This window comes from Cinclus cinclus, chromosome 1, assembly GCF_963662255.1.
Source record: "Cinclus cinclus chromosome 1, bCinCin1.1, whole genome shotgun sequence".
Lineage (NCBI taxonomy): Eukaryota > Metazoa > Chordata > Aves > Passeriformes > Cinclidae > Cinclus > Cinclus cinclus.
The window spans coordinates 82,314,018-82,435,913 of record NC_085046.1 but is presented as its reverse complement, the minus strand read 5'-3'; the positions used below and the strand labels follow the sequence as shown (position 1 = coordinate 82,435,913).

At 43.6% G+C, this 121,896-nt stretch overlaps 3 protein-coding genes across 7 annotated transcripts; all 3 read right to left on the bottom strand.

The window, feature by feature from the left end:
* Positions 1-218: 218 nt before the first annotated feature.
* Positions 219-8,299, bottom strand: UPP1 (uridine phosphorylase 1). The gene is made up of 7 exons (XM_062499958.1): positions 8,241-8,299; positions 5,864-5,981; positions 5,202-5,360; positions 4,062-4,176; positions 3,394-3,603; positions 1,818-1,964; positions 219-358 (listed from the first exon to the last, which is right to left on the bottom strand). The coding sequence occupies exons 1-7, from the start codon at positions 8,291-8,293 to the stop codon at positions 219-221; spliced, it is 942 nt and encodes a 313-aa protein (XP_062355942.1). The 5' UTR covers positions 8,294-8,299.
* Positions 8,300-27,238: 18,939 nt separating this feature from the next.
* LOC134053124 (myosin-6-like) lies at positions 27,239-40,411 on the bottom strand. 4 transcript variants are annotated; one of them, XM_062508007.1, is made up of 38 exons: positions 40,211-40,411; positions 39,567-39,710; positions 38,851-39,007; positions 38,655-38,682; positions 38,450-38,558; positions 38,254-38,346; positions 38,068-38,131; positions 37,453-37,551; positions 37,207-37,310; positions 36,442-36,580; positions 36,088-36,356; positions 35,631-35,801; positions 35,184-35,493; positions 35,007-35,080; positions 34,784-34,871; positions 34,582-34,699; positions 34,371-34,494; positions 34,044-34,180; positions 33,828-33,954; positions 33,591-33,719; positions 33,261-33,503; positions 32,851-33,027; positions 32,612-32,757; positions 32,441-32,531; positions 31,792-32,181; positions 31,576-31,702; positions 31,355-31,473; positions 30,758-30,954; positions 30,367-30,550; positions 30,126-30,291; positions 29,926-30,050; positions 29,535-29,843; positions 29,253-29,456; positions 28,923-29,048; positions 28,545-28,820; positions 28,014-28,109; positions 27,342-27,476; positions 27,239-27,259 (listed from the first exon to the last, which is right to left on the bottom strand). In XM_062508007.1, the coding sequence occupies exons 1-38, from the start codon at positions 40,409-40,411 to the stop codon at positions 27,239-27,241; spliced, it is 5,817 nt and encodes a 1,938-aa protein (XP_062363991.1). The 4 variants fall into 4 exon arrangements, with proteins under 4 accessions (XP_062363991.1, XP_062364067.1, XP_062364148.1 ...); XM_062508083.1 differs by having other exon boundaries at positions 27,239-27,256; XM_062508164.1 differs by having other exon boundaries at positions 35,007-35,068.
* A 3,208-nt stretch (positions 40,412-43,619) lies between these two features.
* Positions 43,620-56,581, bottom strand: LOC134053352 (myosin-7). 2 transcript variants are annotated; one of them, XM_062508380.1, is made up of 39 exons: positions 56,381-56,581; positions 55,814-55,957; positions 55,240-55,396; positions 55,091-55,118; positions 54,752-54,863; positions 54,284-54,376; positions 54,095-54,158; positions 53,798-53,896; positions 53,606-53,709; positions 53,388-53,526; positions 53,185-53,303; positions 52,926-53,075; positions 52,580-52,750; positions 52,146-52,455; positions 51,995-52,062; positions 51,762-51,849; positions 51,528-51,645; positions 51,317-51,440; positions 50,989-51,125; positions 50,780-50,906; positions 50,539-50,667; positions 50,226-50,468; positions 49,695-49,871; positions 49,425-49,570; positions 49,243-49,333; positions 48,192-48,581; positions 47,976-48,102; positions 47,755-47,873; positions 47,267-47,463; positions 46,876-47,059; positions 46,478-46,643; positions 46,273-46,397; positions 45,882-46,190; positions 45,541-45,744; positions 45,211-45,336; positions 44,833-45,108; positions 44,281-44,376; positions 43,728-43,862; positions 43,620-43,640 (listed from the first exon to the last, which is right to left on the bottom strand). In XM_062508380.1, exons 1-39 carry the CDS (start codon positions 56,579-56,581, stop codon positions 43,620-43,622), a joined length of 5,814 nt encoding a protein of 1,937 aa, XP_062364364.1. The 2 variants fall into 2 exon arrangements, with proteins under 2 accessions (XP_062364364.1, XP_062364438.1); XM_062508454.1 differs by having other exon boundaries at positions 43,620-43,637.
* Between the last annotated feature and the right edge of the window lie 65,315 nt (positions 56,582-121,896).

The window sequence follows — 121,896 nt, the reverse complement described above, 5'->3', positions numbered from 1 at the left end:
AAGTGAGTTTTATATCCAGCAGTGCATAACTAAACAAAACTTAACTGAAGTCCATTCAGCACATTCAGTTCCCAAAGAACAGTGACATAAATGATTAATTTCCACTGACACACGGAATGCTGCAAGTTATTCTGAGGCAAAAGACCTGTAATGCGCAGAAGTAATAATCATGACTGGATCTGTACAAAGGCCTTTTCCTTCTCTAAAACATGGATATTTCATACTTTCCCAAGACTTTTCTTAATGAAATATCCCACTAACTTCTGCGGCCTCTGCTGGTACTCCACAAGGACATCGTGTGAGCTGCTGATTTGATCCCCTTCGAGCCGATTCAGAAGAGTGACACACACTACAGCAGCTAGAAATTAAAAGACAGTATTAGTTAGGAATGACACTCTTGCACTTTCCAGTCCAAAAGTATAAGCATTTGAACAAACCACTAAAAGAATGGAAATACAAGAGAAAACAAACCCGAGAAAAAGTGTGCAGTACCATGAGATGCTAGGGGGTTAGGATGCTGTGGATGATACAAGGTGGAAACACTTTAAGGGAACTGCTCGCTGCACTGATAAAGCCAGAGCTCTCGGGCAGCTGCAGACACTTATTGTTATATCATGATTCCTATGTTTTCCTTGATAGGAAGTATATTTCACAAGGACCCAGGACATGACTGGTAGGAAGCGACCTGACACTGTTCTAGCAGAACTAGTTACAGTCCTCCCAGAGTGCCTGTGCTGTAGGTGCCATCCCTCAGGAAGCAGCAGATAAGCTGCATCCACAGTCACAGACAGGGAACACGGCAAGCACATGAGGACCCCAAGGATCATGTCAGGTTCATATGCTGCCTTTCAGTAATCAGAGCCCCAAAGGCAAAACCCCTCCTTTCACTCATGCCCAGGTCTATCACTGAACCCTATAACTCTGCTCTGTCTGGGGTTTCTGCCAGTGGCATTTTGCAGAGCACAAACAGTAAACACACATTACAGACCTACAAAGCAGAGACAACAAAAGGCCTCCTGAATTGCTCAGGGATAGTACTGGCTTTTAATCCCTTTCAAGTCTGTAAGAACTGAGTCTGTTTGATATAACCATTGGCCTTTTGGTTTATATTTCATCATTTTGACCTCCTTGAGCTTAAAGGAGTTTGAGAAACATCTGTATTTTAAATCAGCATATTCCTTGTTAAGGAAAGTGAGAGAAGACAATTAATACGATAAGAAGAAAGACATTGTATTACATTATTTGTAATTGACCTTTTTTACTTAGCATACATAAAAAAAATAATTCATTTTATGATTTGGAGTGGTTTTTTCATGATGCTACTAAAAATCCTAAACTGTTTAAGAATCATAGTCTTAAGTTTACAGAAAACAATTATGTGTTCCATTTCATATGAAAGTATAGCAACTGAGTACAGTTACATATCTATAGATCTGAGAACCACCTGATGCTTAAACTAAGTAGTTGTTTTCTGTAAACTTCAAAAGCTAACTGGAGAAAATAAATTAATGTCACAGGGTATTTAGGTACTTTAATGATTTACATGGTTGCCATGGGCTGGAATAGCAAATGACGGAAGTAAACAGTGTAAAAACTGTGTGAGGAATTATGAGAAGTTGTGACACAACTGACACAACTAAAAAATTTCATAGCAACAAAATTAAAAGCAGAAATGTCTTTATATACATATATATATATATATATATATATATATATATATAAAAGTATGTTAACATTCTTTTGCAGTTTTTAGCCACAAACCGCCTGCAATACAGAAGATTTCCTATAGCCTGGATAAAGTGACTAAGTTAGTTTACCTTTGACACCGCTGAGATTACACATTGCAGCAAATACAGAAGACTCCATCTCTATGTTTCTGACACCAGACTCATAAGCATTCTTCAAGTATTGCAGCTTTTCTTCTTCATCATACAAGCAGATTGCTCCATCCAACCTGCCCTGTCCTAGAAAGTAATTTTGTAGAACATTTCAGAGTGATGACATCACAGAACAAATTCAGTTTTGAAAACATCCAGTTACTACAGTTTCCTCCATAGAATGTTCAGCTTTTACTACTGCTCTTTATTTTTGTGCATGAGACAAATAGGACAAAGTGATTACTAGCTATTGCTAGAGCACATACATATTATTTGCATTCTTTATAATGAATCATGGTAATTTAGTCTTCTTCAGCTTCAATTCCCAAATTCATAAAAAATGTACATAGTATATTCCCATACATACAACAAGTATCAAAATTCCACAAGAATCTTTAAGGAATGAAACATTTTTAATAAGTTTACTCACTGTCTAAAAAGACCAACAGGCTTAAAAATGCTATCCTGTTTCTTTCTTAAACGGATTAACATTGTATTACTTACAGACTTTCCAAGGTAAGAGATTTAGAGTGTCTTAAGCTAACTAGCTAATATTATTTTAAATTTTGAGAAAAGTTTTACTCAAATTATTCAAGAATATCACCTACAGATAAGACAGCAGCAAGTTAAGTACTGCAGAGTTGAATTACACTGTATTTTACTCAGTATCTTCTTGGGTTTGGGAGATGTACTTCTAAATTAATGTCCTTGATCCCATTCTCAGCTTTTGCTGTATGAACTGAAAGCATCCCTGACACTTTTTTAGTGTTGCCTGCACCTGTGGTTGGTGCCTGAGATGCAGGAACTGACACTGTGTGCTTCTGCCCAAGCTGGAGCACTCCGATGAAGATCATTTGTCACCTACTCAGCAACAGACAGAGAAAGTGGGATCAGGTGCCACTCCCAGGTGTCAGTCTGTTCTCAGAAGGTTTGAAAGGTGTTTCTGAATGAACATCCAGATGTGGGAGATCAGAAAAGCACCTGAATGCCTGTATGTTTATCCAAAGTAGGCCTTGCATGTTTGTATCTCCTACGTAACAGCACTGACACAACTCAGCAAAATATTATCTTTGGTTGTCTGATCACAAACTGAAACAAGTTCCAACCCTTTTTTTCAAAAAATATTTACTCTAGGTACTTAACCAGTGCAAAGAAAACCAATCCTAAACAAGTCACAAATAATTCCCACTCCTCTAAGCCCCTAGGATGCTTCAAAAAACCACATAAATGTTGTGACAAATATACCTGACAGATACATGAGAAGTACATAGTAGGTTATATGTACTTCAGAGGATCTATCAAAGCTGGGGAAAAATATTCACGAAATTAAAACTTTGATACAGCAAACTGCTAAGTACAAAGCTTGATTTTACATAGATGAAAAATAGGTTGAGATTTCTGAGACAAGCCAGAGTAGGGCATGCATTCTGTGAACTGGAAGCCTAATGTTAATATATTTAATATTTATCTATTGCTGCTTACCAACACTCTTCTGTTAGTCTATCTCCAGCCTTACCTTCATAAAAATCCAAAGTGCACATGGTGTTTCCAATGACTGTATTGAACTGACCAATTTCTTTACTGCACTGCATCAGCTCCTTAGCCAGCTGTTCATCCAGGTTAGTGCTGCGAATTACTGTCTTTCCCAGAACAACCTGTTCCAACTGAGGTTTGAAGGTGGCATCTACAGACTGCCTAGTTATAACCACTGAGCCTGGCTCCAGACCTGCAACAAAACGAAACAGATATATCTTCACAATGCAGTTAACAAGTGTTCTCCAGACACATAAAACATACATCTTCACCCAACCCTACTTCTTTTAAAATTGGCAGTTTTGCCTCTGAATCAACTAAGAGAATTTTTTGCCTATGCCTAGCTGCTTCAGTTTATTATTATAAATAATTTCTGAATGAATGAAATTTTTCCTTTTTCACTTCTTTCTTATATTTTCAATACAGGACAGGAACGTCCTTCTTCTCACATTGTCAGATTTCTAAGTGCATTTTCCCTATGCAAAAGCAGATGTTGCCTTGTAATTTCAAAATTACAGAAGAAAAATAACACATCTCCTGTGGAAAACTGTTCTGACCATTAATCTTACATGCAGAGAGATGATTTATTCTCCTGCAAGGATACTTTGGTTTGCAGAAAGAAAGAAAGAAGGAAAGAAAGAGGGGAAATACCTATTCCACCAGAGGTGCCAATGCGAATGATGGTTATGTCAGAACACTTGGCATGATACAACAGTTTGATCAGCTCGTGCAACATGATTGAAATAGAAGGAATGCCCATACCGTGCTGAAAATGAAACACAAATTAATACTCCACATTCACATAGACAACCCAAAATACATATGGAAGAAGCAGCTGAACATTATCTTCTCCCTGATATTTTTTTCACAAAGGCCACCTAACTCACTCCCACAAAATCCCCAGCCTCTGGGCCTTCAGAAGGATACTGAGAGGACAAATACACATACATGGGAGTCTATAAAAATAGACTCCCACTAGCTTTGAAAGACTTGTTGATGAAATGCAGTATTTCTAAAATCACGAATTACAGAACATTGACATTCTCCAAAGTATAAAGAGTGTCCTTTCCCAATAGCTGACCTAATGCACTTTATCATGGAGCATTTCCTAAACACAAGAAAAACCCCACTCTGAGTTTTCACCAACCTGAAGTGCTAATGAATAGTTAAGCTATTTTTTTTTCCAAACACAGACACTGTGGTTTAGTCTTGGCATTCAGCAAATAGAAGTCCACATTAGCTTGCACAATATTGTGATAATTACAGCTCCCAAGAAAGGGTGCAAAATAATACTACAGTTTTGCAATTGAAGCATGTAATTCTATTACAAATTAAAGCTACAAATTTCTTTAAAATGCATACATGGGTTGGCAGCACCAGTCCTATGGAATGCTACTCTTAAGCACATTTGACAGTGCCATTGCAGATACATAGCTCTGAGTGTGATACAGACATTTTTTCCAATACCCCACATGCACCAAGTGACTTTTTCCCCCATTTTTCAGGGTAGAGAACAGGGATGAGGCAACAGTAACTGCTCAAAAAAAAATCTATTAGAGTATTCCTGCAACACATCAGTGGTACACTGAGGAAAAGGAAGCAAGAAGGAGCAAAAGTATTGGACATTTTCCCTCTTAAAAAAGGGCTAAAATGTAATCCTTAATTCTGCACTGTTTTTAGCAGCCTGATTCATACTGCGAAGTATTTAAAAGAAACATGCACTGAAATTTTCTGCTTTGAACAGCATCAAAACAGAACTGTGCCCCGTGTCAGACCAGGGGAAGTACTTACACTGACGGACAGAACGGGCCCCACTTTGTACATCGCATAGCGGTCGGTGCCCGCGCAGATGTTGGGGTAGTCACACCCGGGGCTCCCGAGCCCCAGCTCCTCTGCTATGTAGGAGATAAAAGCTTTCATCCGGGAAGGACTTCCTCCAACACACACAAACTGGGGCGGACAGAGTTCAACAAAACAAAAGCCATTGTGTGATTCCATATGTCAGAGAACATGCAAAGAACAACATGAACATGCAAACAACTTCAGTTAGCACAGATTTATCCCCAGCTGTGGTGCTTCTCATAATCATTCTAAAATGCCATGAAGAAGGATTATGGGAAAAAACTCAGCTGTCTATACAGCAATCAAATGCCTTCACCCTGTGTAAGCTGATGAAAGACAAATATTGACATGAAGACACAACAAACAGAAGCTGTATTTGAATAGAGCCTATGGCATTTGCCTTTTTTACTGAATGAAAAGAGACAGAGAAAAACAATTACCCCCAGCTTTGTTGAATACCAAAAGTGACAAGAACCCACAAAATATTTCCCCTTTTGCATGTACTCCTTAATCACTGGTAGGCTGACACATTTAGTCTTATTCTGAAGACAGCTACATTTTCACCTTCTGCAGAAAAGCGCAGGCTTTCTGAATGAAGCAAAGCATCTTACCTTTACATCCCCAAATAACGTTGGAAAATCATGGGTACCGGTCCCAAGAGCAAAATGGTACAGGATGTCTTCTTTCATCTTCTCTAGGTGAGGGTTGCAGAGATGAATAAAATTCTCTCTGCCAAGACAGAAGCATTGTGAAACATATAGAAATATACAAACCCCTACATTGAACAGATGAAAATTCTTCAAAGTCAAGCAGTCAAAAGTTGGGAAATGCCACATGTACAAATGCCTTATTTCCATTCCTTGTACATTGTATCAAAGAAACACTAAATTTCATAACTGCTTTACATCTTATAAAATATCACATATGACACTTCATATTCCATTCATCACACAGAATGAAATTGCTGAAGAAAAGCCCAGATGTTCAGATGCACTTGCAACAGTGAAACCTTTATCTTAAAAAGTATTAAAGATGGGACCAAGAGTGGGTCTTTATGGTGAGCAAAATAGTGGTATCAGGACCAGGGAAAAGCCCACCATATTACAGAGGTAATCTATAACAAAGCTGAAAAGCAAACCTGACCTCTGCTGTGACTGAAACTCCACCAGCCACCTGAGAAGGATGGGATGATTTGGGCTTTATGGAGAAGCACAAACTAGATTTCTGGCAATTTGTCTTACTCTGTCATATAGACAGGAGGAACAAAAATACCCATGGTGTGAAGCTGATAACAAGGGTACAGAGATCTGAAATAAGAAAAAGAAAAGTGGAAATCTGAAGCAAGGAGAAAACCTTAGAAGTAGAAAAACAAAATTAAAAAAAAAAAAAGAAAGGAAGAGGTAAAAAAGATTCACTTCTTCCTAAGTGCTTCTTGTAAAGAAATTATACATCTTAAAAGAAAAATAAAAATTAATTTGTCTGAAGAGACAGGAAATGACAGGACAAGGAGGGAAACCTGAACTACTTGGCCTGTGGGATCACCTTCATGGAAAATTCAGTAGTGGACTAACTAAACAAACTTCTGCCTTCTGTGTTTGATGTTTTAAATTCAATTGAAACAGGTAGGAAAGACTCAATCAGTACAAGCTTAAGCAGAACATTGGCCAGTACTTCAAAGTAATTTCTGAGAGATGGAATCAAGCAGTAAATAGCTTCCAGACACAAGAAGATGACTTAATAGCTTAATGAAAACTCAGTGGAGGCATAGCATGGCTCAGCAAATTCAAACTGCTTTGTCAGAGGAGACAAAGAAAATAGTTCACTCGGACTTCATTCAAAAAAATCATTAGGACAACTCAGGAACAACTCTGAAGCCCAAACAGAGTGTTTGGCACTATTTTAGATGGTCTGGGCCACTAGGTTATCTTGTCTGCCTTCTAATGCCTCTCCAGAAAGGCACCACTTTCCCGCAACTCCTACACCTTATCTGCCTGTGGAGGATAAAGGAAGCCTACAGTGGCCAAGATGCCCATGCAGAGGTCACTGAACTGTGCCTCAGAATGCAAATAGTAACAACCAAGATATCATTTGAAATCATTTTACAATCTGTCCTCAGGTGAGCAAAAAAAAATTATTTCCTTCTTCATGAGAGCACTGGCAATAAAAGCTTCTCTCCAGGAAATAAATCCGGAAAAGGCGAGGCCTCTATTAAAAGTGCAAGGAAATTCATGTAGTATGTGCCAACACCACCGTCCTCATGCCTGGCCAAAACACAGCCTCCTTCCTCATCAGTATCTATATTCCACCCTTTTCACCTCGCACCCCACCAACAGCACTCTCTGACCCACCACCTCAACAAGAGAGGGGCCATTATCAACTTGCTCAATGTAACTGCACATCTGATTGTAGACTTGGACCCTGGGGTAAAAATGAGCAATAAAAACTAGCATATTGTTATGTGTACATAGGACCAATGCCATGGATTTACAGGAGAGGCAAAGTTTGCTTGATAAAAATCCTTGATATGCAAAGCTCAGGAGCAGAAAAATTACTTCCCCAAAGTAAAGCACCTACGGCTTCTAAGGGTGTAAGTAAAATATGAATCCAAACACTAAACAGGCATGTAGCAGGTTTTAGTAAAATAAGATTAAAGTAAGGATTAGAGAAACACACTGAAATATTTGTTTGAACTCTTGAAGCAGCAACCGAAGTCAACATTTCAGCAGTTCATTGGATTAAAATAAAAATAAATAAAAACATCACCCTGCTTTGAAAAATTCACTTTTGAGAGAAGTTCAAATGGCTAGCCAGCAAAGTTGTTTGTTTAGGTGTGGTAGAGCAATAAAGCATCTAATTGTCAAAAGAGCTGCTACTGGATACTTAGCATTATTATCATAAACTTTATCATAAACTAAATGAGTGTGTAATGAGTTTGGGGAAGAAGTTTAAATGTAAACTTGGACAAAATAACTAATTTCTCAATCTTACTTTGAAGCCTGTCCATCATCAGTTTTCTTCTCATTTGAAGAACCAGGAGCCATGAATGCCTTATACCTAGAATTATATTTTTTTAAAAAAATATATATAAGTGCATCAGAATAGTCCCATCAGTCAAGCTGGAAGCATTAACAGAGAGAAACCTTCTATATTGATGATAACTACCATGAATATTAAATTTTCCAAATAATCTAGCTACATTACAGCTTTTATAACTGGAGCAAAAGGAGCAAAATGAGCATCTACAATTCTACAACTGAGCAACACCACTTTCAAAGCCCTCAAGCCTAAATTAACTCCTTGTTATTGCAACCCCCACTTCACCACTACCTCTGTTCGGTGGTAGGAACAACTGCAGCTCCACCAGCCACAGAGAGGCAAGTGGCATTGCTAACTAACTCACCCTTTTTCTTCCGTGCCTCTCACACCAACAGTGACTGCCAAACCAGCTTCAGTCCCTTTCCACCTTTGGCTCCAAAAGGTCTCCAAAGCTCAGCTCTAGCTGTCAGACGCCTGAAACCTGAGTCCAGGAAGCATCTTACTCATAATATCCTCATTAAACTCCTCCTACTGACCTTAAGAGCACTTCCAGCATAAAGCAAGGAGCATGAAACTGAAACATGACTTCAGAAAGCCACAGCTCTCCAGTTTACCATCTATGCTGAATACCATTTTTTCTGATCCATTACCTTAATCTATACACAAAACCCCTTCCTTTCTGCATTCTTCATTACATTCAAATAGGCAAATGTATCACTGAGGCTTTCATGCTGGACTGAGGACAGAATTATAATTGTAGAATGATTAATTTTTTATTATTTCCAGAAGTGACTAAGACTACGTGCCGAAGCTGGTGCTTTCTGGGAATGCCCTTATGGGAAGTATTGAATCATAAAGTTTTGCTCTACCTTCCATTAAGAAGGGCCTGACAGCACAGAGATTATAACAGAGACAGGACTGTAATCCTCAAAAACCCCAGGATTACCCCACAAGGAAACAGAAAGGAATCGGTTTTGCAACAGAATTACCTTGTGTGTGAATTTCTAATGAAGCACACAACCTAAGAAAATAAACAAGATACCTGCCTGTTAAAAGCCACTGAATAATGGAAATGTATTAAAATTTACAAGGGCAATTAGTTTTCTTCATTTAAAATATCAACCTTTATTAAGTAGACCCAAACTTCACGTGTACTAGGTGTATTAAATATATACAACCATCTATGTTTAAGGAGGCGAAGTATAAAATTTGTATCTATAATCAACTACACATCCTTATGTTGGTATTAAGTTTAGTCAGCTACTACTGGGCAGCATCCTTATACCATGTACATTACAGGAAAAGTACATCATGTCTTCCTACAGTGCCACGAGTCCTGATAAAGAGGAGATAGAAGCTAGGAAGAAGAAACAGCAAAGTGTTTTTTAAGTAGCAAGAAAAAAAATGACTGCAAATAAACCAAGGATATTCATTCAGCTCTTGTTCATGGTATTAAGCATCCATGTAATTTTTAAGTGTTCTTGGTTCTGATCCCCTAAATAATCATAGATTGTACACTTCAAAAAGCTGAGAACAAAGTTCTGACAGTCCCAAGGTCCAGCATACCTCCCCCAAGAGCACCCAGCTGGAGGTGTCTTGGCAGGAACTGAAGGAAGGAGTGAGCATAAAGCAGCTTTCCCATGGCAGACCCTGACAGCAATCCGTTAGTAGCTGACAAGCAACCAGTTAATGTAAAACCACAAAACTCTCACGCTGTCTAACCAAATGGAAATTTTTACAGACATGTCAAAAGTTTCTTCAGTCTTCCTCAGCCAAAGTTTAACTGACGTTCGACAATAATGTGCTCCCAGCAGGACTCAGATAAAGAAAGGGCGCAATCTGTTTTAAGGTGCGTGCACATCTTACAATTGTTTGGGTTGGAAGATACCCTGAAGAACACCTGGCTCCAGCCCTTCTGCCATGAGCAGGAGGATCTCTCACTAGTCCAGACTGCTCAGAGCTCCATCTAGCCTGTCCTTCAACACTGCCAGGGATGGGGCATCCACAACTTCTCTCGGCAACCTGGTCCAGTGTCTCACCATAGTCATAGTGAATTTCTTCCTAGTATCTCATCTAACCATTTAAATGCTCAGATTGGTGCTTTAAACCCATGCAGAGTCCACTATAATTGCCACCTCCCATTTCCCCCTGCCATCCATCATTTTTGAAGGAAGTGCACAGACAATGGTTTCTGTAGGGAAAAAGCTCTTACTCGGTGTTCATCCATCATCAGGAAAAGCTAAAGTCTTTTAAAATTGAGATTTTAATTTTGTAAAAATTAAAAATTTTTACCAAAAAAAAAAAAAAAAACTGTAAAATTGATTTTACCCTGCTGGTCCCCTCGCTGCTGGCGGGCGGAGCGCTCCCCCGGCTCCGCAGACAGCGCAAGCGGCCCCGGGGCAGCGCTCGACCGGACCGACGCCGGCTCCCTTCCCTTCCCTTCCCTTCCCTTCCCTTCCCTTCCCTTCCCTTCCCTTCCCTTCCCTTCCCTTCCCTTCCCTTCCCTTCCCACTCTCCGGCGACCGGCGGTACCCCACCATCCCCCAGGGAGCGGACCGCGGGCTGCCGGGCCGAGCGGCGGGACGCGATTCTCACCCGGAGCAGCGGGATCCGCCGCTGGAAAACGAGGAGAGCCGCTCGCTGTTCCCGGGCGGGCTGCGGGGCTCCCGGCCGAGCCACCTCCCGCCGGCAGCGGCACCGCCCCGCCCCGGGCCCGGTTAACTCCCTGAGCGCCGGGGAGGCTGCGGGGAGCGCCGTGCTCCGGGACGGGCACAGGGCGCGGCTGGGGCAAGGATGGGGATGCAGCAGGAGCGCGGGGAGGGAGCGCGGGGCTCCGGGCCTCGGAGGGAGGAGCTGCTGCCACGGGCACAGATACAGATACAGTTACACAGATACAGGTGATACAGATACACACCCAGGTGTCGGCCGAGGATGGCAAAGCCTCCGTGCCTGTTCCTGCCCTTGTGTGTGTGGTGTTCCCGCTCTCACGGGCATGTGGGCACTGCAAACACCGTGTGAGAAAAGAGCAGAGAGGGTTTTGGCTACTGGAAGCATAAATTTAACATTTTCCATGCAGTAACTGAAAACACCAAACCCCCAACCCTGCAGTACAATTTTTAAAGTAAATTTTCATAGCAGAGCCACACTGTAGTTTGTCATAGTAGGGAATACTTGGGAGACAGAGCATCTAAAATTTTCTTGGTAGAGAACTTTCTGTGCTTCAGGGGAGTAAACACACCAGGCACAAGGCATTGCTGAGATGTATTTATTGCAAAATTGCGTATTGGGCACTTAGAGTAAAACTTATTCATATCCTGTCTCACGCCAAAGGCCTTTGAATGGGAATATAAGGGAGAGAAATCCCTTGCACAGGTGCATTTCTAGGCATAAACGACATGCAAGAGGAATGGCTGAACAAACTTAGAAAAATGTCACCTGTTCAGCTTGCTTAGATTTCCAATGGGTGAAACAGAAGGACAGGTTCCTAATCCATCTTCCATTTTCTTGTTCTTTATGTTTCCGGGCTTCCAAGATATAGTACTGGACCAACACCTCAGAAGAGTGTTTAATTCTGTGGAAGAAAGTTTTCCTTTAAACAGGAATATTACCTATCTCTTCATCTCAGGGTCCAGTGAAAAGTCTGCTTTAGCTTTCAGGTTGTTTTCTAGTCAGCTATAGGAGACTAGAATAAGGTTACTATAGTTACCTTGTCTGAAATATTCAATAAATTATGCATTCCTATGAGTCTAACAACTGGTAGTAACCTTTGTTCTCAGTTATCACTAGAGAACTTTCAATCTCCTTTTAGCTTTCTGGTTTTGTAGTGCTTGGATTTTCACTCCATTTTGAATTTCAGTGGGAAGGATACTAATGTTGTTTAGAAGGGTGAAAAATACACAGCTACATACTGGAGTAATAGCAACAACATGCAGCTGGTGTCTGTTTTTCTGGTTTTTATATCACGTGGGTGAAAATTTGAGCTATGGAAAATACGGCTGTCTGTCATAATCAAACGTATTCTCCTTTGTGCTCACCATAAACCATTTTTACAGTCAATTGGTAAAATAATTCAGTGCAGCTGTTTTACCCACTTCATTTTGATTCTTCATTTATTCTGGATGTTTTGTATCATGACAACTATTAATAGAAGGACAAAATGTGCTAAGACTGAACTATACTTCTGTTTCTAGCTTTTTCTCCCACTCTATAGCATAATATGTAACTATGTAACTATTATTCTGAAAAATTATCTGCAGAGAAAGAGCAGAATATGAAAATATTAATTTACAGTAATAAATTTGGCTTCATCTTACATCTTTTACAACTCAGCCTGCATATTCAGCACAGATAATAGTATTTAAGAAACAGATAAGGCAAAATCAATGGAATTGTAGATGCTTCAGAAGCACATCGGTCAACTGAATTTTTGTTTGTAGTGCTACACAAAAAAAAAAAAAGGTAATGCATATATACCCTTGACCTCTGAAAGCATGTTTACATTTTAGTCTAGTCCAAAAAGACAGAAGTTGCTAGAATTCTATATTAGATGTATATTAGGCTTCATTACAGTGAAATAGCTGCATATAAAAGGAAAATTACTCTCTGGTCGCTAAACTGCCAAGTTCTTGTTAAATTCTGATCTGGAATTCTCTTTTAGAAACATTCACATGCCCAGTATACTTGGATGCAATTTATAGAATGTAACAGCATTTTGTTTTATCTTTGGGTTTGCAATGCAATCTGTATTAAAAAAATCCAAAATCCATCACACTACTTAAAGGCATTCAGGGCAGAAATAGAGTACAAGACAATGAAACAAATGTTTCAGCATTTAAAACAATAAAGCAAAATTTTGCAATAAGCATTCAGCATTTGACTTTGGCATGTCTCTGAAAAACAGAAATGGAAAACCAGAAGCTTCCACTGCTTTTACATGGAACTGCTGACGACTTTGAAACCTGCCAGCTGCATGACTGCATTGACTCAGAAGTAAATAGAACAATGTGATTACTGAGATAAGGTGAATTCAAGCAGCGAACTTCCATCCTTGGGTTCAGTTGAAGGTTTTTGATTTGTTAAATCACTTTGACTTCATGTCCCTTGGAGAACCAGTAAGTTATGGGTCTGCTGCAGCTTTTATTCTGAATGCACAGATTCCAGGATCACATCTCTGTTCTTGTTAAGAGAAATCTCAGGCTGTTAATATTCTAACTCATAGTATTCAGACTGTGATCCATTCAGACTCAGTTGACCAACGGTGCAAATCAAACCTCTCCTTGGCTTGGCTAAGGAAAGATGAATACACATTAATGGCAATCATTTAAGTTGGAAAATACCACCAAGATCATCAAGTCCAAACTTCAGCTGAACACCATCTTGTCAACTAAGCCATAGCACTGTCATGTACTGCTGTTTCTTGAACACTTCCAAGGATGGTGACTCCACCACTTCCCTGGGCAACCCATTCCAATGCTTAATCTACCTTTCAGTGAAGAAATTCTTCCTGATGTTTAACCTGAATCTCCCCTGGCTGTTTCCTCTCATTCTGTCACTGGTTGGCTGGGACAGACCAACCCCTATATGGCTACACTCACCTTTCAGGCAGTTGTAGAGAGTGATAAGGTCACTCCTGGCTGCCTTTTCTCCAGGCTAAACAATCCCAGCTCCCTCAGCTGCTCCTCATAGGACTTACTCTCTAGAACCTTCACCAGCTCTGTTGCCCTTTACTGGAGTCACTCCTACAAGTTGTGTTCTTATTTTCTCTCCCTGTCATGCTGGGAAGGGGAGTGATAGAGAGGCTTGGCAGGCACCTGGTGTCCGGCCGAGGTCAACTCACCCCAACTGGTCAGGTTTTGATGCTATGAGCTCCAACCCTAGCATCCCCTGATATGCTAGCCTAGAAAATTTTCTGGGTTTCCCCAAAAGTTCTGCCTTCACAGCAAAAATGGTGGTTTCAATGTATCTGGATGTAATCCACAAAAACAAATTGTAAGTGAAACCAGATACAAGGTAAGTAATCTCACACACCAAAAGTTACAGCTCAACATAAGCTTTTTTTTATAGTTAGAAAAATCTGCGGAGTAGCCATAACTGTACATTTAAGCATTTGCGTGTTTTAGCCTTTTATTTTTTTTAAACACAACTTAGTTGAAGTGCAAAAAATAATGGATAGGAAAGACAGGCTTGGATGCTAGGTCTCACAACATCAACAGCAAAATTTCTACAGTTTGATGAAAATTTTGAGGGTTCAGATTAGCAATTGTTTACCTATTTCCAATCCATTTTTACATCAAGGTCCTGAAGAAGAACAGTATTAAACCAAATACTCTAAACATTCTGTTCAAAGAAATCTATATTTAGTAATAAATTTTAGAATCTTCAGGACTTGGATTCAAAGGTGTAAAATGTACTGAATATAATCTGAAGAGAAAATTCTAAAATTTAAGAGTTTAATTTTTGTGGTATTAACAAAAAACATGGTAATGAAATTGCATCTACTTCCTGGTGGACTTTAAAAACAATATTTAATTATTAATAAGATTTCAGGGATATATCCTAATCCAAGGAGATAAAAAAGCAAGTGCTGAACTATCAGTGTATCTTAACTTTTTTAAAATATTAAAGTACAAATTCAATACACTGCTATTTCAAAGTACAAACTTCTACTGGTGTGAATAAACACAGTGATCTAGCATATAATATCTTTGTTGCAGTTAAGACTTCAGGATAGATAATTTTTTATCTAACAGCTGAAAGTGCAGACATCATAGATAGCTGAGTCCATATAACAGGAAGTGCCACCAGGTCTTTAATTATGTAGTTAAACACTATGACTGATCAACTAGTCCTTGTGCAGCAGGCACAGCAACAGAGCTGACCTAGGAAGCTAAGTATCTGTTCAAAGTAAATGGGCTTTTGGGATGAAGAAGCAACCTTCTCAGTGAAGTTTTGACTTTTTAACTTCAATTCTTTATATCTACATTTCATCCTATACCACATAGTTCCCCTTCACCTTTCTTTGTGGCATAATTCATGAGTACAGTTGTACCTAACTGAAGAAACTTGCTGATTCGGACTCATCAATAGCATGGCTGTGTCCAGTCAAGTCAGCAGCAATATGGTAACCCTGTTTGAGAACAGCAAAGCAGCAGGAGTCTTGTGAAGGAGAAAACCTTAGTTTTGCTTTATTTGGTTTATTATATTAAGAAAAGGCCTAAGACTAAGCACTGTCAGCTGTTGCCTGTTCTTTAAAATTTGCTGTAATCAAGCCCAATGAAGTTCATCCATCTCACAAACTTCTCAATCAGGGATGAGTTAAATTACAAAAATAATCTAGCCAACACATAAATAGTGGGTTATATAAGCAATACAAGGCTTTAGTATCCTCAACAGTCTACCAAGTTACTTATTACATCCCTGAAATGGTGGCTTTAACTCATTGCTTGCAGGTGGTGATTCAGATCGTTCTGAATCTGCAAGAGAAAAAAATAAAAAATATTAAAGTTTACAGAATAACTTCAATCATAATAACAAAAAGGTCGGCTAAAATGTTTGGTTTCTTCCTCATGTCAAAATACACATAAATTCCACTACTTTAAATTTTGAATTAACAAGATAAATAAGATACCTAAGAAATTTGCAGTATGATGCAAATCTGTATCCCAAAACAAAGGGATTATAGATTTACATATGGAATGGGTTGTATCTCCTTCCTGATGTGTCTAGGACTTATTCTGTGCAAGTGAGAACAGAGAAAGCTCCACAAGTGGGAGAAAAGTAAAAGCACTACCTTCAGCAATCACCTAACAGAATGAAAAGAACAAGGTCAAAACTGAATGAAGATACACATCTGGATGAAACCATACTGTTAAGAGCATTAAAAGCAATCTCCTTTTACACTGCAATACAGAACCACACTCAATCAGAATAGCTACAAAGGCAAACAAAGGCATTAGAAGCAATTCAGGTATCATGCTATCAAAAAAAATGAAAAAGAAAAGCAACTTAAAAATGGGATGTATCTATATGTCAAGCTATGCAGCACACTGACTTTCCAGCAGCCTTTACAGTGTACCCATATTTTTCTTCTCTATTGCCTAAGTGATATAAGCAAACCAATTTCACGCTTATTTTGAAAAATCTTCAAGTTTTCTTTATATCTCAGGTGTTTCATTAGAGGAACACCAATTAAAGAAACTATCACCAAATTATTGAAATCCAGATTTTTAAATCCCCCTTAATTTTTCTCAAAGTAATGGGAAAGAAATATGTCAGCACATAAGAAAGTTAAATACAATCTGAAGACAAAGAAGAATATTCAAAGTTTTCTTTCAAAAGCACTTTTAGACCCCATGGTTGAATTGTTGGGTCACTGAGCCTCTCTGCATGTTCAGAGTTTGGATGCTTAAGTTAACGTGAAGAGTGGCTTCTAAGGTTATGCATTCTCCTTCAGATCCAGACTGAGACCTGGCTTTATCACTCAGTTTTATGACATTCTTTTCTTCTGAACAAAACCACAAAACTTCTAGTTCTCTGTTTTCTCCTGACACTCACCCAGAGGATGAGGGTTTTTACACCAAAAAACCCAAAACAAACCTGTAGATACATTAATGGAAGACACAAAGATAAATTCAGACAGAGCTGAAGTGACAGAGAATTTAAAATACCTGGCCTCTAAGACTTTCATAAATTAATAAATCAGGGTCAAGGGAATAATGACAATTCCCAGTGTACACAAAAGGATTCCCTGACACAAATAAAAAAAAATTCTGGTGCATGCAATGGGAAGTCCAACGGCATTTCCAAACATTGTTATAGAAAACTGATATAGCCAGCACGTTTGCCAAAGCAAAAGGTCTTTGACAGAAGTAGGGGAAATTTTCCTACCCTTTTACCTTTATATGTAAGTGTTTCCAAGTGAAATCTTTCATAACTATTACCTTTTTGCATGACAAAGTAAGGTTTGAAAGCATAGGGGAGCACTGAATAACTTTTCTCTTAAACTGTTGAAATTCTACTGTCTTCAACAATGTACACATATTTATTTTGACAAATTTCTAAAAACAGTGATCTATTTCTAAAAGATGAATATCAATGACACTTGTGACAGAAGTTTTTGGAAAAATATTAGGGGCAAAAGAATATTCATAACAAAGAGGCAACAAATATTTTACTTACATTTTACATACATTACTTTACATTAAGTCTGCTTAAATTTAGGCAGGGTGGCTGAGCAGCGTTTTACAGAAACACATCACAGAAAAGCCCCTGGATCAGAACACAGAAGCCCCTGGATTGGAACAGTGCACACTGCAATTGTACAGATGAAAAAACTCCATGAAAGCGCCTGCCTGCGCTGACTACAAACAGGAGCACTCCTTTCTGTAGCTGTTCATAGGGCATTGTAAACTAAGCGCAGTAATTCAATGTGTCTCACCACATCCAGAGTGCTGCACATTGAGGCTGCCCTCTGCTGTTACCTTGAGAGTACAGCTCATTTTTAAAAGAAACCGTTTTCAGCAACTTTAACCTTCAGACTGCTCACCATTTTCTGAGGTTTCTTCAATCTTTTTTTCCCATCCAGTACACTGCTGAAACCAGTCAGTCCCATAACCATTGCTTATTAATTTGCTAAAATTTATGGCTTCATTTTTTCTTTGAGCAGGCCTGCAAATACAAATATATGAAAGGAAAACAAAAGCAAAAGTAAACAAAAATGAGGGCTAGGTGGAAAAAATATAGTTTGAACAGAAAAGGCCTTATAACATAATTTATTTTTAATTTTAACATTAATCTAAAAATATACCCATTTATAACCTTATAATTTATCAATAATAAAACATATATTCTACATGCAATCATCTAAGAAGCAAAACCAAAAATAAACAAACAGACAAAAGCACAGAACTATGCCTGATTTAGTACTGTGTAAATTTACACGAGAAGAGCCATCTGTTTCATTAGAATTTTACATGTATAATGCTTACACAGTTCTGGTCTTAAAGACAAAAAGCGCAAAAGGGAAATCCCACAAAGAATGTGTAAGTGAAAAAAGGCTGACAGTACTCATTCTGCTCAGTACTCATTTTGATGCACAGAAGTGAAATTACATCAAAAATTTTCTCTTTAATTCATTTGATGGTTTAATCACTTATCTGGCATCATTAACATAGTACTAAAACACACTAGGAATACTGATGACTGAGCAATAAATTTTTAAGACAAAATATGCAGAAACAATTCAGCTGTGCACACAGCTGATCATGTGAAGTAATCACATCACACATGACATAAAAATTTGCTCAAAACACCTCTTCCAGGTGTTCATTAGAGTATTTTTGCTCTGTCTGACCTTATAAAGGCTACAAGGCTCATGTCTTTCCCTAAAGTGTCAATCCTACTTGTCTCTCTGTAACCTACACTGACAGGACTAACAATGTAGATTATCATTTTCACCTGTTCACTGGCATTAGGAAAAAAACCCAATTTAGAATACCATAAAACTCTGTTACATGAAGATATGCAACTCTATGCTTAGTTTTCCTAACACAAAGTTATATTGAATAATTTTCTTAAAAGAGTTGAAGTACTGCTATTTTAGTTGCTTTAGATGCTTTTAGAACTATTTTAGTATCATATATGATAGCAAATTTAACAGTAATAAAGATTCACAGTGTCCATACACATATCCACTAATTATTCCAATTTCACAAGCAGCAATTTTACTTCTATGCATGAATAGTTGCAGGCTTAGGTGTTTAATTATTTTCATAAATGTACTACTTACATGGGTGGGAAAGAAAGCTTATTTTCTCCACTAAAGTCCTTGTTTGTAGAAACAGTTGGCATTCTGCTTAGATATTTAGGGCTTATAGGTGGGAGCTTTACCTGTGTTAGAGAAATCTTAGCTCAAGAAAAAGGAGTTATGAGAAAAATAACAAAGATTATATGATAGCATAGCCTTCAAAAGTGAGAGTGACATTAAAGGCCTAAATGTGTTCAAAGTTCCACATCTTATCTACATTATTCCCATAAGTAATAGTAATGGATTATTGAGGAATAAGAAAAGATAAAGCAGCCCCTTAGTTATTCTATATGAGATTAGCTGCTTGCTCTCTCCACAATGTGCTCTATAAAAGCCTTTCTGTCACAGCACATTTCTATCTGAAATTAAGCTTCAAATTCAAACTTATCCACTGCAATCTCTCATCTTGGTCCATTTCTCTGTATGCAGAATATGAAATCAGGCCAGTCTTACTAAAGTCAGGAGGCTGTGAGCAAGAGCATTGTTTTACTTGTTGTCCTTCTTGGCACTAAATGAGAGGCTAGCACAAGCTGCAGGGATCCAAACACTCCCTACTGTTCAAGTAAACTAATTACAAAATTAGCAAGGGAACAGATCAGAATTTGGCTTTGGAGGGCACTGGCAATCCATTCAGGTGCTATTTGTTAATTTGCTTGGCAAATTCAGCATTAAAAGCAGACTCTTGTGCCACTACACTCCAATGATTACAGCTGAGGGGGCTTTTTCCCTTTGACAGTCTCTATTTAGTTGCAGTCATCAATTTTTCCACATAAAACAAACTACACAGGGAATGTTCTTGATTTAAAGTGTTTTCTCCCTTTGTGAAGAGATAGCAACATGCTCTAAAATTACTATGTTTATTATAAATACAAATTTATTGATCTTGGATTCAAGAAATATTACACAGAACATGCATTGTGCCTGGCTAGTACATGAAGAACAATGAATATCTGCAGCCAGCATGGTAAGATAAAACCCTTCAGATTAAATCCTGGCCCCTGTGTGATCAAGGACAAAATTCTAGATTACATCTCAAATCTCTTTCTGAGGTAAAACCCTCAGATGAGCAATCATTTTGCTACAGTACATACAAACCTAAGTACATTTGCATATATACACAGAGGTTTCAGGCAAGTCCTGAAAGAGAGGACTTTGGAGAAGAAGGAGTAATCTTACTGGTGCCACAGGGGTACTGCCAAATGCTGATGCAAACCCTGACAGCATCTCCAACTGGCCTCTCACCCATACAGGCCTCCATCCTTCTTAAGGTCACAGCCCTTTCAACCCAACCAGCTGGGCCATAAGATGCACAGGCAAAAGGACCACTGAATCACAGAATGGTTTGGTTTCAAGGGTCCTCAAAGATCATCTAGTTCCACCTCCCCTGCCACAGGGACACCTTTCACTAGACCAAGTTGCTCAGAGCTCCATCCAGACTTTGAACACTTCCAGGGATGGGGCATCCACAATTTCAGTGGGGAATTGTGCCAGTGCCTCGCAACTCTCACTGTCCTCCCTGTGCTGGGACCCCAGAGCTGGATGCAGCAGTCCAGGTGGGGTCTCACCAGGGCAGAGCATGGTGCAGAGGGGCAGAATCCCCTCCCTCCCCTGCTGCCCACTCTACTTTGGATGCAACCCAGCACACGATTGGTTTCTGGGCTGTGAGTGCCCATGGCTGGGTCATGTCCAGCCTCTCCTCCACCAGTGCCCCCATGTCCTTCTGGTCAGGGCTGCTCTCAATCTGTTCATCCCCCAGCCTGTGTTGATAACAGGGGCTGTCCCAGTACAGGACCTTGCCCATGGTCTTATTAAGTCTTGTGAGATTTCCACGGGCTGCTTCTCTCTGGACCAGAAGTCCATTACTTTGCCATGAGCACAAAGGCTAAATCCTTCATGCACTAATACTCATTGCTGATTTGCAAAATTCCCAGAAGTATAAGACATTGCTGTGATTAAGACATTAGGGAGGAACTACAGGATCCATCCTGAGGCATGGAGAACCATGTAATGGTCCCCCAGATCTCCAGTCCTCCTCTACACAGCAATGAGCACAAGGAACAGTGGATATTATAATACTTCAGAACAAAGCACCATAAAGGCTTAAACTTTCAGAGCAAGGGCCCTCTTGGGAACAATGTTTTCCAAACCAAGCAGAAGAGGTATCCTTAGAGGTTAAATGGTTTTGCACTTGTTTCTAAGGACACCCTTTGGGATTTAACTCCAGAATTGCATCATGCATGTCTCTTCTGAATAACTGCTTATTCACACTGGACTGAAAAATATTTTCAATACATTCAGTCTCATACTATGTGAAATGCTTGAGATAGTTTGCTGCTGCAGTGTCATCATATAGTCAAATAATTAAATTGAATATTCCTTAGAAATTTGCCTGTGGTGTTTTGGAACACATTATTCTTACCTTTCAACATACAAGGTCTATGGTGAAAAACTAAAGTTGAGACTCTGTGGTTGGGCTAGTTTCACCGTCTCATTGGAAGACTCTTTGGGAAGGTATTCTAAGAGCATGGGATAGAAACCTCCCAAAAGAGGATAATCAAGAAGTAGCTATGAAAGAAGCACTATGTGACATTTCAAGATACATTATATGCTTTTCAGTGTACAACAAAGATATTGTGAAGCACAGCCAAATGACAGATGTGGAGGTAGAGCTAAACTTAGCAACACAGAATCTGTCTTCACAGGCACCTCATCTTACAGAAAAAGTCTTGGTAGATTTAGAACCTTAGAAAAAAATCTTAACTTCAGCTTCCAGAAGAATAGTGACAATTATATATGAGGTCCTTGGCATATTCACAATCTGAGCTGACTACATAATATATATTCACTTTGCCTTTAGTCATAAATAAAGCATGACTGAATGAAACTGGGTCTCCACCAAACTCCACCAACTCTGAAATGAACCTCAGTTTCACTACACAAGTCAGCACATGGGCTTAAATTACTGTTATCAAAGTTAAGTTTGATCTTAGAGCACTGAACACAATTTGTTCTTAAGCAAGGAAGTGAGGAACAGCACTTCCTCTCTGTCCTAGTTCAATTCCTTTGAGGCACTACAGCAAGTTTTTATTTTCCATGCCTTAAGTCTATGATTTAAAAAAAAAAGAAGCTTTACCTACAAGCATCAGGCAAATTACAGTTTAAACATATGTTGATTGTTTGCCTGTTGCCACAGATTCAGTAAACATTCCCCAGCCTATTCAGTAATGAGGTGCTCCTATTTACACAAGACATCATTCTGAACTTGCACTAATTATTCATCTCAGCAAAGGCTGAGGACTTTTTCTCCTAAAATGTCCAACATCTGTCCTTCTGTTCCAGAAGGGAAGTACTAGTGTTCAAGTACATCAAATTCCTTTCCAGGTATACCCCAAAGGTCTATGGAAAATGTGGCAACTGAGATTACAGAGGATATTTAAAAAACATAAGGCTTCAGCATCTAAATTGGGCAGGGGCAGAGAGGATGAAAGAGCAAGGATAGCAGAGAGGTCTCCAATACAAAACACCAATGTCAGTACAGAAAGGCTTGTTTGGAGCATAGATTGTGCTATACTTAGTCATGGACACTTTTCATTCAAAGATAGCTAGCACAGTATCTTTGGGAACCCCCTTGCATTTCAAATTCAGTTAAATTCCTTTTTCAGAATCTTCTGTTCTTATCTTCTTTCTTCCTCACCCAAGATCACTAAACAAGATGTCTCTTCACCAAGAATTAATTGCAGGGGAAATAAAGCATAAGAAGATAGAAACTAACTACTGCTTTTTATTGATACTGAAGTATATGTACCATATAATGTGATGGGAAACTGCATTTCTGCTTCTTAAGCTACACCTGCAGCACTTAAGAAAACATGGTTTTCTTCTTGTTCTCTAACTGCAATATAAAAATTGATTCTGGAATACAGAAATTCACATGGATATACAGCTTCCCTCCTATAAAAAGCAGCAGGCCCAGACAGAAATGTATTTTACATCTGTAGATGTGTACAAACTACAAACAAAGCATCATCACAGGGTGCCTCTCCATCCTACCTTCTTTTTCTCTGCATTTTCTTTATCCTCAGCTTCCCGCTGCCAAACACTTTTTGTATCAAAATCAAAAGGCCCTCTTCTTCTCTCATAACTGTTACCGTGATGATCATCAGCCACAAACTCTCTGTGAACCATATAATCTGGCAGAGAGGAAACACAGCTCCTGTAGAAATCCAAAGATTTAATGCCTGTTTGTGCAAGGTATACAAATCCTGCACTTTAGTACAGAAGCATTCAGAAATGTTAATAGGTGAAGAGAGAGGCCAAGATATATAGGGCCTCAGCAATCTTACCGTGGCTTCTCAATCCCTGTGGGATTGGCACAGTGTGAGTACCAGTCAGGTGCAGTATATGCTGCTGGAGGGTTCTTCATTACGACAGGAGTGTAGTGCTTCAGTAGGTCTGGAGAGAAAAAGACAAAAGCCAGTACTTTTCTGATTTATTATCCAGTTGCAAAAGCACTACCTTTGTTTCCAGATTGCTGTTATGTCAGGAAGAAATTAATTTCCTCATTTTTTCCACGAGTTTATTTAGATGTCCAGAGGATACTTCTGTAGCATCTATGAGCACTTTACACTGCACTCAAGCAAAGCCAAAAAAAAAACAAAGGAAAACCAAAGAACCAAGACAGATTCTCACCAGGTCGGCCTCCTTGCTTTGCCAGCCTCAAGTAAGCTGAATCAGTCTCTTTGATCCTCTTCCTGTGGTACCCAGAGAGCGGCACTTCATGGGAAGCTCTTGAAAGGTCACTGAGACCCAGAATTTTGGAGGAAAACAGGCTCTCCTCTGGTTGCTTCAGTGCCATGGGGTATTGCTATCCTGCAATAATGGAAAAGAAAATATTTATGATAAAAGTTAAATGCTAGCATCCCTTTTTCAAACAACTTAACAAATTGAGCCTGCCTGGAACATGAATGAGGTGCTACATTTCACCATGACGACAAAAGACCAGGCTTGCTCATTTTAGGGGACAGCACAAGCAATTTCTAGAGCATCAGATACAAAACACTTGTTTCAGTTGTGAGACAGTATTCAAGTTTTCTTGTAAAGTGTTCTCATACAGATAATCATGCCTCTTCCTTCAGAAAACTATTTCCAAGGACAAATCAAAGGCAGTGACAGCACACAAGACAGCCAAAAAATACTTCAACCTTTGGTTTCCTTTCCCTCACATGCACTAACTAAAAGAGCAAAAACAGTAGCTGTCTGTCGGCAGGTCTTTATTTGTAAAACAACCAAACTCGATCCTCAAATAATAAAATAAAATAAAATCGAAACAACACCAAACACCCTTCCTCTCCGTACATTACTTTCTCAGCTTCTAGTCAGCAGAAGAATATATAAACCAATTCTTCAAGACGGGAGAATGGACGGCAGATAAATAAGAAAAAGCCAGTAGCAGGTACTGTGCTGTAGAAGATGCAGAGGCACTTACCGGAGCGGTTCCAGCCGCAGCTGATGCCGTTCCGTCGGTGTAAGGGCACCACTTGCAGGCAGCAGCTCTCTGCGGAGCTCCCGGCACACGCACACGCGCTGGCTGTGCCCAAACTCCACCCCAAGAACCGACCCAAAGCTGGTGCCCGCTGCCGCCTCCCGGGCGGGTCCGTCCCCTGCGCTCTGCCGCTGCCGCCGCGGCTGCACCTCGGAGACCGAGCGGTGACCCCCGGGAAACGGGCAGGACGGGACCCCAAGAGGAGACGCGGGCGGAGCCGGATCCCGTCGGGAGAGGAGCGGGACAGCCTGGCCCATGGTACCTGCCTCCCTCCCTTTTTCCCCTGCGGGGCTTGGAGTTCGGCGCGGTGCTCGCCCCCGCCAGCAGCAGCAGGGGCGCAGAGCGGAGTGGGGGTGGCTCCCGGCTTGGAAAGCGGCGGGACCCGTGCCGGGATGCCTTCCTGCCGAAGAAGAGAGGACGCCCTCCCACTGTCCTCTCGCCCGCCCGGACCTTGCCGCTACTGGGAAACTGCAGCAGGAAACAACTTGCCAGCTGAAACCACGGCAAAGTCCATCCTTTATTCCATGGCATTTACCATTCTATACTATTTAATCTTTGCCTTCCATACGCTGGAAGTCTGCTGGTATCCTTTTGGGTGCTTGATATACCCTCTTCTGAGATTTTCTTTGTATTCCTGGAACTGGCAAGCCACTTTACCCACCAATGCTGCTTCTTCATCTTTCCATGTATAGGACCTGGAGAACATGGAAGGATGATGGGATGCAGTGGGATGGTGAGACTGGGAGAACATAGAGGGATGGAGGGACATGAAGAAAATGGTGGGGTGGTGGAACATGGAGGAGATAGTGAGACACAGGAGATGGAGGGCCAGAGGGGTGGTGGAATGAGGGAATGATAAGTCATGAAGATGTTGAGATGCAGAGAGGATGGACAGATATTGGGACATGCAGACTGTGGGGTGTGTAGAGACATAGAGGAAATGGAGTAGTAGAGAACGTATAGGGATGGTGGGATATGGGGGGACAATGGGCCATAGGGGAGATGGAAGGACAGTGAGAAATGGAAGATAAAAAGTTGGAGAAGAAAGGGCTGTTGGGCCAAGGGGTGGTGGAACGATCAATGGAGAGGCCAGACAGATGAAAGCATTTGGTAAAGAAGGACAGTGGGATACGTGAGGAAATGGAACATGGTGGGTAGTGGGAACAGAGCAGGTGGTGGCCAGGGGAGCAATGAGGCCAGGAGCAGCAGAAGCTGCAAGCTCAGGAACCAGAAGGTCCCTGAAGGACTCGCCCAAGCTCTGTGTCACATGTGGAGGTACCAGATGCTTCCCCCCATCTCCTGGGGACCTTCCCTCCCCAGTCCTGTATGTGCTCCTAGGCACATCTCTTCGAACACACAGACATGGATTGGTGTGAGACAGATTGAGATACCCTGTGGGGAAGTTTGAGGTCGAGGTACACCCCATGGGTGAAATCATATTGCACTGTGGGGCAGGTTGCAACATCCTGTGTGGTGAGCCAGGCCCACACAGGTTGGCAATCCACAAATTTTTTAGGGTTGACAGAACCTCTGAAGATCATCCAGTTTAAACCCCCTGCCAAGGCAGGATCACCTAGAGAATTTTCACAGGAATGTGTCCAATTGGGTTTTGAATGTCTGCAGACAGGGAGACTCCACAAACTCCCTGGGCAGCCTGTTCCTGTGCTCTGCCAACCTCAGCGTAAAGAAGTTCTTCCTCATGTTGAGGTGGAACTTCCTGTATTTTAGTTTACGGCCATTGCTTCTTGTCCTGCCTCTGGGCACCACTGAAAGGTCTGGCACCATCCTCTGGACACCCGTCTTTGAGATGCATTGATGAGATCCCCTCTGAGTCTTCTATGGACTCTGGCCCAGCTCCCTCAGTCTCTTTCCCTGGAGAGATTCTCCAGATCCCAGGTCATCTTTGTTGCCTCTGCTGGACCCTCTTCAGTAACTCCTTGTCTTTTTTCTGCTCAGGAGCCCAGAACTAGAACCACAGTACTGCAGTTGCAGCCTCACTACAGCCAAATAGGGGCAGGATCATGTCCTTTGACCTGCTGGTCACATATTTCGTGATGCCCCCCCCCAGGACACTACTGGCCTTCCTGGCCCCAAGGACACACTGCCAGTTCATAGTCAACTTGTCATCCACCAAGACTCTCAGGTCTTTCTCCATAGAGATGCTCTCTCATCTGATTCAGCAGTGGCTTCCTATTTTCCCTAATCTTCCTTTAGCTGCTAATATACCTGTAGAAGCCCTTGTTGTCCTTGATATCTCTTGCCAGAGTCAATTCCAAGGGGACCTTGGCCTTTCTCACTGCATCCCTGAATACTATGACAATGCTCCTATAATACTCCCACATCCCTTGTCCCTTTTTTCACATCCCATAAATTTCTTCATAAGTTTTAGATTTACTAGAAACTTGTACAGGTTCTATCCATATTACAGGTGCCATACAATAGGGCAACCCCACCCTCCCAACATAAACCCAACCCCACACAAACTGCTGCTGCTCAATGCTTTTTATTCACTGACCAAGCTTAGGGGGCTAGGGGGAGTTGGACACATGGAAGTCTAAATGGGAGAGTTGCGAGTTCAGGAAAGATACTTGAGGATCCAGAGCTTCACTCTTCATTGAGTCCCTTCTGATGGAGGAGAAAAAAGGGGCTGTTGTGGGGCAGCCATGGGGTGGCCCATGAGGCACCTGTGGGCAGGGGAAAGTCCCACCTTGGCTCCAATGTCACGGCTCTTGGCCCTCAGCTTGTTGACCTGGGACTCAGCGATGTCAGCACGCTCCTCTGCCTCATCCAGCTCATGCTGCACCTTGCGGAACTTGGCCAGGTTGGTGTTGGCCTGCTCCTCCTGAGGGGCAGGGACACCAATGAGGCTCCCACAAAGCTCTGTCCCCACCTGCTCTCCATACATCTGACTTTCTTATTTCTGGCCCACCATAGAACCACCTGTTTCTTCAGGCATCCCATTTTCAAACTACCCAATCCATCTACTCAATGATCCATCCGTCCATCCATCCATCCATCCATCCATCCATCCATCCATCCATCCAATCTTCCACCCATATAAACTTCAAGTCATCTGTCCTTCCTTCCATCCACTCAGTCTTCCTTCCATCTACGCAGTCTTCCTTCCTTCCTTCCTTCCTTCCTTCCTTCCTTCCTTCCTTCCTTCCTTCCTTCCTTCCTTCCTTCCTTCCTTCCTTCCTTCCTTCCTTCCTTCCCATTGTCTCTCAATCCCATCACCAACCCACCCTCCTCACCACCTGACACCCCACCCCTTGACCACCCCAAAGTCACCTGCTAGTCGCCACATTCTCTCCCACATCCTAAATCCATGCTGTCCCCTGCTGGGGGGTGGTCACACAGCTGACTGCCTAATGCTCACCGCCTCCTCTGCCTGTCGCTTGTAGGCCTTGACCTTCAGCTGGAGCTTGTCCACGAGGTCCTGAAGCCGGACCATATTTTTACGGTCCTCCTCTGTCTGTAGGGTGAGATACACATGGAACATCACCTAAACCTACCTGCTCTTTAATCACCACCCAAGCTACAAGGATCAGGAGGCAGTAATTGACATTCTTGGGGAGTGGAGCTTCTCTAAATCTGTGCGTGGCCTCGGCTCTGGGAGCAGGAAGTGGAATGTCTTGTTGTCCCTGATGAGGTCCTACCAGGAGGTTTCAGATCATGCAAAGATCCCATGAATGCTGGGACACCGGGGGATGACCTGCGTGGTTCACGACCCAGACAATGTTCTGGGTCCCACTACAATATCAGACAGTGGGTGGTCTAGTATCAAGTCTAGACAGCCTGTGTCGCTCTGGCCAGCAGGTCAGCCATGTACTAGGTAATGTATAGCATGAGATATGAGACCCTGTGGCCAAGGGGAAGTAGTTGACCTGGGCCAGCCGAGGAGCCCCACCTGGTAGCTGAGTTCCTTGACACGACGCTCAGATTTGCGGAGACCCTTAATGCTCTCAGCATTGCGCTTCTGCTCAGACTCCAGCTCATTCTCCAACTCACGCACACGAGCCTCCAGCTTCTGCAGCTGCTTCTTGCCTCCTTTCAGGGCCAACTGCTCAGCCTCATCCAATCTCATCTGCAGGTCCTTGATGGTCTGCTCCATGTTCTTCTTCATGCGTTCCAGGTGGGCACTGGTGTCCTGCTCCTTCTTCAGCTCCTCTGCCATCATGGCCGCCTGCCCAAGGAGAGAAGCAAGCAGAGAAGGAGGACCAAAGCATGCTCTTCCTCACCCTCCAGTGGAAGGTGTTCTAGACGTTGGTCCCACCATGGCACTCACATCAGTGATGGCTTTCTTGGCCTTCTCCTCAGCATTCCTGCACTCCTGGATGGCCTCTTCCACCTCTGTCTGCAGCTGGGAGATGTCGGCCTCCATCTTCTTCTTCTGGTTGATGAGGCTGGTGTTCTAGAGTTAGAGGAAAGGATCTCAGGACATGTCTGTTGAACTGCTGACCCATCCCTCTTCAACCCCCCCAGTACTTAATGCCCCTCTCTTCCCTGCCAACTCTGCTGGCTTAAAAGATCTGGAGATCTGGGTAACTCAACCCATTAGAAGCCCACACCCATGGATGGAGGTGACCTCTCTCCTTGAAGGTATGTGAGGTCTCACCTGTGAGTGGAGAAGCTGGACCCTCTCACTGGCCTCAATCAGCTCCTGCTCAGCCAATTTGCGGGCCCTCTCAGTCTGTTCCACCACTGCCTGCATCTCCTCCAGCTCCGACTGGAGGAGGTTATTTCTTCTCTCCACGATGGCAATATTCTCCTTCAGGTCCTCATTGACCCGTACCACATCATCCAGCTGCAGTTGCGTGTCCTGTTGGGTAAATAGGATAGACATCAGCCAGCAGCTCCAAGGGGCTGGGAATACCTCCACAGAAGTGGGTGATCCCACCTTGAGGTGAGCCTGGGCTCCTTTCAGGTGAGACTGAGCCTCAGCAGCCACACGGTTGGCATGGCTGAGCTGAATCTCCATCTCATTGAGGTCACCCTCCATCTTCTTCTTCAGCCTCAGGGCCTCGTTGCGGCTCCGGGTCTCAGCGTCCAGCGAGGTCTGCAGTGAGTCCACCACCCTCAGGTGGTTGCGCTTGGCCTGCTCCATCTCCTCATCCTTCTCAGCCAGCTTGCGCTCATAGTCTGCTTTGACCTGATTGAACTCCAGCTGGGCCCTCAGGATCTTTCCCTCCTCATGCTCCAGAGAGGCCTGATGGAGACAGAGAGAAATTAGAGGGCCACACAGAAGACTACGACAAATTAGGGCCTCATGGGGATGTGATTTGGCTCACCTCAGCCTCTTCCAGAGCAGCTTGGAGCTCCAGTTTCTCAGCATCCAGCTGCTTCCGGACCTTCTCCAGTTCATGGATGGTCTTGTGGCTGCCACCCAACTGCTCTGTCAGGTCCGAGATCTCCTCTGCTTGGAGAAGATATTGTCAGACTTGGAAAGTCATAGAGAACAAAGTGGGCAGGGGGAATACCACAGTCTTACCTTGGAGATTCTTGTTCTCCCTTTTGAATGTCTCCAGGTGCTCAAGCGACTCCTCATAAGCGTTTTTCAGCTTGAAGAGCTCGGTGCTGAGGGACCTGGCCTCTTTCTGCGATGCTTCCAGCTCCATCTGTGACTCTTCAAACTTCTGCTTCCACTCAGACAAGATCTGTAGCAAACCAAGTGGTCACCCTCTGTCCCCATGTCTCCCATCTGCTTCTTCCTCACCACTGTGTTCTCCCACCTTGTCAAAGTTTCTCTGCTTCTTGTCCAATGCAGCAGCTGCTGCATTTGACCGCTCCACATCTGCCATCAGGTCCTCAATCTCATTCTGCAGCCGGTGCTTGGTCTTCTCCAGGGAAGAACACTTGGCATTGACCGCCTCCACTGCTTCCTCAGCCTCCTGCAACCTCTGGGCCAGCTTCTTCCTGCCACAGGAGAAAACCTGGCTGAGGTGACCCATGGACCAAATGGATCAACTCAAACCCTCTTCCACCTACTCGTTGGCTGAGGCTCTGCTCTGGATCTCCTCTACCATCTCCACATTCTTATACATTCTCCAGATCATTATACTGTGGAAGACTCTCCACTCTCCCCTGCCCCACAGAAGCTCCCTTCATGGGGAGATAACTCACTTGGCCTCCTCCAGCTCCTCAGTGCGCTGGATGGCATCTGTCTCATATTTGGTCCTCCACTGCGCCACCTCAGAATTGGCCTTGGAGAGCGAGCGCTGGAGCTCAGCTTTGGCCTCTGTCTCCTCCTCATACTGCTCCCTCAGAAGGTCACAGTCATGCCGGGCTGACTGGAGGGCATGGGCCAGTGCATTCTTGGCCTGGGAGGGAGAGACAAGGAGAAGGTGAACTTGAGCTATGTGTAGGCCCTCAATCTCAGTAAGCTGATATTTCTCAGCCAGTCCTTCTCTAGATCATCACAACCAAATTCCACACATCTAGACCCAGAGAGTTCTATCTGTAGTCTGGCCCAGTTTGATTTCCCCTTGTCCATTGCCACCCAACCACCCATAGGTCAACCCTGCTGATTCAGAACTGACCAGGTCAGCACAACCTCTCAGCTGTTAGACCAACGCAACCCAACTCAACCCCTCTTACATGCAACCACCACACTGAACTGGCCTGAACTTGACTTCCATTTGGTGCTACCATCATGAGGGTGAAGGACACCCTGTCTTGAGGCCCTCCTGGAAACCTTATCAGTCATCCCACAAACCTCACCTTCATCTCCTCCTCCAGCTGCCTCTTCAAGTCCTCCATCTGCTGGGTGTATGACTGCTTGCCCCTAGTTAATTGAGAGACAAGGGCCTCCTTTTCCTCCAGCTGGCGGGACAGCTCTCCTGCAGAGGTAGGGCAGGTTTTCAAGGGTGTGGCAGGGATGGAAGATGTGGGGAAGGGGCTGAGGATGTGGGGTAAGGGGTATGGTGGGTCAGGGTTCCCACCATTCTCAGTCTGGAGCTTGGCCCGTTGAGTGCTGGTATCATTGAGGACCCGTTGTGTCTCCTCCAGCTTAGCCCGGTGTTCAGCTGCCTGGTCCTCCATGGTGCGAGAGATCTTCTCCATGCCCACCTTGGATGAGAAAAGTATGGAGGAAAAGAATGATGCAGGAGAATGATGCCCATGGTGGAGATAAGATGCCCACCTCAGTCTCCTTGTACCTTGGCTTTTATCAGTTGCTCCATGTTGGAACTGAGATCATCCAGCTCCAGCTTGAGCTCACTCTTCTCCTTCTCCAGCTTCTGCTTGACGCGCTGTAAGTTGTCGATCTGTTCACTGAGCTCGGCCACGCTGTCAGCGTGCTTCTTGCGCAGCGCAGCAGCCGTGGCCTCGTGCTGCAGCGTGGCCTCCTCTAGATCCCGCCGCATCTTCTGAAACTCTGCCTCCCGCTTCTTGTTGAGCTCAATCTGCACTGATGTGGCACCACCTGCCTCCTCCAGCCGCTCACTGATCTCCTCCAGCTCCCGTGACAGGTCTGAGCGCAGCTTCTCCACTTTGGCTCTGCCTGTGCGCTCTGCTTCCAACTCCTCCTCTAGCTCCTCAATCCGAGCCTGTGTTCCAGGGATGGAGCTGCTGTCAGAAGACTTGGCTCTGCCCAACTCCTTCATTCAACTCAACCAACTGACCTGGAGACTTTTCAACCCAGCTCACCCCAATAAGCTGAAAACTCTTCAGCTCAGACATCTGAACATGTGCCAACCAACTGGAAACTCCTAAACTCAGCCTAACCTGATAGAGACTCTTCACCTCAACCCAATCAGCCAGAGGCTCTCCAGTCCAGCCCAAATAAACAAAGAATAGATCCCTCACCTGCAGCTCTTTCAGCTTCTTCTGAAGCTGCAGAGCCAGAGCCTGCTCATCCTCAATCTTGCTATTCTGTTGGTTCATCTCAAACTCTTTCCTGCAAACGAAAGCAGTTAGCAGTGAGGTCCCTGTCCTTGCCCCTGACCAGTTCAGACTGGGGGAAGAGGTCATCTTTACTTCTTGAGCTTCTCCTCCAGCTGCTGCTTGTCATTCTCCAGGTCCATGATGTTCTCCTGGGTCAGCTTCAAGTCACCTTCCAGCTTCCTTTTGGCCCGTTCCAGGTCCATCCGGACCTTCTTCTCCTGCTCCAGGGAGCCTTCAAGCTGTGTGGAAACATGGAAATGTTTCAGTTTTCCATCATATCTGCCCCAGAAAGCACCTCAGCATTACACATGGTGGGACTAGACCACACTCACATCATCCACTTGCTGTTCCATCTTGAGTTTGGCCTTTGTCAGGGTGTTGACTTTGTCTTCCTCTGCCTGCAGGTCATCCAGCGTCTGCTGGTGAGATTCTTGCAGGGCTTTCTTTTCCTTCGTTAGCTTGGCAATAGTTTCATCCAGCCCAGCCATCTCCTCAGTGAGGTTCTTGACCTGAAGGAGGAGAAACACTAGGTCTCCAGCTTAGTACCAGAGGTAGAGCAAAGCTGGGTGACATTACTGTTGTCCTTGGCCAATTAAGCCACTGCAGTGGTAGAGAACCCAAAGGATGTTGATTTTTCGGATAGTCCAGATCAACTAGCCTTGAATCTCCTCAACCCAACACAACTAGGTTGTGTTGACCCAAATCCCCACAACTTAAGATCAAGGCCACTCTCCAAACTCACCTTGTTCTCAGTGGCATGTTTCTCTTTCTCCACCTTGGCCAGAGTCAGCTCTAGATCATCAATATCCTTTTTCAGCTCTGAACACTCATCTTCCAGCTTCCTCTTCCTAGCTGTCAGCTCTGCGTTCATCTCCTCTTCATCCTCCAGTCGCTCTGTCAGCTCCTTCACCTTGGCCTCCAGCTGGATTTTGTTCTTGATCAGCTGGTCACAGCGCTCCTCAGCATCATTGAGGTTGTCCTGCTCCTGTATTGGAGTGGTAGGTGAAATAGAGTGGCCCTGGAAGGGTGCTGGTCACCCCCTGACATGGTTTGAGGGGGCAGTCTCACTCACAGCCTGTACTTGGAGCTGAAGGTCATTCTTCTCCTGCAGCATGGAGACCATTTTCTCCTCCAGCTCCTTGCGCCGGGTCTCTGACTTCTCCAGGGCCTCCTTCAGCCGCCCAAACTCTTCCTTCATGTTCTGAAACAAAGCCCAGGACAATAGTAGCTACATCCAATCCCCTCCATCCGTCAACCCCACCCAACTCATTTTGGATGCCAAGCTGCCTGCCTCATCACCTCCTCCCACCTGCATCTCTTTCTCTGTCTCAGCACTCTTCAACAAGGGCTTGATCTTGAAGTAGAGCTTCATCCAAGGCCAGTTCTTCACCCCCATGAAGGCCCTGATGTTCCACTGGATCACCAGCAGTGAGTCCCTAGAATGGTGACACAGATGTCACTACACCACAAATCTAGTGACCCACCAGAGGACCCTTCTCAAGGAGAAAAACCCTTCCCCTCTCACCGGCGCTCCAGGATCTTCTTGAACTCAATGCGCATGAGCTGCCCTCGGGCCTGAGCCTGGATGCGGGTGATGATGCGGGAGAGGCGCTCATCCCGCATCTCCTCCAGAAGTCCCAGCAGCCCAGCTTTGAAGAAGACCTGATGGAGGAAGGAGGTAAGTGAGAGGGTGGACTGGTTGGGAATGGTTCATGGACAGACAGATGGGTTATTAGGAGGATGAAATGATGGATGGTGGGGTGGATAAGCAGGTGGACACATCACTGGTGTGACCTTGGGGACCACATGACCCCATGGGTGATAGGACAATGGAGAGACCATATGACCTCACCTTGGTGTGTCCAAATTTGTACTGGTTGTGGTCAATGTCAATGGATCCCAGGAGCTTTTCAGCGCCCTTGCGGCTGTCAATGAACTGCCCCTCAGGGATGGCAGCAGGATTCAGGATGCGGTACCTGGTGAGCAGAGAGGACAGGAAACCTCTGAAATGAGCCCCAATGGGATTGTCCACCTCATTCCCACATTTTCTCCTCTGTGCCTACCGTTGGCGGAAGTCCCCATAGAGGATGCGGTTGGGGAAGCCTTTGCGGCAGATGCGGATGCCTTCTAGCACTCCATTGCAGCGGAGCTGATGCATTACCAAGGGATTGTCCATCACACCTGGCAGTTGGTTAGAGGGGTGGTGTAAGCCACAAACCACACCTACCACCCTTTTCCCTGCCCTCAGCCCTGCCCTTTGCTCACCTGGCTCCTTCCGCTCATTGGGGATGATGCAGCGGACAAAGTGAGGATGTGTGGTCTTGAGGTTGGCCATCAGCTTGTTGAGGTTCTCCTATTGAGGAGGGAGGAGAGAAGAAGCTGACTAGTGAGAGAACAAGAGAGGGTCTGTGGGTCTGAAGGGTGATCCATCACTCAGGAGGTTGTCTTCCTACTGCACCACACTGGGTCTAGTATGTAGGTCCCTCACCCGATGCAGGGCTGACACAGTCTGAAAGGAGGAACCTTTCTTCTTAGCTCCTTTCCCCTTCCCTCCATCGCCGCCTGGAGATAAGAGGGGTAGGGTAACACAAGAAAGAGGGCAACTAGTGCACAGTATTCTTCTCCATCAACTCATCCCTCCATCACCCATCATCTATTCACCCACCAGCGTCAGCCCCAGCATAGTTGGAGAAGAGGTTGGCCAAGAGTTTCAGGGCTGATTTCTGGTAGAGCCCCACCACTGTCTCATTGAGGGGGTCCTTGTTCTTTTCCAGCCACCCAATGATGTTGTAGTCCACTGTGCCAGCATAGTGGACAAGAGAGAAATGGGCCTCTGGCTTCCCCTTGACATTCCGTGGCTTCCCAAAGTTGGCCGACTTGCCCAGGTGATTATCAAAGAGCTTGGCCTTGAAGGTCATGTCTGAGGCTTTGGGAAACATGCACTCCTCCTCCAGGATGGACATGATCCCCATGGGCTAGGAAGAAAAGAAGTGGTGGAGGACATTGAGCACAACCCAGCTGACCAATTTTGGGGTCCCTGTCAGGCTCCAACTGAAAGGGCCCTTGCCCAGAAGTCCCTTCACCCCCCACAAGACCCTGGGGGAGGTGGTACCTTCTCAATGAGGTCAATGCAGGCCTGGAGGTCCATGCCAAAGTCAATGAACTCCCACTCAATGCCCTCCTTCTTGTATTCTTCCTGCTCCAGCACGAACATGTGATGGTTGAAAAACTGTTGCAGCTTCTCATTGGTGAAGTTGATGCAGAGCTGCTCAAAGCTGTTGAACTGGGGAAGGAGAGAGGAGATGGCCAATGGGTTTAATTGGATCAACTCAACACCCAACAGAATGCCCAATGAGACTCACAATTGAACCTGAGCCCCAGTTGGGTCAACAGAATCCCCACTAGTATCAATGCAGTCAACTCAACACCCAAGAGGATCAACATTAGGCCCAAAGAAGTCAAGTTTCCAGAAGCACTCAACATGAAGCTTCAGAAGATCATCTCAACGCCCAACTGGATCAACCCAACCCCTAAGATGACAAATACCCTGTCACCCACTCAGTCCTCACATCAAAGATCTCAAATCCAGCAATGTCCAGCACACCAATGAAGTACTGCCTTGGCTGCTTGGTGTCCAGAGAGTTGTTGATCCTCACCACCATCCAGTTGAACATCTTCTCATATACAGCCTTGGCCAAGGCCCCAATAGAGTAGTACACCTGCTGGACATTCTGCCCCTTGGTGACGTACTCATTGCCCACCTTCACCCGGGGGTGACACAACCCCTTGAGAAGGTCAGCTGAGTTCAGCCCCATCAAGTAGGCTGACTTGTCAGCATCTGCAGAGTGTCAAGAAGAAGACATGCTGTCAGATTTCACCTAACCTGATGATCCCAAGACTGATGTCATCCTGTACCCACTCACCTTCAGTACCATCTGGTTCTGCCTGCTCTTCCCGTTGTTTCTGCTTGAACTTCATGTTGCCAAAGTGCATGATGGCACCTGTCAGCTTGTAGACACCAGCCTTCTCCTCAGCTGTGAAGCCCAGGACATCAAAAGCGCTCTGAGTGATAGATGGAGTGGGAGGGGAGAGGGCCTTGCCATCAGCTGTGGTCGTGGCTCTCTGCTGGCCACCATATGTGTCCCTCTGCCCTTCCAGCTCATCAACTCCTTTATCCATCTGTGGACTCATACACCCATTGACTCACCCATTATGGATTCACCCATCCATCCATTTGAGGATCATCATATATCCATGGATCTATCTGGCCATCCATCCATCCATCCATCCATCCATCTATCCATCCATTTATGGACCCATCCATTTACGGACCCATCCATCCATGGACTCATCCATTCACCATTAACTCCATCTATGCATCCATGGACTCATCAATCTGTTTGAGGAATTGTTCACCCATGGACACATCTGTCCACCTAAGTACTCCCCTACCTGTTTTTATCTCTACCACCAACCTCCTCCACCCCCTGCCTCCTGTCCTACCTTCTGTCCCTCACCCCACATTATCCTACTTCACCAATCTACCATCTTCCACCCTTCCTCCTCCACCTCTCATCCCTATGTTCCTTCTCTCCTCCACCCATCCATCTTCTACTATCTCAACCATCCACCTGGCACTTCACCTTCAATTCATCATGGGGATGTCCACCTGCCCACCCACCACTTACGTCGGTTGCCAACAGCTCTTCAGAGTCATCGATGGAGGCCACAGTCACCTCTCCTTGGGAGACATAACTGTAGTCATAGGGATTGTTCGTGATGAGAAGCATCTCTGCTCCATGGGTCCAGGATAGAGAGAAAAACTGAGCATTTGCCCTGGCTAAACAGTCCCACATCATCCTCAACTGCCCCAGAAAGGAGCAGAGAATTGGAGGAGAGGAAGTAGAAGACTCAGGGCCAAGCACCCTACTCACCCAGCAGCTCTGGCTTCTTGTTGGAGAGGATTTGGTAAAAGATGTGGTAGTTCCTCTCAGCCTTCAGCTGGAAAATGACACGGGACTTTTCCAGGAGGTCTGATGTCGGTATGGAAAGAAGGAGGATGGAGGTTGGTGTGAGGAGATGGATTGAGATAAGGAGAGATGGATGGTAAGATGAGGAGATGGAAAAGGAGGGGTATCTGGATGGTGGGATGAGGAAATGGTGGGAGGAAGATAAGAAAATGGAAGGTCATATATATAATGAGATGAGATGATGGACCCATCAACCATGAAGACAAATGAAGGAATGGAGGGATAGAGGTAGACACAAGGAGATGGAGGAACAAAGAGTGGAGGGTCAGGTGGACGGTGGGATAAGGAGATGGAGATGAAGAGGTGGAGGGAGGGAGGAAAAGAGATATCTATGGATGGATGGATGGATGGATGGATGGATAGATGGATGGATGGATGGATGTAGTTCATGGGTGGATATAGGAGTCCATACATGGATGAGTCCTAGGATGGACAAACAAATCTGTGGATAGATAAATCCATGGATGGATGGATGAATGACTGCAAGACATCCTCTCATGGGGTTCTCAACCCACTTACAGGTCTCTATGTCAGCTGATGCCAACTTCCCAGTGGCCCCGAAATGGATCCGGATGAACTTCCCCTGGGAAAGCAGTGGGAGGAAGTGGAGGTGGCTGTCTTTATGCAGCAGATCCCACACCATAGACCCAGTCCCACAAACTGTCCCATAGACTCTTCCTTACAGAATCCACCCCCATTACTCACAAATCGGGATGAGTTGTCATTGCGGAGGGTCTTGGCATTGCCAAAGGCCTCCAAGGCAGGGTTGGCCTGGATGATCTGGTCCTCCAGGGTGCCCTGGATGGGGTAGAACAATGCTGGGGTACACTCTCTGGGGTACACTCTCTGGACACCACTGGGGTACACTCTCTGTCAAGGGCACATGGACTGAGGTACTCACCTTGCTGCTATTGGTCACCTCCTTCTTGCGGTCACCAATGGCAGCAATGCTGGCAAAGTACTGGATGACCCTCTTAGTGTTGACTGTCTTCCCCGCCCCGGATTCTCCGCTGAGAGGGCAACAGTGAGATATTGGACAACATCCTGGTGGGTCCTTTATCCCACCCCACTGCTATGGGGCAGGGTTGGACAAAGCAGGGCCTTACGTGATGAGGATGGATTGGTTCTCTCGGTCTATCAAGAAAAGAGAGGAGTCAGGTGGGATGAAGTTGGGAAACATGCTTGGGGTTTTGGGGTTGAAGCTAAGGTTCTCAATCCTCCCAGGTGAGAACCAATTCTAAGTCAGGAGCCATTTTTTTGAGTGGGGTCTTCAAGTTCGAGGTCCCCACAGGACATCCTTACCTGTCAGCATGTTCTGGTAGGCATTGTCAGAGATGGAGAAGATGTGGGGTGGAGCTTCACTCCGCTTCTTTCCCCGGTAGGCAGCCACCACCTCAGCATTGTAGACAGGCAACCACTTGTAGGGATTGACAGTCACGCAGAAGAGCCCTGAGTAAGTCTGAAGAAAAGGGCAGGTGGATCAGAGCCATGAGGTGCCACACGACATCCTAGGCCTAGTTGCCCAAGGGATGTGGTGATGGAGTGTCCTGATTTTGGTTTTTCCAAAAGGGGCTGGAGAAGGGACACCTTAGGTTTGGGTGGCACACAACATGCAGAGATGGAACATCTCATGTGTCAGTGGCTGAAGGGGTCTGGGGACAGGACATATTATGTCCCATTAATTGGGCTACTGAAGTGACATCTTGGATCTGGATGGCCAAAGGGGTCAGGGGATGCAACATTTCAGGACTTGGTGGGTGAGGCAGTCTAAAAATGGGGTATCTTGCACCTGGGTGACCCAAGGGAGCTGGAGAAGAGCAACCAGGTTCTGGGTGTCCCAAAGTCAATGAAAGGCCACACCAAGTTTTAGGTGGCCCACAGACTTTCTGGAAGGCCTGTCTGATTCTAGGTACCCCAAGAGTTCTAAGGAAGGGTCATTAGTTTCCATCCATCCCATAGACTGTGGGGAAAGCCCCGCCTACTTCCCAGGTGCTCCAGGGGCTTGTGGGAAGGCTCACATAGATCAACCAAGAGGCATAGCGCTCCTTGAGGTTGTAGAGGACAGCAGGCTCATGGAGGAAGGTCAGCATTGCCATGTCCTCAATCTTGTCAAATTTGGGGGGGTTCTGCTGGTGAATGTCAGCTTCCTTTACCGTCACCGTCTGGGGAGAATGAGGAGACATGGGGATGAGGGCTGGGAGGTGTCCATAACTTCAGAGGAACTTCGTGGGGCAGGGGTAGGATCCATTGGTAGGATTTCTTCCATGTTTGGGAGGGGTCTTCTATGGGTTGGGGGGTACCCCCATTGATTGGGAGTCTTCAATGGGTCAGGGCTCCCACCACTATCAGGCTGTTTTCCCCCTCCTCTGTTTGCTCCCCCCACAAACCTTCAATCCCGCTCACTCCTTTAACCCCTCCCCCATTAATTTCATCCCACTAATCCCTCCATCCTTAACTCTTCACCCCTCTACTTCCCACCAGCCCCTCATGATGCCCAACCCCCCCTTCTTTCCCCCACCAGTCTCCCCCTATGCCCCCACCTGCCATCAACCTTTCCCATCCTTAACCCCTCCCTCCATTACCCCCTCACCCCCTTTAATCCTTTACTCCACATGTCCCGTTGTCGCCCTCCCCTCAGTCCCCTTATCGCCCAGTTCCCCACCTCTCCCAGCTCGGTCTGGACAGTGGCCTCCCCTCCTTGTCGCCCCGTCACCCGTCCCCGAACAAACTCCTCCCGGGGGTGGGGGACGAAGCACTCGCTGCGGGGGTCGAAGGGTCTGGTCTGCGCTGCCAGCCGCTCCCGCTCCCCTGGCCGCAGGAAGGGGGCTGCTGCCCCCAGCGCTGCCAGCACTGCATCTGCCATCCTGCCCCACACAGACAGGGACCCTGCATCACCTGGGGGGTTGTGAGGTTCTTGCCCTTTGTTTCATGGCTCCACACAACCCCCTTGACCAGAACCCATTGCCATGCATAGGCCCCTATAACCATGCCCATACCCCTATGGCTGTGGCAGATACTAGAGCCAGACACAAGAGCTTCATAGCTATGCACCTCCCCTGCATGGGCCCCTATAGATGTGCAAGGCACCCTATAGCCCTCTGCACACCCATGTAGTCGTGCACTACTCCATGATTCCTGTAGTGATTCTGGACTTCCTGCAGGGACCCCTATAGCCATTAAAGGACCCCTAATAGTGATGTACAGGACCTCATAGTTGTGTATGGCACCATGCACAGAGTCCTATAGCCATTAATGACCCCATGTATTGAGCCCTATACAATGCACAGACATCCTACAGCTGTAGGCCAACCCCTGTAATCATGCAGGGACCCCAATACCCATGCACAACCCCATGTACAGACTCCTGTACTGATGTAGGCACCTCCACAACCAGGGACCACCAACCCCTGGGGTGGTGCATGGACCCCTGCAACACAAAGGTCCCTAGAGCCACGCACAGACCCCCACAGTGATTCAGGCATCCCTACAGTGATGCACGGAGACCCATAGCAGTGCAGGGACCCCTATAACATTGCAGGGAACCTTAGAGTCCTGCACAGCCCCACATGCAGATCCCCATAGCAAAGTATGGACCCCCTGTAGTGATGTGCAGACCCTAGAGCAACACATACACCCTATACCAGCATAGCCGCATCCCTCCCCCAAAGCACCCATCCCCATGCTGTCCCACAGCATCACCCTCACCTGGAGTCTGTGGATCTAGCAGGTAAGATGAAGGGAGCTGGAAGAACATGCAGAGGGTGAGTAGGGCTGCACCCCATGCCCCCCCATAGACCCTTTTTGCCCCATAGACCCCTTTGTGCCCCATAGATCACTTTGCCCATAGCCCTGCTCATGCCACATAGGCCCCCTGGGTGCCCCACAGACCATCAGTGTCCCCTAGATTGCTGTGCCCCCATAGATCTCTTTCCCCTACAGTTTCCCTCCGTACATGTACCCCACAGGTCCCCACATCCCAGAGAACCCCTATGTGTCCCATATCCCCCCCAGATTCCTGTGCTCCATAGATCCCCTTATGTCCCATAACCCTCCTGTGCACCCCATAGCCCCCCATATCCTCCTTTGTCCCTTCATATCCCACATTCCCCTATGACCCCCACCCTATCCCTCTCTGCCCCACGCCAACACCTATGCCAGCCCCGCAGCCCCAAGGCCTTTATAGACCATCATGGGATGGGGAGGGGAGGAGCATTCCTGGGAAGGGGGTGGCTGATAAGGGAGAAAGAGGGGGGGCACCTCCCCCCCGCTTCCCCAGCCACAAGGTGGCATCTCTCCAGTGACCCTGGCATCCAGGACCCACATACGCACCCCACGGGATGATCTATGGGGCAGAGCGATAGAGGCAAGCAATGTCCAGACCCCTTGTAGGGGTGGGATGTGGGGTGGGCTAGGGGTCCTGGATGCCCGGGTCTCTTGTGTAGGAGGTGTCTATGGAGCCCAGATGTCTGGATCCCTTCGGGGGTGGGGGGGGTGGTGCGGGGGGGGGGGAAGGTGGGGGGAGCGGGTGGGTGGGGAACTAAGGAGCACAAGCGCTAGGGTCCCTTGTGTGTGTGGGCAATGTATGGAGAGTGGGGTGCTTTGGTGGGGTTTGTGATGATTCTGTGGGTCTCAGATGCCTGGGTTCTTTGTGCACGGAGGAGATCTGTGGGGCTAGGACTCCGGGACCACTGTGAAGGGGGTGCCTACGGGGCCTGGACGCCTGGGTCCCTGGCCAATGTCCTGTCACCCGCGGGGTGGTGACAGCTCTACCCTGCCAGGTCTATATTAGGACACGGACAGAGAGTGGTGGGGGGAGATTTTTATCTCGTCCCCCAAGTGAGGCGCCGTGGGGCCGGCAGGGGTCTGAGGGACGGAGGGGGTCTGGCAGCAGTCCCCGAACACCGTGTCCACTTTGTCATCAAGGAGGTGACAAGTGTTCCCGCGAGGTGACACATTCCTGCGGGCGGGGAGGTTCCCACAACCCCATTGTGCCCCGTAGATCCCCCTCCCCTGACTCATAGACCATTTCCTCTGCCCCACAGAGCCCTTATAAAGCCCCATAGCTGCTCCATAGAGCCACAGAGAGTCTCCGCAGAGTCTTTTTAGAGCCCCACAGACTCCACAAAAGGCCCCATAGAGACATTACCCCACCCTTCCTCGGCCCGGGTTTGGCGGGGGAGGGGAGCCGCCGGGACGCCGGGGTCCCCTGGGGTCCATCATGCGGCGCCGCCAGGACCGGGAGGGATGGGGCGACAGATGGACGGGGGGGGGGGGAGGGGAGAGGGAGGGGGGGATGGGGGGAGGGACAGGCAGGAGACAGAGGGACGGTGGGATACAGAGAGCATGCAGGGACCAGGGGGACATGGAGGAGGTGGAAGGACTATGGGAGATGGAGGACACAGGGCTGGTGGGCCAAGAGGTGGTGGGGTGATAGATGGAAAGTCCAGAGCAATGGAGGGATGTGGGACAGAATGTCAGTGGGACATGGAGGGGTTGTGGGACAGGCTGTGTGGTGGAACAGAGCAGCCAGTGGCTAGGGGAACCCTGAGGTCAGGACAGAGGGACCTGCAGCAGGAGAAGGTGCCACCTCAGAAGCCAAGACATGCCCAAAGGGTCCGGTCAGCCTTTGCCCCATATGTGGGCCTCCCAGGTGCTGTCCCCCACCTTCTGGGGTCCCTCCCTCCCCAACTCCACATCTGCCCCCAGATATATCTCTCCCCTGACATGGATCTGAGTTGGTGTGGAGCAGGTTGAGGTTACAGAACACCATGGAGCAGATATGCTGTGGGGCAGCTCAAGGCTGAGCTCATGCTTCACATCCCACTGCACTGTGGATCTGGTTGCATCATGCTGTAGGGCACATTGTGCTGCACACTGGTTGGTGATGTTGCGTGGTCTACAGACATCTTGTGGGTGCCGTGTCATGGGGAAACCCCACCCTCCCAACACAAACACAGCCCCACAAGCACTGCTGCTGCTCAATGTTTTTTATTGGATGACCAAGGTTAGGGGGCTGGGAGTGGGGGTGGGCCACTTGGAGGTCCTGGAGATATTGCTGGGGGTCCTGAACTTCACTCTTCATTGAGTCCCTTCTGATGGAGAATGAGAAAATGGGACTGTGAGCATGAGGAAGTTGTGGGGCAGCCATGGGCCAGCTGTAGGGCAGGGGAAAGTCCTACCTTGGCTCCAATGTCACGGCTCTTGGCCCTCAGCTTGTTGACCTGGGACTCAGCGATGTCAGCACGCTCTTCTGCCTCATCCAGCTCATGCTGCGCCTTGCGGAACTTGGCAAGGTTGGAGTTGGCCTGCTCCTCCTGAGGGGGCAGGGACACCAGTGAGGCTCCCACACAGCTGTCTGGCCTTCTGCCACCCTGCCATCTATACTCTCCTATCCTATCTTCTTATTGCTCCATCTGGCCCACCATGGACCACCTGTCCTTCCAGACATCCCAACTACCAGCCACCCAAAAATGTACTCAACAACCATCCATCCATCCATCCATCCATCCATCCATCCATCCATCCATCCATCCATCCATCCTTCCTACCACCATCTCTACATCCCACCACCCACCTACTTTCCTTACTTTCTCTTGACCTATTCTCACCCCCTGACACCCCACCCCTTGACCATCCCAAAGTCCCCTGCTACTCACCACATCCTCTCCCACACCCCAGTCCCACACTGTCCCCTCCTGGGGGTGGGCCCATAGATGTCCCTCTAGTGCTCACCGCCTCCTCTGCCTGTCGCTTGTAAGACTTGACTTTCATTTGGAGCTTGTCCACGAGGTCCTGGAGCCGGACCAAGTTCTTGCGGTCCTCTTCTGTCTGTGGGGTGAGTCACATATAGGTCAGGACATGACCCAACCTGCTCTTTGAATCACCACCAGAGCAATGAGGGACAGGAAACAGTTAATTATGTTCTTGGGGGTGGAGCTTCTCTACATCTGTGGGTGGCCTCAGCTGTGGGGCAGAAAGTAGATTGTCTCCCTGTATGAAGGTATCTTCTTGCCTGTGACTAGGGCAAGGTTCCACCTGAGGTTCCAGTTCATACAAAGATGCCATGGATGCTGGTACACCAAGAGGTGACCTGAGTGGCTCATGACTCAGACAATATTCTGAATCTCACTACAGTATCAGACATACACACAGTGCGTGGTCTAGTTTACCCATGTCTCTCTAGCCAGGAGGTCAGCCATGTAATAGGTAATGTATAGCATGAGATATAAGGCCCTGATGCCACACGGAGAGTGGATGACTCCAGTGCCACCTCAGGCAACCCACCTGGTAGCTGAGTTCCTTGACACGACGCTCAGATTTGCGGAGACCCTTGACGCTCTCAGCATGGCGCTTCTGCTCAGCCTCCAGCTCATTCTCCAACTCACGCACACGAGCCTCCAGCTTCTGCAGCTGCTTCTTGCCTCCTTTCAGGGCCAACTGCTCAGCCTCATCCAATCTCATCTGCAGGTCCTTGATGGTCTGCTCCATGTTCTTCTTCATGCGTTCCAGGTGGGCACTGGTGTCCTGCTCCTTCTTCAGCTCCTCTGCCATCATGGCCGCCTGCCCAAGGAGAGAAGCAAGCAGAGAAGGAGGACCAAAGCATGCTCTTCCTCACCCTCCAGTGGAAGGTGTTCTAGACGTTGGTCCCACCATGGCACTCACATCAGTGATGGCTTTCTTGGCCTTCTCCTCAGCATTCCTGCACTCCTGGATGGCCTCTTCCACCTCTGTCTGCAGCTGGGAGATGTCGGCCTCCATCTTCTTCTTCTGGTTGATGAGGCTGGTGTTCTAGAGTTAGAGGAAAGGATCTCAGGACATGTCTGTTGAACTGCTGACCCATCCCTCTTCAACCCCCCCAGTACTTAATGCCCCTCTCTTCCCTGCCAACTCTGCTGGCTTAAAAGATCTGGAGATCTTGGTAACTCAACCCATTAGAAGCCTACACCCATGGATGGAGGTGACCTCTCTCCTTGAAGGTATGCGAGGTCTCACCTGTGAGTGGAGAAGCTGGACCCTCTCACTGGCCTCAATCAGCTCCTGCTCAGCCAATTTGCGGGCCCTCTCAGTCTGTTCCACCACTGCCCGCAGCTCCTCCAGCTCCGACTGGAGGAGGTTATTTCTTCTCTCCACGATGGCAATATTCTCCTTCAGGTCCTCATTGACCCGTACCATGTCATCCAGCTGCAGTTGGGTGTCCTACAAGATGTCATTGGGGAATAGGGTGAATGAGGATGGTGGGGAAGCGGCTCAAGGTCTACCCTTCCAGGTCCACTCTGGCGTGGTGGGACCTACTGCATCTCAATATGCTTATGGGATAGAGGCCTGATGAGTACCTTGAGGCAACCCTGCAATGTCTTGACTTGCTTCTGAGCCTCAGCAGCCACACGGTTGGCATGGCTGAGCTGAATCTCCATCTCATTGAGGTCACCCTCCATCTTCTTCTTCAGCCTCAGGGCCTCGTTGCGGCTCCGGGTCTCAGCGTCCAGCGAGGTCTGCAGTGAGTCCACCACCCTCAGGTGGTTGCGCTTGGCCTGCTCCATCTCCTCATCCTTCTCAGCCAGCTTGCGCTCATAGTCTGCTTTGACCTGATTGAACTCCAGCTGGGCCCTCAGGATCTTTCCCTCCTCATGCTCCAGAGAGGCCTGATGGAGACAGAGAGAAATTAGAGGGCCACACAGAAGACTACGACAAATTAGGGCCTCATGGGGATGTGATTTGGCTCACCTCAGCCTCTTCCAGAGCAGCTTGGAGCTCCAGTTTCTCAGCATCCAGCTGCTTCCGGACCTTCTCCAGTTCATGGATGGTCTTGTGGCTGCCACCCAACTGCTCTGTCAGGTCCGAGATCTCCTCTGCCCAGATGATAACTCATCAGACTTGGTGGAAGGTAGTGGAATAGAACAAGGTGGACAAGGAAGGACCACAGTCTTACCTTGGAGATTCTTGTTTTCCCTCTTTAAAGTTTCTAAATGATCAAGCGACTCCTCATAAGCGTTTTTCAGCTTGAAGAGCTCGGTGCTGAGGGACCTGGCCTCTTTCTGCGATGCTTCCAGCTCTACCTGTGACTCTTCAAACTTCTGCTTCCACTCAGACAAGATCTATGAGGAAACCATCTGCTCAGCTGCAGCTATGCCCATGAAGATCCCTCTTTCCATCTTACTCCTCCTTTGCCCAGTACTCTCCTGAAAGGGACTTAAAGTTCTGCTAGAACATGGCCCTTGAAAATTATTCAGCTTTCTTCTGGACTTCTGCCTTTTTTGGATTAATGGGACCCACATCTCTCTATGCCCTTCCCGCCTGTCTCCTTCCACCTTTTCTTGGTCCTCCCACCTTGTCAAAGTTTCTCTGCTTCTTGTCCAATGCAGCAGCTGCTGCATTTGACCGCTCCAGGTCTGCCATCAGGTCCTCAATCTCATTCTGCAGCCGGTGCTTGGTCTTCTCCAGGGAAGAACACTTGGCATTGACCGCCTCCACTGCTTCCTCAGCCTCCTGCAACCTCTGGGCCAGCTTCTTCCTGCCACAGGAGAAAACCTGGCTGAGGTGACCCATGGACCAAATGGATCAACTCAAACCCTCTTCCACCTACTCGTTGGCTGAGGCTCTGCTCTGGATCTCCTCTACCATCTCCACATTCTTATACATTCTCCAGATCATTATACTGTGGAAGACTCTCCACTCTCCCCTGCCCCACAGAAGCTCCCTTCATGGGGAGATAACTCACTTGGCCTCCTCCAGCTCCTCAGTGCGCTGGATGGCATCTGTCTCATATTTGGTCCTCCACTGCGCCACCTCAGAATTGGCCTTGGAGAGCGAGCGCTGGAGCTCAGCTTTGGCCTCTGTCTCCTCCTCATACTGCTCCCTCAGAAGGTCACAGTCATGCCGGGCTGACTGGAGGGCATGGGCCAGTGCATTCTTGGCCTGGGAGGGTAGAGAGTTACGAGGTGTGGAGAAGTTTGGTCCATATCAACTTGAGCTATATTGGCATTCTCCAACTCCAACAACATAGTTACCAACCAACCAACCCAATCCAACTCAACCCAACTCAACCTAACCGAACCTCCTTGTAACCCACCAAATCTACTGAACTTCTGAGGACTCTAAATTCATTTTCGACTCTGAGGGCAGGCTCATGATCTCAATCCCAAACCAACCATATCCTTGACATTGGACGTGTCTTTAAACCCCACTGACCCCCGAACAAAGCCCTACCTTGACTTCTTCCTCTAGCTGCCTCTTGAGGTCCTCTAGCTGTTGTGTGTAGGTGAGTTTCCCTCGGGTCATCTGGTTGATGAAGGCTTCCTTCTCCTCCAGCTGCCTGGAGAGCTCACCTGTTGGGTGGAATGGTGGATAATGAGTTGCAGGACACACCCCAAAGCCACCCCACTGGGCAAAATTTAGGCAATTGGGTTCGGGAAGAGCAAGCTCCTCACCATTTTCTGTTTGGAGCTTGGCTCGTTGAGTTGTGAGGTCATTGACCATGCGTTGAGCTTCTTCAGACTTGGTCCGGTGCTCATTCATCTGATCTTCCATGGTGCGGCACATCTTTTCAAGGTTGGCCTACAAACAGGAAGGACAGGAAGATGAAAGGGAACCCTGAGAGGGCAGTGGAAGTGTTGTCCCTTCATGGCTGAAGACCTATTTCTTACCTTGGCCTTTATCAGTTGCTCCATGTTGGAGCCAACATCGTCCAGCTCCAGCTTGAGCTCACTCTTCTCCTTCTCCAGCTTCTGCTTGACGCGCTGTAAGTTGTCGATCTGTTCACTGAGCTCGGCCACGCTGTCAGCGTGCTTCTTGCGCAGCGCAGCAGCCGTGGCCTCGTGCTGCAGCGTGGCCTCCTCTAGATCCCGCCGCATCTTCTGAAACTCTGCCTCCCGCTTCTTGTTGAGCTCAATCTGCACTGATGTGGCACCACCTGCCTCCTCCAGCCGCTCACTGATCTCCTCCAGCTCCCGTGACAGGTCTGAGCGCAGCTTCTCCACTTTGGCTCTGCCTGTGCGCTCTGCTTCCAACTCCTCCTCTAGCTCCTCAATCCGAGCCTGTGTTCCAGGGATGAACATGTTTTTCTGCATATTTGGTTTCACCTAACTCCTCCACTCAACTCAACCAATCAAGCTGGAGATTTTTTCAAGTCAATTCAAATCAACCCAACTAACGATAGACTCTTCAGTTCAACCCAGACAGCTGTACACCCTTCACCTCAACCAGTCTCAATCCCATCCAGTTTTCTTCAAACTAGTAAAGATCTGAGCTCTCCAGATCAACCTGGCCTTATTTGAAGACACTCCACCTTCTCAAATTACCTTGAGAGTCTTCAATTCAGCTGGTCTTGAGGACATTCAACTCAACCAGTCCTAGAGTTAACTGAACTAACAGACAACTCAGCACAAACTTCTCTAAGGGCATTGGAATGAACATGATTCAACATAGATAGTCTGCTTAGCTCAGATGATTCTACCCAAGATCTTCCCCCTACTCTCAATACTCCAAACCTATTGATTCAGCTCAGCTCTCACAAAATCCAACCTGTCCAGGAGCCCATTAATCATTTCAAGGCAATAAATTACAGAGAGCTTCTGGGACAGGGGACATGCCAAGGGTGGTACATTGGTTTAGGTCCTTCTCAAAAAGATATGAAGAAGATTATCAGGAGGACCAGTTCCTCCTTCTGCTTGACTCCCAAGCTGAAGCCCACCTCACCTGAAGCTCTTTGAGTTTCTTCTGGAGCTGGGCTGCAACTGCTTGCTCATCCTCTATTCTGGCATTGAGGGCATTAAGCTCAAAGTCTTTCCTAGGTGTGGGGAGAAACACCAGTAAGTCATTCTCCCAAGTGCTCAGCTGAGGTGTTACAGGAAAAGAATGAGCAAGTGTGCAGATCCTACTTTTTCAGCCTCTCATCCAATTGTTGCTTGTCATTCTCCAGGTCCATGATATTCTCCTGAGCCAGCTTCAGATCACCTTCCAGCTTCCTTTTGGCCCGTTCCAGGTCCATCCGGACCTTCTTCTCCTGCTCCAATGAACTCTCCAGCTGCAATTGAGGAAGAGACATACCCATCAACCACACACACACACACACTCCAGGAGGACTTCCACTGGAGCACATCCTCCAAGGGACCAGCCATGTGCCCATCATGGGAGTGGCCTATACTCACATCATCCACTTGCTGTTCCAGCTTGACTTTGGCCTTTGTCAAGGTGTTGACCTTGTCTTCCTCTGCCTGCAGGTCATCCAGTGCTTGCTGGTGAGATTCTTGCAGGGCCTTCTTCTCCTTTGTTAGCTTGACAATGATCTCATCCAGCCCGGCCATCTCCTCAGTGAGGTTCTTGACCTGCAGGAAGAGAAATATCAAGTCTCAAGCTTGGTACCAAAGGTAGGACAAGAGACAGGAGGTTGTTCTTGCTCTTTGTGAAGCTGGGTATAAGTCAGGAGATGTAGGAAAACACAACCAGCCTTGGTTCTTGGTGATGCAATCCAACCAGACTTGGACCATCACAACCCAACCCAAGCAGCTTCAGGTCTTCATGATCCAACTCATCCAGACTTGAATTTGGCAGCCCAAAAAGTCTTGATTCTTGGCAACACAACCCAACCAGCTTTGGGTCTTCACCAAACTCTATGCACTTTGGCTTGAGTCAACTCAATTCCCCACAATTTGAGGTCAACCACTTCTCCCCACCCTCACCTTGTTCTCAGTGGCATGTTTCTCCTTTTCCACCTTGGCCAAAGACAACTCCAGGTCATCAATGTCCTTCTTCAGCTCTGAGCATTCATCCTCCAGCTTCCTCTTCTTTGCTGTCAACTCAGCATTCATCTCCTCCTCATCCTCCATCCGCTCAGTCATCTCCTTCACCTTGGCCTCCAGCTGGATCTTGTTCTTGATCAGCTGGTCACAGCGTTCCTCAGCATCAGCCAGGTTGTCTTGCTCCTGGAAGGGGTAAGCTCAGTTTGAGATTAATGAAAAAGAAGCATAGGGCCAGGACATCTAGGTCACTCACAGCCTGAACTTGGAGCTGAAGGTCATTTTTCTCCTGCAACATGGAGACCATTTTCTCCTCCAGCTCCTTCCGCCGGGCTTCTGACTTCTCTAAGGCCTCTTTCAGCCGCCCAAACTCTTCCTTCATGTTCTGTAGGAGGCACGAAGATGCCATTTAAGCTCATTTCTTCCTTTTTGTTCCCCCATACCACATCTTCTTTCCATCTACCTATCCACTTTCCCTACCCATGGCCCTGTTCTACCTGCATCTCTTTCTCTGTCTCGGCACTCTTCAACAAGGGCTTGATCTTGAAGTAGAGCTTCATCCAAGGCCAGTTCTTCACCCCCATGAAGGCCCTGATGTTCCACTGGATCACCAACAATGAGTCCCTGGAGAAGCCGCAAAAGGATGTGGGTCACCAGGGGCTTCCACTCAACATGGATGCAACCCCGTCTCCATCTCACCACCTACCTGCGCTCTAGGATCTTCTTGAACTCCTGACGGGACAGGAAACCACGGACTTGGGCCTGCAAGCGGGTCATGATCCGGGCCAGGCGCTCATCCCTCATCTCCTCCAGCAGCCCCAGCAGCCCAGCTTTGAAGAAGACCTTTGAGGAGAGATGAAGATAAGTGCTGCTGGGATTTGGAGGCGTGGTGGAGGGATTGGTGGTAGTGTGGATGGAGGGAGCTCAGATGGGCAGGTGGATAAGTAGATGTTGAGGCCATAGAGTCTATCTGGTACGACCATGAAAACCTTGTGGATAGTGGGACCACCAGAACTGACACCAAGTGACCTCACCTTGGTGTGTCCAAATTTGTACTGGTTGTGGTCAATATCAAGGGATCCCAAGAGCTTCTCAGCACCCTTGCGACTGTCAATGAACTGCCCCTCAGGGATGGCAGCAGGGTTCAGGATGCGGTACCTGGTGAGCAGAGAGGACAGGAAACCTCTGAAATGAGCCCCAGTGGGATTGTCCACCTCATTCCCACATTTTCTCCTCTGTGCCTACCGTTGGCGGAAGTCCCCATAGAGGATGCGGTTGGGGAAGCCTTTGCGGCAGATGCGGATGCCTTCTAGCACTCCATTGCAGCGGAGCTGATGCATTACCAGGGGGTTGTTCATCACACCTGGTGGGTCATCAAGACTGTCGAGTCAGGGCCTGACCCACAGCACTGCTCCCCACCACCAGCTTTGGCCAGTGCCCAGCACTGTCCTCTGGATCAATCCTCAGGGATAAGCTCACCGGGAGACTTAGTCTCATTGGGGATGATGCAGCGGACAAAATGAGGGTGGGTAGACCTCAGGTTGGTCATCAACTTGTTGAGATTCTCCTGAAAGATGGAGGAGCAGATGACAAAGGGAATTAAGACACTCCCACCCCTGCCATCCTGTCCCACCAAGGGTCATCCCTTTCCTTAGGACATGTTTTCCATGCTGACACACCCTGGGGTCCACCAATAACCCTTGGACTCTCACCCGATGCAGGGCAGAGACAGTTTGGAAGGAGGAACCTTTCTTCTTAGCTCCTTTCCCCTTCTCCACAGCTGTTGAAGAAGAAGAAAGGATGAGATAGGACAGGGACAGGTTGGGATGAACCCCAGATGCTGAGGAAGGGGGTTCCTCTTACGTGCATCGGCCCCAGCATAGTTGGCAAAGAGGTTGGCCAAGAGTTTCAGGGCTGATTTCTGGTAGAGCCCCACCACTGTCTCATTGAGGGGGTCCTTGTTCTTCTGCAGCCACCCAATGATGTTGTAGTCCACTGTGCCAGCATAGTGGACAAGGGCAAAGTGGGCCTCTTGCTTCCCTTTGATGTTTCGTGGCTTCCCAAAGTTGGCCGACTTGCCCAGATGATTATCAAAGAGCTTGGCCTTGAAGGTCATGTCCGTGGCCTTGGGAAACATGCACTCCTCCTCCAGGATGGACATGATCCCCATGGGCTAGGAAGAAAAGACCTTGTTGGCTACAGTGAACACCAAGTACAACCCAGCTGACCAACTTTGCCGTTCCTGCCAAGCTGTAACTGAAAGCCTCAGCCTCATAAGGCCCTGGGGGAGGTGGTACCTTCTCAATGAGGTCAATGCAGGCCTGGAGGTCCATGCCAAAGTCAATGAACTCCCACTCAATGCCCTCCTTCTTGTATTCCTCCTGCTCCAGCACGAACATGTGATGGTTGAAAAATTGCTGCAGCTTCTCATTGGTGAAGTTGATGCAGAGCTGCTCAAAGCTGTTGAACTGGGGAAGGAGAGAGGAGATGGCCAGTGGGGTCAACAGAAAAACTAATATGTTCAGTGGCATCAACCTGAGCCCTAACTGGGTCAACACAAATTAAAATAAGGTCATCTGACCATACAGTAAGATTAACTCTACACCAAATTGGGTCAACAAAACACAGTCAGCCAGGGCTTACATCAAATATTTCAAAACCAGCAATGTCCAGCACACCAATGAAGTACTGCCGTGGCTGCTTGGTCTCCAGTGAATTGTTGATCCTGGTCACCATCCAGTTGAACATCTTCTCATACACGGCTTTGGCCAAGGCTCCGACAGCATAAATCACCTAGAAGAGAGACACCCCATGCTGTGAGAGAAGCCTCTTCATGTCCTCCTTGCCAGAGATGGCACAATGTCACCTCAAAAGGAGGACATTTTGGGGATGTCCTACTCACCTGCTGGACATTCTGCCCCTTGGTGACATACTCATTGCCCACCTTGACCCGAGGGTGGCACAACCCCTTGAGAAGATCAGCTGAGTTCAGCCCCATTAGGTAAGCTGACTTGTCTGCCTCTGAGGATGAAGAAGAGAAAGTATGAGCCTGGAAGGATCATGGAGTTCACCCCAGTTTCCACCTCAACCTTGGTTGGACCCAACCTTCTGTGCCATCTGGTTCTGCCTGCTCTTCCCGTTGTTTCTGCTTGAACTTCATGTTGCCGAAGTGCATGATGGCGCCCGTCAGTTTATAGATGGAGTTCTTCTCCTCTGGGGTGAAGCCCAGGACATCGAAGGCACTCTGTGGGCCAAAAATGCGTTCAAGATCTTCTCCAGCCAACAGAGACACATACACACTGCCTGATAGCTTCCTATCTCACATCCGTGGCCAGGAGCTCCTCTCCATCATCAATGGATGGAACTGTGGTCTCTCCTTGGGAGATGAAGGCATAGTCATAGGGGTTGTTGGTAACCAGCATCATGTCTGAAATGAGAAAAAGTGGTTGGAAAAGGCAGGTGCCAAAAGGGATGTGGGATCAGGTATTTGAAGGTAGGTTAGGATCATGGCTCACCCAGCAGCTCTGGCTTCTTATTGGAGAGGATCTGATAGTAAATGTGATAGTTTCTTTCAGCCTTCAGCTGGAAGATGACACGGGACTTCTCCAGGAGGTCTGGGGTGGGGATGAAGAAAAGATGGGTGGACGTTGGGATGAGGAGATGGAGGGTCAGATGGATGAATGGAAGGAGGCTTGAGGATGTGGAAGGGTAGATGGATGTTAGCATGAGGCGAAGGATGGACAGGTAGATGTAGAGATAGAGGGAGGGATGTTGGACAAGATGTCCTCTCAAGGAGCCCTCAACCTACTCACAGGTCTCAATGTCAGCTGATGCCAACTTCCCGGTAGCACCAAAATGGATCCGGATGAACTTCCCCTGGAAGAATAGTTGGAAGGAGGTGGAGATCGACATCTTCTCCCAGAACACCCCAACCCACAGATACTTCCCCACAGACTCCATCCCACAGCCCCTTCCTCACAGAAGCCACCCTCAACACTCACAAATCGGGACGAGTTGTCATTCCGGACAGTTTTGGCATTGCCAAAGGCTTCCAAGGCAGGGTTGGCCTGGATGATCTGGTCCTCCAGGGTGCCCTGGGTGGAATGGGACAGTGTCAGAGGGGGTTCTCACAGTAGGGGGCAGGGGATGTAAGGTGTGAGATTGAAATAGGTATATGAGAGAACACAGCAGTCCATGAAGGTTTGCATGGGTGGTCAGGTTGATGGACAGGGATGTAGGTTGATTCTATGGCTGGATGGAGGGATGGTTAGTTGGTTGGATGGGAATGGAACAGATGAATGCGAGGTTGGATTGATGGTTGCTTGGTTGGTTGGTTGGATGATTGGTTGGATTTTTGGGGGTTTGGTTGAGTAATTGTTTGGGTGGTTGATTGTGTCATTGGTTGGACAGACAGACAGCAAAATGTTGGCCATACCCCAGGGAATCATCCCCCTACCCACTACCCTTACCTTGCCCGGGGCTCCCGCCTCCTTCTTGCCACGGTCGCCAATGGCAGCAATGACAGCAAAGTACTGGATGACCCTCTTGGTGTTCACTGTCTTCCCTGCCCCGGATTCTCCGCTGAAGGTAGCCAAGGAGAGCAATGATTGCATAGTGGTGCTATGGTGCTGGGGGTGGGGACTCACTGGGGAGGGATGGATAATGGACCTCCACAGACAAGTCCATATAGTTATAAAGGGTTGACAATGGGCATGACTTGAAGGGGGAAGGGGAGGGGCTATGTGCCAGGTGAAGAGGACTTAACTCTGAGCAGCACTAAGACTGTGTTTACAGATGAGATCACTCACGTGATGAGGATGGATTGGTTCTCCCGATCTAGTGGTATGAGGAGAAGAAACATGAGGTTCTGAAGCCCACCTTGGCTCTGCCCCACGTCTCCTGCTCCCCAGAAAGGATCTGGGAGTATGGTTATGGGGTCCCTGCAGAAGGTCCTTACCTGTCAGCATGTTCTGGTAGGCATTGTCAGAGATGGAGAAGATGTGGGGTGGAGCTTCACTCCGCTTCTTTCCCCTGTAGGCAGCCACCACCTCGGCATTGTAGACAGGCAACCACTTGTAGGGGTTGACAGTCACACAAAAGAGCCCCGAGTAGGTCTGGAAAAAGGAGCAGCTGGGTCAGAGTCAGGAGTTGCCACCCCACCAGCTGGCCCAAGGGGTCTGCAGAAGTGACCTCTTGTTTCTATGTGATATCTTGGGGTTAGGTGACCCCTGTGGTCTGGAGATGGGACATCTTGGGTGTGGGGGACCAAAGAGGTCTGGAGAGAGGATGTTCCAGTTCTGGGTGGCCCATGTGATCTGGAGAAGGGATATCCTATTTTTTAGTGGCCCAAAGGGTCTGGGATATCTTGGATCTAGGTGCCTCAAGAGGTGTGAAGAGGGGTCATCCCATTTATGGGTGGACCATGAGATCTGGAGAAGGGACATCTTGCATCTGTGTGGCCCAAGGGGTCTACAGAAGGGGTGTCTGAATTCTGTATGAGGTCTGAAGAACCTCACGGGCTCCCAACTCACATAGATCATCCAAGATGCGTAGCGGTCCTTGAGGTTGTAGAGGACGGCGGGCTCATGGAGGAAAGTCAGCATAGCCATATCCTCAATCTTGTCAAACTTGGGGGGATTCTGCTGCATGATCTGGTCCTCCTTGACCGTCACTGTCTGCTCAAGGTAAGGAGGACCCCATGGAGCAGGAACATAGGGCAAGGAGTTGCCCCAGTTGTTCCCTCCCAAAGGGCTGGGGCCTGGCCATCTCAGTGTTCCCTCGAGAGCCAGAGGAGACCTAGGTGTCCCTCAAGTGATAGAGAAGATGTTTTGGGGTCTGGGTGTCTCTGGGATAATAGAGGAGGTTTAAGGGAGTCTAGCTGTCCAATGGGTTCTGGGAAAGGTAGATCAGGGTCTAGATATTTCCTGGGTTCTAGAGAAGATGCTGTGGAATCTGAGTATCCAGGGGGTGCTGGACAAGGCATGTTGGGGTCTAGATGTTTCTTGGGTTCTAGAGAAGGTGGATTGGGTTATTTGTGTCCCAGGTGGAATGGAGTTGCTATTTTGAGGTTTTGTTGTCCCAGGTGTGAATGGGGTCACCTTGCCATGTTCAGTCTCAGCAGTGATCTTGGAGCCCTCCCGGCTGACAATGGTAGCCTTGACATATTCCTCCTTTTCATCAGGGACGAAGATGTCCTTCTTCAGGTCGAAGGGGCGGGTCTGGGCAGCCAACCGTTCCTTCTCCGACTTGCGGAGATAGGGGGCGGCCTCCCCAAATTCGGCCATCTCCACATCAGGCATGGTGGCACTGGAAAGGGCTGAAGGGGTAGGAGGGATCAGACCCTCCTAGTGCTGCCAGTTCCTCCCAGTGGACCCCATTGCAGCTCTTTCCTTGGTGATCCCATCATTCCCTGTTCTTCTCCACATCTAGCACTGCCTCCTGGTCAACCCAACTCATTCATTCCTCCCCAGTGCTCCCATTTCCTCTTCAATGATCCCACTCCTCCCAGCTGGGCCATCCCAAGTCCATCCTCAGTGTTTTCTTCATCTAGAGTTCCCTCCCAGTGTTTCCAGTTCCTGTCCACTGCTCCCAGTCAGCCCCATCCAAAATCTATCCTTGATGATCTCATCTTCTCCCATTCTTCTCCAGTGCTTCTAGTTCCTGCCAGCTGTCCTCATCTCCATCCCAAGTTCCTTCTTGGAAGTGCCAGTGTCCCCCACAGTGCTCCCTGTTCTTTCCAGTGCCTCATACTGCTTGCCCTTTATCCCACCCCAGAGCCTCCCAGCTCCCCAGTACTCTTGCATCCCTCCCAGTCCTTCCCAGTTCCCCTACAGACCCTTCAAGTATCATCCCAGACCCTCCCAGTCATCCCCAGACTCCCCAGACACCCCTCAGTTCCTTCCACTACTCAGCCCCACCTCTCTTTGTGGTCTCCAAGTCAGGGGATGACAGTGCAGACTCAGGGCGGTTCTGGTCCTGCTCCGGGACACAACATCCCCCCACACACACAGTATGTCCCAGTATGTCCCAGTATATCCCAATATGTCCTATTACATCCCAGCACCCCTGCCCAGCCCCACCAGTACTTCTCCAGTACAACACCACACAGACACACACACACACACACACACACAAAACACTGCTCAGTAAATCCCAGTATTCCCCTAGGATTAATCCTCTGCCCTCCCTCCTCCCCAGTATCACTCCAGTCTCTCCCAGTTACCACATAAACCCTCCCAACATCTTCTCAGTCCCATCCTGTTTCCCCACAGATGCTCCCAGTATCATCCCAGTCTCCCACAAAGACCCTCCCAGTTCCTTCCTAGATCCTCCCAGTCCCTCCCAGTTCCCCTGTAGACCCTCCCAGTATAATCCCAGTCCCTCCCAGTTCCCCCATAGACCCTCCCAGTTCTCCTATAGACCCTCCCAGTCCCTCCCAGTTCACTCATAGACCCTCCCAGTTCCATCCCAGTTCCTCCCTGTTCTTTCCCAGTCCCTTTCAATTGCCCCCAGTTCCCCCATAACCCCCTCCCAGACCTTCACAGTACTTCAAGTGCCCCCTGCCCCACCTGCCCCTGGGTCTGCAGGCGCTGGCTGGGGGACCCCCCTTATATCCCCCCCCTCCCCCCTGCAGCTGCGTCACCAGGAGAGGGGGGGGCACAGACAGATGGGTGACCTCAAGGCCACCTTACTGCCCTATAGGGACACGGTGACCCCTATGGATCCACAGTACACTCCCCAAATCCATAAGGCCCTCCCTCTGCTCTGTAGTCCTATAGTATGTAGTCTTCACTGCCCCATAGGGTCCAGTGACCCCTATGGAAAGGGGTCCACTGTAAAGCTCCACTAGCTCCATGGGACCCCTACATGTCACACCCACAAGGACCCTATAACTCCCCCCTACCTCATAGGACCTACTTCAAGTTCCATAGGACTCCCCCAGCCCCTAGGATATCACTCCAGCCCTATAGGACATGCATAAAACCCTTCTCAGCCCCACAGGGTTCCTATTACTTCCTTTCAATAGGACCCTTGTAAGTTCACACAGCCTCACAGAACCCACTCCCAGACACCCCTCCCCATTCCCATGGTCTTATACGATCCATGTGCAGCCCCATGGGACTTCTAAATATTTCCCTATAGAACCCTCATAGTTTTCCCCCCTTACCACAGGCCACTCCTGACCCTATAGACCTTCCATACAACCCCCTCCTTGCCTCACAGAATTCCTATAGGGCTCCCCCAGAACCACAGGATCCCCCAGACCCATAGGATACCTCACTCTCAGCCCCTACAGGGGCCCCCTCTAATTCCCCTTCCCCTCCACCCTAGCAGTTTATTACAAGATAGATGAGGCAAGCCAAAAGACTCGCCTGGATGCTGGGTCCCCCTGGGGTGGGGGAGGGGACAGACAGACAAAGGACAGGTGTGACCCCCCCCTTCCCCCTCCAAGGGAATTCAGACATCTGTGCCCCTCCTCCCATCCCTTTGTTCCCTCTCCCTCCCCTCACAATGGGATATTTTTGGGACATCCCCCCCCACAACCCCTGACATCCGATCAGCTTGTGACGCCAGTGGGGCTGTGGGGCACCTTCACCTCATAACCATATATGGGGCTGGCCCTACAGGTTCCCCTTCCCCCCCTCGACCCCCATAGCTCACCTAAGAATAGACAGGGGCACCCAGGCATCCAGGCCCCATCAATCCCATTAGAGAGGACCAGGTGTCTGAATTTCACCTAATTTTCTTGATTCCCTCCAAAGTTTCCTCCTTTTCCCCCAGATTTCCTTCTTTTTCCCCTGATTTTCATAAATGTCCCCCAGTTTACCACAAATTTCCTTGGTTTCCCCCTGCTTTCCCTGTATTTCTATCAATTTGCCTTGAATTTCCTTGGTGTCCCCTAATTTTCCCAAACTTTTCAGATTTTTCACCAAATGTCTTTATTTTTTTTCCTGCAATTTGCCCCAAATTTCCTTGTTTTCCCTTTGATTTCCCCAAATTATGACCAAATTTTGTTTTCCCCAATTTCCCCCTAATTCCCTCACTTTGCTAATTTTCCCTTAATTTTCCCTTATGTCCCTTAATTTCCCCAATTTTCCTCTTCTGACCTTTGACTCCTAAATTTCCTCTTATTCTCTCTGAATTTCCCTAATCTCACTCAATTTGGCCCATTTCTCCAGTTTCTTTATTTCCCCTACATATCCCTAAATTTCCATACATTTCCCTGATTCCCCTAAGGTATCTCATTTTTCCCAAATTTCCCGAATTTCTCCTCAATTCCCTCTAATTTTCCAAAAATTTTCCAATTTCTCCTAATTTTCCCTAATTTTCCGTAATTTCCCCGAACTGAAATTTATTACTGCAATTTACCAAATTTTTCATATATTTCTCCTTATTTTTATTACTTTCTCCAGATTTCCCTTAATTCCATCCTACTTTGCCCCAGTCTTCCCTAATTTTCCCCCATTTCCCTGAATTTCCCCTTTATTTTCTCACAATTTACATGATTTTCTCAATTTCACCCTAATTGCCCCTGATTTTCCCCAACGTTCTCATAACTTATCTTGTTTTCTCTATATTTTACCTTAATTGCTTGAACACTTTATGGGATATGGTGGGAAATACAGTGACAAGGATGAGGAAAAGGCTGAGGTACTTAATGCCTCCTCAGCTTCAGCCTTCTATAGTAAAAGCACTTGCTCCCCGTGTACCGAGGACCCTGAACTGGAGGGATGGGAGCTTGGATGGGAACAAGAACAAGGGCCCCCCATAAACCAAGGTCTGTAGCACTCAGGCATTTCCCTCCCAGACATTCCTTCCCTGAAATGTGCTCCTGGTCCTGCAGAAGCTTCTCATCCTGCCAGGACAGGTGAGGTTCGCTACTGCCTCTCTCTTGGCTTAACAGTACTTGACTAGAACTTGGTTCTGACTGACAGAGCTGGAGCTTTCCTTGACTTTAGTTATTGCAGTTCGGCCTTTTGTGTCTCTCTAGACAAAATCTCTCTGGGCTTCCAACCCCCTCCTGCCCCCACCCACTCTCTAATGGCAGAGCTTGCTTTCCTGGTGCTTCCTCAGTGCCAAGAGCAGTCTCATCTCTTCCATTCGACTATTTGTGTTCCCTGACCATCACACAGAGCTGTTTCTGTGCTGCCCCATCTGCCATCCTGCCTTCCATATGTGCCAAGTGCTGCCAGCTGCCAGCACAGCCACCTCCCACCCGCCCCAGCCGTGTTCCCCTGCCCATTTGCATCCCCAGCACAATGGCCTTGCACACAGTCTGGGGAAAATAAATGGGATCTATTGCCAGATAAAACTGACCCAATACCTTCCCCCCTTCTTTGCCAGGATCCCTGTGGGACCTGACTCAAGACAGGCAGGAACTGTGTCTCAGGTTCCACAGTGAGCCAGCACCTGCAGCCCGAGGTAGTTCAAAAACCCAGAGGGCTCCTTCTGAAAAGAGAAGGGGAAATTGAGGAGTGGCCTTTTCCTCTGTGGTGTGTTACTGCTGACAGAGCAGTGCCACAGAGATCAGACCACAGCAGCACGTGTAGACACAGACTGCTGAGACTGTCCTTTCTTTACAGTGCTCCCTAGAGGAGGACTCAAGACATGGATGGAGAGGAAGGTACAGCTAAGGCAACTCTAATTCCTACGAAGGCACTCTCTTCCTCGATCAGGAAGTGTGAGACAACAGCAAAAGGAAGTGTGGCCATAAACATGGCCTGTTTCATCAGCACCAGCCTTTTGTCTGGCATGACAGGAAACCAGAGGAGAATACATGCTGGAAGGAGGAGAGAAACCTCTGTCTGAAGACTTCTGCAGTGTGCCTTTCCTCACAACTCCAGTGAAGCCTGACACCCCAGCCTGCTTCAAGCTTGGCAACAGCCTTTGTGCTGCCATCATGGATGGAGTCCTGCACTTCACTCAAAAGAAGGGACAGTGGATTTTTTTTGGTAGAAAAGTGCGTTAACAAAGTTCAGTAGCAAGCGTGACAGTGACTTAACAAGTCTCAGTGTTGGAGCTTCACTCAGTGACTCTCTTGACTTTTTTTCTGCAGGCCAAGAAAAAGGGAGCAATAGAGGCATAGGGAAGTTCCTATAGAAAACAGCCATGGACACCACAGGTGGTTAGCTTTTCCTTTTAAAAGCAGTCCCCAGGCGGGCTGCTGCAAGCTCAGAGGCACCCAACAGGTGCACAATATTCTGATCCAGTGCACGTCTGCTCAGTCTGAACTCACGGCTCCTGCTGCGCCTGTAGCTAGGGCAGAGACAGGGAAGGCTGCAAGGCACAAAGAGCAAGGGAAAGCTGCTGCTGTTGCCAAGTGTTTTCTGTCAGTGACAGTGCTCTTCTTTCTCTGCTTTCTTGCTTGTTTCCTTCCCTGAGCACTGGTCCTACTGAATGCCCTGCCCTACTCTCTCTCCTTGCACTAGCCCTGACCTGCTCGGTCCTTTGGAGCACTCTCCAAAAAACCCTTCCTTGTCCATCTGGGCTCAAAGCAGTTCTGCCCACATCCAAATTTCTGAAATGGCCCCATGCAGAAGACTGGGGCAGCAGGATTCTTGCTGATCTAACCAAAAGACTCAAGCCTTCATGCCAAGACTGTGCTTTGCTAAAACCTTCACAGGCCCAGTGCTGCCTTAGCACTGCTCTCTGTCACCTGTGTGCAATGCCCCAGACTGTGTTGCTGTTGGGTCCAGCTGACTTTTGCCTGAATGGCCACTGTGGCCACTGGGTGACCAGAGGGTGGCTATTCACAGCCCTGATCACAGGTTATGAGTGAGGCACACTGTGTGCTCTGGTGTTACACCAAACCAGCCTTGACCTGAAGAAACCCTGATATCCCCTGCTGTTGAAAGGGACAAACACGGGAGATACAGGCCTGGCACATTGCTGCCTCCTCTGGAGGCATTCTCCATCAGGTTATGGAGAACACCTGTCAGACACATGCCAAAGCTCTCCTTAGGCTTGGAACTCAGTCTGAGATGGGGTCATGACTCGGGGTGCGTGCTTCACTTTCTGTGGTCACAATGGTGCTACAGGGGCTGCAAGAGATGGACATCCCAGACCATAGAACATGCTTCTGGTCCTCCAGAAGCTCCTCAATGTCCTGGCTCAGGTGATGTTGGCTACTGCCTCTCCCTCAGCTTCAGAGAGCTGGCTTAGCCCTCCTGGGGAAGTTAAGCCCCCACTTTTTCTGAGGCAGGAGACACTAGCACATCCCTGTCAGCAGGTTTTGCTCTTAGCTGGGCTGCTCTGGTCACAGCAGGGGAAGTGGACCAAGGCAGAACAGAGCCCTGGGGATATCCTAAAGCACTGCCCTCAGGTGTGAGCTGCAGAGAGATTTGTTGAAAAAGAACAGGCAGACCCACAACACCAGAGTCACATCTTCAGAGTCTTTGTTTTCCTGCAGGGCATCAAGGAGGAAAAGAACCTCGAAGTCTTCAGTACCCATGCAGTTCAGCAGCAGACTCAAGAGCAGCAGTAGGGACTGCAGGTCTTGAACCTGGAATCCCTGGCTTGGATCGACTTGGTCCTGCACAAACCTGAGTCAGTTGTAGAGTTGTCACCAAGTGCACCACAGGTCACCTGGAAAGGCAATGTTTGGCACCATTTTGTTGGGGATGAAGGGCTCTGGCTCCAGAGGAGGATAAGGAGCTGCAACAAAATCTGTGGCCAGACCTGTCATCTGTGGGGGTGGACAGGAATTCTTTGGAAGTGGAAGGGACATAATGAACACCCACTGCTCCTGTCACCGTCCCATTGGTACCTGTTGCTGTTCTCCACTCCATCTCAAGAGAAGGGTCAACCTGGTGCCCTTACAGTTCAACAGCCAGCAGGGCTTGTGTTTCTCCTCTTCAGCAGCATTTCTTTACTCAGTTGAAGTCTGTCAATTACACCAAACTGAGTGGGGAAGTGGACCCTTTGGAAAGGAGAGGCACCCTGCAGGAACACCTGGATAGGCTGGAAGAATGAGTTAGCAAGAACTTTATAAAGTTCAGCAAGGACAAATGTAAGGTCTTGCACTTGGGCAAACATGATCCAGGAGTGCAGCACAGGATGGGATCTACCTGGATGGAGAGCAACTGTGTGGAAAGGAACCTGGAGGTCTTGGTGGACAAGCAGCTCAATATGGGTGAACAGTGCAGAGAAAGTTAACAGAATACTGAGTTACAACAAAAACTGTCACCAGCAGAGGCAGAGGAGTCATTATCCCATTCTGTACAGCACTCATCAGGCCACACCTGGAATACTGTTCAGTTTTGGTCCCCAGTATACAAAACAGATGTGAATGGGCTGGAGAGGGTCCAGAGAAGTGTCTCTGAGATGACCCAATGACTGGAAAGCCTGACATGTGAAGAGAGGATAGGTTTGCTCAACGGGAAGTAGGTTTATTCAGCCTTGAGAAAAAGAGGCTTACAGGAAACTTTATTACCATGTTTTAGTATTGAAGGTTGGCCACAGAAAATGGAGAGGCTGTATTTACAAGAACCCCATGGAAAGGATGAGGGGTAATGGGTAAAAGTTACTCCTGGGGGAATTCTGTTTCACCACAAGTGGATCATTTTTCCCAGTGAGAACAACCAGCCATTGGAATTATCTCCCCTGGGAAGCAGTGGATTCCCCAACACTGGATACATTTATGATCCAGCTGGGCAAGGTGCCTGGTCAATCTTGTCTAGACAATGCTTTGACAAGAAAGGTTGGATCGTCCACCCAGTCATTCTATGGCTCTATGATTTTATGACATGTACCAGAAGCAGATAGGGAGTAATTTGCTTCCACCTGGCAGGGATTCCACTATATACATTTGCTCCTTTTGTTCAGTCTCACAACCTCTGTTTTGTTGAAAGAACTGGGAACATTCCCATTGCCACAGGAGGTCACTGTTGGGCAGTGTATGTGTGCACGCGGCAGTGATAAGCACTGTCGTTCCACTTTTGAAAAGAAGCTGTTACCAGCTTACAAAGGACTGGCAGGGACTGAACCCTTGATCCAGGGAAGGAATATAAAATTGCATTGCCAACACCTATTCTTAAACCTGTCCTGGCTGTTAAGCCAGAACCTTTAGGTGTAGCATGTAAGACCCCTGTACAGTGTTTTACCACCAGGTTTTGCTACACAGCCAGTGCCACAATCAGGTAACTTTAAAAATAAATTAATACAGAAATGTTGGAGTTGAGTGGACTTTGCACTAACTATGTTGACCTCAGAGTAGTGGTGTAGAAGAAAGATGAAGCAAGTTGTTTGAAAAAATGGTGTCACTAATTAGGAAATAAATTTATTAGAGGCCATGCAATTCTTAAAATCCTGGCAGACAGCAACTGGTAGTCACTGTATAAAAGTTTTGAACAATCTCCTGAGCTGAACCAACAGAAGCAGGATGCTTTGAACAAACACCTCAATGTGGCATCCAGGACATCAGGCAAGAATTCACCACTGTTGCTCTGGAAATGCTGGGTCACTTTGCAGTGGGTTTGAGGGAAAGGAACATAGGAAATGGAAGTGAAATTTATCATTACAGAGTAAATACAGTCCAAGCCATAGGTCTTTCCCATTCCCAAGGAGCCACAGATGTCCTGGACATGAGTGAAATGTGTTTGTTTGCTGTGGAAAGCATCCATCCGGCAAATACAGTACCTATTCCTTGGAACTACATTAATGCTCCCTGTGATGGGGTGTTACCACCAGAGAGAATGCTGACAACATTTAGAAAGTCAGTATCCTTCATATATCAAACAAACCTGACCCTTCCATTGTGAATTTTCAGATACTGTCAGAGAAGTGCTGATGCACAGTGCAATAATCAAGCACACTTTTTCCATAGGCTGAGGCCCAGTATATTCAAACCCCACTAGTGAGGTAGCAAGAATCAGATATCCATCTGATTGCTTATACCTTACATTTGTTTAAAAGATCTCTCAGAATCTGGCAACCTGGACTCGGGTGGAGAAATTCATACATTATAAAGGACCCCCCAAAACAATCACAACACTACTGAAGATCCTGCTCTTCTGTGTAAGTTTTTCCTCCTGCACAGTTGTATACGTGTGAAATAACAGATAACATAAGGGATGGTGATGCCTGCTGGGAAACAGAACCATTAAAATTCATTTTAAGTCTGTGAGCCAGCTAGCCATCAAGGCTGTGTGCCACAGGGGGCAGTACAAAATTTGAAATTTCCCTGATTCCCATTCCCACTACTACAGCAGTAATAGTTACTCAAGGATTTCCAAGAAGATTTGCAGTTTTTACCTCTGAAGTTTTTGGATGTTCCATTCGGGTTTGATGGAACAACGTTAGCTCAAGTATATAATCCCATTGCTCATAATGGATAGTACTTAGATGTGGGCAATGGCGCTGTCCCATCAGAACATCTGAATGTTAGGAATCTTTCTAGAGGATTAGGAACAGTTAGATTGGGCACAGGAACATTGAACTCTCTCAGTTCAGAAATCCTTAATAAATAAGTGTCCAGTCTAGGACTATTAAGCAGACAAGCTATAATTGAACAGACCCAGGATATAATAAATGGCAAGGATGCAACTACTGACATATTGATAATTAGCCTAAATAAACCTTGGAGAAAGCTCCAGAAGATTTTCAAAGAAACGTAGGCTGGTGTCCACAAATCTGTTTCGAATGTCAGCAGTGCCATTGCTTGTGTTGTAGTGCAAACTTTTATTACAAATGAATATGGACCGCAAGCCCATTGGGTCCATAATGGGAATCTTGTGATGTTAAGGACCCGGCTATTTGGATTGATGCCAGTATCATAATTTCCATTCATCAGATCTTAGGAGTAGCAAGCAAAAGTAGTCTGTTGGGTTGATCTGTTTAATACCACACCTTAAGTAGGGAAAGTGAAAACAAACCCATTTACACACCCCATTCCCTGTTATTGTAGCCAATAGAATGTAGCTGACAGTTCAAGGGGACAAATACATGGATAACAAAGGTAACCCAATCGATACTCATGAATGGGTATCAAAATGGGAAAAGCACTAATGGTACTGCCCTGAACATTTAGAACTACAAGGCCCTCATACAAATAATATGGCTTCAGGTAACTGCTATTTAGGCTAAGTGTGCAATCACTGCATGGTGGTACTCAAGTAAAAATTGGGTTGTATATGCATTTGGTTTGTTTTGTGATGTTTTCTGTAATGATAGGATGACTTGATAGAAACTAAAAATCTAATTCATGCTTTTACTGCTGGAATACTATCTTACAACTTTGACAGGACCCTTAGGAACATTATCTCAAACTGAAGAACTGAAAATCTTAATGAAGTATAAGAAAACAATTGCTTATCAAAGCAAATGACTGTTTCTATACTGACCAGACTGCCAAGACTGTACCAGGAATTGAACAAACTTCTAAATATCATTGCTATGCGATTTTTATGGGCTGTGCATCATCTGCATCTGGCACATTGCATCTTTGGTTGAAACTCAGGAACATTGTAATTTTTTTTCTTGTTTTACGCATCCAGAGTTAGTGCTAACATCATGCTGAAAGCATGTTATCTAATAATAAACTCTGATGTTAGACTTTCCCATGGAACTGCTCTATGTTTTCCCCTACCTTCACCCACAGTGAGACAGGAACAGTAGCAGTCCCTCACCCACTGCAGTGTGGGGCTAACCAGAATTTTTGCCTATACTAAGTGGTAGAGTGTGGGTCATTACTTGACTCCTGCCCAGGTTTTGGCCTAACACACAATTCATGCTAAAGCCTGATGTATGGCAGTAGCAGTACAACTAAGCTAAAGTGACACCAACATGTACACTGGCTGAGAGAGTGAATTTGTGAGCTATTGCCTTTGTCAGCTAATGAATTTGTGAATTAGTGGAAGTTTGAATTAGGGAGTTATCCACTCAACTAGTCTGCTGAGAGACGATTGGGCCCTTGTTTGTTTTTTACCTAATGAGGTAATGAAGTTCGGATTGGCACAGAAGAGAGCATTGTCCTTTAAATTGGAGAGATCCAAAGGAGCTCTGGCATGTATGTCATCCAGAATCTTTGTGACTTTGCTGGCAGTCCACTTGACCGTTTGTTCCTTTAGCAAGGGATAGGTTTTCATTCAACTGCTTTCTGCCCCCTAAGTCTTGCTTAGCTATAATAAGACAGAAATATTTTTAGGGAGCTGATTCCTGTAACAGTATTGTGAAAATTGTTATTGTGTGTTGACAACCAAAGAAAACTTGTTCTTAGTTTTGTCAAGCTCTGATGACAAGCTATAGTTTGTTTCCTTCTTTCGATATTCCCATAAAATTAAAGATATCAATTTATTTGTGCAGGGAGAAAAGAGAAGAGATGAGAGGAATGGAAGAGCTTTGCATTTCTTAGCTTCATTTCCTATTTTTGTGCTGGGCAGCTCACTGAGATATCAGCTTTCACTGAACAAAAAAATTCCTTCCTCTGAAAGACTGGAGTCATGCCATCGTACTGCTTCTTGCTTGACAAGTGTATATATTAACTTAAATAGTTTGTTTCATCTGCTCCTTATGGTGCTTTTGTCTTAACACCAAGTGATGATTAAGAAAGGTCTCTTTTCTTTTTTATTCCAACTTTGGAAGTCACGACTACAGACACATTGTATGGTAATAAGGTATGTAACTCTTACACGTTTTGTTCACACCAAAAGAATTTGAGAGTTAGTCATGTGCTAAACAACATACTTTATTTCAATAGAAACATTACAGAAAAGCATAGTCAAATTTCATTTTCCTTATATGTTTCTCTTCTTTTTCTGCGGCAGCCTAATCCATTCATAATTAATGTTTTTCTCATTTAAAAAAATATAACTTTTTTACAGTTAAGTAAAAGAAAGCCTGTCAGTTTTCTGTACGGTATAGTTTTCCTGAGAGAAATTATGTGCTTTATCAAATTATTTGCAACAAGCTTTTTTTTCCCCCTTAGAATTAATTTTACAGTATCATTGGGTTTATGCCAGGAAGTGATTGTTCTTGAGCCAGGAGCAATTACAAAAACTCACATTGCAAAAATTGTGCTCAGACACTTTTTTCAGATTATCCTGGACAAGTTGGAAATGCTGACAGGACAGGAGGGCTGTGGTTGGTCTTTATTCAAAGAAGATTTTTTTAAAAGTTTATAAATACATTGCCTTCACACAGTCAAGGCCCACCTCAGCCCCTTGAAATAGAAATTAAGGGTGGGCCAGGGCAGCAGCGTGGTCAAGACAAGAAGAACAACAACAAGCTGTGCCAAGAAATGGAAAACACAGGGAAAAAGGTGATCTGTTCCATTCATCACCCCAGGCAGTATTTTCCTATATTGCAAACTGAAACTGTAGTCAAGGAGTAGGAAAAGTGGGAAAGAAGGGGTGATTCTTGCACTGGTGGAAACCATTTTCCATGGGAACCCACCATAACAAGGGTGCTGGTGTTTGCAGAGACAAGGCCATGGCCACAGCAGCATGAGAGTGACAGCCTGGGCAAGGCAAGGGGAGGTGCAGCCTGGGCAGCTGAGTGCCCTGAGAAAAGGTCTTGCACAGTCCTGCAGGTAGGACCCACAGCAACACCGCTCGCTGGGGTACTGCCAGCCTGTGGTGAAGCAGCTACAGGCTCTTTCAGAGAGCTGGGCTGATTTATAACCCCAAATCTGATCTAAAACACCACAGATGCAGCTCTTTCTCCTACCACTCAGCCACCAGGTAGTTTCTCAGCCACAACTACATCCTGCTGTCCAGGTTTGCTTTCTCCAAAGACACACCTGAGCAGCAGGAAGCTCACGTTGAACAGCATTGGTGATCAGGGATAAGGTAATGCTCAGCTATGATGGACCAGAGTGGGAGGATTGAACTGCTGGGACCCCTCCACAGTGACCCCTTTTTTTCAAGACAGCTTTGTTGGATAGTGTGGATGTTGAAATAAAGCTGACTCAGAGCAGGGACAGCTTTGGCTGGGCAAGCTCCCTGGCAGCAGGTGCTTGTAAGAAGGTTTTCACCCACAGGTTTTTATCTGTAAAGAAATTGCAGATGGCACCTGGAACAAGATGATGCCTATCAGTATTCAGATTGTACCTCAACTACACTTTTTGTGTTCCAAGATTAGTCATTTTCTGCTTAAATTTTTCCTTTTAAATGAAGATTCTCAATCACTCCTTTGTTTCAGCTGCTGCAGATTTTTGACTGTAGAACATTAAATCATCTGGGAGAGGTCTACTGTTCCTTTGGTTACAAGATTCATGCAGAAAAACTTAAGTCATAGCAAAATTATCAGGTATAAGGATATGTTTATTTTTGGTTTGCACAAGAGAAAGAATTCAACTTTCTCATCAGCTTTAAAATCTGTGCCTTCTGTTCAATAAACAAAGTTTCTGTACATTAATATTTTCCTATTTCTTCTGACTATGCAAGTTAGTCAAATAAAAAATAGCCTTCTCCTAGTTGTCAAGAAGTTTTCAATTTTTTGACTAGTACCCAACTAGCAAATTCCCCAGGAATTGGTTTTGGGTTGCATCGATGAAACACATACAATCTTTACTTAGCACACCTAAAAACCTGGGGGGAAATGGACATAAATCCAAAATCTCTCAAGATTATCTCAAAGGAAACTAGAAATTTGAAAGGCTTATAGGGCCTGCCTGAAGGTGCTCTTGCCCACCTTTGTTTTGGGTGAAACTGAGCCTGCCTGCACTGAAAGATGTGGACGATGGGATTCTCTCCAGGAAACACATTTATAAAATCTTTAATGATAAGTGTTGTCAGAGTTCTGAAATATTTGTAATGAATCATTCAGTGCTACATATCAGCCTCCTCTTCTCCCACTGAGTCATAATTTTCAGTAGGAGTAAGCACAGGCAAAAAGAAATTTTATTTTCCCCTTTTGCCTTTCTCTGACGACTGGGCTACTGAACACCAGAGTTAATTAAAAGGCTGCTAGCAGGAATTAAATTTGGTGATATAAAAAGGGCAGGTATCATCAGCTTCAGTGGTAATTGAAATAAGGAGAACATACAAGAAAGGCCCTCAGTGCCAAATACAATATATAGACAAATCTCAGGGGGTCAAGGTTCAAAATTACAGATGAGAAAACATCTGCTCATTTGCTAGATGAACTTGAAAACACTTGAAATTTACTAGTCATCTCCCAGAGAAGTTTCAAGGTTCTGTATATCCTACAACTGAAGTTCTTCATCTGCTAAAGTATCTCTTGGCTGAAACAACAGCAGTGAAAGAACAGCAGTGAAGTCCCAAGCTATGCCCTGTTTTCCCTTGGACAGTGGTGTTGGTGTCCATCCTTCTGTCATGAACCTGTGCAAAAAAAAAAAAATCAAGTCTAAGAGCTGCAGGGTGAAGGTGAATTCCATAGGTGCATATGTGTTACCAGATGATAATGATGCCTTATGAGGCTACCTTGAACAGAGGCTAGACGGTGTTAAAGGAATAAAGTAGGTATTTATTAAAAAGGCCTTAAAAGGATACTCTTGGGCAGTGCAAGAGCCTGGCTGAGGCTACACCCAAGACGGACCCCAAGTCATAAGTTTTCACACTTTTATAAGTTTTGGTCCATTTACATATTTGGGTTAATTGCCCAATTACAAATTCAGGTTATGAAGTCCCATCCTCCCAGACTTCTCTCATCAATTCACTGTTGTTTATACCTTGTGGACCTGAAGTTGCAATGGTGCCCTTGGTCCTCAGGCTGGAAAAGGATTGTTTTGTCTAACTAAACTTGCCAACATTTCATATGAATTTCAGAATTATATACTAATGCAGAACAGAATCTGGAAAATATGAAACCTTAAACTTAAGGCATCATTTATGCCAAATTTGTGGAGCCAAGAGGACAAAAAGTAACAATAGTGTGGAGTCTGTGAATATCTAAGATAATTGTATTTCTGCTCTAGCAGAGATCTGAATCCAAAAGTCCCACTACTGGGCAAACAGCTCAGGGCAGGAAGTTTCAGGCCTTCAGCCTTGCTTCTTTCAGAACCACTGAATAGATTCTCTATCTGCAGCTACAGAAGACATGTTCAGGGGTAGTGCTGGCTATTTCAGCAAACCCTCTGGAATAAAAATAAAAAATGCTTTGTTCTTCTGCAACCACTCAGGTGCCTTATGCTATTCATGGAGAAAGACAAGCTGTTCATTCTGTTACTGACATGAGTTTCTTGGTAAATATGCTGAATTTGAGGCTGTTTAGTATAGTGTCTGATCATCCTCATGCAATGCACATGAATCACAGGTATGTGGCTATGGTATCTTATATTTCTGGAGTGGGCATTTAAATCCCAGCTTCTAGAGCCCTTTTGTAAACTTCAAAGTATGGAATGCATCATTTAGTAGCATTAAAGATCTGAGTGTACAGCGTCCCTGTATTATCTTCAAAATGTTTGCGTACTCTCAGGCAAACAAGTTTTACCAAAAAAACTGTAGGGAAAAAACCCACACGGCAAAAATGTCCAACTGCTAAAATGGCATCCTGTGAGAGCTGGTATAAAAACTGAAAAATAAAAAGATGCCAGCAAATTCTCTGTGCTGACTCACAATGAGGAAGGTTTTTAGAAATTCTTCAGATCATGTTTTACTTTCATCATGTTGAAGTACAATCCTTTCAATAACACAGTTTCACTGACTCCAGAAAATGAAAATCTGTACTTTACCTTCTCCATGTAGTCCTGGAGCCTTGATAAAGAATAGTCTCTGATATATCAGCATGGTTTAAGATTCATGCACAGGAGCTAAAGGAATGGCTGTGTGGAGATGTTGAGTAAACATGTACTTTCTGTTGCTCTTATTTGGATAGTGCTGTTCCTGCCTTGGCTTGAAGGAATAAGCATGGTATATATCTGACAAAGTCTGAAAGATTGGGCCTCACATTTATGGAACTGACATTCATTTCTAGCACTGTACAACTGTTTTACAACAAATTAAAGTTGTACCAAAGGACCACCTTCTGTGCAAAGTACTGATAGGGTACCTCAGCTACATCTGTCAAACAGGGACACACAACTGAAACAGGTCGCTCAAAGGTGGAGTTTCCATTTAAAAAAAAACCTCAAAACATAGCTGGAGAAGATCTTGGACAGCCTGATCTAAGCTGACCTAACTTGGGGAGGCAGTGGGGGGATAGATAACCTCCAGACATCCCTTTCAACCTGTATTATTTTATGAATTTCCAAATTAGTGTAACCATCTAGTGGAGCAGGAGAACAACAAGAAAGAGACTTCGTACCAGTGAGAGCAAGGTGGTGGTTCTGAGCTCTTCTTAGATAATTTTAAGCTTTATGAAGATACCACTCCTGGATGGGAACTAGTTTCTGCCAAGGCAGCTGTGTGGGCAGGAGCAAGATCTGAGGCCTGTCTGCTCCTGCTGATGTTGATGCATTTTATCAGCATAACCTTGAGCATCACTGGGATGATTTCACTCATATAAATGGTGAATCCAGACATTTGGAGAGCACCTCTGAAAATCATCTTGTCCCAAGTCCTTCTGTGAGCAGAAGAAATTTGAAGTTAAGTTTCATGTAACTTCAATATGTTTGATATGAAGGAGATCCTCAAGTTAAAAGAAGTGGTATTCACCTCTTATCTTACAGTGTTGCAAGGAAATTTAGAATTACTTCACATATTTTGTTACTTACCTTAGCATACTGAAATGAAAAAACACAAATAAATATTGAGTAACAGACTAGAAATCACTTGCTGTGACTAAAGAGATAACAGATCATATCTAAGTTATTACTAACATTTGGTAGGTCTCATTTTTAGTTTGATTAATGGAATGTGCTTATATCAGGAATGATCAACTCTTACGGAAATATGGAAAGAAGCTGAAATCTTTCCATAAGTCCAAGTATTAGAGACATTTATGAATTAAGATTATTTAGTATAAACTGCAGAGAAAAGTAAAGCTAAAAATGAAATGCTGAAGTAATGAAGAATCTGATGGAAATATGAGGTATAAATCTAAGACTAATATATTATTTGAATAATACTGTATGTGAACTAATTTCAGAAACATTGTTTTTTCCTTGGAAAAGAATCTGCAGTTGGGAACAAACCAGAATGAAGTTCTGGGCAAGTTAAATTCTCTGTGAGTCCTAATGTTTCTATCGGACAGCTGTTGAATAATTTATAGAATGACATCTTCTTTGTTTACATCTAAAAATAGTGCTAGTAATTTAATAGCAAGTATATTTTCATTCAAAATATCACTGATGCCCTTTATGCAAAGGAATGTTATCTGCCTCTGTCCTTGAACGATAGAAAAACTATATAGATGGTTTCTTTGGGTGTAGGAGTCAGGGAAAGGGTCTTCCAGAGGGCCTTTGGGGAGCCAAGATACTTACATGTACACAGAGTCCTGTGTTTGGTCTCCCTTAAATTAGCAAAAGAAACTGATGGTAGGATCCCTTCTTTCATGTACTTGTCTTTTTCAGTAAAGTTCAAAAGATAAACTTTTCCCCATTATACTGGGAACTAACTGCAAAGAATTGCCTTGTTTATGACACAAAATATGCTTGGTCAGTGCTGCTGGGAGGGCTCTTTCCCCTCGGTTCTAGTGGCTTGTTGGCTGTTGTCTCAGCTTTGTCCTTGGTGTACAGCTGGTAACAAGTGTTTATGGCTGGCTGATACTGCAGGAGACAGTGGGACACTTCTGAGCGTTCTCCCTGCTGGCTTTGCTGATGGAAAGGATGGTTAGATTGCTCTGCACATTGCAAGGTCATTGCAGGACACATGAGACCATAACTGAAGGGGATTCTAAGTACATGGAGAATGGAAATTACAACTTTAGTTACTACAATACTTCAAGAAACTTATTTACTTTTCTCATTAATTTTTTTGCATCTTTTGCTAGTATGATTCCTGTTTTTACTTTTATGTTTTTGATGAATACCCTTTCCCCTCTTAACATATAAAGCTGGGGAATTTAATAAAGAAAAATTCCATGAAATTTCTTTAAAGCAAAGTTTCATTGGTCTAGAATGCTATTGGTACAATACAATTTTCTCTCCTATGATTCAGAAGCTCATGTGAGTCATACATTATTTCAAAGGCAGTCCCAAGGGCTCAGTCAAGGAAATATTTGGGCACCATTTAGTGCTGCTCTGTCCTTTGAGTCCTAGATGAGACAAAACCAGTAAAAAGGAACACAGCAAATGAGTGCCCTTGGAAAGAATAAAATGGCATGCATTTATGTATTTTCTTTATTATCTTGTATTTTAACGATACTACTGAGAATGAAATTCCCTTTACATTGGTAATTATAAAAGAGAGCAGATGGTGAAAGCTTATCTTAAAGTGTTAATTAAAATAGCTTACATAGCCAAGCCTCTACTTGAATAAAGTGCATCAGGAAGATATGAGTGAGTGCCCTATTCCAGTGAATTATTCTTAAATAAAGCTACCTTGGAGCAAATCCACCAGAGATACTTAACATTATGTCAGTGAAATCTCTTTCTCTCAAGTTCATGAAACAAGCACTAGATGACAGGTTCTAAGTATATGTTTCTGGAAGTGAAGGGGAGTATGGGTTCACTAGGAGGATTTGTATTCCTGCCTGCCTTAGTAGGTATTCAAATAAAAAAAGCGGCTCTTCCTCACTGTCTCTATAGGTTTGTTGTCAGGCATGTGCAGGATCACTTCTCTGTGGGCTGTGCGGATGTGGAGGGATGCCAATTTCCATTCAGGATTCATCCCATTAATTCATACAGGTGACTCAACACAAGACAATTGGTTGAGGATATTGCCTAAGCCTCCCACCTTCCTGAAAACAAGTCTGAGGGTGGTAGCTGTCAGTCTGCTATACTCTGCTGTTGAAAGAACTCAGCTTGGTTACTGAAGACATAGTTTTAGATGCTTGTTTTTTGTTGCTGTTGTTTTTCTGGGTTTTTTTATAAGACATAGTTTTGTAGGTCCTCAGCAGCAGCACATCATAGGCACATAGATATTTTGTAATGAAATATGAAGTCCTCCCCTGGATCAAAGACTAGAAGCTGGTTGCACATATATTCTCTGAAATGATCAGGGGACTAGTCATATATACAAACTTTTTTTCTCATTTTACTATCTGAGCCACTACATTTTTATTTCAACAGTAAAAAAATGAAACTAAAAGAGAGGAGTAACATTCCCTCTCTTCTTTTCTCCATTGACATTCTGAACTGCTGAACTGATGACATTGGAAGCTATGAAGATTGAGACTGGACTGCCCTCTTCAGTTCATTTTTGTGCTGTTAACAATTTTGAGCTCTGGGTTAAGAGTATGGAAGAATGCAAACTGCATTCATCTTAAGGGAATATTTTTCCTTAACCATATACTGTAAACCTGTGTATAGAGCCTTGTTTTTAAATGATAGTAGGTGGGGGGGAAACAGTATTTCTGTCAATTCTTTACATTACTTATATTGGGTTGGTTTTGGTGGTAAAGACAGAAAATGTTAGAGATCATCTGGTAGGGTAAACAAGACACCAAATGCTTTGACTGCCTTTACTTAAGGGCTCAAGCTCTCAGACTGTTTTCTTTTCTGGAAAATTACAGAAATAGCTCACAGTTTGTCCTTCTAACTGCAAAACTGTTCTTTAACCTTGGCTTGCTTAAAAAGTACAGTTGGGTACAGTCTGGAAACATAACCAGTTAAATAGCTTCACAAATGTAGGTGTTTGCTGCGTTCTTCTGTCATCTGCCCTTTTTATTTGATATCATTAAATATTCATTTGTTCTGAAGTACTGAAAAATTCTGGATGATTCAAAGTTGAACTGTGTTGAATGCTTCCTGGTCCTTGAGCACAATAAGACCACGAGGTTAACAAATTTCAGACTGGAATCTTCAGTGACTTATGGCATTATGGTATGTCCCAAATGCAACCTGGCCTCATGGAAACTGGAAGGTGGAAGAGGTGGCTGTGGCTCACAGTGGAGGATGGGTGGGACAAGCACAGGAGAGGAAGCTCTTCGAAGCAATTCTATTGTTTGTAAATAGCCTACATTATTTTTCCTGTGAAAAATTAGTATTCAGATCATATGCAAGATAGAAAACTGCATTTTCCCTCCAGGCTCTTTTTTCTCGTCCTATGTGCTTTGGCCAAGTGCTTTGATGTTGCTGCTCTCATAGTGTTCACTCTCCTGTAACAAGCTACAGTAAGGAGTAACTTATGCTGGATTTTGTCTGAGCTCTGCAAATGCCTTTTAGATGCTGCACCTATTGCCAGAAAGTAGTCTAGATTTCAGACTTGAATAGGGTTTTATGATGAATGTGTGAAAATTGGAAGCCCATTCCAATTCCCGTCCAATAGACTCAAAATTTAAACAATATATTTTTGCAACAAAGTCAACTATCCACCAGGAGCAGAATATTCTGCCCTTAGCATTTTAGAAACTGGAATGAGGCTATTTATCCTCCTTCAGTTCCTACTGCATCCTGTCATTTCCAAAAGACAATCCCTACTGCCTCATTCAGATTGTAAGCAGGAATTTAACTACTATGGTTTTAGTACCTTCGAAGTTCTAAGCAAATCTCTCCTACCCGGTGCTCTGAGCATTCAGAGAAAATAAAATACGGCAAAGAAAAAGTCTGAGATATTGCCAGATAACCTGATATGAAGACTTTCTGTACAGTACACTGTGTGACTATTTTTTCTTCCTGCTGCAAAGAATAAAATAAGCTAACAAAAAGTCATTTCAGACCAGTATTACCTCAAAAAATTGATGTATGAACCAGTTGCTAAGCAGATTCTTTCTAAATCTCACCTGACATTTCTGTTTCAATTTATAATGTGAAATATACAATATTAAAAATTGCTTTATAAATTACAGTTTTATTGCAGAGTTTATTCAATCATTACTCCATGTCATTACTTAGCTCCCAGTGATAGCATTGTTCCTGCAGACTTAACATGGAAAGGCTGTTCTTCCTCCTTCTTTGTTTAGTGAGAACCAAAAACCTGCACAATACTTTGACTTCTCTATCTGATCTCTGCAATGTCATGCACATAAAGAAACAAAAGCCCCTCCACAGCCCTTGTCTCCTCACTCTGTCTAAAGCAGACATCAGTCAAGCCATCTTGTTACGATGATGCAATTATGAATGAGCGAAAGTAGAAGCTAAAATCTAATTGTAAAGTTTGGATTCAATCACACACAGTTGGTCTGTAGCCCACTGAGACCTTCCTCAAGCTCAGCCAGAGAGAGGAGTCAGGATGAGGCTGTTGGTGCCATTTGTGTTTGTGTGTGTGCTGAGTTTGTCTCTCTGTGCTGCTTTGTGTGTCCAGTATTGTATGTAGGTACACAAGTACTCCCTCTGTGTGTAGGTATGTGTGCTCAGTCTTGCTGGGAATACATGCTGTATTCAACCACTCCAAATCCTGAATTCCCAGTGGAACTGGGAAAACTTTATCTACCAAATTTTATTATAAAATACCAAAGTGATATTGCCACACATGATGCCCCACAAAACAGAGAACAGATAGCAGCTGATCAGAGTGCACTTGTTTGGGTTGATAAGCGTATACAGAGGCTCTTCCTAAACACATAAGAAGAACTGGCTATTACATAGGAGGAAATGGGAAGGAAAAAAAGGAAAAAATTATAATGATGCTAAAAGAATAAATTAATCTGAACAGGTCACACAAATCATTTTGGTCCAAAACTACAACCTAAGCCCCAACTAACTTTAGTTTTTTTGCAGCTTTAAGAGACTGTCTGTTGGGTACTGTCGTTACAGTTGGGAAACATCTGAAGGAGAGGAGAACATATATATACATCATGAGAGAACCCATTGGAAAGCATGCTATAGGCAAGTATATCTTCTCTTATTTGTATTAAAATCACGCCACCTTTTAACAATCTCTGTGTTATTATTAGCATGGATTGTCATCACTTCATAGTTTTCAACTGGCCAGTGGCTGAACTGATGCCTACATCAATGCTTTGAAATAAAATTAGTCAGTGCTGTGCAGAATTTCATTACATTTTCTGATTAACACTTATTAGAGAAATTTTGCCAGACCAACATAAGGTGTTTTACAGCTTGATAGGTCTCCTTTCCTTTCAGATAATTGTACCAGAGATTATTTTTAGGCCTTACAAGATCACACTTCTCAAGGGATTCTAAGGATTGATTGTTTTGCTTCCTCTGATCTCAGAAAATCCTTGCCAACAGGAGAAATTGTGCATATAACTTCTTCTATAGAATTTCTTTCTTCTCATCTACAGCAGTAATTTAATACCACTCCAGAAAATCTAGGCTTTTGAAATTTGTGTCTTCAATCATTAGGAAAAGTTTGTATTCCTTATGTTAATTACTTTCAGTAAGCCACAAAATGCTTGTTTATTGAGATGCTTTAACACCTGCCACTAGCTTGAACATGAGCACAAGTAGTTTTTATGGGTGACCATTTGGGGACAGAGTTTCTGTCAATATATTTCAGTGTAGCACTTCAACAGAGTATGTTGATTGTAGCATGTGTATTTGAACACCCTGACTTCTGCAGTGAAGACTTCCTCATCCTTCCAATTAGCCATAAAATAACTGATATTTGTATTCTGCAGGGCACAGGTAGAGCTTCCTAATCTTTAATATTTGAGTGGGACATTCCTTCACCAAAGAATAGTCCAAAGAGGTTGTATACAGAAAACTGAACTCAGATTCAGATGTACCTCTAGCTTCTGGAGGAATCATTAATTTCAACCTTATATTAATAATATTATGAATATGTTCTTTCTCTAATTATTTTTTTTCTTTTTTCTAACATCAGTATGCCTATGGAGGTGTAGAAGTGGCCATCCTTACTGGGAGTTTTGTATCTGTCTGGAATTTCTCTGGTTCAAAACTTTCTTTTTTTCAATCCACGATAATTTCTATTTCTTGTTTGCAGAATCAAGATAGGCATTAAATTCAGATTTGCAGACTATGTTCACACAATTCTGATATCTGTTTTATGTTTTCCATTGCCGCTCATTGGTATTTATGCCCTGGGCTGTGTCTGTAGAATAATGGCTGGGGAAGTTTCTATTTGATTAGTAAACCTAACACCAAAAAGGGCTCTTCCTGGAACATGTGTGATATGAATGTGATGAATTCAAGACATCCTGTATCTTAAGAAGGGAGAATATCCATTGGGATGTGTCAGCTTTGTCAGGAGTCCTTGCTAGGTCATGGGTGTGGTGAAGCGGTATGTGGAAGGGTATATGGGAGAGTGTGCAGGACTGTGATGTGGTTGATACTTTTCCCTTCAAACAAAGAAATTGGGACCATCTAACTGCCTGTGACTACATTTTCAGTCGGTTCAGTAATCTGTACCATTCCTCCTGAACTAGGTACAAGTGCCATGGACCTGACCTAAGCAGAAAGTATCTGAAATAAACATGTTAAACTGCGGGATGTGACATGAAAAATTCACGGGCTTAGTATCTGAATGAGAAGTGGTCAAAAGCTGCTGATAGCACTGTGAGGGGCAGGGCATGTGACGGGAATTATGTGTAAGGTTTGGGGTCTGTGGGGATCTGGCTGTGTCTGTACTGAGAACTTGCACCCATCCTTGCTGTGAGCTCCACATAAGGACTGAACCACCCCTACTGAGCACCACTTGGGGCTGGAGAAACACCCAGGGTCCCAGCCCTCACTAGGCAGGGAAGGATTGGCGTGTGTCCCCTGTCACAGAATCACAGGATGGTTTGTGTTGGAAAGAACCTTGAAGATACTCTAGTCCCAGCCTCCTTGCCATGGACAGGGATATCTTCCACTAGACCATGTTGTTCAAAGGCCATCCAGCTTGACTTTGAACACTTCCAGGCAAGGGGTATCCACAGCCTCTGTGGGAAACCTGTTCCAGTGCCTCACCACCCTTACAGGGAAGAATTTCTTCCTCATATCTAATTTAAATCTCTTGTCTTTCAGTTTAAAGCCATTTACCCTTGGCCTGCCAATACATGGCCTTTAAAAAGTCCCTCCCCAGCTTTCTTGTCTCCAAAATTATTTTTTTTTCCTTTCTGGTTCCTGTGTCAAGCACACAGATACAGTGGGCATGCAGTTGAAGTTCATGGGCTGTGGGCATGCAGAGTTACAATTTTAGGTGTGTATGATGTAATCAATAACCTGTTCTGCAGTTGCCTTCCTACTCACCGGTTACAGCAGAGATACAAAACTACTTTCAGGGCCTAAACCCAAGGTATGAGATGGTCTGACCAAATCGTTTCCAAAAATCTTTTGCTGATTATTACTAAGGGGGTGTCCAGGCAGTCAGCAAAAGTCTGAAATGTGTTCAAAATGGATGACACTCCAATGTATTCCAATGTATTTTGCCATGGTACAGGTGGGTGTTGCCATGGCATTTTAGATGTGAATAGCTTGCCAGAGAGAAATTTCTGGCTAGACATCAGGTGGTCATAGCCCTCTTGCTGGCCCTAGTGTTGTTTACTTGAGTTCACTATATGCAGACAACTTCGGGTGAGTGGCCTTTGAATTGGCCTAATTGCAGTATATTTGTTCAGGAAAGCACTTAAACACCCAGGCAGCTGTGTGCCAGGAAGAGCTGTGCTGAGGGCCAACTTAAAATGTGGGGTGTGTGTGTGTGTGTGTGTGTGTGTTTGTGTGTTTGTGTGTGTGTCTGTGTGCGTGTGTCTATGTGCTAGTGCAATTCTGGTATGGGCCGGAATCACAAAGGCAAAATAAAGCAGCGCAATGAGTGTCATTTTCTACTTTTTGTGATGAAAAGTCTTTTGCATGTCAGTCTCCAAATTACAGACCTCGAAGACTCAAGAAAATAACTTCTGCAATAATTCTGAGTGCATTTTTGAGACAGGAAGGCATATTACCAAATATAGTTCTGGGATAAGCCTGGAGCTGGAGAAACCATAAAAACTTAAAAAGCAAAAAGCCGATTAGGATATGTATGGGCACAATGTGGGGATGCAGGAAACATTTTCACAGGTTGAAAAGGCCATTTTATAACAACTAGCTGCTTAAGGAGAAGGAAAATCTGATCATTCTGGATCTGATGTGTGTAAAGTGAACCTTCTGCATTGACCATTTTCTTGCATTTTTGTTTACATTAAGATTTAACAAACTCCACCACACTATAGGGTTTCAAGTCCCTAAGGACGTTTTTATTTTTTTCTTCTTTTTATAATATGCTTAAAAATATGCATTTTGTTGACCATTCTAAAGACAATGATGGAATGAAGTCCAGTAAGAATCTGGAGTTTTCAATAAAAAACATCAGAACAAGACTGACATTTTTACCCTTCAGAAGAGATGTTTATACATATTGCTGTGAGATGCTAAAATTTTAAGGTGAACATTAACTGTCTTTGAGAAAGAGATGGCAGAGCAGGCCACTTTCATGAAGAGGAAATAGAAGTGAGAAAGAAAAAGGGCACACAGATCTTTTCAAGTAACCTGCCAGATGCTTGGCTATATAGAGGTTTGTGTAATTAAGGCACAAGGCATGGGACTTCTACCTCCAGGCAGCTGTTACAATCTTATTGATACGGTAGTGGACAGATATCTTGCAAAAGAAACCTTGTGATTTGTTATAGATCATGGGAGTGGAATATGACAGAAAGGCTGTGCTGGAGTTGGGTGGAGAGCTTTGCTTAATGAATTCCAGGTCTCCTTTCACACCTCTCAGGTGGGAAAAGCCATCAGAAGGGGATGCACAGCCACAGTGCTTGAAAATGTACATTACATTGGGACACAGATCATGGTGGGTGTAAAAGGGGAGGATTGTGAGCATGGGGAGCACTGCTTGGAGATAAAGTTGTCCTTTTTCTGACTAGGTGAAATTACATCTCAGGCAGGAAAAAGGAGGTTTGGAATTTCCTGTATGATACAGTGCTATTGACGATAGGGGAAAAAAGAAACACCACCAAAAGTGAGGTGTGTATTTCCATGACACAAAATATGTACAGAATAGTAGCATGTAGTACAGGAACAACCCCATGCTTACCCTCATTGCAGCACATAGTACTGAATGAGCTTTGCCTGAGGAAAAACATTGTTAACTCTGTGTGGCAAACTTATTCAAAGAACAAATCTTTACCATCTCGGTGCCATGAGAGATCCTGAATTATTTATTTAGGGTTTTTTTACTGTCACTTTTCCTCACAGAACAACTGGTTTCATCCTCTGACTTAATCAGCGGTGAAATGGCAGCTTGGAAGCATGCCAAAGACTATTGTGCATCTGTCAGAAATACACATGTTTTAGGAGGCTATTTTCCAGTCCTTTTACTTGTTTAGAATGATACAAACATAGCTCAGCTTCTGTGGCATTTCTCATGCAGGGGGTTAGCAGAACCTTCTTCAGAAGGTGTTTTAAGAAACACCCCTATGCTAGCACCTGGTGCCCCCAGCACATCCTGTTTGTGTTTGCATGCCCAAGAAAGTCCAGCTTGGTGGAGCAGTGGGAGGCCTGCATGACAGTCAAAGGGATTATTTTAAATGCTACAAAATAAATTAAAATAAATAAATAAATCTGTTTTGACTATATAAAAAGAGCTGGCTGTCCCCAGCTGTACCGTACTGTAGAGCTGGGAAAAAATAAAAAAGATGCAATATATGTATCAACCATGCAGAAGAATAAAAAAAGTGAAAATGAGGAAAATAACCCTTAAATACCTCACCAGAAAGATTGGTTACCATAGAAAAGGATTTTTCACCAGCTGCTTTAGAAAACAAATGTACCTCAGAAACACCTTTTAAAACTTAAAAAGAATGTCAACAGTGAACTTCAGGGGGGGAAAAAAGGAAAATAAGAACATTGTGTGGATGTTTTCTGCTGTGCTGTCATCCTAAAAAATACTGTGCAGTGTTCTAGTTACTTGCAACTTCTGCACAAAGGATTGCTTGGCAGATTCTTTTTTATTTTTTTCTGTTCGAAGGATATCCTTTGGCTAATTTCCAGATACCAGAAAGCATGGTTATTATTAGATAATTTGTTACACTCTGCTAGCAAATATGAAGATGAAAAGTGATGAGTAAGTGTGGAAAAAATTGAGTATGAGGATCACAGGAATCTTGATGTCATGCAGACAGCTCAGGTTTTCTTCCACCAAGGAAAAACATTACTAGTCTGAACATCAAGTGCGTGTAATCCATGCCCACCATCCCCATCATGCAGAAGCTCTTGGTTACAGTTTTCACAAGAAAGCATTATTTTTTACCTCCTAAGAAAGCCTGTTTCATCCTTTGTAAACCTTAGGCTACCTTTTTTCTTTTGTTTCCTCATTTTGGGTGTCTGGTGGCTGCAGCCTCCTCCTCCTCCTCCTCGTCCTCCTCGTCCTCCTTGTCCTCCTCCTCCTCCTCCTCCTCCTTCTTGTTCTTGTTCTTGTTCTTGTTGCTGTTGTTGTTGTTCTTCTTCTTCTTCTTCCTCTTTCTTTTTTCTTCTTTCTTCTTTCTTTCTCTCTTCTTCTTTCTTCTTTCTTTCTTCTTTCTTCTTTCTTCTTTCTTTCTTCTTTCTTCTTTCTTCTTTTCTTCTTCTGCCAATCTTGAATCATGACTCAAAGGAGCATTAGTCTGGAGCATGACTCATTGTCCAGATTAATATAGTTTTGACTCAACTTTCTGTCTTGTGTCCCCATAAGAACTTAAAGCAATGCTGGATCACATTTTTTCTCTTAGTTTTTTCAATGAACTTTCTTTCTCACACAAAAGATGTTGTGGAGAATTCTTTTCTAATATTCTCCTGTGAGTCCCATTTCAGTTCCCCAGTCCATCAGTTAGTAAGTTTTTAAAGAGCTATGGTTTAAACTATATTTAATTTCCTAAAGCCCCTTTAGATTTTCAAGTTTTCTGCATCTCTTCAGTTATATCCAACTTTTTCCTTTTATCTTAATTATTAAAATGTGTATTGGAAGCCTGAGTCTACTCCGCTCTGCTATTAGTGCATTCTCCAAATAAAAGAAGATAGAAAATGGTTTTGACATTTGAAAAGAGATTTGGTTCTCCTTTCAGCCCTGTGTTTAAGTCCTCTCATTTTAAATATGTGCTTTTTATAATGCTTTATTGATATGCGCTACCCACCTTCATCAATGCAGTACCCCACCAGTTACTACCCATCCTACCCTTTACTAAGTTCTTTAGTTTTCAGATCCTGAAAATCAGTGATTTCTGCAGATCCTCATGAGACCTTTTTTTCCTTCTTCTCCCCTGTTGTATTAGGCTTTTGACATACAATGGAATGAAGACACCTCTCTGATGTTTGCATGTCTGCAAAGTGGACTACTGCTAAGTTAGTAGAACATGCTTCTTTAAGGATGTGAGTACAGCCCTTGTCCCCATACTGGTTCAAAGCAGGTATAAGCACTAAGAAGTGACCTAGAGGGGCAAAGCATGACACAACAGCCAGTGAGAGCCCCTGTCCTACCTGATTGCTCTACGTGAGTGATGTGTTCAGAACTCTGGGGCAAAGGCAGAAAAGGAATGAAAACGGGAGCATGGATAGAGAAATAGGTAAAATAAAAATGAGGCAACAGTGTAAAAGAAGATGATAGATGGGCATAAAACGCAGATGTAAAAAAAACCACTATTAGTTTTAATATTAATCAATACTGTTTGTCATACCTCTTTTTCTGTTTTTCCCCTGAGAACACGAGAAAGATGATACAATGAATTACTTACAAACTTGACCTCTTCATCTCAGAAAAATCTCACGCCACAGCATAAAGAGGTACATGTTTTATGATAATAGGATCAATAAAGACCATTTGCATTCATAAGGGAGGAAATGCTATGGCTTAATGACTTCTAAGGTCAGGAAGAAATTATGCATTTGTACCAGTCCTTCAGTCACATCTCTATATTCCATGTGAATGGTCACATTAAATTTAATAGCTGAATATTAAAAAGAGCAATGCTTTTCATTTACATTTTTTGATAAAATGATTTTGACTTGTAATTTCACTGTGGATTCACAATTCTGCAATCAGTCTTAGTCAGCAAGTACTCGGTGATTAAATGAAGAAGTGATTCATCAGATTACACAGCATTACAGCAGCTGTAGGTACTGTCCAAATTCTGTCATTTCAAATCAAATGGTGAACAGCCTGCCCAGTGCTTTACAAACTCAGACATGCCACTAATGAATGCATTATTTCTGCTGTTTTCATTACCTTCAGTGTTTTGGCACATTTTTCCTGGTTTTGACCTTCTGCAGGAGGTATAACTTAGATAAACCTGTTTAATATTTGATGCAATAGTGATACAATAAGATTGTGGATACCCCGTTATCCCATTCCATGCAAACCATGGAATCATTTTAGCTCATGAGGTGTCTCAAACTACACTGGAGCAAGCACTACCAAAATTATGTTTGTTTTTGTTTTCTGCACCAAGCACATTCTCTTCTCTCTACAAGGTCTTTTCTCACTTTCTCACCTTCTGTATAAGCAGTGTCAAAGAAGTAAACTATGGTATTTTAGTCTGTAGTCCTGGTTTGTACTCCTTTCTGCAGGCCATGGATAATTTTTCCGCCATACATTCCACAAGGCCGAGACGTATAAAATACCAACAACAGACCTCATGAGATATACAGGAAAGAAATCTCAGTTACTAGAGAATTAAAAACAACTAAGATTATATTAAAGACCCCTATGGCTGCCAACCATCAGACTTTGTTGTAAAGGGGTAGCATTAATTAACACAACTCTCTCTGAGTTCAGTTGCTGATCTAACATTTAAATTCTTGCAGGAAGTCAAAGGCTCACTTAAATAGGTATCAAGAAACAGAGTTAACATTTTTTGAGTATGTCAGCTTTAAATAATAATGCACATGGGTAGCATGAAACACCTACTGCTGAGGAAGCAATGTCCAGATATACTGGACATAGATATGCTTTTGGGAGCTTTTTTTAATCAAGCCTTGGTCTGGTTTCATGTATTGAGGGGTCATGTGGAGATGGAGTACATTAGGTGTGCTGTTGGCACACACTTTCTAGTTTAGTTTAATGGCAAAAGAATTCAGTGCCCACCCTGTAACACCACAGCAGTGGAATGGGGGTGATCAGGACACTTGCTTGAGGACTGTCCTCATGCCCCAAACTAAAACACTCTGCCACACAACCATCATGGCTAGTGCCAAAGCAGTAGTCTGCCTGCTTCATCATGTCCTACACCAGTGGAAGCAGAGGAGTGTGCTCTCTGGAAACACTGTATTAGGAAAAGACAGAAAGACTTGCACTCAAAGTTTTACTTGAGTCCTTAGTTAATACATTCAGTAAAATTAGTTAACCAAATCACACTAAGCCTACATTACCATGGTTACATTATTATTACAATTTAGCCAGCATGTCATTGCCAGCCAAAGAACAACCTCATAGTAATAAAAATATAAAATCTCTTCTTTTTCTTCAATAAACAAGGTCACTGTCACCTTTCCATCTAAGTGAGCGCTCTATTTATTAACCTACCTGTAATGAACTCAGTCCTCAGGTCAAAGTATTCTCCACTCACAATTTTGCAGAGCTGAAACACTTCAGCTGGGAAAAGGGCTTCCACTACTCCTTTGTGGTGTGGTGCACATCTCGTGTGCCACTGATTCTGGGCCCAGGAGCTTTCATAGTTCACTGCTAACTACACTCAACACAAACCCATGTTATGGAAGTTACACCTAATTAGTGAGCAGTCTGTTTTCAGCTTAGGCTCTGGTATTACTCATCTCTACCCTATTTTCTGGTTGTAATTTACTCCTTAGTTTTCTGTACACCAGTAGGAACAGATGATTGATTTAGAAGTAGTCTTAATTTCAATTGAGGCACTAAATTAGATGACTCTAGGATGTCCCTTTGGACTTTAAGATGTCCCTTCAAACTCACACCATATTTTGAATCTGTGACCAGGAAAAAAATGTCTGTATATTTGTCCTAGAAAACCTACAGTTCTAATAGCAATTAAGCATTTTTGCAATGAGTGCTTTATAGAATACTGTATACTGTTGTCCACCTAAAAGACAAACAAACCCAAAGTGATCAGCATAACAGTGGGATCAAGAAACATGACTTTTAATGAAAGAATTCAAACTTCCCAAAGTCTACCTTATGAATGTTGAAAGAGCATTTCATAATACTAGACTCATAGATTTCTCAAAAAAAATCCCCAAGTAAGCTGCTTTTGTATCATAGGATGTAGTAAATTTGTAAAAGTTTTGCTCCCCTTAGTAGTGTAAGGGAGGGAAGATCCTTGACTGAAACTTCTGTGTTTACATTAGGTTTAATCAGAAGCATCTAGAAAGTAATTTGATTAGGCCTGTGTGATAAAGATTAATGGAAATTTACAGCATGTCTTTATTTTGTTCAAGATAGACCTCTTCAAGTATCAAGACATCTTGAGTAATTCTTTTGTTTAGTTAAATACTTTTTTTTAGGTACCAGACAACATAACCAAAAGCCAGGGATAAACACTTGGTTAATGTTATAGTAAAACTAGTTTCCTGATAAGTTATATATCTATCTATATCTATCTATATCAATACACTCTACTCTTATATTTTCTAGGGATAGACTGCCTAATATCACTCATTGTACACTGAACCCAGCTCTTTTGGTTATCATCAGTAGCTGGTAGAAAGGTTATACACATGTGGGTCAAAACAAAATTAAATGGAAGAATCGAGTCAGACTCTTCCTCGAATGCTCTTCATGCAGATTTTTATGAACCATGAATTTTCAAGGTCATTCTTCATAACGCTTCTTTATCACTTTCAACAAGCACAAAGGCCTTTAGAAACTGGGAACTCAAATATAGTATTCCTTGGAAAGATGAAGGAAGAAAAACATCTTGGAAAACAGAAATAAGAAGTGAAAAATAGTAAAACTATTTCAAAATCAGTGGTTTTCATTTGGCCAGATTGTAAAACAGATTGCCAACCAGCCAAGTGTGTAATCTATGGTTTAAATCTATTTTGTTACCAGTAAAATAGAAAGTAAATGTCATAGAAAATTTTGAAAACTGTCCCTGGGTCTATGCATCAGGAAGTCTATCTTTGATGTAAGGAAAATTGAGTGAAAGTGGAATGAAAAAGAAAATTAATAGATCTGCAATCAATGATTAAGCAAACAAAAAGTCAACACAGTTTTTGTAGAGCGAAGTTATCTCTCACAAATTGATGAATTGTTCTTTTAGGCAGTGAACAAGGAAATGGATAAGTATATTTGCATTTTAGAAAAGAAAAAAAAAATCCAGTCCAGGCAGCCAAGGTGCCTCCTCAAAATGTTCTCACTACAAAAAAAAAAAAAAAAAAAAAAAAAAAAAAAAAAAAAAAAAAAAAAAAAAAAAAAAAAAAAAAGATAATAACAATTGCTCATTAAAAGACAGAAAACAAAGGATGAGGCTACATAGCCTGTTCTTACAACAGATTTCTTACATTAACAGGAATATACCCTAGGATGTAGGCTCAATATATTCACAAATTACCTAGAAATGCCATTGAATAATGAGAAGTAAAAGTTATTCAAAGTCAACAAAACTAAAACTGATCTCAAAGATTTGAAAAATATCTTAGAATTTTAAAGGACCATGAGATGAAATGGTAGAGGGAATTCAGTGTTATTATTTGCAGAGCTGTGGGAAGGGCAGCAGGAAACAGCCCTGACTGCCAAGGTACACAGCAATGAGCCGTGGGTGCTCCTGACAGGAATCTTGGAGCTGTTGACAATCAGTCTTGGTGAACACTAGTGCCCAAGGAAGGAAAAATTGTGTAAATTAGGAATTAGAGAACAAAAATATTATTTTAATGTGCACCTCCACAGTCCATTCCAGAATACTGTTTGCTGGTTTGGCTGCACAGTCTTTAAAGGATGAGTCACAACTTAAAGGTACGGAGGAATAAACAACAGTGAGCAGAAAATCAGAAAATGGTAAATCCCAAGTGGTCTCAAAAGAGTGAAATATAAATCTGTGTTTTGTTTTTTGCTTATTCTCATTTTGGAGGTCTCTCCTCAGCAACGAAGCAATCACAGTCTGGCTGGTAGCCCTCCACAGCCCCAAGGCTCTGTTTGAATAGCAGCAAAGTGGAGGCTGAGGATGTCCCAGAATGGCCTCTGCCATCAGCCTGGGATGGCCCAAAGTTTATCAGCAGAGACTGTCAGAGTATATCAGTGCTGCCGAGGCACTTGCCAGAGCTCAGGCAGAGCAGGAGCAAGCTCTGGGTACTCCCAGAACTCGTAAGGTGCCCCACCGCTGGAATGCAGAGTGGCAATTCGCTCTGGTGAAGGGGCACTCACCCGGGCACGAGATCTGAATGCTGTTTTGTCACATGTATTTACACATGCATTTGTATCATGTCCTATCAGCCAGCTATTTTCTTGACACTTGACACCTTCGGGACTGGAAAAATAGCTCTCCTCTTGCCAGATAGCCAAAGTTCCAAAAATGCCCAGAGTACTGCCCTGCCTTCTGTATGCTCCATGGGGAATTTCCTGAGCTGGATGTAGTTTAATCATTAAAAGCCAAGGCAGCTTACAAGCACAGGCACAGGCCACTTCATGCCAGCTGGCCTCAGTGCCTGGGTATGTTTGCTACCAGGCATATTCAATTTGCTGGTAGAAACTCTTGCTAGGGTTCAGTGTCATATTCCTTTCCCATGCTGTCTTTCCATTCATTCTACATTCTTGGTGCTGTTTCTTCTGTGATCTTTGTTCTCTGTGTGAAGTCCTTTGACCATGGATGACTCTGCCTTTGTGCAGACTGCATGGCTCTGCCCACTCTCTGCCTCTGTCTTTTTTGTCCAAGCACCATCTGCCCTGACTAAGTTCTGAGAGTACAAATAAACCTCAAGAGCCCTGACACAGTGCTGCCTGGGACCTCCACCTAACACCCTGTCCCAGTGACCAGGAGCTCTGTTTGAGCTCAGCTCTGGATGTTCTGTTCCTCCCCAAGCCCAGTCACTGGTGTCTCCAGTTCAGCTCTAGTCCCCATTGACCCCATCCCTGTCCTGCAGACTAAATTTCTGGCTTGACCTGAGACCTGCCACAATAACATGAACATGCCTGGGGGCTCGACACTTAGCAGAAGTCAGTCACTGTCCATGGTTCTGCCCTATTCACCTTGCAAAGGGGCTATGGGACTGGGCTCTGGCTGAGACCACTGCCCTGTCATCTGAGTTACTGCTCTTGATTCTTGTCTCTCTGTCCTTTAGGGAGCAGCAGCCTATTGCTGCTCTTTGGTGTGACTATGTGACTCCTTTTCAAAAAACATAATTGTTTCCTGCCACTAGGATTACTGAGACAAGGAATAGGACCCTGCTGCTGTGTGGTTTTGCTTCAACAAAGCAAGCATTTTTATACCACTTATGAAGTCAGTCAATTTGTGTTATGTAGGATAATTGCACAGCATTTTCATTCTGTCACTGCGTGAAAATCTGTTAGCTTCTAGATCCCCTCTACTGTCTCTTCTGTAATCTTCTGGCCAGTGTTAACACAGTCCATGGAGCCTGGGGTTATGTCTATTGACATAACATGAGTCAAACTGTGCCAAGCACATAATCTTATAGTGATACAGGATTCTCCAGGCTGATTAACATTTAATAAGCCCTTGTGGCAAGTGTTTAGCCTCTCCAACCGGCACACTCATCAGCTATGCCTGGGCATGGTCTGGATGTGAGAACAATCCCAGCAGGCAGTATGGACAATATCATGCCCTCTGTCATGTTCACTCTGGCAGTCTTAGAGCTCTGTCCCACCTGACCTCGACACACTAACCTCTCTTCCATGTTTATACTTCATAGGAACAGAGAATCACAGAATGATTTGGCTTAGAAGGGAGGGGACCTTAAAGTTCCTACCCTCCTGAAAAAAAGTTCCTACCCCCCTGAAATACCTTTCATTAGACCAAGTTGCTCAGAGCTCCATCCAACATAGCCTGAAACACCTTCAGTAATGGGGCATCCACAGCTTCTCTGGACAACCTGTCCAGAGCCTCACCACTCTCAAATTAAAGAATTTCTTTCTCATATCTAATCTAAACCTAGTCTCTTTCACTTTGAATCCATTCCCCTTGCTCCTGTCACTGCATGCCCTTGTAAAAGTCCCTCTCCATCCTTCTTGTAGCCTCCCTTCAATTTCAGGTACTGGAAGGTTGCAATTACATCACCCCTAAGCCATCTCTTCTTCAAGCTGAACGATCCAAATTTTCTCAGGCTTTGCTCATAGGAGAGGTACTCCATCCCTTTGATCATCTTGATGTCCCTCCTCTGGACTCCCTCCAACAGGACCATGTCCTCCCTGTGCTGGGTTCTCAGCAGAGCAGAGCAGAGCAGAGCAGAGCAGAGCAGAGCAGAGGGGCAGAATTCCCTCCCTCCCCTGCTGCCCACGCTGCTTTAGACGCAGCCCAGGACAGGTTTGGCTTTCTAGCCTGTGAGTGCCCATGGCTGGGTCATGTCCAGCCTCTCATCCCCCAGCATCCCCAAGTCCTTTTGGGCCAGGCTGCTCTCAATCTGTTCATCCCCAGCTTCTGTTGGGGTTGTCCCTTAGGGCCACATCAAACACAACCCTAGCCCTTTCTCTACTACAAGGGACATACCCATTTTTCTTCCTTCCTAGAATGTCAGCTCAAGGGAGAAGAATTTTTAATTCTCATTATAGTCAAAGGATAAACAGATAGCTGTTTACACCAAGGAGATAGCAACCATTGCCTCTCTTTGCTAAGATCTCCCATAAGATTGAGGATTTGGAGATTTGGATACCAGCTGTTGTGTCTCTTGCCACTCAAAGAGAGTTAACACAGCAGCTGGGATGCATAAGCCACAAAGAGATGAGCAGCCATGACAAAAATATAAATGTTTAAGACAGGGCATACATAGATCAAGACTGTAGCCCAGGTTCTGGTGTAGCTCAGCATGAATCCCGGTTCTTTGATAATACAGAGCTTTCAGTCACTGGCAGATCAGTCTGGAATGCAGTGGCTCCATTTCAGAGTCCCATTTTTCAGCTAGGCCTCTTGGCCTGGTGTGCTGGAAGGGGAAAAAAGAGGCTGAGGATGCCATAAAGGGCTGCTAACACTCAGAGGGTATACACTCCAGAGAGTGTGCATGAGAGGGACTTGCACTAGTCCCTTGAGTGCGAGTGATTGCATGCAGGGCATTGTTTTATTCTTGACCAGGCAGGTGTAGGGTCCTCACTTCAACTGGGAAAGCTAATTGTGCATGCCCATCTGCAACCCTGAAAATGTTTCAGCCCAACAAATCATTCTGTGAGTCAGAAAGCACCAGTGTTGCAACTCCCTGCCAAATGATGGATCAACCAGGAGATGTGTGTGTGGCTCTGCTGAACGTCTGTCTATTTAACAAACAACACCTTGAAAACCTCAAGGAATGCAATGAATCTGAGTGTTCCTAGTCTACACACCTTTCCTTCATGGCTAGGGATGCCTGATATGAGGGAAGTGAGTATACAGAAACTAGTAATATGTCAAAGAATATTTGTAAATAATATCTTAAATTAAACACTAGTGTCATTGAGTTTCAGCTCTGATTACATAAAGCCTTAACTCTTTCCTATAGGCAAAGAATGGTGATAGTTCAGTGGTGCTACCAAGGGCCACATCTCTGGGCCACCTCTCTATTCTTTGTCCATGGCAGAATCAAGTCAGCCTGGTTTCCATGGTTTCCAGCTGGGGGAGAAGGAAGAAAATAGGGATAGATTTTTGCAGGGATCGGATGCTTGGTATGCAGTATACACAGAGCTGGGCAATATGCCATTGAGAGTGAGGGGAGAGATCTTTCATCACTTCATCAGATAGTCTCCTATAGCAACTGCAGCAGTAAAAGCAGTAGCTGCAGAGGCAGACAGCTGCATAGCAACCAGCTATGTCATACCAAGGGTCCCACACCCCCTCCTCCTGCATGCACACTACTGTTACACAACTATTTGATTAGGTACATGCATCTCCCAGACAAGATCAAGCTTGCTAGGCACAGCACCCAAAGGATTCTACTTCGCTGCCCTGGAAGAGGACAGAATATCACACACGCTGACCTCAGAAAGATTCTCTGGAAAGCAATGAATGCTGCTGGATTTGCACAGTACCAGTGGGGTGAAGCAGTGATCATGGCAACAGCTCCCTGCCCACACCTAGTGTTAGCCACGACTCCACTGCATGTTCCTCTGCTTCCTCCCTTTCCACCTCAAGGAATGGAGCACCTTCCCCTTCACCATACGGTGCCCACATCAGCTCTTGGGCAGCCCTGCCTGCCTGCTGCTGGTCAGTGATGGCTGGTGGTCACTGGGCACACTGTGCAGGCTGCACTGCCTCCACCATCTCAGAGCAAACCTGGTGGATGCTGTCCAGGGCTCTGCTGTCAGGGAGACATCTTGGGAGCAGGAATGTTTACAGCACAGATGCCAGAATAGAGGGTGTCTTGGAAATGGGGGAAGGTTGCACCCATTTGCTCTGGGCATGTTTATTCAATGCTGGTGTCTGGGCAGACCCAGGAGTGGGCCAGCAAAGGGTGCAGTGGTGGCCACTGGCTGCCCTCCCTAGGGCACCAACACCAGAGTTCTTCATGCAGAAGTACATGTCATCCCATTGGAGAGTCTGGGCATTATGCTGTGCTCCAAGAGAATCCCAAAATCCTGGCAAGTGATTATTTTTTTCCTAGTTACTTTTGAAAGAGTTTTCCTTCTGCCATTTAAGGCCATGATTCTTTTTTTCTTTCCCAGGCAGGTAGAGGAGCTACCACCCCTGTCCTTTCAACTCCTTGGCATGTCAGGCCCAGTGGGCTCTGCTCAGGTTGCTCTGGCCAGCCAGTGTCAGTGCCTGGAGAAGGACATTGAGAGCTGAAGGAGGAGGAGTTGGGCTTTCTGAACACCAGATAAATATTGCTCCAGAGCTGATCCCTGTCAGGAAGTGTGTGCGCCCTGCTGGGCAAGCTGCATCCATCTTCCTCGTAATTGAAAGACAGCAGTCCATCTGACAGGGATGCTGGCCATACAAGCCTGCTCTCCAGTGACCAATCCTTTGGTTCGTTTTCAAGTCAGGCTGTCAGCTGAAGAGATGACAGATGGCCCACAGTGTAGACCTCTGTGTTTGCTGCCCAGTATCATGAAGCATCTGATTCCAGCAAAAAAAAGTCCAAGTTTTTTCCTTTTCCTTACCTTACCAGGCAGAGGGAGAAGGATACTCCTCATACCTGCCTCTGACCTCAAGGCAGATGCTGCAGGTAGTGATGATGAAGCAGGAGATATGTGTCTAATCCAGCATGAAAAGTAGACCACCCAGGAATGGCCCCAAAAGAGGCAGCCAGTGAATGCTGTAGGCCAGGATTCTGGCTAAAGACCATGGAAGATGAGGAGGATAGGAGGTTTTGTAGGGTCTTAGCTCCCAGTGCAATATCACAGCCAAATATTTGGTGATATTAAGCAGAGTGGGCTCAGCCATGACCAGTTACACCAGATCAGCCGTTCAGGTCTCTAGTCTGCCTGGAGCCCCTTATGGAGTTCTAAAATTTACCCTGACACTGGCTCACAGTCTGTATTCCTCACACTGTCGCACTGGGTCCCTCCAGATAGGGAGGGAAACACAGCAAAGACAAACCTCTTCCCTCTCCTGCACTTTTTCTTCACAGAGAACTGCCAGAAGTGGAGGGAACATGAATTCCCACCACCCCAGAACACCCCTCTTCCATTTGCCAAAATGGAGGTTCATGCTACCCTGGGGGTCAGACTCCCTTATGCACTTAAATAAAAATTGGTAATGCTATTTCCCCAGCTATATTGTCAAATAACCTTCTCTTTTGGCTATTCATGGGTTCCAATGATCAGCCTTGCCTTCCTGCCTAGAGCAGCAGAATTTGCAAGCCTCCTTGGAGATAAGGCAAGGTACAAGCAAAAAAATCAAACATCTGCTGCAGACTTCTGCAACAAGAGAGTACTGAGAATGATGAAAGAACAAACTGAAGAGGGAAATCATACATATAAATGAGGCAGAAAATCTTGGACATCTGGAGGTAGTGACGTCTGAACACAAGGAAGAAAAAGTGAGCTGAAAGGGATCAGCAAAACAACCAAGGACTTAACTGTAGGAGGGCTGAAGTCTGGCTCTAAAGCAGAACAGCAGGTGCAGTGTATATATTATGCTGTGACAAGGTTAATTCATCAAAAAATCTTTGCTAATTGGATTTGGCACAATGGTTTTGTAGTAGAACCGGTCATTGTATCTTGTGGGGCAAAACATTCTTAATGCAATAGTCATAAGTCTGAACTCTGAACTCAATCAAATAAACACAAATAAGGGAGAATGAGATGTAGCTCTTACTAACATGCACAAGCACATCTTATCAGCACAATGAAAAACAAAATATTAACACATCTTATAGCAAGTACATAAATGAAAATCATATTTTGGTTCTAATTATGCAGCCAGAACAGTTGTCTGCAGTAAAGACAACTTGTAATCTTCTTGAAGATTATATCTACTTAGCATGTCCCAAAAGTGATAGCAACTCAAGACTGATAAAAAAGTAAAAAAACCTATTTTACAATTATAACAAAACATGTTAGGCCCTTTCTTGTGTATGGGACATTTGTACCAGCATTTACATCTTTCTCTTGCACAGGAGGAACAGTCAGAGCCTTTCAGGCTTTGAAAGCTTCACAGTCTCCTGGATTTGGAGGTCAGGGACAGCCTTAGCTGCCATGACCATGAGATGGTGGAGTTCAGGCTTCTGAGAGGAGGGAACAAGACAAATTGCTGAATAACCACTCTTGGCTTCAAGCTCAAGAATAGTTCATCCTGATGTGCAGAAATTCAAGGAAAAGTAGCCAGCAACTTACATAGGAACATAGCACAAGGAGTTCCTGACTGAAGTCACACCTAAAAATAGTGTCCAAGAAGTGGAATCTGGGAGATATCAAGCAGAGGAGACTCAGTCTGAGCCCACAAGGATGGGGCTGGGAAACCCAAAGCCTATCCAGTGTCGAATCTGGCAAAGCACATGCAGGAAAACAAGAAGGCCTTCTACTGAAATACCATCAACAAAGGTGACACAGGAAAGAAGGGCTCAGTGCTGCATGGGGCAAGTCAGGAAAGAACAAAGTGCTCAGTGAACTCAAAGAACTCTTGGCTCAGCTTTTACCAGCAAGACCAGACTTCAGGAGGGCACCAGGCCCCTGGGAGCAGTGGAACAGTCCAGGGCAAGAAATACTTCACTGCCTTTAACTTCATTGCCTTAGAGTTATTAAACTAGGAAATGCTTAAAGAAACTGGGAAGATGTGAGTCCATGTGACCTGATGGAATGCACCCACAAGTGCTGAGGTTGCTAGCTCAAGGGATATCCTTATGACCTTGTATAACCTCATTCCCCAGGCTGATAAGGATATGATGCTTCCTTTGCCTGACAGTTAAGGCCATCAGAGACTTCTATAATTTATTTACGTGAAAAAGTAAAGTGCCGCAATTCTCCTTTCAAAAGCATCTGAAACATCAGGTGGAAAGGCAGCCTTCTGAAGAAAATCAATGCATTGATTTGCTTGGCTTTTTTTTTTTTTTTTGTTAAAAAAAAGACAAGGAGGGAGCAGAGAAAGAGATAAGGGTAATATGAAGGCCCAAGCACAAAATCAGATATTTGTTTTGGAGCAAGGAAGCCAGAAGCAGTAAAATAAAAAAAAAAGGAGCAGTCTTTGCAGCAGGCATCTAGGATAATTCAATTTAATTGAAGATACTGTAATTCCTTTTTCAATCTGGTGGTGTAGTGATGGCTTGATCAAAATAATGCAATTGACATTGCATAGGGTGATGGCATTTTAATTTCCACATAGCTGATCAGACATTTGTTGTTTTGTTCTTGGCATTTTATAGCCACCCATGGCCATTTGCACATCTGGTCATCAATCTTTAAAAAGATTTAACACATCACAGAAAATTGCCCACATTTCAGTATTCATCAGCTTTGTAAAAAGAAATATGTTCCATTAATGAAAGAAAAATAAAAGCAAAACACTAAAACACATAAAGTTCAAATTTCTTCCTCATGAGCAGCAATTTCTCAAGGCCATTGTCTTATTTAGGAGGACACTAGTACTACAGTAACTATTATGTACTGTAGTACATAATAGTTACTGTAGTAGTAGTATCCTCCTAAATATACTAATGTATTTCTATGTAGTACATAATAGTAATATGTACATCTATGTATTATGTACATAGATGCATTATGTACATCCATGATATCTAAAACATGTAGCATTACCATTAATTTATCACTATGTCTAATAGAAGGGCTTGACTCTGTGGTTCTTCTCTAGGAAAGAATGAAAATAGATTATTTTTAAGAACAAATATTTGAGAATTAAACATTTTGACTGAAAAGATTTATTTGTTTTTCATAAACTTCTTTTAAAAATACCTGCAAGCATCCTGTCAACATCAGTAAAGAAGGGCATAGGCAGAAGGAAGTGATTAAGAAATCACTGGAACCACTGGTTCTTGCCATTGCAGAATCAGAACTGGTGAGATTTACTAGAAATAAAAGAGCAAATAAGTATGAGAGGGAAAAATTGAATGTAGAAAAACAATGGAAATTAGCAGTAGCACCTACAGATTATGACACATATTTGGAGATAAAAAAGGCAGCACAAAATAATATTAAGGTATTTAAAACCATCAGGAGAGTCAAAGAATTTATGTCTCTTCTGAGTGACACATTAAGAAAATGTGTTCCTTATACCAGGGATTCTAGAGAGATTGTAATGGTAGTATCAATGCCTCTATCACAAGAATTGTTTTTTTCTATAAAAAAATCGAATTTTCAGGTACCAATATATTCTAGAAAACGTAAATTATATTAAAATGCTGTCCTTTTCAAGAAATGGGAAATAAGGATCTATAAAAACACATTGAAAATTGCATCTTCATTATTTTTAAAACTTAGCCTACTTTATGGGGAGAAGTGTAATGGTAACAGGCTTTGTCTTCTACTGTCACAAACCTCAGTCAATCATTCCTTTGGTGCCAGGTCTTATTTGTGTAGTAACACTTCTACAGATTTATTTAAGCCATCCCTAATATGTGCAGCTCAATAGGTTTTAGTCTGTACTGAAGGGCTTGTTTTTAAAGAATGCACTTTGAACTCCTGATTTGAGTACTGATATACTGAATTCACACAGTGGTTTTGCAGAATCAGAGGTTTAATCTGAACATTATGAGCCCTACAAGGGCAAGAGGGCAAAAGTCAGCCACCACTTACTTTTTTCAATCAAAAAATTGTTTAGTTTTTCTATTAAGGCTGTTGATTTATCATAGAAATACAATTCTTTATTCTTTACTGAATTTCACTATACTTGCCTCTTTGATTTGCCTATGCTTCATGTTCTAATAGTTCAAAAGACAGAGGCAATGCATCTTTAGATCTCTGCAATATAACCAAATGTAGTCAGGATCATACAGACAGAAATCCCCAAAAAAAAAAAAAAAAATAGAACCAACCAAACAAAAATACCCCAAAACCTAGAAGACAACAACTATTTAATTCTAATGCAAAACAGCCTCTTAGTGATAAAAAAGGAAGATAAAAATTGACAGAAGAAATTGAACATACAACCTTGTCTGGAATAGATGAGAGGTATATACTTTAATCTTTTGGTTTAAGGTAGGTTTTTTGCACAAAAGGAGTGTGGCTGTTGGCCCATGATAACCCACACTGCCTTCAAGCAAGAAAGGTGTCCCTTCAAGAAAAAAATAATGTCAAGGAAGCTATTGAAATTATAATAAATATTTCCAAGACAAACAACAGTAAAAATAAAAATCACTGATTTTTAAACTTGTGAAATGATAATAAACCTGAAAAGGGATTTCCCATAACTTAAAATAAATCTGACAGGATCTTCCCTTGTTTCACAGGAATTTATGCTAATGATGGTTTCTGGTTGGATAAAAAGGAACCAGCTTTAATAGAAAAGTCTATTTATTGGAATTCAATCACAGATTTTCTTCACAGCTCTTAGCCAAGAGATCCTGGTTCAATATAATTGAAGAAACATTTTGTGATATTCTCAAACAAAGAAACAAAACCCAAAAAATGTTTAGAAAATAATGGAGAGAGTACCTCTTTGTGCAGCTCTTAAAAATGTATTTTTCACCATACTCAGAAATGCTTCTTTTGTGTAATCTTGAAAATTTTAAGTTTTTCCTTAGAAATAAGAGGCCATATTCTGGGGCCTTTGCCTGCAGGTAGAACCTGGTGGAAATCAAGGATTGTTTTGTGCAACTACAGAAAGCAATCCACAATTCAAAACCCATGTCCTTGTTTCAGTTGTACAGATACTTCAGTGCATTTCAGACAGTAGTATTTCTTTATTTTATTCTAATAAATTCTGATTTGGGACTACAGTCTCTGTTAAAATTGTTTCTTTTTTGAACATGTGAAAAATTAGGCTTCTTTCACTCAGAGGGAGGGGAACAAATTCTCTGTTTTATTTTTCTGATGTTGTCTCAAGAACAAGAAGGTATTTGTAATTGTGCTTTTGCTTTCCCCAGCAACAATTTCAGCACTGCAAATACAGCCCAGTGCCTGACTGTAAACACAGAAATCCATCAGACTTTGCTGGGAGATGAACTCAGTCCTAACTGCCAAACATTGCTATTTAATGAGATGGCCTCATTGTGTGTTGTGAATATAAAAGAGCTTATTGACTGCTGTTGTGAATCAATGTTTTTAGGTGAGGGTCACAGGGAAAGGCTCTATGGTTTTGTTGAAGGTAAGAGAAGACGTAAAAGTATTTCTTTGCAGTTTTATTATGGCTTTTTATGTTCATGGTAGTCCCAGAGAACTCATGTCAAGCAAAGAAGAAATTCCTGAGTATCCATCCTATTGAAAACATTATGTTCCTTTCAGCTGTAACACTGAAAATGTGCCTTCTACATCACAAAGAGAGATGAAAGGATATTTTAATAAAAGGATGACCCTGTCAGTAAAAATGCCTATTTTCCCCATGTGCAGCACATAACACCTGCTGTCTCCCTATAAAACAAATGATTGATCTGAATCACTTTGTATGGCAGAGTTACCTTGGGAACAAAATCGTGTACCAGCTGTGTCACAGCCATCACTCAGCAATTAGCTGAACTGGTCCTCAAGCAGAAACAATGTCACTTTATCTCACAGGTCAAAGATTTTAGGTCAAAAGAACATAGCTCTGTATTTAATTTTGTATATCTAAGTCAGTTTGCAAAATGCTGTAAAGAGACTTGGGGGGGAAAGTAAGAGGAAATCTTATTCTGTTGCCCAGAGATTTAATAAACTGAAACTGGCCAAAATTAAATATTGCACTTGTTCTCTGAAAAATATATTTCACTTTCAATACTGAGGCAAAAGACCTTCCCATAAAATGTTACCCATCTGCTAGATGAATCGTGTGATAATTATGATAATCATGGACTTCATGATCTTAGAGGTCCTTTCCAACCTAAATGATTCTATGACTCCATAAAATGCAGTCTTATTCTTGTAACATAAGATAAAGACAAAAGGTTTGTTTAATTCTTGAGTATTCTGTATTTTGAAAAAAAAAATTAAAATGCTAATTGAATCAATTCAGGATTAGTGAAACTAATGCTGGTAAGACAGCTCAAATGGTGACCTCATAATATTATATCTGCTCAAGATACATGTTTGTATTGACCTCAGACTTCTGAAAGCACTATGGTTTTGCTATCTTGCTCATAAAACCATCCTAAATGGTGGGACCCCAGCTCCCTACTAAAGAATTATATTTTACTGGAGGATTGCAGGTCTACAGGAATTATTTCAGATAACACCTTCCCTTATGAACCTTGATGCCTAGGCATGGCTACAGAATAAGAGTGCAGGGGGTGCAGGGGTGCAGGTGCAATGAATTTTTTTCAGCCCTACCCATTTCTTCTCTCTCTTTCACACACCAGGGAAGCAGTGAGAGGAACAATCAGTCGGATTTTTCTGGAGTTAAAGAAAAAAAAGGCAGCATCATGTCAGCCCTAAAAGTATACCACTCCAGCAGTAATGAGTGACAGCTTGCAGCAAGTTCAGTCTGGAGCCCTGGGCCTGAGCTTGGTCTTTGAAATAGTTTTACACACTTCCCTAAAATTGCAGGAAGAGTTTTGCTAAAGGGATCTCTTGAGGTCTAGCACAGTCCCCAGCTGCTAACTCTTATCCTTTTACTTTTGTAACACATCTTCCCCATCACTATAGTTTTTTGCAAATGACAAAAGGGAGCAGTAAAGGTGATGCAGGGCAAATTGAAGATGGGTAAAAAACACAATGAATACAAAAATAAGTAACCAGCAAGTTTCAGTCGTTCACCAGCCTTGTTGATAGAAGAGTGGAAGGTGTGAAAACCAACTAATCATCTGGATTTCTAGCAACCTTCTAACAGGTGCATGGCAGCTACCCATGGGGAGCAAGGCTTCTTTATTCTATGGCTCCAGCTTCCCAAGTTCTATCAAAGGCCTAGGAACATGCAATCACTGTCAGAGGTCACAATCTGCTTTACAATCATCACTGGTAGCTCCTTACAGTGCAGAAATACCACAACTGAAGAAGGATTTTGTCTGAATGTATGGATTATCTTGAATTAGGAAACTAGTTCATACTATTGGGGGAGGGGGTGCTTCTGGATAAGCAATATCAAGTAGACTTTTCTACGTGGAAAAGAAACAAATGTTCATTGTTCCTTTAAAAGGAGGGTATTATGGAAAAGTTGAGTTGGGTTTGGTTTTTTTTTTAATAGCGAGCTGCAGAGCAGAATTGCAGTGATCTTTATCAGATTTAACTGCTAATACTATCCTCTGTCTTTCTAAATACCTGTGGATTTGTATGTTTGGGTGCCTAAGAATTATTCACACGTAAGATGGTATCCACAGTCTGTTGATTGAAAATATTGCATATTATTTACAGAGGAGGAAGTAAATCATCTATTGCTAGAGGGATAAAGCTACAGCAAAACTAAGGACTAGTCAAGGCTGTAAGGGATAGGTTAGGAAAGGATTAATACTAACAGAAACAAACATTACAGTGAAGTATTCCTGCAAAGGAAAAGCCTCCAGTTAAGACAAAGGCACAATTTGTGGGTTATTCTAACATGAAATAGTTAATATTGCTTTAAAAATCCTGGGCATTTTGAAATATCTGACAAGAGATGAAAGAAGTAACATGTAGAGGTAAATTTTTATCTTTGATGACCTGTCATGAAATATATTGAGTACCAGCTGCTGTGAATTTAATTTCAAAGTTGTTTTTGACAGCTTGTTCCAATTATATCCTTATTGAAAGGCTAGATTTTTGGTAGATTGACAAGTTTCCTTTTTACTTTTACCTTCTAATGAGCAAAACAATCTGTTACAGTATATTGATCCAGCTTATTTATTTCTGGAAATTTAGAATATGGTCTGTTGTCCTTCTCTTTCAGATATTCTTACCACCTGCAGCACAGCAATAAATACACTTGCATTTTCAAAAATAGGTCGGGGGAAAGGTCACTTTTAAGGAATTAGTGCTTTTTCTGTGAAATGAAATTATATTAAGAGCAATGGGCTTGTATTACTTAGAAAGAAGATTGAAGTATTTGAATGTGTATTGACACAGGAACACTAAGGGTCATTAGCTCCTTCCAGAAACACAATAGCCCATATAGACTCCTTAACTGGCATGGATTATGACTAACATTTAGATACTATCAGCATGTGTTGGCCTGGTTCTGAGCAGTGCATGAAGACCTGATTGAGGATATCGCAGTTGCAGTCATCCTGTGAGAGCAATCCTAACACCTGCAGAGTGTGGGAGCAACAAAGGCAGTCCCTGCATCCATTCAAGAGGGACACCATCAGCACAGGAGAGCTTCTCAAAGGATGGGAGACAACAGCCACAACTAGTAGCAGGGGAAATTTTGAATGAGGCAAAGAAATCTTTACTAAAGCAAGTTTACACACCGCCCAGAGAAGTGATGGAATCACCATCTTTGGAAGTTTTTAAAACTGCCCAGAATGAGGCCTTGGCCAACCTGGGCTAACTTTCCAGTTTGCTCTGCTTGGAGCAGGTGGCTACAAGAGGAGCTTCCAGCCTAAACCCTTCTCTGAGCCTATGATTTTTTAAAAAGAAGCTATCAATTAAATAAACCACTCTCCCAGGCAGCAGAGAGAGCACTCTGATTTTCCATCATGTCAGAAATCCAGAATACAATAATTCCACTTACTGGGGAGAACTTCAGAAAGGCCAGAAAGGAACTAGAATGGTTGAATGCTGGTGTAAAAGAAACAAGAGCAAGAACGATTATGATCCTTCAGTAATGAGGAAGGATGATCAATACTGCTGGATTAAATGTAAAAGTATCCTAGGCATGAAAACTAAGAATAAATCCTTTTTAAGTACTTCAGGAGATGAATGGCAGAGACACAATCAGCAGAAATAATAAGGAAAGAGGATACAGAAGAGACAGAGAAGAAATAACTCAGCTGTAGAAAAAATGCTCATCACCAATTTATTATTTCTCTACCATTTCCATTTTGCAGGATACATGAAGGATCAATATATTGTAACATGAACCCAGAGATACAAAATTGTTCTAAAGTTCAAGTTAGGCATGCTGCAAATGAACCAGCAGAAAAATTCCCAGAATAAAAAATTCATGAGGTTAAAAGAAGGACCTAATCCTGAGATAACAAAACAATAATGTGCCAAATTGTGATTGATGGTATAATTGATGGAGTACATCTGATCTGGATTATTCAGCAATGGGGATTGGATCTCAACTCTGTTGATATTAATTACATTATATTTTTATTTAACTTTCTTTTCCTGTCAATTTAATAGTGGTGCAAGGTATTAATGCTATTACAGCTGAAGTAGCATCCTAATGAGATGAATCAGATTATGGCCATAATAAGAATTTCCACCTGTGTGTTTGAATGTCCATTCTGTGAAACAAGAATGGAGATTTCAAAAATACACCTGTGTTTTTTCATATCACACATGAAAATGCACACATGCACACGGAACATCATTAATATTGCAAGACTGCATTACTAAGCATTCTAGTCAGGACATATTTCTACAGTAATTGTGTCCTTGCTTGTTTATCTTGTAGTCTGATTGTTAAAAAGGGAAAGGGAATAACTCACCTTACCTTTTTTTTCTTTTCCTTGTAAGCTTGTTAATAGAGTACTTAATTCCTATTTTCAAGGATCAAAAGAAGGACTGAATAATGCAAGGTAAGGTGGCAAAGACTCTTGGGGACCCACAAAGACCAAAACAGCTGCAATACATAAGAAATAAATTCTGTATGCTTGATTAAGGCACATTTTTTGTTTATTCTGATGGGATAATGTGCATTCATACTTTAGTAGTATGTTATATAGATTAGATTTATTGATAATTCTTAAAAGCACTCAGTATTTTTCATCTGTTCATATAATAGGACAAAGAATCAGAAAAGCATAACAATTTCACCGTATGCTTTGATGCTGAGAAATGCTGAACACATTCAGCTCCCATTTAACTTTAGAATGGTTGATCAGAGTTTAAAAACTTTGTACTATAGACAAGGAGATAAAAATGTTAAAGTTGATATAATTTATTTTTTAAAAAAATTGTATACCTTCATCTAATACATCTCCTTCCCCCTCCTCAAATATCAGAAATCTGTGAAGCTTACCCATATATAAAAAATTATTGGGAAAGATAAACCAGATAATATCATTATTTTTAAATATCATAAATTAAATAAAAATCAGATGGTTTTTTGGTGTTTTTTGCAATTATATCTAAATATTTCTGACAGATGGTTGTTCAACTTGGAATACTTTCTAGTAACTTCCTTGTATATGGTAAATGATTCTATCATCAGGTACCCATGCTTCATTTCCAATTTTCAGCATTCTAAGATGAGCACAAAAATCCCAGATTGTATTTCCCCCCTTTTTTGCAGGGGGGGGAGGGTTGTGGGGGAGGGGGAATTTGTTTTGGGGTTTTTTTTCTATTTATTATTCTAAGTCTCTTTTTTGTGCTTTTTGAGAAAAAAAAAAAGCTAATGTAAGTTCAGGCATTCTTTATCTCAAAGTAATTCTGTTATTTTTTAAGAAGCAGAAGAGTGCACCCAGACCCCTAGTAAAGGAGCTGGAATATTGAGTGTTTTGCAGTTCGTTGCTTGAAGAGAGTAAACTAAAAATCAATTTGGCTAATTGAATATAGTGCTAGAATGTAGCTAAATGTCTTTAGACCCCTTCCAACAAAAACACAGGTTCTAGTTATATACTTATACAAATTCTATCAGAGTTAAAAAACACCAGCCAATAATTCATCTCACTGCTAGAAAGGTATCCTGCACTGCAATCTAAATTTCTCTTATTTTATTGTGATTTCATAATCTTTACTCTTATTAATATTTCTCTTTTTTGGTGTTAATGTGTTTTAACTACTTACAGAATAATGTCATGGGTTTTAAACAAGAAATACAGGCTGTTATTGCTTTACTTTGTCATGTATCTTCACAGAATTTAGATAATTTTGACTCTTTGCTTTCAAATCTCTCCAGGATGTCAATACTGGGTAACAAGAACAGCCAAACAAGATTGCACACGGAGTCTTTGTTGTTTAACAATCGCTTAGAGTGCCTATTCTTTTCCTGGTGTGAGATGTTGTTCTTCATGTGCCAAAGAAAACTTGGCAAAACACGCTGCACTCCTTCTAATCTATTGTCATTGCCTAGTGTCTTTCAGACTTCATATTGCTGAAAGGCAAGGATACTTGGGCAATGTCAATTTAACCCTCTCTTCTTGTTTTGTAGCTCAGGGGGAAATATGCTCCTGCTCCATGTGCAGGAGCAACTTGGAAGAACTCCCAGTGTGGAAATGTGGGAATAGCAGTTGTTTGTGAACACCCACAGTGACTTCTTATAATTTTTATTCACCACTCAGTCAGGTAGTGTTCTAAATTCTTTTTTTTTTTAATAGACAACTTTCATTTGAAGAGAGATAAGAGTATTCTCTAAGTACATGCAATTTGCCACTGTCTCCATTGGCTCTTTCACATATTTGTATCAGGAAGTAACATCCTACTCCTGTCTCCAAAAGGAAAAATATACAAAGGAAAAAGAGACTGAGGAGAAAAAAATGTAACAAATAAACAAACAAAACTAGCATGAGGGAGAGGAGAGGAGAGGAGAGGAGAGGAGAGGAGAGGAGAGGAGAGGAGAGGAGAGGAGAGGAGAGGAGAGGAGAGGAGAGGAGAGGAGAGGAGAGGAGAGGAGAGGAGAGGAGAGGAGAGGAGAGGAGAGGAGAGGAGAGGAGAGGAGAGGAGAGGAGAGGAGAGGAGAGGAGAGGAGAGGAGAGGAGAGTCAAAAAAGCAAAGCTGAAAAAAATAGCAGGGGAGTGTATCACCCTTGTCCTGAAAGTCTTGCATTCTCTTGAATTTGCTTTAATATTATTTACTGAGCTTGCCATCTGTTCATATATACTGATGAGGGCTTCTGCCAGCTCTAGGGCAAAACTACTCAAGATGTTTCTTCCCTGTTCCCACTAAATTGTAGTGTTAATGGATCAAAGCACAATTTTTGACTGCACAGATTGACAGTACTGAACAAACTCTCCTTAATACCTTTTGAAAACATTCATATGAATCACATACTTGTGATTTATTTGTGATTAACCTACTTCTGAAACAAGAAGCACTAATGTTCTTCTAGATCACAGGTATAGTTGGAAGAGGCAGAGGGCCTGTCATTCCTGGTAGGCATTTTACCTGTCCAGAGCTCTGGTGGTGCCTCTCCACATGCATGCTAATCACACTTTCTCAGGATCATCACCATTCATTGTCATGCTTGTAGTAGTTAGGGTACCTTGCCCAAACAGCCTTCCTTCTAACCCTCTCGCCCTCCTTCCAAACTGCCCCAATCTATTCAATGTTAATTTGTTGTGGCACCTTTGGGGATGGATAGTAGGTACAGGCACGGAGAGCAGGAAGACTGATCATTCCAGTTCACTGGAGTGAAGTGAAAAAGTTCTGCTGTGCTACATATAAGAACATGTTTTGGGCAAGCAATTTAAATCATTAAATTGAGCTTCTTATCTCCCTGAAAACAATACCTAAAGAGTTTTCCTATGAAAAATCTAATAATGGTTTTACGACCTTCCTTTTGGCAGCAGCTTGCCGTGTGCCAGTAAATTCCTCCTCTTGCAATGCATTGCAAGGCAGAATTTGCCAGCTGCGCTGGAATGATGTACAGTGGTGTTCCATGGAAATGAAGAGTGCACTGGTTTTTGGCAGTGCTATGGACAGCTGAGGAGTGCATTCAGCACAGATGTGGTGTTGCTCTGGAAAGTGTCTACATTTGGACAACAGTCTCAGGCACACAGTGTGATTCTTGGGGTGTCCTGTGCAGGGCCGAGAGTTGGATTTAATGATCCTGATGGGTTCCTTCTTACTTTATATGTTATACTCAATGATTCCATGATACATCTGCATCCAGGGTTCTCATTCAACTTGATGTAAAATGCCTATGGAATGCCTCTGTGGACCTGTCAGGTGAAGTCTAATTACAATGAGATGAACTGCAATTAGGAAGTGGGGAGCAGGTACCAAATCCTGACTGGTTTGGGCAAATCCATTAATCACTACAGCAGGCAGAGTCTGAAGTTACTACTTTGCCCTTCTCTTTTGCACACATCTTCTAAAAGAGACTAAGGTATTCCTAAGGTGTTCCTCTATTGATATGAGCAATTTTGAACTTGTTTAGGTGTGTGTTCAAGTCTTATTAAAATTTTTGAATGACTGTTTGTCTGGTCCTTTCCTCTAAAGCTTCTGTGACAGACAATGGACAGTGAACAATGATAACCCTTGCTGGTTTTGGTTGTTTTATCTTATAATGTGCCATTAATTTTGTAATAGGAATGTTCAAGAAATGTTGAGGCAGTATCTTCACTGTCCAGTGTAAAACACTTCATTCATAAAGTTATGGCTTTTCTCTCTGATGGGTGATACAAAATTTTTGTTTCCCATCTGTATCTGTTTTATCAGTTAGACACTGCTACTGGACTTCTAAATTGTTTCATACTTCACAGGAAGGAGATGTGCATTAAAGGCCCATTTCAACAGTAATAAAAATAGAATCTAATATGGAACAACATATTACAAGTGAAGACATCTGTTCACATTATTATGAGAGCCTCAGTCCAATTACATTCACTATAAATTATGGAAGAACAATTGAGATAAAAATGTGCATATTATTGTTTCAGAGCTTCAGGCTGAGTTGAAGATTAGGACTCCATGCATCCTGAATTCTGAGAGCATGCCCTGCGATATCACAATGCAGACTTACTGCAATAACCTAAGAAATTATATGCAAAAGCAGGTTAAACACAACTTTGAAAATATATTTAAACATTGGTTAGCAAAAAAAAAAAAAATAACACCAAAAACATTATTTAAAAAATCTAGGACTTAAACACTGTCTCTAAACAAAAAACTGTGTCATGTCATACTGTCCTGGACAGGTACTCTTCTAATATAATATTTACCTTCTTTTTAACTTGCTACTTGGTTTACATAGAAATCAGGAACATTCAATGCAATTCCATTCTTTGATGCAGCCATATCACTGGCGAATTTAATTTGCTATTTAAAAAAAAAATTCTAAATAATCTGGCTCTGTTGAGATAGCAAAGGATTTTATTTTTACTGCAGGCATCAGCAGGATAATAGGATTATAGAACTTTAGAGGTTGGAAGGGAACCATAAGGATCATCTGGCCCAAACTCTACTTCTAAACGGAATCAACTTAGCTCACATTATTCAGGGCATTGACCATTTACATTTTAAAAAATTCTGAAGCTTGACATTTAATGAAGTCTCTCAGCAATCTCATTAATTTTATTTTTCCCTCTAACAATTAATTAGAATTTCACACTTTGCAATGTCTGTCCATTTCCTCTCACCCTATCATTTTTTATCCCTAAAAAATCTGTCTCTATTTTTCCTAAACCTTCTCCTTTAGTAGTCGAAGAAAGCAACAAAATCCTTCTCTTATCCTTCCCATAAATAGTAATGGAGTGGCAAAACTGGGCACAATTGTCTTGATACCATTCAGCAGTGTTGAATAGAGAGTGAAAAACACTTCTGTACCTGCTGGCTTCACTCCTTCTTATGCACTTTCAGTATTCTTTGTGCTTTATCACAAGGCTGCACAGTTGATTCATCATGTTGTGTTCCTGAAAATCCCCAAGTCCTTTCTGACAGCACATGACATCTATGAAAAAGAACTGTTTAAGGCTGACATTATCCCAGCATTATTTCTTAAAAAAAAAAAAAAAAAAAAAAAAAAAAAAAAAAAAAAAAAAAAAAACAAAAACAAACAAAAAAAACCAGCACCACCAACAACAACAACAAAAAAAAAGATTAATAAACAGGAAGAGTAAGAGATGGGTGCACTGTTCAACACATTCTAGCAATGCAGTTTATCAAAACAGATTGCTGGTGATTTTCTTCATGTTATTGCCACAACTTCAGCATGTCACAATTTATTAACACCTCAGAGCTTCATCTTACCTCCATAATAGGGCTTTTTATTAAATTAACCATCATTTTCTTCTCACTTTTGATACTAATAACCTATAATTGTTCAAGTACAAGAAGGTGAAATGTAGTCTGTATCTATTCTACAAACGAAAACTAGCTTTGCTGGCTGCCTTCAGTGACTCTCTGTGGTCAACCACTGGAAGCTGTCAGGCTTCTCTAGTATCCTGGTGTGTGAGCACCTTCCCTTCACCTTTCCTGATGTGAGTGTAGGCTGCTCGTCTGTGTGCTGCAATTAGACACAGGAAATTCATGGACAAAAATTCCTGCTGGTTTTCCTAACTTCTGGAAGGATTCCATATCTCACATGCTCTTTGTTGGTTGTTAATAGGAAGCCACAAGCTGGGAAGAAAATACACATGTTCTGCATCTTGACACAAACCTGGAGAACACTTGAAACCTCTAACAATTGGCAACAAAATGGGAATAGCAGTGATTGGATTGCAAGGCAGGACATAAGTGAGACACAGTGGTTCATGCTTTGGAGGTTATAGATATATACATATATTTAGTATATAACCTCCATATAGAGAGTATCTGGATTTCAATAGCTTGTAAGATTGTTCCTTCTCATTTCAGCACACTGAGTCTGAACCTTTTGGTTTCCAGGAACACTGCAAGGATCTAAGACTTCTGCAAAGAGTGAAAGTTACACACAGGACTATGAACTTACGTGTGTCAGGGCAGGTTAAGAGCTTGAAATGATTATGTCCTTAATTTAGTGTTGCAGGTACAGCGAATGCCTTGTTTTTCATTCAGTAAATGAAAACTAAACTGGGTAAAGCATATCCAGCACAGAACCATCTACTTGGGTATCACCTTCTAAACTCGTTTTCTTCTCCCTTACATAGATTTCCTGATGGAGAGCTAATATTTAGAACAAAAAAAAAAAGTATTTTCAGACCACTACAGGTATACAGAATTATTTTATGAACATATGCATGGAATACAGTTGTTTACTGTAATTGTTATCATCAAGGATGGCATCTACAGGTCTTACATTTTTATCTTGCTAAGCTCTTATACTTCTTCCTTTCTAACATGGAAAACCAAACAATTTTACTCCCCCTTTCTATTGTTTTGATCTATTGCAGTAATCACTGCTTTTCTTTTACAATGGATAAATAATGGATATTTTTCCTTTTATTCATGGCCTAATTTATTTTCCCAGTCCCTTTCTGCATGCCATTCTTTCTAAAGTGCTCATATCCTTCCTTAGAACTCATTCAGCAGGCCTTGGATGAAGATCTAGTCTGGTTTTCTTTGCATGCCCTGGTCTTCGAGCTCCTGTTACAAGAAATTTCCTTTAGTGATGGGATACCACTTTGGTCAGAACCCTGGGGATGATCTGTTGCACCTTTTTTTAAAATAAACCCTACCAAAAGCATCCAAAGATCTTTCTAACTCTAAAGTTAGGTCTCATGAGAACACAAACTGGACTTTATTTTTCTGACAATGAAAATTCATGTATTTGGGGAGAGATAATTCAGAACAACCGTAAACAACTTTTGTAAACAACTTCACCGGTGCTGACTGTCCAGGCAAAATTGTGTCAGATATTACAGTTACAACAAATACTTCACTGGAAATGTATGCAAAGGCTAGTGCTGTACTCACATCTCCTTTCTTCAGGAAAACAGCCAAGAAAACAAACAAACAAACAAAACTAAAAAACAAACAAAAAAAAAAACAAAAAAAAACCCACTGAAACAAAACAAATCCAAAATACAATCTTCAAAAAGTACTTTTTCTGATTCTAATCAAAAATAGTCCAAAGCCCTGAGAAAGAGAAATTACTCTGCGCAAGTTTCAGATGCATTTTGTAACCCATGAAATGAGCTGAGTGCATACTTGGATTGTCCTTTTGGAGAAGATATGACAACAATATCTAGATTTTTAGTGTGACTGTTTTTTTGACTATCATCTTATAAAAACAAGTGCAAGGATCTCCTGGTAGGAACTGGAAATTGCTCCTTCCCTAGGGAAGAATTGGATGTGCTTATGATGTGCCATGCAGGAGAAATAAGTGACAGCATTGAGGCAGAAGTCTACAGCCAAACAGAAATCTGAACAGCTTTAGAGTTAGTTTGTGCTTTTCTTAGGGAGCCTACACTTGACTTGCATGCAGGGCATAGTCTGAGGTTTTCTTTCACATTTGTTATAAAATGTGGCTGACTTCTCACATGCATTTAAACATTTACTTTGCTGCTTCTCTCTATACATCAGCCATTGTTTGTCAGAAATGACAACTTCACTGAGGTAAATGTGCTACCCATTGTTCAAATACACTACACTAAATAGATTTGCTCTGTCAGCAAAAATACCACCAACTTTCATGGTGCTTCAGGAATTTCTTTTGTTACTGAATCCAAATCTCTGATCCAGTATATGTCAAATTATGACACTAGATAATCCAAAATATTCTGTGGGAACATCTGTCCTATCAAGTAATTTAAGGGTTTGCACCATGCCAGTTCCCTAGTTGTTCAAGACACACACACACACACACACACACACACACAGGTTTATTTGTTTCTGAGCACCATCTCAGAGTAAGTCCAACTAGTTTTCTCTGCAAAAAATGCAAATACAGTTCCCATCACCACTTGAAACAGGAAATATGAGTAAGTGCACAGCAGAACTGGCTCTTTCTGCCAGATTCAACCATCTTGACACAAGGACCTATGGCACAGAGCACACAGGCACATATTATACCAATGTCACAGAAACACCCATTCTGGTGGGCTGTGACAAAGTCCTTCATGGTGTTCCCAAGACTTTGAATGAAAAGCCCACAACACCTAATAGCTGTATCCTGGGGCCATGGTCTTGGCCTGAGGCTCAGGTCTCCTTTGATCTACAAAGACTGTGTGGTTCAAGCAACCTATCCTCTTGCTCTCAGCTGCATGGAGCCAGCCTTGCTCAGTCCCACTTCCCCAACCAGGCTGGGCAGGGAGGGGAAATGAATGGGCATTTGAAGCACACATGAAGGACAACATAATGGATTTAAGCAGTAAACACCAAGCCACTTAAGCAGTTCCAGCTACTGGGAGCCTGCTAAAAGGACTCCCCAGAACCTTCTCTACTCCAGGATGAACAGCCCCAGCTCTCTCAGCCTTCCCTCATGATGAAGATGCTTCATCATCTCAGTGACCTCATGCTGGACTTTCTTCAATAAGTTCACATCTTTTTTTTGTCCTCAGGAGCCTGGAGCTGAACACAGCAGTCCAGATATGTCTCTGTTTTGGCTTACAAAGCAGGATGTAATCAAAACTATGTATTCTATCACCATCTGTTAAAACCAGGTGGGGCAATTATCTTTATCTTCCACAATCCATCCTTCCTCCAAGGAGATATCTTCTGTTAATGGGCCATCGGGTCCCACTGCATGACTGATAAAATTACATCATCCCATTGTGATGCTCCACCCGTGGGGAGGAGCCAAGCATTTCCTACCTAGATAAAATCTGATATTTGAAACATCAGAGTAGCCTTTTTCCACTGGATTCCAGAGGAAAACTGGACCTTTCCACATCACTGCTGGACCTTTGGAGGAAAACTGCACCCTTCTACAGGATCACTGCTTCAAGTGAACCACATCTTTCACTCCAGGAGGACTGCAGCCACCATTTAATGGGACTGCTACCAACACCCTGACTGACAGGGTGTCAGGTTGTATTCTGACTCTGTCAGTGTTTTAGGTTTGTTCTTTGTAATACTGTATTTCTCATTTAATTTTTTCTAGTAAAGAACTGTTATTCCTAGTCCCATATCTTTGCCAGAGAGCTCCTTAATTTTAAAATTATAATAATTTGGAGGGAGGGGGTTTACATTGTCCATTTCAAGAAAGGCTCCTGCCTTTCTTAACAAATGTGTCTTTCAAACAAAGACAGTATCACCAATGCCAAGTAGAGGCGAAGGGTCATCTCTCTTGACTGCTGCTCCTAAAACTTTTGGACTTGGGCAGGCCCCAGATAATCACTTCTTTCCCAGCTCCCCTAGATTTGAGCTCTCTTAAAAGTGCATGTGTTTATCAAGCTTTCACATTGTTTAATGCTTTGAAAGCAGAAATTTACGCATTCACATCAATGCTCCTTCTGCAGCTTGCCTTAATCATTGAAGATTCCTTACAAGTTTCAGTTACCACGAGGAGGAGTATTTCTCATAAAAGGGCTGTAAACAGCATACAATGTGAACATTTTCACAGCAACACATCCCACCTCCCAAGACAGCATTTTAGCAGGCAGCTAAGTTTGCTTTTACATTTTTAGCTCCTAAAGATGGCAGGCATAAATCTGTATATTATTAATTGTTGCATCTTAGAAAGCAGTCAACCTACCAATCTGGCAAAAGCAGCTTCATAAAATATACAGAATATGCATATAGTATGTGGACTATTGATAAGGAAGTCCCCTGATGGTGAACAGAATTTTTCTTAGCATCATTATTTCTGCGATAGTAAAATTACCTTGATCAATGGTCTATTTTACTGCTGCATCCTCTTGAGTGCTTCTAATGGTACTTTTTTTTTTCCTCATTTAAAATAAAAAGTGGAATGAATGCAAGAATAGGCTGGTTTAGATAGAGGCGTATTGACCTGCAAAAGTTTCTGTGCACATTCCGTTGAGTTACAGAAACAAATTTAAGAGTATATTAGTGCATAAGAGGCAAAAACAAAGTGGAAACTGGGAGAATCAAAAAGTGCCAGAAGCAAACACCACGTACTGATTATTTCCCTTTTGTCTTGCTCTGCCTAGGTGCTGCAGTCCATTTAAGCTGGTTAGAGTTTCACCTGAACAGTGAGTACTTAAAAGTAGACTCAAACTTTGTCCTTTTGGGTACATCTGCCCTATTGCCAAGAAATACTGACATATCCTTGTTAGCCGTAAACAAGACAAACTTGTCAGCCACACAACCAGTCAGATAAGAGGATAAATTGGTAGAGAAGTTCTGAAGCTTCTGCAGGTACCAGATTCAACATGTTTATATTTGTGTTTGTTCCGAATGCAGAGAAGAACTGGGAGAAGGAGAGGCAATTTTCTATTATGTTATAATATAAAATTATTTGGACATATTAAGCACAGTTCTGATTCAATGCATCCTCATATAGAAAAAGAGGTCATATGTTTTAGTCTTTGTCTGGGATCAAAATCCTGCATTGCACTCTGTTCAGACAGATAAATATTTTCAGGATAGACAAACCTCTGTGTCATGCTTCCTCATGGGGCTCAGCTCTGTTTGTGAGGTTGTTTCTGTATTTTATCTGCTGCTCCTTTAAAGCCTTCACAGTCATTATTTTATTTCTTCAGGTTGTCATAAGTGGTCTCTGAAGTTCTTTTCTTCAGGCTGAGGGATAGTGTGTATTCATTTTGACATTTGCTAGTGTTGGTAAAGCCTTCAAGTTTCATTTTTACTTGATCACTAAATGGGAGCTTGAGCTGACCGACAGATCAATTTATGAGAATGGCTGTAGTAGATTGCAGTCCTTTCTGCTGTCAAGCTTAGTAAGACTCTGTCACAAAGAAAAAACCTTTGAAGCTGCTAAGATAAAAAAGAATTATACCTTTTCTTTTAATGTGTTATGCACCTGCGTGAATGTACTAGGATCTTTTTGTGAAAATAAACCAAGAAAAAAATCCTGAAAAGCTTTTAAAGGTCTTATACAGTTTCAGCCTTAGGTGAAGTATTATAGGTATGTTATAAATCCCCAAAATCACAGAGGTTATAAAAAAGTTATTTGCTCATTCCCAAAAATACAGACAGAGTGTGATGCTGTGTCCTTTCCCGATTTTGATCTAGTACATTGATGCACTTCATTTCATGCAGATTGATCAAAATCAATGTCTACCTCACAGAGTCTTCATTTCATTTTGTTGTTCCAGAATATGTGCCCTCAACTGAATCATTATGCAAGATAATATATGAAAAATAAATAAATGGACTGTGATCTAGATATTGCTCCAAGTGGCAAAATCTATGTTACTCCCTTTGTCTGAAGAAACTCACTATGTATTGGGTGATTACCTTTTCCTTCTGCTTTAGTTGTCCACTTAATTGAGGTCCCATTTTACAATACTGAATAGTGCATATTGATTCATAGCTTTTAAAAAAACTGCAAGAGTAAGATCAGCATCTGGTGGACTTGACAGATGCACGAGGCACTCACAATGCTTTTCTGTCAGGCAATTCAGTCCCCAGAAAAGGAGACTGCATGACTAATGAGTTTTGCACCTCCTCTTCATGTGCTCATCTGCTTTCCCATTGATGTAATTTATGAGGCACTTCTGTGAGTCACGGTTAGCACACTGAAGTGGCAGCGCTTAGTGGCAGCCATTATAATAACCATAAAGCAAATAAAACAGGATTCAGGAAAGTGGGAAATTAAGTCTTGGCAGCAAAGAACACCTGTTTTCTGTTTATGCCGTCGCTAAATATTTGCAATTCATTAAATAGTCACAATCAGAGTTTGATAATGTATTTGCATTCACAACTGCTTTTACAAACCAGAATTCTTGCATAACTGCTGGACCTCTGAAAAGCAGTTTTGTTCATCTCTAGTAAATGAAAACTTTCATACTAGTTTGCTATGATGAAGTGAGTAGTTTATGTGACATCACTTTAACAAAACTTTTGACACTCACATGACCATCTGCTAAAGAGAACAGAGCAGATATTCCTCCACTGTCACAGGGAGACACTTCTGCAGTCCCTACAGACACATCTAGCCAAGCAGCAGATGGGGCTCAAAATAAACTTAATGTGTTTGAAATGCAGTTGTGTCATAAAGACATACTTGGAGCCGAGGACAGAAAGTCTTTGGTAACCCTCAGAAAACTGCTGCTGTCTGCAAGTGTCAGTAGGGAGCCATTTAGTTGGTTCTTTGGAAGTGTACCAGTACAGGTACAGTACATTACAGTTTTTTCTGCCTAGTCCACTGATGTTTGAGATGAACAGAAACACTGTGTTTCATGAGAATAAAACAAAGTGGGGAAGACTGTGTTCAGTCAGAAACACAGATTTGAGGTAGCTCAAGACAAACAGTGATGTTATTGTACATAAGATTTATTCTGACAGAATATAAAAGTAGGGTTGCCCAGGGTCTTTTACGTACAAGTCAATAGGACAAGTCATCAATTTCTATTAACATCCCAAAAGTTGTATTGCTAGAAGTCCAGAAAGCTGAGCAATGCTTGTATGCATGTTATGAAAAAGGGCATAATAAAGTGAATGTGTTCAGCAAGTCATTAGATATTTTTATAAAAGTACACTTTTGCTGACTGTGACAAACATCTAGCAATCCAACGCTGAACTAATCACTAGGGAGAACAGAGACAGGAAGTTCAATAAGAAGTGCAAAATACTGAATCAGCATTGAAACTGACTGCATGAACAGCAGTCTTGCTGAGGAGAACTCAGAGACAACAGGGAACGGCAGGCTGAGTACAAGCTGACAGTGTGGTACTACTGTAAATAGGGCAGGTTAAGGACTGTTCCATGTTAGGATCATGACAAACAGACTGAGGGAAGTTCTCAGCTGCCTTCTCTCAGTATTACTGATTAATCCCCATGTATGTGCAGATAGGAGTCCTTAAATTAAATAGGGCCATGGAGAAACTGGAGAGGGTCCAGCAGATAAAAGCTAAGATGGTTTGGGACCCAGAACATATGTAAGGAGCTGGACTTTAGTCTTGTGAAGAGGTGATCAGAGAAGCGATCAGCCTAAGTCTGTGCAAATGGCAGCTAAAAGCTGATGGTGTCACTCATCTTTGCAGAAGCTCGAGATGGACTTGAGCAGCAATTTGGGAGGCTTAAAGTGGACATTAGGGAAAATACACATTCACCAGGAAGGTAGTGCAGCACTGAAATGGGGTATTCATGGGGCAGACAGAATCTATGATTTTGGAGGTTCTCAAGACTTCTTAAATATAAACATGATTTACCTAATCTGCTGCAGCAACAGCCCTGTTTCAACCAGAAGGCTGGAGAAGAGACCCCAAGAATTCCCTGCCAAACATTTTTTACTGTTTTAGGATGGTCTCAGGGTTTAAAACCAGCTAGCAATAAAGTACCACATCCACTTGCTCACTTCCCCAGCAAGATCAGAGAGAGAATTGGAAGGGTAAAAGTGAGAAAACTCATGGGGCAAAGACTGTTTAAAAGGTAAAGCAAAAGCACACAAAAAAAGCAAAACAAGGAATCCATTCATCCCCTCCTGTGGTCAGCCACGTGTTCAGCAACCCCAGAAAAGCAGAGGTACCTGTACAGTGACTTGGGAAGACAAATGCCACCACTCCAAATATCTCCCTATTTGTTCTTCTTCCCCCAGATTTATATACTGAGCATGATGTCATATAGTCTGCAATATCCCTTTCATCAGCTGTGGTCAGCTGTCCTGGTTGTGTCTCCTTCTATCTTCCCATGCACCCCCACCACCCTCACAATCATACCAGAATAAGAAAAGGCCTTGTCTCTGTGTGAGCCCTGCTCAGCAATAACAAAAACATCTCCATATTATCAACCCTGTGTTCAGCACAAATCAAAAACATAGCCCCATACCAGCTACTGTGAAGAAAATTAACTCAACTCCAGCCCAAACAAGAACAAACCAGTACAGATGGTTTTCTTATCCAACCAGCCCCCCACAGTCCAGTTGTAAGCAGCCTGAAAGCAGGTGGGAAGACTGAAGCTATTATCAGAAACACATGAGTTAAAAGGCTGCCTTAAAACTGAAGTGAAAAGAAGTGATAAGAGGTAAGAGTACTTAAAGCCCCATTTTAAGGTTAAGAGTACTTAAAGCCCTTTTTTTAAGGTTAAGAAGATTTTTTGCAGCATTGAAATAAAAAGTTACATTTCTAATGCCATTTGCACAGAGGTGTCATTCCTTTATGAAAATAAACATTGGCTCTTAAAGAAGAAACAAAGGTCCTGTGGACAAGAAGTGGCTTGATTCCTCTTCTGCACGGACCTATGAAGCCCCAAATCTTTCCTGGCCTGTGAAAGTCTGGAGAAGAAGGATGAGGTGAAAGACTCAATTTATGGGAGAGACCTACTTCAACAGACAGAAACTCAAGAGGGTAGAGCAACCTGATACCCTTTACAGGCTGTGGTGAAGCACTTTCTACTTGCTGAAGGTAATGAATTAAAAGTAGAGGAATGGCATAGAATTCAGCAGTTTTCTAAACATGAGTCTCAAGGTCCTTAAAAAGTCAGTGTAGCCATTGATTCAAAAGCAGTTCTATTTGAAAGCTGTTTCAGTAGATTATACCTAGGTTAAGTGTACAGAAATTCACATTTTGTGAAGGTTAGTGCTAAAAGTGCAGGGCCGTAATAATAAAGTCATGAAGATGAGAGGGCTGGACCACTCCTACGAGTACAGGCTGAGAGAGATGGGATTGTTCAGCCTGGAGAAGAGAAGGCTCAAGGGAGACCTTGGAGCAGCTTTTCAGTACTTAAAGGGGGCCTGTAAGGTAAGGCAGACGTTTTACAAGCGCATGTAGCGACAGGATGAGGGTCAATGGCTTTAAACTAGAAGAGGGGAGATTTAGACTAGCTGTAAGGGCAACATTCCTTACAATGAGAATATTGAGGCAATGGAACGGATTGCCCAGAGAGATGGTAGGTGCTCCATCCTTGGAAACAGCCAAGGCCAGGTTGGATGGGGCTTTGAGAAACTTGTTGTAGTGGAAGGTATCCCTGCTCATTGCAGGAGTGTTGAACTAGATGGGGTCAAAAGGTCCCTTCCAACCTAAACCATTCTGTGATGCTGCTCTATGATTTAACTCTATACATCGCATCATTTAAGAGGTGAGCCACACACTTCTGACAGTAGCACAGCCATCCACTGACATAAATCAACTAAGACCTTGTGTCTAGGTATTGAAAGAAATCTATTTACAATTACCCAAGACAAGTCTGCACACTGCAATCTCTGTGGTTCAGAGGTTGAATTTGTTGCATTTGTATGGTGTTCTAATAAATGAAACTGCTGATTTATGGATTAAATTTAAATTTTAACCTGAATTTGATTATCGTGCTTATTAATGCATTGCCAGTTTAGTAAAATGAAAGTAATTAGCTTACTAAGTCACTATAGTAACTTAGCTTAGTGTATTCTCAGTTAATATTGATCTGTCCAATACATGTGAGTTGTATGGAATGAACATTGAGACCTTAAGTAACCTTAGACAAGAAATTTACAACTCAGCTGTCTCTCTGCAGGTTCATTTCCTCTCAGCAGCAATTCAAAAAAGAATTAATCCACTGCAGAATTGGCTTTCTCCAGAAATGCAAATCTGCTTCAGCAAAGCAACATTATTTAAGCACTTTCATTGCTCAAGCAATTGGGGGTGACATCTTCTTGGAAGAGCTTATAGAATTTTGTAGAGTGTGAAAGTTACAGCAATGTGCAACCACAGTACAGAGATGGAGATAGATGCAAGAAGACAGGAACCTGAACTGTATGGAAAGAAGCCAATTTTATACTTCATTGTGGTTTCAGATATAACCTTCTCAGCCACTGCCTCTGTTCCACATCTGTTATTAAAAATTTGAAGTTGCTCATAATCTTTGTATTTACCTTTTCTTCATACTTCTGGATCCTTACATTCTCTTGAAATACAAGGTTAAAGATACAGGGTTTCATAGTCCAATTACACCCTATTGCAAACAATCTTATGGCATAATATTTTGAAACCTTAGTTAAAAAAAAAGAATTGTTTTCTTGCCTCCCAATGTAGAAGCACATAAATAGTAAAGACAAGGGCATTTCTGAAGAAGCAGCAGAACAGCTTCTTCCACAGCTACATATATATATATATATATATATATATATATATATATATATATATATATATATACATATATACACACCAGAAAACAACACAGACATATATAGATTTGATCTATTCACCTCCTTCAACACTACAAAGCAGTTGCAGTTGGAAACTGAATTATTTTGGGGGTGAGCAGGGGCAGGAGGCAATAGGGAAAGATGAGAAGGAAGAGAAATTATTACAGCAGCGTGATGTTACATTTTTCTAGTTGTTAGACAAGAATTACTTGAATTTTACAAGCCAAAGAGTGATTCTCTAGTCTGCTATTTAAAACACAACTGTAACATTTGAGCTCCTCACAACCTTGAATATTTTCACACATTCCATCTTCCCAAAGTGAAGCACAAGTGACACCAGCCTGATTTCAGAACACATAAGCATGGGTAAATTCCCCAAAGTAGTTGAGTAAGTCAAGTAAAACTATTTAATTTCCAGCGTAGAGCTGAAGAGCATGTTTTGAGCCGTATGAGTTCCCTATGGAGAACATGAGGAGAGTAAAGGTGCTTCCCAATGTGACTCTAAAGAGTCAGCTTAGACAGACAACCTGTTGTGAATATTTTCTTCAAGTTAACATGAACCCATCTCTCTGCTGGTTGCATATGGAGCCTGACGTGATTGGTTTGGATGTATGTAAATCATGAACCTTTTAGTCAAATGAATTTTTTCTGGAACAGCTACAGTCTGCCTAAAGTAAGCTGATAGAGAATATTCAGTACACACATGACTCTTAAGTCTGAGTCTTCTCCGAAGGCTTCCAGGGCAGATCAGCTGCTGAAAAGTGTTCTATCATTCTTCTGTAACATTGGGTAGAAAATTTCCCTCATAATTCAGCACTGAGGCTCATTCTTTCTGCTGCCTTTGAGTACAAGAATGGGGACTGTATCTTCTTGTCTCCTCAAAAAGTTTTCTAGTCATTAGGCCATGGGCTGTTTGGGACATAGCAGCTGGGAGACAGGGACAAAGAGAAAAGGTTTGGATTAAAAGTGCCACCTCCTCTCTTTACCTTTTTGCACCATGAGCTGTTTGAAATGGAATTGCAGACTGCCGGGAAGGCAGCAGGAAGGGAGAGCACCAACACATGCTCTCACTTGCTCTGGATGCTGCCTCAAGCACACAGGGGCCCCTGTGACCCACGGCTGTTCCCCAGCTGTTGCACACAGAACCCCACAAACACACATGGAACAGGGAGCCCCACAACCAGGAAAAGAGAAATGGAATTTCAGGGGAAGACAGGATGGACTGCACTGGTGAGGCACTGATCATGGCTTTTTCACAAAACCTTTG

Coding starts and splice junctions, on each gene's coding strand:
- UPP1 (XM_062499958.1), bottom strand. CDS start 8,293: ATGGCTCCTGGTTCTTCAAATGAGAAGAAAACTGATGATGGACAGGCT. Junction 5,982..8,240: donor GATGATGGACAGGCTTCAAA/GTAAGATTGAGA, acceptor CTGTCTTGGCAG/AGAGAATTTTATTCATCTCT. Junction 3,604..4,061: donor TGGCACCTCTGGTGGAATAG/GTATTTCCCCTC, acceptor GTTTTGTTGCAG/GTCTGGAGCCAGGCTCAGTG.
- LOC134053124 (XM_062508007.1), bottom strand. CDS start 40,411: ATGGCAGATGCAGTGCTGGCAGCGCTGGGGGCAGCAGCCCCCTTCCTG. Junction 33,720..33,827: donor AGACAGAGAAAGAGATGCAG/GTGGGAGGAGGT, acceptor GCTTTGTTTCAG/AACATGAAGGAAGAGTTTGG. Junction 30,955..31,354: donor AGCTGGAGGAGGAGATGAAG/GTGAGGTTTGTG, acceptor TCTCCCTCCCAG/GCCAAGAATGCACTGGCCCA.
- LOC134053352 (XM_062508380.1), bottom strand. CDS start 56,581: ATGCCTGATGTGGAGATGGCCGAATTTGGGGAGGCCGCCCCCTATCTC. Junction 50,469..50,538: donor TTCAGCTCCAAGTTCAGGCT/GTGAGTGACCTA, acceptor TACCCCTTCCAG/GAGCAAGACAACCTGGCTGA. Junction 49,334..49,424: donor TTGGATGAGAGGCTGAAAAA/GTAGGATCTGCA, acceptor CCCCACACCTAG/GAAAGACTTTGAGCTTAATG.